This window comes from Lagenorhynchus albirostris, chromosome 2, assembly GCF_949774975.1.
Source record: "Lagenorhynchus albirostris chromosome 2, mLagAlb1.1, whole genome shotgun sequence".
NCBI lineage: Eukaryota > Metazoa > Chordata > Mammalia > Artiodactyla > Delphinidae > Lagenorhynchus > Lagenorhynchus albirostris.
Genome location: NC_083096.1, coordinates 173759770 through 173873233, shown reverse-complemented (window position 1 = coordinate 173873233; position 113464 = coordinate 173759770). Strand labels below are relative to the sequence as shown.

At 41.6% G+C, this 113464-nt stretch overlaps 1 protein-coding gene and 1 pseudogene across 3 annotated transcripts; one reads left to right on the top strand and one right to left on the bottom strand.

Moving 5' to 3' along the window:
- Positions 1-10668: 10668 nt before the first annotated feature.
- On the bottom strand, positions 10669-107995 carry FBXO42 (F-box protein 42). 3 transcript variants are annotated; one of them, XM_060141308.1, is made up of 11 exons: positions 107772-107995; positions 56657-56923; positions 53469-53585; positions 43678-43812; positions 20600-20753; positions 19686-19796; positions 18262-18358; positions 17724-17780; positions 16718-16834; positions 16062-16205; positions 10669-12907 (listed from the first exon to the last, which is right to left on the bottom strand). In XM_060141308.1, exons 2-11 carry the CDS (start codon positions 56904-56906, stop codon positions 12905-12907), a joined length of 1185 nt encoding a protein of 394 aa, XP_059997291.1. In that variant the 5' UTR covers positions 56907-56923; positions 107772-107995; the 3' UTR covers positions 10669-12904. The 3 variants fall into 3 exon arrangements, with proteins under 3 accessions (XP_059997291.1, XP_059997288.1, XP_059997290.1); XM_060141305.1 differs by having other exon boundaries at positions 10669-16205; XM_060141307.1 differs by lacking the exon at positions 16718-16834 and having other exon boundaries at positions 10669-16205.
- Positions 107996-109279: 1284 nt separating this feature from the next.
- Positions 109280-110379, top strand: LOC132516368 (small ribosomal subunit protein eS1-like; annotated as a pseudogene).
- The last annotated feature ends 3085 nt before the right edge of the window (positions 110380-113464 follow it).

Genomic DNA, 113464 nt, shown 5'->3' with positions numbered 1-113464 from the left:
CTCCAAAACTTGATCAAATCCCCCTTCTCCAGGAGCCTTCCCTGCCTCTTTGCTCCTCAGTTTCCTCTTCCATAAAGTGGAGGTAAAATACTACTACCTCCTAGGGTTCTTTACAACACTGCCTGGTCCATAGCAGTGCTCAATAAGTTTACTTATTATTGTTGTTACTTATTCCTGCTCGGCAGAAACTCGATATGAATTAAACACCACTGGCTTCACAGATGGGGAAAAAGCTGCTGAGAGATGTCAACGGACTTGCTCAAGGTCTTAAAAATGAGTCAGAGGCTCTCCAGTCACTCATTTATTGATTGATGTCACTCATTCAACAAATAATAACTGAGCGCCTATTGTATGCCTGGCCTGTTCCAGCTGCTGGGAATACAATGGCAACGAGAAGTCCCTGCCCTCCTGGAGCTGATGTTTCAGCACTGAGGCCATGAGCCCTTCTCCACTGTTCCAACACTGGGCATCAGGCCTGTTACCCAGAAGATGGGTGCTCAGTAAATGCCCATTAGTTGGACAGGACGCAAAGTGGGTCATTACTGACAGGTTGTCTATTACACTTTTTTTTTTTGGCTGCGTTGGGTCTTCGTTGCTGCACGCAGGGTTTCTCTAGTTGCGGCGAGCGGGGGCTACTCTTTGTTGCAGTGCGCAGGCTTCTCATTGCGGTGGCTTCTCCTGTTGCGGAGCACAGGCTCTAGGCACGCGCGCTCAGTAGTTGTGGCTCGTGGGCTCTAGAGCGCAGGCTCCGTAGTTGTGGCGCATGGTCTCAGTTGCTCTGCGGCATGTGGGATCTTCCCGGACCAGGGCTCGAACCCATGTCCCCTGCATTGGCAGGCGGATTCTTAAGCACTCTGCCACCAGGGAAGTCCTCTATAAGTTAACTTTTATTGAAGGCTAACTAAGAGCCAGACAGTGGGGGCTTTACAGAGGTTAGCTTGTTTACTTCTATAAACAAACTTGTGGAGTAAATATTATTATCCTTCTTTTCTTTTACAGATGAGGAAACTCAGAGACAACGGGATTGTCTGAAGTCACGCCATACAGGTGGTCAGTGGGAAAACTAGGCTCAGAACCTAGGGTTCCTGGACTCTGAAGGATGTCTGTTCTGCCAGATTGGGTCTTGTGTTTTTAAAACTTTGACCCCAGCCACTAGGAGGGCCATTCCTAGTAGAGCTGAAAGCAGCCAGAGGGCCATGAACCCACAAATCATTGAGGTCCATTATGAGGCCCCAAGGGGGTAGAGGGGACAGAGCACGTGCCCGCAACTTGCTTGCACTGCAGCTAGGCAGAAATACAACAAACTAATAACCATTCCTACAGGATTCTGCAGCTTGAAACCATTGCCTGTACTCCCAGGTCACTCAGTTCCCCTTCCTGCAGTTCCTAGCGCATCTGCCAGAGGTGGGGTTAATCACAGCTGTGTGGAGTTCACACCGTGGACCCCGAGTGCCTCAGTCACAGGCCTCAGATCTGATTTATCTCTGGGTTTCCAGACTTCACACCCAGCCCTGCTCAGGCTTGGCTTGTGGAGGGCTCAGGGAGAGTGTGAGGAAAGGGGGCAACTCGACAGAGTGAGCTTACTAGTTAACCTGGAGGCCAGATAAGATGTGAAGTCCTCTTCGGCACAGAGAGGGAGGCTGGCGGTCAGAGGAGCTAGTGGCCGGAGGGTTGGGGGGGATCAGTCTTCACTGCCCTCAGGAGCTCATGGAGAAGACACTTCAGTGAGCGTCAGCAGCCTGTTCAAAACATGGGTTCTCGGGCCCCGACCCCCAGGGATTCTGCTTCAGGGGGTCGGATGGGTCTGTGAGCCTGAACATCTAACAAGAGCACTGGGCAGCTCAGAAGCTGGGCTCTGCATCAGTCGGCTTGGGCACCACAGACGGGGTGCTGTAAACAACAGAAAGTGTCTTCTCACAGTTCTGGCAGCTGGAAGTCCAAAACCAAGGTGCCAGAAGGGTTGGTTCCTGGTGAAGACTTTCTTCCTGGTTTGCAGGCAGCTGCGGCCTCACAAGGCCTTTTCTCTGTTCACACACACGCTTGGTGTCTCCTCCTCTTTTCATAAGGACACCAGTAATATTGGGTTAAGGCCCCACACTTATGACCTCATTTAACCTTAATTACCTCCTTAAAGGCCCCACCTCCAAATAAGTCACATTGGGGGTTAAGGCTTTAACACGCGGTGGGTGTGACGCAATTCAGTCTGAAACAAGGCCCAAAGGCCTCATTGAACATGGTCACCACTGCTCGGGACAGGAAGCCAGTCGGGGGTTGCAGCCTGGGAGTGGGGTAGTTGGAATTGTGTTTCAGAAGGATGCTGTGAACATGGCCTAGTGAGTTCCTCTCTCCTGTGCCTCTTTGACCACTAAATTGTGTGTCCCCATAAGGATCTCCTCTTTGGGTCTCAAGTGAAACGGGTGGGCCATCTATCTAAAGGCCCTTCTAGTGTAGAACCTTCGGATTAATCCACTCGTTTTTTCATGGTTTGGTCTTCTCCCCAGATGCAGCACCTCCTGGACAAGGCTCCACAAGGCCTCCAAAGGAAGATCTTCAAGGCAGGGACGCAGGTGGCTCAGGAGGGCAGACACACACAGAAACCTGAGGACCTGGAGGGCAGGGCTGGGGGTGGGTGGGACGCCCAGGGAGTGTAAGTGGAGAAGGGACACCATCAGCTTCATGTTTCCATCTCTTGCTCGGATGCTATAGCTGCTTCCTTCAGGGCTTCCCTGCTTGCCCTCGGGGACGCCACACAGGCACCAGAGTGATCTTTTTGCAACATAAATCCACTACTATCACACCCATGATTACAGTCTTCCAGTAGTTTTCACTGCGCTCAGAATAAAATCCAGACTCCATGCCTTCCAGGCCTTCCATGACTGGCCCCTGACTACCTCTCGCTTTCATTTCAACTGCCACCCTCTTCCCCTGGCCTACTGCACTCCAGCGACTCTGGCCTTTTCCTGTTCCCACTTAGGGCCTCTGCGTTGCACCCCACCCCGGGAGCCCCCTGCACCACCCCAGTGCCTCACATGGATGACTGCTCCCTGGCTCAGGTCTCCTGCACAGAAGCCTTCCTCCTCTACACTCAAGGATATGCCTGCACACCCCTGGCTCACTTTCACATCGTCCTTTCTTGATCCTGAAATTTGAAAACGTATTGTCTGTCTCCCTCACCTAGGACATAAGCTAGGATAGGGGCCTTGTCTTTTTGTTCTGTTATATCCCTGTATTAATTTCCTAGAGCTGCAGTAACAAAGTACCACAGACTGAGTGGCTTAAACAACAGAAATGTATTTTCTCAGTTCTGGAGGTTGAATATCTGTGACCAAGGTGTGGGCAGGGTCAGTTCCTTGGCGCGGTGGTCCCCAACCATTCTGGCACCAGGGACCAGTTTTGTGGAAGACAATTTTTTCCACGGACGGTGGGAGGAGGGGATGGTTTTGGGATGATTCAAGCGCATTACGTTTATTGTGCACTTTATTTCTATTATTATTATGTTGTAATATATAATGAAATAATTATACAACTCACCATAATGCTGACAGGAGGTGGAGCTCAGGCGGAAATACAAGCGATGGGGAGCGGCTGTAAATACAGATGAAGCTTCGCTCGCCCGCCCGCCACTCACCTCCTGCTGTGTGGCCCGGTTCCTAACGGGCCATGGACCGGTACCAGTCCGTGGCCTTGGGGTTGGGGATCCCTGCGTTGGAGGGCTAAGAGGGAAGGATCCATTCCAGGTCCCTCTCTTTGGCTTGTCGGTGACCATCTTCTCCCAGGGTCTTCACGTCGCCTTCCCTCCATGTTAAGTCCCTGTCCAATTTCCTCTTCTTATAACGACACCAGTCCTACTGGTTTAGGGCCCACCCTGAATGATCTCATTTTACTTTAATCACCTCCGTAAAGACCTTATCTCCAGGGCTTCCCTGGCAGCCCAGTGGTTAAGACTCTGCCCTTTTACTGCAGGGGGTGCAGGTTTGATCCCTGGTTGGGGGACTAAGATCCTGCAGGCCGTGTGGCCAAAAAAAAAAAAAAAGAACTTATTTCTAAATATCACATTCTGAGACACTGGCACTTAGAACTTCAACATATGAACTTTTTCCAGGGTGGGAGAGACATAATTCAGCCCATAATAATCCCTATTGCTTAGAATATGTCTGAAATATAGTAAAAACTTAATAAAAATGTGTTGACTGATTGCCTGGCTATGGCTACAACATGAAGAATGGCTTGAAGGACCAGTTAGGAAGCAGGGCAAACGTGCCAGGCACGAGTGGATGAGGACATGTATTTGTCAAATATTTATGAGCGCTCTGGGTGCCAGGCCAGACACTGGGAAGACAACAGTGAAAGAGATGCAAGCCTTGCCCTTGTGTGTTCCACATTCTGACACAGACTGGTAAGCAGGGCAGTAGGGTAGAGAGGATTCTAGTCGGCAGATTGAAAATGTCCAGATTACCTTTACTTTATATATTTTTTTGCGGTACGCGGGCCTCTCACTGCTGTGGCCTCTCCCGTTGCTGAGCACAGGCTCTGGACGCGCAGGCTCAGTGGCCATGGCTCACGGGCCCAGCCGCTCCGTGGCATGTGGGATCTTCCCGGACCGGGGCACGAACCCGTGTCCCCTGCATCGGCAGGCGGGCTCTCAACCACTGCGCCACCAGGGAAGCCCCAGACTACCTTTAAATACAGGATTTGGGGCTGGAGCTGCCAAATCATCCCCAGGGAGTTCTTTTTAGGCTGGGATGTGACAGGTTTGTGCTTGGTGGCAAGGCTGGTGTCCTTGACCTGGACAGCCTTGGGTCAATCCCCTGCTTAAAACCCTCTAACAGCCTCCCACTGCACCTGCTGTCCACACCCCTCCCTCACCATGGCCTACAAGGCCCACCTGTGCACTCTGCCCCTACTCGACACTCCAGCCACACTGGCCTTGCTTCTCCTCCTTGCACTTGTCAAGTTCACACCAACCTCAGGGCCTTTCTTCCTGTTGTTCTCTCTGCATGGAATGCTCTTCCCCCCATCTTCGCATGGCTGCTATTTCTTACATTCACGTCTCAGCTGAAATGTCACCTCAGAAAGGACACTCTGATGAGCCCAACCCCATCACATTCTGTCACACCCCATTTTTATTTTCTTCATAGTATTCATCTGGAATAATCTTGCTTAGTTGTTTACACATTTGTCTGTCCCTTCTCCTGCCCCTCCACTGACATGTTAAGTTCCACAGGGCAGGGGCAGGGCCTGGAAGTGCCCCTTACAGTGGGTACTATATATCTGCTTAATGCAGGAATCCACGCTGGCCAGACACCTCCTTCTCCACCTCCAGATCCAGCTGGCCACCAGAGGCCCATTTTTCTCTTTATGTTTCTAATCTCTCGTCGTTGCCACGGTCTGGGTTCGGGCACCCATTCCTGGGCTCTGCCTCTCGTCCCCCATCTCCAATTCATTCTCCAGTTCTGTCCACTCCAGTCACACCGACCTCGAGGCTCTGGAGAGGCCCGTCACACCCGGGTCTCTGTGCCTTCGCACAGGCTGCTCCCTCTATGGAAGACCCTTTTCTTTCCTTCCTCCAGCACTTGCCAGAATCCCTCTCATCCTTGGTTCTTGTGGATCCCAGGCACTTCATGTGACTCCTCTCCTTCTATTTGGAGCAAGTACAAGTTTTTACCTCCACTGATTCAGACATTTAAGAAACAGAGCTTTGTTTCCTCGGACTCAATTTAATCTGTCTCTGCTATGCAGACATTTTAATCCAGCAATTTCCTGGCAAACTTAAGTTCAGTGATTCCTCATTCCTCATACAGCTTAGACACTCAGTCTTCACAAGGCTGTTCCTTTTCATCCCTCCCTCCTCTGGCCCTGGGGCTCGTGTTCAGTGGGGTGGCGGGGAGGCATGGTGGAGTGCGGGTGGGGTACACAGCCGGCAGATGTCATCCCTCCTGGGCCTTTGTGGGCCTCCTGCTCCAGAGAGAACTCTCCTCTGTACCTTTGCCATGGCCTCGTCCATGCTGGCCTCTGTTAGAGGTGTTCTCTCCTCCCACTGTGGATCCTGGTCATGGGCTTCTGTCCCTGCTACATCTGAGGGGATGACCTCTGGTCACTCTGCATTGTCCTCAGCCCTGAACACCGGCTCCTCTGGACATGCCAGACTCCCCACAGCTTCTCTCACCCTTCCTGGAGCACAGGGAGTCTGTCTTCCCAGTCTGAGGCCTGTAGGTCTGCATATTCTGCATTACTGCCTGCCAGAGGCCAGGCCTGGGCCCCCCCGAGCTGGGATCTCCCAGAAAGGCTCGGTCCTCATCTGCCCTCTGCCTCAGTTTAGCAGGGTGAGGCCAGGACAAGAAGAACAAGTTCCTAGTTCTCTGGCTTCTTCTCAACTGTCCTGCCCCCTGCTGGCTGCGTTGGTTGTTCTACTGACTTCACCTTCTTCTCATCTTTTGGTATGACATAACTGCACTGTCTTTTGGCCTCAGAAGCTCAGGATTTGTAGTCTTTGTTCAGCCAAGGTGACACTCCCTGGTGTGTGATGAGGTTGTGAACTCCTCCAGGGTCAGGCCTCTTTTTGCTTTATCTGTACACAGTGCCTCAGGGGTCAGTCCACGTTCAGGGAACATGTGCTGAGAATGAGTGATCCCCAGGGCAGCCCCGGGCCCTCCCGGCCTTGCTGATGAGCGGGCAGCAGCCCAGGTCCCAGGGCCCCAGAGCAGGGGCTTCCTTCTTCCAGGGCCCTCAGCCCTCCTTCTCTTCCCTGCAGTGGGTGGGCGGACAGGCTCCCTGGTAAGGGCATGGCACACTCCGCCAGGCCTCTCAGGCATTTAAAACTTCAGCTCAGCTTTGTGCATACTGACAGGGCCCGGGCCCAGAGCCCAACCCCATGGGGAAAACACTGGCTTTCCCACAGCCGGGGGCTGGAGCAGAGAGGGCAGGCCGGCCAGCTTCGGGATGGTGCTCAGAGGTGTGGCAGAGGCCAGAGAAGGGGTCCTCCCCAGGCTTTACCAACAGAGGTGGAGGAGAAATGGGCAGTTTTCTCCTCTAGCCCATTTAGTTTCCTTCTCAAGACTGCTTCTGATAGTGTCAAGGAGGACTTGAAGCCTTTCACAGGGTGCCCCCAGGTGGTCTTTTGAGGAATCACACCCAGGCCACAGTCTAGCAATTATTGCTGGCTCCAGCTGAACTGCTAACCTGTGAAGCCAGCGGCATCATAACTGTTTTAGCTGAGGCTCAGAGAAGTGGGATGACTTGCCCCAGCTCAATGAGACAGGAGCAGCTTTTGAACCAAGGTCTTTCCTGGTCCAAAGTCTGTGCCTATGTCCCTGTCCTGCAGCCTCTCTGGGAAGTTCTAAGTCCACAGAACCACGTCTCAAGGATTAAAAGGGCATATGGAGGTCCCTTGGTCTCATTATTGATCTGATGCATAAATCATCTCTGTCATCACCTCCCATACAATTTACCAGTCTCTGCTTGAATACTTCCATCAATAGTTAAATCATTACCTCATAAAGAATCCACAAGAATGCTGGACTGCTTTTGTCAATGGTATATTGTAGGGAGGAAGGGATAGTTACGGCCATTGAGAGCAGAAGGCAGACTTTAGCTGGAGATGCTCCCCTCTTCCCGGAAGAGGTAAGAAGGGTAAACCCCAGTCACCTGTGGTGACACTACAAGCAGACCAGCCTGCAGGATTTCAAGGTGATGCCTCCTGTACTACCTGGACCTGAGGATACTCACAGCCTGGCCTTTCCCAGGTTCCCCGGATGAGGGTGATGTGAGGCAAAGTCTTAGGCTGAGGAGCCAGCTCAGGGTAGTAACAGCACGTGTAAGGCCTTTGCCTCCTTGTTGGAATCACTGATTCCTGCACTGCTTCCCCACAGGGCCGGCTGGAGAAGAGCTGTAGAGATGCGGGAAGCAGACAGGACAGTGTGGCGTTGCCCTTTCGCTGGCTGGGTGCTGTGATTCAGACGCAAATGTACACAGGCCTTTGGCCCTTTAGTACCCAGGGAAGTGGCCAGGGAGTACTGTGCTGGGACTGCACGGGACTGCTGGCTGCCAACTCCTGCAAGGCCTGGGATTGAGTCATGGCTCTTCTCTGCGCTGTGTTCTCCTTGACATTAAGGTTTCTCCTCAAACTGGCAAGTTCCCTCCTCTCTGCTCCACACATCCTCTGACGTGGGGTCAGTCACACTGCTATCTTCATGCTCTGACGCTTCCAGAGCAGGAGCCTGCTCATCAGTAGTTAGGAGCATGGCCCCTGGCACAGATGGACTGAGTTAGGAAGCTGTCAGGGAGCCTTATGGGACTGACCTATTCTGAGGGCTGGGCATGTGGGGTCTTCCCGGACCACCAATCACCACTAGCACCCTACCCACCGAACATCACCTCCTCTACAACATCCCATAGTCCGACTATCCAGGCAATGCTTGAATTCCTCCAGTGATGCCACACTGGTTCCTCTCATTTACGTAGAGCTCTGACAGTACAAAGTTCTTCCCAATGAGCCTTCTCTAGAGCTTCTACCTACTGGACCTTGTTTAGCCCAATAGAGCCATAAGGAGCAAGCCCAACCCTTCTGCAAGGGCAACTGTGGAAGCATCCGAAACAATCCTTCTATCCCTACCACCACCAAATCAGTACCTGCCAGCACATGGGCCCTCTGTACCCAAGACCCTTCCTCACACCATGGTCTAGTTTGCTATATGCCTCAAAGTACAGTAAACAGAACAGAGAGCATCAGACCGCACGTTGTTAGAAATGGAAAAGTTTCATCTTGCAGCTTGGGAAACACAACTGTGCAGACAGGATGAGACCTGCGGGCTTACAGCACCTGAGCCTGGGATAAGGTTAACATTCAGTATGCACTGAACGAAAAGAACATAACGGTGCTTGGTGCAAAGACCCAGGGTTATGAGAAACCGGCACATACTCAGCAAGTGGCTTCAGGGCTGTAGCCCCCCCCTCCTCCTAGGCTCCCACACGGGTGGGCAGACTCATGTCATCCGCCCCCAAATGATACTAAGTGTGCCTTTTTTTTTATTACCTACATGAAAACTGGTGTCCTTCTCTACCTTTATCCTTTAAATGTAGGAGACACAGGAAATTGACCTAAATCTGATGGAATCTGACTTCTTCTGAATGTTTTTTTAAAAATATTAATATATCTATTGCACAAGAAACACCTGTGGTTACTACAGAATATACATAAGCAAAAAAAACCTAAAATTAGCTATAATTCTACCACTTAAAAATAAGTCTGAAGTGGGTCTCTTGTAGACAGCATATATATGGGTCTTGTTTTTGTATCCATTCAGCGAGCCTGTGTCTTTTGGTTGGAGCATTTAATCCATTCACGTTTAAGGTAATTATCGATATGTATGTTCCTATTACCATTTTCTTAATTGTTTTGGGTTTGTTTTTGTAGATCCTTTTCTTGTGTTTCCCACTTAGAGAACTTCCTTTAGTATTTGTTGTAGAGCTGGTTTGGTGGTGCTGAATTCTCTTAGCTTTTGCTTGTCTGCAAAGCTTTTGATTTCTCCATCGAATCTGAATGAGATCCTTGGCGGGTAGAGTAATCTTGGTTGTAGGTTCTTCCCTTTCATCACTTTAAGTATATCATGCCACTCCCTTCTGGCTTGTAGAGTTTCTGCTGAGAAATCAGCTGTTAACCTTATGGGAGTTCCCTCGTATGTTATTTTTTGTTCTTCCCTTGCTGCTTTCAATAATTTTTCTTTGTCTTTAATTTTTGTCAATCTGATTACTATGTGTCTCAGCGTGTTTCTCCTTGGATTTATCCTGTATGGGACTCGCTGCGCTTCCTGGACTTGGGTGGCTATTTCCTTTCCCATGGTTAGGGAAGTTTTTGAGTATATATAATCTCTTCAAATATTTTCTCTGGTCCTTTCTCTCTCTCTTCTCCTTCTGGGACCCCTATAATGCGAACGTCTTTGCGTTTAATGTTGTCCCAGAGATCTCTTAGGCTGTCTTCATTTCTTTTCATCCTTTTTTCTTTATTCTGTTCTGCAGCAGTGAATTCCACCATTCTGTCTTCCAGGTCACTTATACGTTCTTCTGCCTCAGTTATTCTGCTATTGATTCCTTCCAGTGTAGTTTTCATTTCAGTTATTGTATTGTTCATCTCTGTTTGTTTGTTCTTTAATTCTTCTAGGTCTTTGTTAAACATTTCTTGCACCTTCTCGAACTTTGCCTCCGTTGTTTTCCCGAGGTCCTGGATCATCTTCACTATCATTATTCTGAATTCTTTTTCTGGAAGGTTGCCTATCTCCACTTCATTTAGTTGTTTTTCTGGGGTTTTATCTTGTTCCTTCATCTGGTACATAGCCCTCTGCCTTTTCATCTTGTCTTTCTGTGAATGTGGTTTTTGTTCCACAGGCTGCTGCTGTAGTTCTTCTTGCTTCTGCTGTCTGCCCTCTGGTGGATGAGGCTATCTAAGAGGCTTGATGGGAGGGACTCCTAAGTGTGCCTTTGAATCCAGGCAGAATCCTTCACGAGCTAGAGGCTGAATTCAACTGGCAAACCAAAGAATAAAGTCCACAGGGAGACGAAACTACTGAGACCATTCTGACCTGATTGATGGCAGCAGCTGCTACGTACTGCTCTCAAGGCAAAAGCCTCAGGGGTACTCATGGTGACATGTAAAAGACGACTCAGACAACTGTAGACATGCATAATCTTTAGTATGGCCATGCTCCTAACAATTTACACACATTGCCCAGCACTTTCATTCAAGATCACGTATTTTCTTCAAGGGCTAATTATAAATAACAGCCACCACTTATTAAGCATTTATTATGTGCCAGGCACTGTGCTGGTGCTCTTCATATACAACTTTAATTAATCCTCATGATCCTATAAAATAGAAACTATATTTATAGATAGGAAACTTGTAACCAAGATTAAGTAGTAAATAGCGGAAGGCAGAATTAGCCACAGGCCTATAGGGCTCAGGCCTGTGTTCTGAACCCCCATTTGCTATGCTGTTTCAAGACCCGGAGGCCCCGTGTCCTCATCTTTGCTTAGGAGGCCAGTGATGGCGTAGATGTCATCCTGGTCCCTGGGTCTCTGCTCCAAGCTCATCACCTCTCTTGGGTCTCCAATGCAGGGTGGTACTGAGGCTCTGAAACACTGAGTCCTTCAAGCATGATGGAGAGAGCTGCTTTATTAAATGACGTCCTCATGGACGGGCAACCTCCTAGAGGAGGAGAATCTTTCCAAATACCTTGCTTCCAACTTCAATCTCCAATTGCTTTTCCTCACAGCTTGCTTTCTTTCATACTAATAAAACAGTTAAGACAATTCTATCCATTTTGTTTTATTTGTTAAACTGCTAAAAAGTCATTGGGGAAAACATAAACAAAAAATAAAATCGACAGAGATTTAAATATCAATGAAATCAAATCCACTTTTCATTCCTACACTGTTATGTGCCTAAAATGATCATCTCAGGGTAAGCCACCCAGGACCCCTGAGCTGTATGGGAAACATCACTCACAGCACCAGCTTCGTCAGGGCACGACAGGTGTGCACTGACATGAACCCTGGTTGGTGGGAAGGGAGCAGAGGGAGGAGAGAGAGAGTACAGTGGAGCCAATGCCTAAGGGTTGCTTTCATTTGACAGTGAACATGGTGGAGGGAGCCACTTACTGGTGACCATGCAGAACATGCCTTCTGCAGTTCATGGGGAGGCTGCATGGGGTACAGGCTTTGAAGTTCGGCTTCCTTGCCCCTGGGTGTGTTCAGATCCTCCCCACTGACTTGTGCGCTGGTAAGAGACCACAGATAATGCAAAGCAGAGCACATCACCATACCAGGATCATTACAAGGACAAGGACAGACAGACAAACCAACCAGGAATGTCACTCTGAAGAAGCAAAGCAGAAGGAAATCCAGAAAAATAAAGTGAAAGGAAAAGGAAGCATCCCTTTGTTCTCCATCAGCTGGTGGCTTTCTGTCCTCCAAAGTCAAGACTTCAGTTGCTTTTCTTTCTTCTTCCTCTTCTTCTATTTTAAAGAGTTTGGACACAGTTCCTAGGATAGTTCGTGGTTTCAGCTCTTGATAGAAAACTCAAACATTAAAATGAAATCAATCTCCAGAGGGCTGGGAGGAGAGTAAGCCCAGTATTGCCTTACAACTAAAATTTAAGCTTGTTTTGATACCAAATGTGTGCTTCCAAATGTATGGTGGGTGCAGTGGGTGGTGGTTTGTGGAACCCACCACCGAAGTGTAGCAGCAGGGCAGAAACATGAGCAAAAATACAGAACCCTCTCTGCTGCACAGCCTGCAAAATGAGAAAACAGGAAGCTCTGTTCAAGAGGACGGGAAGAGACTAAAATTCTCACGACGTCAATGAGGTGGCCAGTGGAGTCAATGTGACATGGGGGCTCTCAAAGGCACACTTGCAGGAATGGAAGGGGGTTAAAGCTTCAAGTAGAAACAAAATGTATTTTAAATACTTAAATATGGATAAATATTTACTTTAGGTGCTCCTGAGGGTTTAAAAAAATATTTTGCCTCATTTTCCTCAGTGAATTTTAAGACAAAGTCGGCATCATGTCAAAACCAGAGCTGTAGTTAAATCTGATCTGACTGAAGCATCCATGGCGCCGTGGAAATGGTCACCTCAGCTGAGACGCCTGAAGTTCCACTGCATGGGGCGGCTTCACAAGGGCCGGAGGAGACAGTCACCTTGACTATGTTGAGTCACTCTCCCAAGATACACGGCCACAACGCCCAGGAGCCACCAGGACCCACACCACCAGGTGTGGAAGAGGCAGATTCTTCTTCAAGAGCTGTAAACAGACAGTCTGGTTCCAAGTGGCGTGGGTAATACTGGGATGCCATGGAGTTCCGAGGAGCCAGGTTACTTTCTAAGAGAATCATCATCTCTGTTGCCTGCCTACTTGGGGAAAGTAGAAGGAATCAACAAGTTAACAGCTGGCTTAGGAAGGCCACAGGACAAAAGGAAAGATTACAAAGTTGAGATTCTGAACTTGCAGGCTTCCAAATACTTTATATTTAAGTAGGAACTGAGTTTGGAGGCACTGTCCATGCACAAATGCAATGTCATAAACAAGGTTCAGCAATAGTAGTAATGCCAAAATTGCTGATCTTCTAGGCTAGCTTTCTCTTCTGAATAAGGACCCCCACACGATCAAACAGTCTTTGCCAAAGAAGGACTGGCAACAGGCCCAGAGCAGAGAGTCTGGAAAGCTAAGTGCTGAGCTCTGAGCAGTTGGACACCACAGTAAGTAGGCACATGGTAGTTTCCTCATCTAAGGGAGCACATAGAGCAGTTTCTGGAACACATACCCCTCCCCATGAGCTGGCCCTTTCCTGGGCTTGGCACCAGGGGCGCTTTCCCACCAAGACCACATTGTAGAGCTAATGGCTAGGGGAAAGGATTTAACATGACGTTAACAGGAGAAAACAGACTTATCAGACAGACTGCTAAGAGCTGGCTGAGAGCCAGGACCCAGGGCCAGCTGTAGCAGGCTTGCGCTTGGGAAATGCTAACAAGAAAAAGGGGAGTGTGGGGATGAGAAATGCCGTGTTTTGAAATTTAAACCCTAAAGGCAAAATAAAAATCCTCTTTCTACTGATGAGAAATCACCAAAAAAATCCACATTTAAGTGGTGCCAATGTCTCCTATGTCCAGGCCGTGGTTTAGAGACTGGTAACTTGTAATTTCCTGTGTCAACCAAAGAACATGCTCTGGTTGGTTACACCTTATCTCAGAAATGACATGAAAGTAAAAACCCAAGCCTTGTTTGGGTGACAGGTAAACATGACAATGACAAAGAAGGAGCTGCTCCCAAGGTCAGCCACGCATCAAAGAGGCCAAGCACATGATATTCAACCCAATCACCAGTCAACAGCCAGGCAGAAAAATGCATGTCACAAACAAGGGCAAAAGTCATTTCTAGAAGGAACCGTTATTGGGATTCTCTCCCAAGATCCATTTCCATGTTCCATAAACATGGATGGGTGTGTCCAACGTGCTTTGGAAATAAAAAGAAGCCCGTAAGGTAAAACAGTATCTTTTGATGCTTCAAGGATTTCTCATGATACTGGCATCTCAGAATTCCCTACTGGTCCCCTAGTGACACCAGAAAATGGATTCCAGAAATATTTCTAAGAGATTTCTCTGGGCACCCAAGCTTAATAAAAGAAAGTGCGAAAGGTTTTAGGGCTTAAAAAATCCACATATTAAAGAAAAAGAGGGAGGGAGGGAGGAAGGAGGGAAGAAAAGCAGCCTATAAATAGCAAAGGCAGCCTCTGAGGATCAGGTTTTAAGGGAAAGAAAAAGAGAACAAATGTGGTTTTTGGCAACTGCAACGAAATATGATTGTCAGAAAATTCCACAATCAGACACCAGAATGTTTTCTGAAACATGGAGAGAGCAAAAACCAATGGACACTAGCTGTTTCTGCATAAACTTTGTTTCACGATGATCCCGGCACACAAACGTGGAACAAAATCCCTTGTTGGGTAACTTTCCTCAGTCACAAAGAGCAGAATAGGGCCAGGCACAGGGCATTACTGCAAAGAGAAGTTTTCACAGGTCCTCTGCGAGCGGGGCAGGGCAGGGAGAAGAACAGTTTTCTACAGGTTACTTTTACCCTGCCAGCCCCTGAAGCATGGGAATCTGAAACCTCTAGTCGTGCATCTTACACATGCCCTTTCTTTTTCTAACTCTAAGAAGGCCAAATAAGATTTACAGGTGGCTCTTCAGTTTCTTTAGTAAGGTTCTGGTATTAATCTATTCCCTAAATTCTTGGTCTAGTTATCAGCAAAGTAGAAAAAGGCAGCACAGCCTCTGCTAAAACACAGCAACAATTTTATCTGAACCAGGACGGAGATCTCTCCCTCTTTGTAAACAGAGTTGGCTATATAATATATATTTATATAATTCTTTTCTTAATGGAGATTTGATCCCAGCCTGGAGTGAGTGAGGTTGGGAATTGGGGTTTGGTTTATGAGAGTAATTTTGTCCCTTGTTTTCTCAATTCTCAGTCCAAATGCTTGCACGCTGGAAAATTCCAAATTAAAAGCCACAGGAAGGGAAAGGGTTTTAGAACATATTATCTCTTTGCTCGCACAAAGTACAAGGCATTTGTTTTTGGATAGTACTTCACATTCTGCTTCTTGTCCATGAGTCCTCCAAATATGATGAGTTCGCCCCTGCCTTGTACCACTGTATGCAGGCTGGTTTCGGGAGGTCCAACCACAGAACTGCTATTAAATACTTTCCATTTGACTCGCCCCTTCTCCTTGGTGTCTTTAATGTCCAGCACGTACATCTGCATGGGCTTGCAGTTCATACTCTGGTACAAGGGTTTGCCAACATTTAGGGACTGTGGAGGGTGGTGGCCCAGGCGCCGGGCAATGGGAGGTAAGGAATGTCCATCTCCTTGGGCAGGCCCTGGGCGGGGAACGGGCACTGTTTCTCCACTGCTCAGGTTCTGGCTCCCAGGGGAGCCTGGAGAAGACCCCAGAGGAGGACTTAGTGCTGCGGAGGCTGGGGGGCCTTTGGATGACATTGCTTTGATGGCTTCTAGGCTCCGACGCAGGGCACCTGGGGAAACTGCTCCTGCAAGGGCACTGGCCACGTGCGGTGGGGTATGCACACCATTTGTCTGTTCAGGAGGGTGTCTCAAACTTCCCCCAACTGTTCTGTTGTCCACACCATCCATGTGACTGCTACTGGAAGCAGGTTTCGGATCCCAGTTCAGATCCATTGATCCCAATCTTAGATCTTTCTGATCTGGTAGTGACCCTCGTCGGGGGGCCAAAGAAAGTCCCATTTTTAGGTCATATCCTTCAGTGGTAGATGGAGTGCTAGGAGATATAGCCTGTACAGGACTGTCCAAGGAAGAGCCACCTACAGCTGCTGATCCTGGAGATAAATTCCCACCATTGAGGATGGGAGAGCCATCGCCTCTGGCTGGGGAAAGGCTTCCTTCTCGGGAACTTGAGGGGGTCTGTCTTTGCGCTCTGGGCCTCAGTGTTCCCCAGCGGCCGTTAACACAGGGAGCTTCATCCATACTCCTTACCGGAGACTGAGAGCGGTATTCTCGAGGTTCGGGAACTAGGGCTGGAGGAGTGGCACTGATAGGTGATGGGCGAGAGTTCAAACTGGGGCTGAGTGGGGCTCGCCCACTAGGAGCCTGGCTGAAGACCACCACACACTGCCCTACCTGGAAGACAAAAAACCTGTGCTCAGTTCTGATCGCTCATTTAACCATCAAACATTTTATCATGAGCATCTGGGATGTGCCACGTGTTTTGTAGGTACCTGAGATGTAGAGGTGAAAAGATTGCAGTCTGCCCTCTAGGCTAGATGTGGGGATAGATGGGAACAATTTGTTGCTACAGGGAGACATGTGCTACCATTTGAATTATCTCTACAGAATAGGGGTAGAGTGGAGGAAGGAATCAAGTATTTGTTTGGGGGACCCTGGGGCAAGTTTTAGAGACAAAGAGATGCTTAAGGCTGGGGCTTAAAGGATAAGTGGGGCCCATGTTAAGTTTTTCCACCTAGTGGCTCATGTATGTGAGAAATACCCAAAAAGCTATGGTCAATGTCCACCTCTTTTGTGACATCAAGGGGTTTTCAATTTCCATACAAAGTTGCTTGGAAATCTGATGAGTTAATCTGGCTTTAGAGTTTAGGACTCTCCTTCTGCTGGCCTGTCAGCTCCCTACTTACTCGGCAAGCTGGATGGCACCACAGTTCTGGGGCCCCATGGTCTTCATTTTCCACCTTGAGTGGTTGCCAGGCCCAGGGACCTGAGTGCATGTGCAACAACCAAGCATCCTTGAACAGCTGTAAGAGAAGCACCAACAACAGGACTCAGGTGTGGTACACGTCACAAAACACATACACACACAGAGCTGGAATCTCAAAGTTGTGCTGCCTGTCATAGAGTGTGTGAATTCGTCAGAAAGAATAGCAAAATCTCTAGCCATTCATTCATTCATATATTACCACTGGCCTGGCACGTGAAATTGTACTTGTGATCCCATGAATCAATTTTAAGTGGTTTTGAATTTTGCCTGTGGTTTTATGTGTGTATGTGTACACTGATGAAACGGTAGGTAATATATATCCAGCATGTCTGAATCTGCATTCTTTTTTTTTTTTTTTTTTTTTTTGCGGTACGCGGGCCTCTCACTGCTGTGGCCTCTCCCGCCGCGGAGCACAGGCTCCGGATGCGCAGGCTCAGTGGCCATGGCCCACGGGCCCAGCCGCTCCGCGGCATGTGGGATCTTCCCGGACCAGGGCACGAACCCATGTCCCCTGCATCGGCAGGTGGACTCTCAATCACTGTGCCACCAGGGAAGCCCTGAATCCGCATTCTTAAATAAATTCCATGTGAACTCTGGCCATTATCCACCTGCTTTTCTGTCCCACCCATCCTTGAAAAAATAACAGCAGCAAACCTTATAGCCCAAAGACTAAGTGGGAGTTAGGAAGACTTTAGATATGAATATTCAATAGACGAATGTCTCTGATGAAAAGCTTCCCTCCGCAAAAAGAGAGTGGAGAAGAAGGCCAGAAAATACAAAGGCTACATACCCAAAGTGGAAAAGGTATTTTCTAAATAAAAATGCTACAGAAATGGCCTTGTACACTTTTACAAGATGAGACAGGGGAAGCAAGTTTTGAATACTTAGCAGCATGTGCATGGGAACGCCATACCAGCAATACTCACAGCATTGGGACCACCACACCCTCCAAGGATTAAAATAGTTGCATCATCTATGACAATCTGGGGAGATGAATAAATTTAAAATAAATCTACAAAGACACAGGCATCTGACCTCCTGTACTTCAGTGGTAAATGAAAATAGTCTACTCAGCTCCCAAATGAGAGTATTCTATTTACCATAAGATCCCCATTACCCAAACCATGTCAATTCTGATCCTTGTAAACAAATTACTGATGATTCACCTGAATGGATTCTTTGTTGATCAAACATTATTAACATGAGAGTGCCAACCACATAAAATGCAGGGTTCTCTTGAAAAATAAAAAAGCAAAGTAAATGCTTTCAGGAGAGGCATAATATAAAGCCAACAAAAATAATGATAACCCATTAGAAGTTGAAAAATAAATACCAGCAAGAAAGAATGATAAATTCTCTTTGGCTTATGTATGTTGGCATCTTACCTGCCTCCCTCCTCCCTCTCCTGTCCTAACTGAAAGATGCTACAGTGTTTGCTGAATAGTTATTTTAATTTCTGAGCACCTGAGATTGGCCACCTCGAGGATGAGGACTAGGGCCAGAGATGTTCGGCTTGGACCACGCCCACTGCTCGAGGTCAAGGACCCAGACGTCGTTGCTCCTATAAGATAAGGACAAAAGAATGAAGCAGTTGGGAGCTCTCAGGGACCACAAGAACTGATATAAATGAAGTTACATTCATAAGGATGCCCCCCAAGAGTGCCATGCTCATAGCTAGCATTCAACTATATTTTTCTTCCCCTCCTTTCCCTGGAAAGGAGAGCTTCAAACCTTTGCTCTATCCATTGACCCATAAGGTCTCATTTGAGTCATGTCTGTAGCCAAACAATAATACCTAAAGTTAGAGTTAATTAATTGGTGATAGCAGGAAATAGATACTAGTCATGATACAGTCTTTCAAAGACAAAACCCACAAGGAAGAGAAAAAAATTATTCAAAAGGCAGTTCTATCATTGTCCAGGAGATAAAAGGTTTATTGACTTTGGCTACAAAAGGTAATTTCACCATGGCTAATGAAAGCTGCAGTTTTATCAAGGACAAATTGGCATCTCCAACCCTCAAGGGACCAGTATGGCAAGGACAGACCCCTAAATGGCAGTCTCTATTTTACGGTCCCCTCTCTATGGTCATTTATTCACACACAGAAACACAGGAGGAAGAGCTCCAATACCTTAAGCCCTAAACCCTCTCATCTGGAGGGTAGAGCTCACATTGTCTCCTCCATACCGTTTTAAAATAAGAAGATGGAAAGTACCCTGAGGGGGAACAGGGTTGGACCTGGAATGGTTTTATTGCTGACAGCTCATCAACTTCCATTTCAAGGCACAGAGGAAACGACCGCTACTGCTGCTAACGCCAAAGCAGACACACAGTGATTCACAGACTCTGGGCCTGGCCTGGGCTGGCCAGTCGTGGCCAGAGGTGGAGGGCAGTGGGCAGGGAGAACCACCTCACAGGGGATGTCAGGCCTGACACAGTTTTCTTGCTCCTACCCATGCCCTCAATCCATCCTATTTGGAGAGTGAACCATTTCCACCTGTCCTGTCAATCTACCTCTCTCCTTCTCTAAAGCTGGGCCATAAAGGAGAAGGAGGAAAAGTACTCTGCTTCTTGGAGGGTGGCCTTCTGTAGGCACAGGTAGAAACAGACAAGGCGGAGGCCCCATCAGAACTTGATCCCACTGAACTGAACCACATATCAAGCAAAACAGAGGTTCTACACAGCCCTGATTCTATGGAGCAAGTTTTTCAACTTCTTGGTCTATGACTAGAATCAAAAAATGGAATACTAGGGGGTGAGATAATTATTGGATTAATTAGAACCATGCTCAGGAATACTGACCCTGACTAGTTTACTTTTCTGACCTAGTTTACTTTTCCAGGAGTATTTACGTTCAGGTTGACAGCGAGCAAACCAAATATACTTACATCTGCCGGGATCCTAGGGAGCCACCAAAGACAATCATTTTATCGTCTATCACACAAGAAGAATGCCCAGCCATGGGAGGTGGGCCATGGGTTGTCACAATGCAGTTCCACCTAATATAGAAAGACAGGAGGAAGCCAAGAAGTCAGCCCCTCTGCTTCTGGTCTTATGTGTTTAAGGTGGAAAACAGTAAGCAGGCATCCATTTAAAATGACAATCCTATCACCTTCAGCAGAGAAACTGTTAGGATAATATATGGAGGATGCCACAAGGTATTTATGCCTTTTCTACGAATCTGCTAGCGTTATGTACACTTTCAGCTTCTCAATGTGTATGGCCTGGAGGTAGAGTGATGAGAAAACAATGACAAGGGATTCCACTATGGTTCCTTAGCTGCTTCGGACTAGTTTGCTGAAGGAACCCCACCTGCTCTTTCTTCCTAGAGGCCTGATCTGATCAGTGGCGGCTGCCAAGAGCCCTGTACTAAGCAGTCCATTACAAGGAACAGAGGTTACTGTCATTTAAAAAAGACAAGTTTGTAAGACAACTGGGAGTCAGTCTTGGGGACAAAGCAGGGAGTAAAGAATCATCACTCCTGGGGAATCAGTAGCCAAAGCTGAAGAGCTCTCTATTCTTCAACTGTCTCATTCATTTTTCTTGGAAGAGGAATAAATGTCTTCTACATTTTCTCTTTGGAATAAGCATTCTTAATTTCAAGTTTTAAGGGGGTCCTGTAAACCCTCTGAAACTGTAGGCAAAATCTGTGCATATGTAAAAATTTTGTTTTTCTGGGAAAAGAGTCCAAAGCTTTCATCAAATTCTCAAAGAGACTCCTGGACACACACAAAAAGGTAAGGAATCCAAACATTTTAAATCTTCTACTCCAGATTGAAAGGATCTTATCTTTGTGGCTTACCAGTTTTTAGAGGGTGAGTAAGTATGTATTTCATCAAAGAACCTCTCTGGTTGGTGTAGGGGGTAAGGGCTTGGCCGTGTCCAACCACCAAACAGCACCAGCAGGTCCTTGTATACAACCAGAGTCGCGCCAGCTTTGGGGGAAGGATAGGACCCTGGGAGAAGTCAATAACAGCATGGTTAGGATTCAGGGCCTCACAAAAAACCATAAGTAGGCTGTCTATAGATCACCTTTTCCTGGAAGAGTGGCAAAACAGGAACCAATACTACAAAGCATAAGGGAGAAGAGGAGACAAAACTGGGTTTGCAGGTCTGAGAGAAAACCATCCCCAATTTATACGTCTTTTATAACTGAAGTAAAGAAACCTGAATTAGAGGAAAGTTACTTAGTCTCTCTCAGGCTTAGTTTGCTCACCTGAAATTAGGGATGAGCGTATATATCTCATAAGGTTGTTTTGAGTATTAAACAGTATATTCAAAGCACCTAGCACAGTGCCGGGCACATAGCAGGTACTCAATAAATGTTGACTCTCCTGTCCGTCCCTTCAATAAGCTTAACAGAGATCACAAACGAAAGCATGTAAAGGATCCGGGAGGAGTATATAGAGGCTAGATACAACTTAAAAATAACTGCTGCTAACAAACATAGGTTAAAAAAAAAAAAAAAAAGGGAGGCAGAATGCAGTTCTCATTTGTCCTATAAGTCAAATGTTAACATAGTGACCTTTGGGCCCCTAGCTATGGGCCTCACTAGCACAATGGAAGCGGACTTTCAAGGCTTGATATGAAAGCATTCCAATGAAACTGCAGCCAAGAGTGGCTACTAAGGCCCTCCAGGCTGGACCTCTGAGCCACGATTTCAAATTTCAAAACAATAGAAATCTGGCTTATGCTGGAAAACTGTACGGCTAACAAATGTCCCACAGGAGCATCATTTGTCAGAGCTTCTTGTCTTTGAAACAATAACTATTTCTCCCAATCTCTTACTCTACCTGCCACCTTTAGTTTGCTTAAGACCAAAGTAATTTGTCTCATCCAGTATTTACTAATACTGGAATATTAAAAAGAATTTTTGTTGTTGTTAAAGCTACAGGATCTATTTTTCAAAGGAAATCTTAAGCAGAAAGAAGCCCAGCAGTATATTAACATGATAGCTGTTGAGGTGCTCCAATTTAAGTGGATAACTTGGCCTCCCCCTTCAGCAAGGGGTATGGGAACACAGTTTGAAAAGCCCTACTCAGTCTGCTTTAATGGTGTCGATTACACAGTCCTGAGGTTGAGAAGGTGGAGAAGAGGACTGTCTTCCCTGGGATGCAACTTAAGAGTAACAAACAACATGAGGAAAGTCCCTGGCAGTTTAGCGGTTAGGACTCTGTGCTCTCATTGCTGAGGGCCTGAGTTTAACTCCTGGTCAGGGAACTAAGATCCCACAAGCCTCGTGGTGTGGTTAAAAAAAAAAAAAAAAAAGTAACAACATGATTTACTAGGAAGGTACCGGCACTCAGAATATGGAGTGAGCATCAGATATTTTGAATACTTTTCTAATAGAACACACATCAATCCAGACCAAGATCTGACCACAGAAACAAGTCTTCTCTAGGAATGGTTCTTGCTGAGACACTAGGTGAAGTATTCCATGAGTCAGTTCTTGCTATCCTCATATATCACAGGAATCACGACTAAGGGGGCTACTCGTGATGTTGTCTTTCACACAATCTCATGATTTCTGGTTAAAAACTTTTGCCCTCCTAGCCCAACTAGAAAGCCTAACTAATACAACAGTCTAGTTAAAATGCTAGTGTTACCCCCAAATGATTTAATTTGTGAAATACCAAACAAAGCTTCAAGTTCTTGCCCCTACTTCGGAACTCCTAAGTACTGTGAAAAAGTTGGAAAAAGCTAATAAAATATGTAACAGACTTCAGCAGAGTAGTAGCTTAAAAACTTTCCAGACTAAAATTTGGATTTGAATTTGAGATACTGGAAATCCCAGCTTTTAAATTGAGTGTATAAAGTGAAGAAGCAGAGAATTCCCTGGTGGTCCAGTGGTTAGGATTCTGTGCTTTCACTGCTGAGAGCCCAGGTTCTATCCCTGGTTGTTGAACTAAGATCCCGCAAGCGGCAAGGCGCACCCTCCCCCCACAGAAAAGTGAAGCAGCATACCAAGGTTCCCCCAATAAGCAAAACATGGAAACAAACAAAAATAGGATTTTTAACTTAAAATGAGCAGTTTGTATCAAAAAAGTTGAAGTGCATATGCTTTGAATCAGAAATTCCATTTCTAGGGATTAATCTAACAAGATAGCTGGGCAAATGAAAAAAGAAAAGATACAAGGATGCTTATTTGCAGTGTTTAAATAGATTAAGGAATATCCATATAAAAGAGTGGTTGGGAAAATTAAATGACTTAAATCACATAATGCATTTAGGACAGTGCCTGGTATTGTTATTATCATTGCTAAAGCAAATTAATACGACGTTAATACCAGGTCAATTGGCCACAGACATCTGATAGTACTGCTTTCTACATGGCACAAAGTTTATGAGAACAGAACTGAACTGGTGGACATATTTAATGACTACAATATGATTACAGTATTCCTGGCAGAGTAACTATTTAGCTCAAGAAAGTACAATAGAAATGAAATTGTAACTGAGGCTACATGATATGAAAAGGAGGTCTTCCCAAGTCCCAGAAGGGTAACTCAAATATACCGAACTATGATTTGGAAACAAAAACCAATGGTTAACATGATAAGACTAGTTAGGGTTTGCTCTTTCATGTGTACTATGTATTTCCTATAATATCTTTTGAAATAAATTACCAATACTTTACGAGGCAAGGCAAACCAATGTTTACCACTGCTGGGTGTAAAGAGATTACAAATGTAGTATAAGAATACATACCTCTTAAGGGGAAAAACTAGTCATAGAATCAAAAAGAGTGTTTGTAAAACATAACAACATGTAAAATCAAACCCAAGTAAAGACTATACTTTAGACCTGCATGCCCAACACAGTCACCATTTAGCCACATGTGCTAGTGACTACTGAATTGGAAAGTACAGATACACAACATTTCCAGCATTACAGAGACAGTACTACTTTAGACAAACGATTTTAACTTTATAAATTCTATGCCTATGTTCACAGGGTATGGGGAAGGTGGTAGGGACGGATGGGTGACCTGACTGACTTTTAAGAGAAATTACAATTACTGCTACTTGAAACTATTACTGGGACTTCCCTGGTGGTGCAGTGGTTAAGAATTTGCCTGCCAATGCAAGGGACACGGGTTTGAGCCCTGGTCCGGGAAGCTGCCACACGCCGCAGAGCAACTAAGCCCGTGTGCCACAACTACCGAGCCCATGTGCCACAACTACTGAAGCCCATGTGCCACAACTACTGAAGCCCGTGTGCCTAGAGCCCATGCTCTGCAACAAGAGAAGCCACTGCAATGAGAAACCCGTGCACCACAATGAAGAGTAGCCCACACTCGCTGCAACTAGAGAAAGCCTGCGTGCAGCAACGAAGACCCAACGCAGACAAAAATAAAATTAATTAATAAAAAATAAAGTTAAAAGACTTTTAAAAAGCCTATTACTACTGCTACTAATGATAATGACTAATATTTACTGAGCATTTATTATATGCTAAGCACATTTCTAAGTACTCTGCATGTATTAAGTAATTTAATCCTTCCAAAACTCTAGTTTTACCTCCATTTTATGTTTTGTTTGTTTTTGGCCATACCACACAACATGTGGGATCTTAGTTCCCAGACCAGGGATCAAACCCGTGCCCACTGCAGTGGAGGTGTGGAGTCTTAACCACTGGACCACCAAAGAAGTTCCTTTATTTTCATTTTACAGATGAGAATACCGAGGCATAATTTATACTCGTTCTCTAGATTGTTCTTCATGCACACAGATACATTCCTTCTGAGTAGTTACCACAGACAAGTCAGGCACCTCAAAAGGTCTGAGTGTTTCAAAGCTGAAAAAGTTCTTTCCTAAATCTTTTTAAGTTCCTTTGTATTAAAAAATTTTTTTTAATTGAAATATAGTTGATTTACAACCTAAATCTTTATTTTCTTTCTTTCTTTTTCTTTCTTTCTTTCTTCCTTCTTCCTCCCTCCTTCCCTCCCTCCATTCTTCCTTCCTTCCTTCCTTCCTCCCTCCCTCCCTCCCTCTCTCCCTCTCTCTCTCCCTCTCTCCCTTTCTCTCTCTCTCTGTCTCTCTCTTTCTCTCTTTCTGCGGGCCTCTCACTGTTGTGGCCTCTCCCGTTGTGGAGCACAGGCTCTGGACGTGCAGGTTCAGCAGCCATGGCTCACGGGCCCAGCCGCTCCGCAGCATGTGGGATCTTTCCGGACCAGGGCACGAACCCACGTCCCCTGCATCGGCAGGCGGACTCTCAACCACTGCGCCACCAGGGAAGCCCTACAACCTAAATCTTAATTAATTAAAGCCACAGACCTAGAACAGACAGAGAGATAAGTAAATTGAACCGAAGGCTATTCTTAGGATCTCTTTTCCACAAGGCTCTGGGTCACACTCTACCTCTAATATAGACAGGACCCTTTATTTGTTCTCCAGGCTCTCCAAAGAAAGTAAACTGGGACCAGTGACAATGATAAATCAATCCTTAAGGATTATCTTAAATAAGGGCTTCCTGAAATGACTTCTCAAATATCTTGACCTTTAAGAAAGCCAAAAAATTTCCCTCTACTCCTTATCCAAAGAAGTAGGAGAATCTTCTCATCCAAAATTTCCAAGGTCTGTTTTGTCACATATGGAACCTTTAATTTCAGCATCATACTATCTTGACAGCTATATAGAGTCATACTGAAAAGTTAAATTGTGCTTCTCCACCTCAATTTATAAGGAAAGTGGGGGGAAAATTACCCTACAGGAACAAATGAAGCAGGGGGGAGGGAGGGCACAGAATTCAACATACAACCTCTGTACAGTTGGTGCAGCAACAAGAGGTCAAAGCCACTGGTGTGTCAAATTTTCTGTGACCCAATCATACATGTAATGCTTACATTATTTGTTGCAAATTGGATACTTTAAAATTCCTGTTACTTGAAGAAATCAATATTGTAAAGCCTTTGCCAAGAGCCCCTAATTTTATCATTTTTAAAATTTACATATTTCCTATTTTGAATTTGTTTAAAGCAAAGGGTCTTCAATTCTCCTCCCAATTATCTTAATGCAAGGTCCACAAATGAATTAAATTTATGGTGAGATCAGAGACTGCAGAGGTCAATGAATTTTGGCAATTTCTGTATCTTAAAGAATAAACAGTCTATTTATCCGAGTTCTGGAAAGCAAACAATATCTTTACCAGAATTCTCAGAAAAACAAGAAAACTCATTTTCAAATTACATACCTTTATTTGCTGTTTTAAAGTTCCAAGAAAAGCAAGCTATGTAAAGAGTAGTATTTACAAACTTTATTAAAAAACAAACAAACAAACAAAATGACCATACGTTATTGGGCAAGGAAAGTAACTTTTATATGGACTATGCCTAGATAAAATATCAGCTCCTAAACTTTGAAGAACTACACCTATGTGCAAGCAATTCATTCCACACAGTAGCTAGAATGACATCACATGGTTGTTTAACACACCCACCTGTGACATTAGAGAGGGGATGAGTCACTGGAAATCTTGTACGGTATAGGGCAGTCTGACAACAGAAGACCTTCCACAGTTAAAAGGCCCATCATCATCATGGTGACGTATGATAAAATAAATACTCTTCCTTCAAGAAAACTTATAAATGGAGGTTTTCTACTCATTAGGACCTTTCTCGGCCTGCCTTCAAAATATGAGGTCACTGGGGCTCTAGACAGTCTAAATATCATTGTAACACAGAAGTGGGGTTAGAAAGGGTGTCACTCCCAAATCGGTTCTCATCAAGCACCACAGGACCAAATATGCCCACGTCAGACTTGGACAGACATGTTACTTAAGCTCGTTCCTCCCAGAGCTGATGGCTATCCTCACCGGCTTCTTTCCCCAAACACTAAAGGCTTCTAATCACACAGGAGATATGATCAATGGAGCAAGTTTCAAAACAAGGCACAAGCCAAAAAGGCATCTGTGGGAAACTGGATAATCTGATAGGCACCCTATACACAGAACTAACATTCCCTAAAATCACTAATTGGCTCACATGTTTCCCAAGATTCCTATGAAATCAGAAGAAATTTTCACATATGAAAGGCAGTGGTAGAATTACAAGGCATTCTCGTTTACTTTTGCAAAGACGATGGTAAAACAGTGAAGCGATGCCAAATTCTGGTTTGGTTTCTACGCCACTTTCCCACAACTGCGGTGTCTACTCACGTAGACCCTAGCACTAGAAGAGAAGCGCGATTGTTTGATACAAGATAAAACAAGCACCCATTCTAATTGGGGGTGCCTGTATTTTATGCATGACTAAAAAGCTACTTTTATTTCTCCATACTGTGAGCATTATTTATTAATATTATTGGTTTACTATTCAGATGTTATAGTTACCATTCCCCTCGAGCTGTAGTTCTCAAACTTCAGTTGTATCAGAAGTAGCTGAAGGACTTGTTACAACACAGATTGCTGCGACCTATTTCTGAGTTTCTTATTTAGTAGGTATGGGGTAGGGTCCATGAAGTTGCATTTCTAACAAGTTCCCAGGTGATGCTGATGTTTGGGGACTAGACTTTGAGAACCATGTTGCAGAGAGTTAAATAATCCTTGGGTGAAGCTGTTAGAAAATGCTCGAAGATGACATTAAAAGGGCATGTGGTCAGCCTTTTGACTTTTTCCCCAGTTTATATGATTTTCCTTAACACTGAATCTATCCAGACTTCTTTTATACATACACTCTGTTTATGACTATATGAACATGGGTCCAAAGTGGGTTTTCCCTGACAAGTGCTTTGATTAAAGGGGTGCTGAGGGGCTTCCCTGGTGGCGCAGTGGTTGAGAGTCCGCCTGCCAATGCAGGGGACGCGGGTTCGTGCCCAAGTCCGGGAAGATCCCACATGCCGTGGAGCCGCTGGGCCCGTGAGCCATGGCCACTGAGCCCGTGAGCCATGGCCACTGAGCCTGCACGTCCGGAGCCTGTGCTCCACAACGGAAGAGGCCACAACAGTGAGAGGCCCGCGTACCGCCAAAAAAAAAAAAAAAAAAAAAAAAGGGGGGTGCTGAAAGGAACTACTTTAACATTTTCAATACACAAATATTTCCTTGGTCATCTTCATCTACATGTTACTGAACTTACACTCTTCAAAATAAATAAATGGAAAAAAATTGTTCCACCTACTGCTTTCAGACAAGTCAATTTAAGACTTATTTACAGCAACATAAGTGACTTGCTAATAGTTCTCCATGACTCTGAAAATAGGAAGATCTAATACTACGAATTAGGTACTTATAAGAGGTAAAGTTTGAAAACAAGAAAACTATGAGCATGAAAAATTTTACCAAGGGAGACTCACTAGCATGCCAATTAATCCAGAAGAAAAGCACTGGACAAAAACATCTCCACTTCGCTCATGGAGGTGTGTGATTTGCTTTTTTAAAAAGGGGGTCTAAATTGCTTCTTAACTGGAAGTCAAAAACTTTTCCCTGGATGCTTTCAAATAATTACTATTTTGTAGTAATGATGCCAAAGGGGAGATTAAAGAATGAATAATGGGACTGAGGTTTCAGGGCATACTCTCCATCTCGTATTAACAACTCCTCACTCGCACTCACTTTCTCAGGGTAGGTCCAATGAAAGGCATTCACTTGCAGCTCCAAATGAGGTACTCTCGTCTATCCCACACAAAACTGGCCTTGAGGGCAAAATAAGACCAGATAGACCAGATTAACCAACAACCCTACCTCACAGTTTCTCTTCTGTGGGTACTCGTCTGTGGTAGTGAGGAGTCTGAGTTGGTGTGTGTGTGTGGCGGGGGGGGGAGGGAGTAGGGGGAGATGAATTTTGCTGATAGGACCCAAGCTGGGTCTTGGGAAGTGGACCAAGCCCTTGCTGTGACAGAGCTGTCATTATGGTAGTGTGTGAAGTGACTGACCTTGGTAGCACGAGTCACAGGTCAAGAGAAGGATAATTTGGAGAGGTATTTCCCAGAACACCACATTAGCAACTGAAATCAGAAAACCTAGAGGGCACAAGAAGATAGGCTGGCACTTATAACTTAGGAGGGAAGAGACCCTTTAAAGAAAAACTACTGGAGTTATAATTTAACTGCTTACATCTCTAAACTGGTTTGATTTTATAGGTAATACTTTGTAATCAGAACAAGAAAAGCATGTTTCATGGTTTTATGACTTGAGGAAGGGGGAGACAAAAGGAAAACTGAGAACACAATTCATGAGTATAAAGTCTGTCTTGGGCACTCTAAACACCTTGAAGACTAATAACTATTCAGAATGGTCTCCAAAGTATGCAGCCAGGACCACAGAGGTTCTATCTGGAACAGACATCAGTTTCTCTTCAGCTAATGAAAATGTTTCCAGTTGAACTTCAATGTGGCCAATAATAATTATGTTGAGTCTCCTCAAGTATTTACATGCCCAGGGAAGATATAAAACTATAATGCCTATTTTAAAGAACAAAGGTAGGAGATAAATATAAAGTTACTCTTTGGCAAAGTCACTACAGAACCCCTAAACTCCTGCTTTCCAAGACTTGATTCTAGCCAACTGTGCTCTTTAATTCTAAAATAGGGACTTAAGTTAGTCACCAAGGACATGGTACTGGATGCAAAAGAACTAAGTTCTTCTAGACATGGCTTTCTTCAGGACCAGCACATTCCTTCCCATGCTGGGCTAAAGACCTCCTAGGGGAGGGAGGGGTGAATGGAGAGGGACAACCTTCATCTAACCTCAATCTGAGCATTTAGGACAGTGCTGAAATTATCCATTTAGAATCTCCCAATAAGATTATATTATTATATTATCCTAAAGAACAGGAACTATTTCTCATGAAAATGTTTGCAGAACTGAACCCCTCCAAGGAAGCCAAACGGTTACGGATCCCTTGTGGGCTGGGATAAGACCTGGCTCCAGTTAATCACAACCTACCCTGGAGGTATCAGTGTGCCTTTCAGCAGGGGAAAGACCAAACACTTCTTTAGGTGTTCCCCTCACACTCCAATTTTTTTTTTCCTTTTCCTATTTTTTTCCTCAGTTGCAACATGGTCAGAAAGTTTCTGATTGATATCAAAACAACTCACTAATATTAGACAAAGCTTGTCTGGATCTCAGGCTTCATGGCACACATTTTCATTATTACAATTATACCCATATCTTTAAAAACATCACTCCCTGGGTCATTTACAGAACATCCAAAACAAGAGGAACTTTTTTAATAGGCATGAGAAACTTTTAGATCCTGTATAACTATATAGGCCATAGGCATGAACAAAAAGAAATTCCCGGTTGGCACTGTTTTCACTTCTAAACAAACCCACATGAAAGACCACTTGATAAATAAGGCAGCATTTATCAGTTAAAAACTAACAACATGAAAACCAGTAACAGTTCCTTGTTACCATTTTAAGTAGTCTTTTGATTCAATTTCTGGGGAAGGAGATGAGGTCCAGAGTCTGAGTTTAATCTGGTAATTTGTTAATTGCAGTTCTCAGGGTGGTGGGTAGGGGTGGGGTGCCCTTTTAAGTGGTTCTGTTTAGAAGTCAAAACAATGTTGCTAGTCATAAAGTTTCTGGCCTGGTAACAAAACAGGAAAATCCTAGTCAGGCAGGAGAGAGCTAAACTGAAATATGGTATAACCTTATTTATTCTCTTCCTTAGAGGACTAAAGTTCACCCAGATTTGTGCTATGTAAATTTCCCCACTCTTCTCTCCACCAGGAGAGAATGTGTACCCACCTTAGAAAAGCATGTATTCTGGAAAAATCCCAGGATCTGAACTTTATAAATAAACAGAAAGGATTCCTTCCTTTCCTAGGGGAACCCACTGGCTCTGCTCTCATTCACATCTCCCGAGACCACCACAGATCCAGGCTGTTCCAGGATTGCATAGGGCTAGAGGAGACAAGGAGAAATCACTAACTGATAAAGAAGATTAACCAGGAACGGGTCCATGAAGCAGGAAGGAGCTCACTCAACAAAGAATTTAAAGTAGTCACTTAACATCCTATGCTTTCCTCAAAGCGATTAACACTATGGTATCTGGGCCCTGGGTGCCTTCCTACTATGAAAACAAAAAAATTGGAGATGGAGATTCAAATATGTCAGAGTTATTTTTTAAAAAATCACATAATCTTAATAAAAACAACTAGTCTTGGGCTTCCCTGGTGGCGCAGCAGTTAAGAATCCGCCTGCCAGTGCAGGGGACACGGGTTCGTTTCCTGGTCCAAGAAGATCCCACATGCCACGGAGCAACTAAGCCCACGTGCCGCAACTTCTGAGCCTGCGCTCTAGAGCCCGTGAGCCTCAACTACTGAAGCCCACATGTCTAGAGCCTGTGCTCCACAACAAGAGAAGCCACCGAGATGAGAAGCCCGTGCACCACAACGAAGACCCAACTCAGCCAAAAATAAAGAAATTTCAAAACAAAATAAAACAACTAGTCTTAAAAATAAATTGTACCAAGGAATCCTGTGGCAGTCCAATGGTTAGGACTTGGCGCTTTCACTGCCAGGGCCGGGGTTCGATTCCTGGTTGGGGAACTAAGATCCCGCAAGCTAAACGGCGGGGCCAAAAAAAAAAAAAGGTAACAAATTGTGAACAGAGTCCTATTTCATTAGTTTACTACTTTTCTCCTCATAAGTCATATTTCTTTTAAAAACCTATCCATCCATATAAGTCCTGGCTCTATATACATTTTATAACTTATTTAAACACCTCCATCTACTTTCTTGCACCACCAGTTATTTTCCTCTTAGTTCTTTATATTTTCTTCGTATTGATTTGTTTATTGTCTTATAGATCTTGCTGCTTGTTCACATCTATATCTGCAGTACTTAGAACAGCACTGGGCATAAATACTCAATAAATAAAGGCATTGAAATGAACAAACAAAGGAATGAATGCACTTTTCAAGCTTTGGGAACTCGAGGATAACTTATGACCACTCTCTACACTCCTCAGCTAGGACTTCAGTATATATATAAAGGTGTATTGTATATAAATCTGAACAAAAACTATGAAATGTAGGTATTACCATGTCTACCTTATAGGTGAGGCAAATGAAATGTTAAACAACCTGTCTAAGGTCATCCAGTTACTAAGCAACCTTAGCCTGAAGAGATCAGATGCAAACCTGTGTTTGCTCGGCACAAAAACCATGCTCTTAATGGTACTACCACCAACTAGCCTTCTTCCTCCCATCACTTTAGGTTATGAGGCCCTAATAATGAGTGTACCTTTAATTACTAGCTGAGTGGTCTTTTCTCTTCAAACCTCTAAAATACTTAGTTATATCAACATATCCTCCTACTTAGAGCAAGACTAAGTGAGGAGAGAACTCTCTGGGTACTTAGTGTGTCTAGAATATTCTTTTATTTATTTATTTATTTTTGTCTGCGTTGGGTCTTCGTTGCTGCACGCGGGCTTTCTCTAGTTGAGGCGGGCGGGGGCTACTCTTCATTGTGGTGCACAGGCTTCTCATTGCAGTGGCTTCTCTTGTTGCACAGCACGGGCTCTAGGCGTGTGGGCTTCAGTAGTTGTGGTGCACGGGCTCAGTAGTTGTGGCTCGTGAGCTCTAGAGCTCAGGCTCAGTAGTTGTGGCGCTCAGGCTTAGTTGCTCCGTGGCATGTGGGATCCTCCTGGACCAGGGCTCAAACCCGTGTCCCCTGCATTGGCAAGCGGGTTCTTAACCACTGCGCCACCAGGGAAGCCCCCTAGAATATTCTTTAAAGTTGACAAGTTGGTCTTAAGTAAGAAATGAGTGCATATGTCCACAAGCAAATTTATGTAAGAATGTTATCTGCAGCTATATTCAAAGTGGAAATAACCCAAGTATCCATCAACAGGAGAATGGGTTCAAAAAAAAGTGGTATATTCATGTTATGGAATACTGACAGCAATGAAAAGGAATAAACCAATGATAGATGCAACCACATGGATGAATCTTAAAAAAAAAACCAAGATGAATCTCAAAAAAATCTCTTGGAAGTCAGAATAGTGGTTACCTCTGTGGGGAGTGGTACTGACAGGAAAGGGGCACAGGGAGCTTTCTGAAGTTATAGCAGTATTTTGTATCTTGATCTAGGTGATCATCACATGGCTGCATACATATGTAAAAAAGTCTTTGAGTTATACACTTAAGATTTGTTCATTTCCCTATATGTAAACTGTCTTAATAAATTTATTGTTAAGAAAGAAAAAATGGCTAATGCCAAAGCTAATGTTAAAGCATGCTACACTGTTGTCACATGGCATCACCCACTACTTTCACCAGTAAACAGAAATACCAGCAATCCATTGTCAGAATTAAAATTCATTATGTGAGGTTTTTAAGAACACATTCCTCATTTAATATCTAACCACTCTATAACTCATATATACATATAAATCAAATAGCAACAAACATTTTAAGACTGGGCAATGGGATTTCACAAAGCTTACTAAAATGGGAAGAGAAAGCAAGAAAGGAACACAGTGCAAAAGCCAACAAACCACATATAAAATCCACAGCCCACAGTCACTTTCAAGAGAACTACAGAAAAGAGAAAATAATCAGGGTACTACTTGTTTGATAAGTAGTCAATTAAAGTATAGTTCAAGAGTTCATCTCCCAAAGAAGAGATGAGAGGTAGCTTCTGAGCTTTGAAAGGATAAAGTAGTTTCCCAGAATTCAGGCTGATATTTTTAAGTTAGTAAATGACCAAACACAACTCTCACCCACCTGGGAAGAGCACCCTGTAGATTCTTTACAAAATCTCCTCAAGGTTAAGAGAGTTGGAAAACTTGAGAAACTGGCCTGATCCTGGATTGTAAACAGCCAAACAATGTGCACTGGGCACGAGGTGGTACACTGTAGTGCTGAGTGTACTAGAAACCAACAGGGTCATTCATGGGGAAGGAGAAGTCAGAAATAACACAAGGACAATACCTTTTGTGTTCCCCCATACAGGACTAGCTTTCTAAAACTTCATTCAGGACACAACATTAATAAATCATACAAAATGAAGTTTATTGTGGTCATAAAACATGAAGTGCTCTTGCCCGGGGTAGGGTGTGGGGTAGGGAATTATGTGTATACCTGACAATAAACAGAAACACTAGATGGTCTGAGAGTTTTACTGCACAAGGAATCCAAGAGCAACCAAAAATCGTTTGTCAAGATAGTAGGCAGACATGAACACAGGTGTAGATATGAAAGCTCAGAATTCTAAAGAAAGTCACTGCTTATATTCTCAATGACACTCTGAACTTCTATCTAAAATAAGAAAAAAGATTAGAAGGTTTTAAGAAAGGACAGGAAAGGCTCATGAGTTGTACCAAATGAATAAAGTTAAAGGATATAGAATTTCCAGCACGGAAGAGATAAACTAAGGACAGATTTTAATACATTTTGGTAATCAATACATCTGGTAATCAAGAAAAGATCTGTAGGTAAGAACAAATTGGTACTTCTCCTTCATGAAGAAAATATTAAAACAATGGGATCAATGATTTGTTTTTATGACAGAAGAGAAGCTTGAAGTGTATTTGAAAGGCATGCAACAGTGTCCTCTTGCTACACAGTCTAATATGTACCAGTTGACAAGCATCCATTTCTCCCCCTTCTCCATAGACAGGTATTCTCAGAACACATTTACATATAATGGTGATTTTTTAAAAAAAATGTATAAAGTATTTAGATGCAAAGCAACGTTAAAAAGCAGAATCTAATGCCTATAAGTATACTAATACATTTTATTCTAAAAAATTCCACATCCAGCTATTTCAATGTCAGCATTGACATTTGGGACCTAAGGCAAGGGAAGGACTGGGTGATCTTCTCCTGAACACATTTTTCTGTCAGCTGTTTTGGTTATATCTGGTGCCAGGTATCAGTCCCAGACTTCCTTCTTTCCAGGTGATATTACCACAGGCTCAGGAAAGGGCAGTAGAAAACCTCAGAGTAAGCATTTCCACTAGACACAGAACAGAAAGCTTCATCAATGGATCCAAGAACCCTATGAGTATCATTTTTAAGGTATCATTTACACAGAAGAGAAACAGTGACACTCTGGGCAGTTATTTCTGGATAGTTCCAGCACTTCTCAGCTTCTGAGGATACTCTGGCCTTCCTATAAACATCTGATATGACCAATACTCTTTCTTTTTCCTGCCCCTGACTCCAAAAGTAGACTTTCTGCAGGATTACTCAGTGATTTTGTAAGATGTGATTTTTCTCTTGGGGAATGGTCCTAAGGAAACAGAATTATTTCCAACAGAGCTTCTGACTCTGGATAGCTGGAAGGATCTTGATTGGGTTAAGTCATAATAAAAGAGAGATTCTGTCTTCAGCATCCTCCTGCTTCCCACCAAAAAATTTAAAAAGGCAAATCATGTTGATATTTTAAAATTCTCTAAGCTGCGAAAAGGTTTCTTTGCTGACATACCCTCTGCTCATCATTCTTTCCTGACTCTGATGATAGACATAATGGCCAGACAGCTTAGTTATTCCCCCTCAAATTGAGTATCAAGGACCAAGGGCAACTATAAATAAAGAAAAGAGAATCACAGGAAAATAAACAAACTTTAAAAAAGAATTTTAAAAGGAGGGGGAAAAAAAGAATAATTATTATAGTGGAGAAATCTAATAAACACTATCTCAGCCAGATGATAAGGCTGACATCAACAGTGATAAATCATAGTGACAGCATTTACCCTTGATGGGATGGGATGAAAAGGGCACTATACCACTATGGTCTTCTTCCCCCAAATCCATAACTCTAGTCTAACCATAAGAAAAACATCAGACAAACCACAACTGAATGATAGTCCACAAAATACCCCTAAAACTGTCAAGATCAACAAACGAGGAAGTCTGGGAAACTATCATAGCCAAGAGGAACCTAAGGAGACTTGAAGACTAAATGTAATGTGTCCTGGATGAGATCTTGGAACAGAAAAAGGACATCAGAATAAAAAAATAAGGAAATGTGAATAAAGTATGGACTTCAGTTAATAATAATGTATCAATATTGGTTCATTAATTGTCATAAATGTACCATTATGACTAGATGTTAACAACACGGAAAACTGGTTGTGGGAACTCTGTTCTATTCTAAAATTTAAAAGTCCATTTAAAAAGTAAAATTGATAATGTGAAACTAGCAAACTATAGAATAAAATAAAACTACTCACAGCATGTCATAGTAGAAAAAAACACAGACTCTAGAGACAAAATCTTGCGTTTCAATCACTGCTCCGTCACTTATTGGCTGTGTGATCTTAGGTAAATTATTAGGTGATTCTCTGAGCTTCAGTTTCCTCACCTGCAAAATGGGGATAACAGTAGTGCCAACCTAGTTGGGCTGGTTTGAAAGTTAGGTAGTATGTATGAAGAGTCTGGGGCAACCAACACCCAAAACCTTTCTCCATAACCATTTCCTCAGAAAGTAGGCTATTCCTAACTAGGGTAACAGGTAGCTAGTTCTACAAAGAAGCAGCTAAGAGAGCACAGAGCGGCCATTCTTAACAACAGTTAGGGAGTACAGTTTGGCACACACCCACCTAATAGACTGTGACAACAAAGTGAGGTCACAGTTTGCACAGTAAGAAAGCAAGAAGATTTCGCAGCGATCCAGGGTTTCCAAATTTAGCTAGGTTTAGAATCAACTGGGACATTTTCTTTTTTAAAATGCAGATCTGCCATTCTATCCCCAATCCCTTGAGAACAGGCGAGTGACTGTTATGAGGCTGAGGAATCTATATTTTTAGTAAGTTTCCCAGGTGATTTGCTGTGTAGTTTTAGGAACAGTGGTCTTGTCTTGTCCTCTTTATACAGTGAAGGAAATCGAGGCCCAGAAAATGCAGACGTGATTAACTTCAAAAGCAAGTAGCTCAGAAGGAGCAAGGCCAAGATTAGAACAGGCATCTGGTACGTGTGTCTCAGACCTTGATATGTTTTTCTAAAACAAAGGGCCTGAACCACAACCCATCATTTGGAACTCCACGTGTGACTAAAAGGGAAGAAACTAGAAAGGGGGGAAAAAAAATCCTTGGGAAAGAAGATTCTATGGGGAGAATGTGGTAGGAAAATCACCTGTGCTCCAGGACTAGAGCTGACAGGCTAAGCTTGAAATCTTTACCTGACATTTACAGGCCCTCCCAAAATTTACAGACTCTCATAACTATGGAGAGTTTTAAAACTGAAATGTGTTTCCCTTTTGTAAATGGGTGTGAGCTAATGTTTAATAAGTTTTAAAAATCACAACAACAGTCCAATATTAAACGTAAAAATTTCTACTTGAAAATTTCTACCTTGATTTAAAGTAACCAAAAAAGGCTGTGACTTACGACATTATATATTAAACAGATGCCAAAATTAGCTTCGGTTTGAATAAAGGGTATTTTAGAAAGAGTGGTTCAAACATTAGTCTTTTGAAGTACCTGTCCTAAGAACTGCTCATTTGCTTTGGGAATTGAACACAGGCTGAGTCAAACAAAACTAAGAGTGAAGGTGTTACCTTAGTACAATACAGGAAGTCGAAACATTCAACTTCCTAGAACGGCCTGGCAAAGACTACAATGAATATAATTGTACATTCATAATCACCAGCCCAGATTTCCAAGGGCTTCTGTTCTGTTCCATTCTTAATTATTTTATCTGAGTGATGAAGCAATCAGTAGAGAACTTCCACCAGTTCCCACATCTACCCATCCACCAGCATCCGTAATCTGATATTCCTTCTTGTTCCTTTGGATAAAGGGTCAGTGTTCCTATCCACAGTCAAGCCCTCCACCTGTATAGTAGATTCTGCCTTTGTCACTATGTGAAGACACTGTCCTAGCAATTAATTCTTCCTCTTTATCCAAATCAATTCCTCCCTCTAGAAAATCATTCCCATCAGCAAATAAACATGTTATATCTGCCATCTTAAAAAAAAAAAAACAACTCTCAATTCTACATTCACCTCTACTTAGCACCTCACTTCCCTGCTCTCCTTTATAGTAACACTCTTTTAAAAAAATTAATGTATTGTTCATACTTACTATCTTTAACTCCTCTCTTCCCATTCTCTTAAAACCATTCCAAGTAGGCTTCATCCTTACCTCTCATTGAAAATACTCTTTATTAAATTCAAAGTCAGTTCTCAGTCATATGACTTGACCTCTTAGCTGCATACGACATGGTTGACTATTTCCTCCTCTTCTGGAAACACGTGCAAGTATGGTAGCTTCCAAGATGCCACATTCCCCTGGTTTCCTCATACCACCGCCCCCACCCCACCCAACCTTGCTCTTTTTCTAATGTTTTGCCGTTTCCCTCTCCTCCCTGATTTCCAGATGGTGGAGTCTCCCAGACTTAGCCTCTCTGTCTTCACTCACTCCCTTGGTAATCTCATCCAGTGTCACGGCTTTAAATCCATCTACGTGACTCCCATTTGGCTATCTACACAAAAATCTCTAGCCTGCATTTCTCCCCTGAACTCCAGGCACATACCTTTTTCTACCTGGATGTCCTAATGTGCATTTCAAACTTAACATGCTTCAAACGGAATCTCTCATCTCTCCTGCACTTTGCCAACCCTGGCCACCCACAGTCTTACTCATCTCAGTGAATGGCAACTCTATTCCTTCAAGTGCCTAGGCTAAAAATCCTTACAGCCATCCTTGACTCCTCTCTTTCACATTCCATATCCAAACTGTGGGCTCTATCCAATGCATCCAATTTTTATCTTTCTGCTAACACCCTAGTCCAAATCACCATCATTTCTTGCCTAGACTATTGCTACCATTTCTTAACTGATCTCCTCGCTTCTACACTTGCCACCTGACAGTCTTCTCAGCAACCTCAATCATCAGCCATTTCACTCAAAGAATATGACAAAGTCCACGAAGTCCTTATAACAGCCAGAAAGCCTTATATGTAGGACACCCTCTCCCCCATTATTTGTCCAGCCTCTCCTAGCACAGTCTCCTCTGTTCACTCTGCTCCAGCCACACAGGATTCGCATTACCCCTTGACTGTCCCAAGCACACTCTCACCTCTGAACCCTTGCACTGATTATTCTTTGGAATGTTGTTTCCTTAGATATCCACATGGTTCACTTCTTGTACCCATCAAGTCTTTGTTCTAATGTCACCTTCTCCATGAGGTCTACCGTGATCCCTCTAGTTATAATCTCCCCTATTCCTCATCCCCTTTAGTATGCTATAGTTTTGCTTCAATAGCATTAATCATCTTCTAATATATTATATTAGGTACTTGTCATTTTATTTTTAAAATCTATTTATTTTTATTTATTTTTGGCTGCGTTGGGTCTTGGTTGCTACACGTGGGCTTTCTGTAGTTTCGGCAAGCAGGGGCTACTCTTCTTTGTGGTGCGAGGGCTTCTCATTGCAGTGGCTTCTCTTGTTGCAGAGCACGGGCTCTAGGCGCACGGGCTCCAGTAGTTGTGGCGCACGGGCTTAGTTGTTCTGTGACATGTGGGATCCTCCTGGACCAGGGCACGAACCCGTGTCCCCTGCGTTGGCAAGCGGATTCTTAACCACTGCGCCACCAGGGAAGCCCTGTACCTGTCATTTTAAATATGTCTTCCCTCACTTGAATTTAATCTCCGGTAGGATTTTTTGTCTGTTTTATTCAGTCATGTATCCCCAGCATCTAAAACAATACCAGGCACAGAGTAGGCAATCCATAAATATTTGCTGAATGAACAAATGAAGGATAAAAGAAGAATTAACTAAGCAAAAGGACTGTACTGCCATTTAAGGAAAGTCAAGCCCTCTATTTTAAATGCCAAACTCCTCATAACAACTAATTACTTGATACCACCACTTAAATGTTTAAAGAGGTAAAAAAAAAAAAAAAAAACCTCTTCCAAATGTTTCTTCTCCATTTCAGCAAATGGCCCCACTACCTACCTAAGTGAACAAACCTGAAACATAAGTTAGCCTTGATTGACCCTCTCACCCCCCCATATCCAATCCATCAAGAAGTCCCATCATTTTTAACACAAAAATTCAGCTCAAATTCATTCACTTCTCTTTATCTCCACTGTTAGGACTCTAGTCCAAGCCATCACATTCTCTCACCTGTACTATTCTGATAGCCTCCTACCTGTTCTCTCTGCTTTATTTTCTTGCCTTCTTTAACCCATTTCCTAAATAGCAGCAAAAGTGTTCCTAAAAATGTAAACAGGATCATAATATTCCTTTGCTTAAAATCTCAAAATCTCACAGACTATGGTCTGTGAATGATTTGGCTTCCATCTATACCTCAACTCCATCTGTGCCACTCTACCCCTTGCTCATTATGCTACATCCACAAAGCTCTGTTTTCAGTTCCTCCAATATGTCCTCTTCTTTGTATATGCCGTTATCACTTCCTTCCCTGCTGCATCTTTCATATCTCAGCAAAAAAGGTCGTCTTCTGTTTCAAGTAGATCTCCCCCTCTTATTCTGTATCTCATTCCTTATTTCCTTCATAACTGTTTTTTTTTCTTCCCCATTACAGTATAAGCTCCATGAGGGTAGGGATCACCTACCCTCATGTAAAAGGGAGGAGGCGGTAACTCACGTAACTCCGAAATGTCGGAGAAGTACTGTAGGTCTCTCTCAACTGTAAGAGCTGTCATTCCAGCACTCATCACCACCATGCTCCCTCCAAATGCTCCCTCCTTCTATCATTTCAAAAGGAATGCAAGACAAGGTTTCACTGGCAAATCACATTAATTCCAACTGCTATGGACTGAATTCTGTCCTCCCAAAATTCATATGTTGAAGTCCTAATCTCAGTGTGATGGCATATGGAGAACAGGAGCTTTGGGAGATAATTAGGTTTAGATACTCTTATAAAAAGAGGAAGAGATTCCAGAACTCACTCTTTGCCATGTAAGGACACAGCAAGCTCACTAGCTCTCTGAAAGCCAGGAATAGAGCCTTCACCAGCACCCTGATCTCAGACTCCTAGCCCCCAGAATTGTGAGAAATAAGTTTCTGTTGTTAAATCCCCCCAGACTTTGGTATTTTGTTATGGCAGCCTGTGCTAAGACACCAACCAAAATGAGATGCTCCAGTCTCATCTGTAATAAAACCAAATACACATGTAAAAAGATACCTGATACAGTAGCATTCTTTATCAAGATTCTGCTCTTAACCCAAACTGTTCCACTGTTTTTTGATGCTCTTTTCCAAAGAGCTACACTTTTGAAGACTGAGCACTGTTAAAACTATCACCCTAGGCTTCCCTGGTGGCGCAGTGATTGAGAGTCCTCCTGCCGATGCAGGGGACACGGGTTCGTGCCCCGGTCCGGGAAGATCCCACATGCCATGGAGCGGCTGGGCCTGTGAGCCACGGCCGCTGAGCCTGCACGTCCGGAGCCTGTGCTCCGCAACAGGAGAGGCCACAACAGTGAGAGGCCCGTGTACCACAAAACAACAAAAAAACAAAAAACAAAAAAAAACTATCACCCTAGATACCCATCACTTGCAACTACTCAAATGCTAGAAGACGTCACATCTGGTACCAAAGGGTGGGGGTAGCACCCTTCCCTCAGCTACCATGTAACTTAGCCACCACCATGCACTGAAAACGGGTGAGTCAGGTACACCAAGACATACCAACAACTGTGTTTCATTCAGAAAGACTCACTGATGTTTCAGTTAGGAAGTAATTTTGGTTGCTACTCATGACAGCGTATACAAACATTTCCCGAGGCAATCTTCCCATGGGATTTCTGCCTAAATGAGAATCTCATAAAAGGGAACAGTCTAACATTGTTTTTTTTTTTAATGGCGATTTTTTTCTTTATTGAGAAACTTAAGACTTGGGTAACATTGTATTTTTTAAAAATTCAGATCCCTGGGACTTCCCTGGTGGTGCAGTGGTTAAGAAGCCATCTTGCGGTGCAGGAGACGCTGTTTCGATCCCTGGTGGGGGAACTAAGATCCCACATGCCGCAGGCCTACTAAGCCCGTGCCGCAACTAGAGAGACCGTGCACTCACTCTGGAGCCTGTGCAACCACAACTAGAGAGAAGTCTGCGCGCCACAACTATAGAGAAGCCTGTGCACCACAACGAAGATACTGCACCGCAATGAAAAGATCCCACGTGCTGCAACTAAGACCCGACCCAGCTAAAAAATAAATTAATAATAATAATAAAAAAAATTCAGATCCATTGTAGAATCTGAATTACAAAGTCAGTTATTTCTCTGATACTTCTACCTTGGGGATTTCAAAGCATTGCCTTTAAACTTAGTATTTAACAACAACAACAACAAAACATCCCATGTCTATCTTATAGGGAGAAATAAGGAAAAATAAGCAAAGTAGATGCCAACAGGCCATGAAGGTCCAGAGCTCCATGTCTACAAGAAAGAGCAACACCCATGCCAAAGGCATAAAGCTTAGTTACGAAACAGAGAAAGGCAGTATTTGTATTTTGCGAGTGGAACATCAAAGCTACTCTGAAATGGGGCCTGGACAACAAGTACAATGGCAGTAGGATGTTTAAGCCAATAAGACCCTCTGCATTTTAGAATCTGTGATTCTAGATTTTAATTAATATTGCATTAAGTACAATAAAGGACAAAGTGCTAGAAAAGGAAATGCTCCGAAGTACAAAATTCTGAAGGTTCTAAAATAATACTAATCTTCAAAAAATTTTAATGATTAACATCTCTTTATCTTTCCAATAATTTGAAAGAATTTCATCTGTACAAAACCCAGCCCCACTTGTGACTATCCACTGTCAGTATGCTCCTCCCTCCTATATTTGCCTACTGCAGAGGAAAGAAACAGAACTTACAGCTTTGGGGAAGCAAAATGTAGCTTCTTCTCATGAAATGATTTTAAGCCCCTGGCCTAGACATTCACAGCAGTCATTACAGAAATAAACGAAACATAAACCAGCTTTCCCGACCCATTTAAAAACAGAATCTTCTGCTCCTCCTCCATATTTCTCCCAGAAAGATATGGTAACTTGTTCATAGTTACATGGAGAATTGGTGATTTTGCCAGGAAATGAAACTCATGTCTCCTCACTCTTAGTCCAGTGACCTTTCTAATACACCATGTTGTCTTCCATTTAGTAATCAAAGTAAATCAAGACCTAAATAAGTATGGAATCTGCCCAAGGGATACCCAAGTCTCCTTAGTCCTAGAGTGATTTCCAACCTTGAAAAGCCAATGAAGAATGTTTGGGAAGAGCTTGCCAACAAATCTAGCAGAATACTTTATACTCAGTGGACTCTATTTCTCCATCACACCAGCCCCTCCAATCTCATAACTCTGCCTTTTCAAACTGTCCCGCCTCATGAGTGCAAAAACAATTTGTGTGTGTGTGTGTGTGTGTGTGTGTGTGTGTGTGTGTGTGTGTGTGTGTGTTTCTTCCCCAAGAAAGATTAGGTCAAAAGAGAAAATAATCTAGTTTCTTTCTGCCAGAATTGTGGCATAGTGGGACTGTGCGGGAATGTACCTACTGTGGAATCTTCCCACACTCCTGAGTTGTTAAAAGTAACCAGCAGAGGCATGTTCCATACACTCCCCAAATACCTGAGCTGGCAACAACAAGATATTCAGACATCTTAGCCCTGGGACAATAGCTTCTGTCAGTCAACTACAGTTCTCACGACTGTGCTTCTTCTGCTCTTACTTCAACTTCATACCAAAGAACATATCACATCTGTACAAGTACTTCAGAAAACCACACAAATGAATTCACACAGTAGTATAGCAATTTTGGCAGGGTACCAATACTAATGATAAAGTATAATTAAAAAAAAATTCAAAGACCTTACACAAGCATATTACTCTTAGCATTTACAAGCAGATTTGACAAAGGATCTGGGGCCCCAATAATCTGTTCTTGAGACCAACACCTAAAGGATCAGGTAGAGTTTCCACACAAAGGGGGTTAGCTGATAAGGAAGCAAAGATCAGCATTTTCTCTTACCTGAAGCCAAAGGTCGGATCCACTCTTTGCTATTTAGGTCAAGTCTCCAGAGGTCATTGAAGGCAGCATTGCAGCTGCTTTGGGTACAGCCTCCAAACACATACATAGACTGATTAGCATCATAATAGCACGCACCTAGAAAGAAAACAATAAATGAATAACTGATGTCTAATTCTGAAGCCACTCTAAACCTTAACTATAGCCCATATCTTTCAAAGATCAATTACTTCACACATTCTGCAGTTGTTCCCAGGTATCAACCTTTCTATAACCAGCCTCCCGTCTTCAGGTTGATCAATATCACATTAACCTTTAAAATAAGGACCAGAGAAAAGCTATGGAAATGTTATGTTATTTCTGAGCACACTAAGCAAACTGACAATGATATCATTAAATAAGACAATATAATTCTAGCAAGAGAACACAAGAATTCAGACTAAGGGTGTTCAATGAGTGAAATTTCAGCACAGCTGCATAATTAATCTAAATCTGCATTATTATCATCTAGGGCTAGGAGAAGATAGTCAGCGCTAACAGAAGTACTCTGTCCTCCCATTCCTCTCCACCTGTCCTCCTCTTATTGCTTTTGCTTTCAAATGAAACATGAGGCACAAAACAATAACAAGACTTTATATGGAAGAGAATGACAGAAAACAATTTTAAGAACCTGCTGTATGTATAAATAAATAAATAAAATTTAAAATTTCAAAAGAAAAGAAAACAATTTTAATCAATGCCATAAAGTAACCACACATACAGAACCAATGTAGCTCAGCGATCTCAGAGGTAGTATGGTCCCCAAACAACTGAGAGAAAAAACATGAAAGTCATTAAGCTCCTAGGTGTGTATCCAAAAGCCACCAAGGCCGACTGGTTGGGGCTGAATAGAAAACCAATGCAGTAGGTAACAGTTAAAAAGCACCAAGGTCTCCAAGAAAAGCCTTTTTAATTAGGTGACTATATACACCTCACCAATGGGCACTATTCTGAAGAAAAGAGTCAATGACTGTGAGAGGGGCTGTTCCCGTAAAACCAGAAAGACCAGAGCCAGAGTCTAGACAAGAAACATGAAAGCTAAGCGCTGCCACCTTGCTTCTCATTGGAAAGTTCATTTAGCCTCTGTCCTTTGGAAAAGATGACCATGCGCTCCTTCCAGTCCTGCATTTACCATCTTGTATTTCAGGAAAAGGGCTGAGCAAAACTTCATTCATTTCATGCATACCACTGGGAAAAACAGACCTCTCAATGTGAAACTAGGCTAAAACAGTTAAGCGTCACATAAAAGAAAGGGTAAAGGGAAAAGAAATTCAGAGATTCAACCCACTAGTGCATGGCTTCAGTGATCATCCAGTTTGCCTGTAGGTCTTGTTCAGTTTAGCACACCACCGTTTCTAAGATCTCTTCTGAACTCTGGCACCACTTATTCAAGTTCAGAAAAAGGGAAACACCACCGCTATAATTACCTCTGTGATATATACTAGCTCTGGGAATAACCCTCCTTTTTTATTTTTTCTTAACTCAGCCCACTTGATATGCCTTTAAGGACTCTACACTAAGAAAGCCAAGTCCAAAAAGTGGATGAGTTAAGAGATAATAAAAGCAATGTGTTCAGTCACACCCAGTAATCTCAGCCAGTGGAAGGAGTAAATCCAAAACATCTGGGACTTTACTGGGAGCACAGTGGTTAAGAATCTGCCTGCCAATGCAGGGGACACGGTTTGATCCCTGGTCCAGGAAGTTCGCACATGCGGCAGAGCAACTAAGCCCGTGCGCCACAACTACTGAGCCTAAGTTCTAGAACCTCTGAGCCACAACTACTGAAACTGTGTGCCTAGAGCCCGTGCTCTGCAACAAGAGAAGCCACCGTAATGAGAAGCCTGCACACCGCAATGAAGAGTAGTCACTGCTCGCCACAACTAGAGAAAGCCGGCGCACAGCAACAAAGACCCAAAGCAGCCAAAAATAAATAAATAAATAAAATTTAAAAAAAAAATCTGACCTCTGATGCTGTGCGGTAACAGAGCTACAGACTTTTCAAATTAACAAAGAAATTAAAGAAACTAGAGATGTGAAGAAATGAAATACCATTTAATCATCAACAGGCTCACATCTGCAAAATACTTAATTACTCCCAGAACTCAAACATGCTACAATGGTATATGAAGGTTTAAATGATCTTACACTTTCCACTGACCTTCTTCCTTTTTTTTTTTTTGGCTGTGCCCTGAGGCTTGCGGGATCTTAGTTCCCTGACCAGGGATTGAACTCGGGCCCCCACAGTGAAAGCACCGAGTCCTAACTACTGGACAGCCAGGTAATTCCCCCATCCCCTTTTTTATTCCTACTGACTTTCTCTGCCTTTGAAAATAACTTCTAATCCATATCTAAATCAGTTTTTTAATTAACATCCCAATAAGAAAGTCTATTAAGAAGTAAAATCCTGGGAATTCCCTGGCAGTCCAGCGGTTAGGACTCTGTGCTTTCACTGCCAGGGCCCAAGTTCAATCACGCAAGCAGCGTGGCCCAAAGGAAAAAGAAGAAGAAAAAAAAATAAGTAAAACCCTATGGTGTAACTGATTCACTTTGGTATAACTGATTCACTTTGTTATAAAGCAGAAACTAACACACCATTGTAAAGCAATTGTACCCCAATAAAGATGTTAAAAACAAAACAAAACAAAACAAAACAAAAAAAAAACCCTATGTAAGTCCACCGCTCATGTTTCAGGTTTGTTGAGAACTGCAAATAACAAAGGATCAAGTTAGATGACATTAAACAGACAAAAAGGATAATTACTGAAGCCACACTTTAATCTCCACTGAAGGGGGCAAGCTTCAGGTATCTTGGTCTTCTCATACATACCTTTTTGAACTAGCTACTCCAACAAACTGGGGCAATTTTGAATTGAACTGACTGGTCCCTGGCATAAAAGAACATTCTCGTCCACCTGATAATCCATAACCCCAAAACAGAAATTAGCAATGTCCTCTGGCTTCTGAAACCTTAACTGATCTTCATTGTAACAATGTTTAATAAGACAAATCCATGATTTCATAACTAAAGGAGTCAGTAGCTCATTTATGTCCCACCATCCCTCAAAGATCAACTCTGGGCAGCTGCTTCCTTCATGCAGCAAAAAAGCACAGCGCCTTTATTTTTCAAAGAGGTAGCAAACATTCTTCTTCTCTATTTGGACTGAAAACCTAGCCAGCAGCTGGGCCCCATGAGGTCCTTACCACGTGTATTTTAATGCTATACTAAAATAAGGCAATTGGCATTTTCCTGCTTCTCTTTGAGCAAACAAAGGTTTCTGGAAGAGGAAGGTACAGCCCAAACCCTATGCAAAGCTAATGCGACTGAAACGACAAGTTTCACACACTGTAGTTTCAATATCCAGCAGTCATTATCAACAAAGCTTGGAGAGGAAGGGAGTCAATTTAGGCAGCTATGTTTAGAACTCAGATATAATGGGAATGAGAAACAGCCATCAATAATACACTCAAATATTTTAAGCATCCTACTGAACTCTGTTTGCCTATTTTTATTTAAGATGCGTACATGTTGGTCTGGGTGGGGGTTGGGGACCCAAGTTCAATGAGCCTTTCAGAAAAAATTAAGAATTTAAGCAAATACCACTGCTCAAGTAAATACTTCCTTTTACCAAAGTTCTCCACCCAAACAGAACATTCTCCTTTCAGAACATCTAAACCACTGGAATGTGCTATACAAAAGTTACCATTTGTAGTACGGTATGACTGCTCTGCTAAGAAATAACATTGAGAACGTGATTATTCCAACTGCTAGATCTCTTCAAGCTTTCTGAAATGTGCTTGACTGCTCCACAAACAACTATTGCAAGTCACATACCTCAAGTTAAAATCTAATAATCCCTACTCGAAGACAAGTCAAATATGCACAATTACACTCATGACAAGCAAAGAGTTCCTCAGTGTTCTGAATACTTTTCCTACTATATTATAATCCTCTGAAGTTCAAGGTCTTCCAGTTGTTTCATATTTTCCATGGTGCCTGGTAGTCACCAGATTAATGTTCATTGAACTCTAATTTTTGCACTTTCAGAGGTTAAATTCTCTTGTTCCCTCACTTGTCTCCAGGGAAAGGTCCTGAGGCATTTATCCCATGCTTAGAGACTATGCTGTCATGTGTCTCACATCTACAAGCCAGGACATACTTGATAAGGCCTGTAATTATGTAACTATGGAATAAGAAAGGTTGGTTATCCAGTCTGGGCCTGCTGGCTATTGCAGGAGCAAGATTAGCAAGTGTATGGAATGACCTGACCATATTTGGAGCCTAAACACTAAAAGGTTTTTCAAAACATAATGCTGGGGATTCAACAGACCCCTATGTCAATCTGAAAGGGACATTCTACCTTAATCAAGGATTGCATGATTGGCCATGAACATACTCATCAAATAGCCAGGAGAACTGGCTTCATTTTATTTTCCCAGCATTTTTTTGTCCCAGACTTCTACATAAGAAAGAAGCTCTATCGCTCGTATCTTTGTTACACAATTCCACAGAATTAATAGATGTCAACTATGAACCTGGTGTTATGAAAGGTGCACAGATGTCTAAGACATGGAGCCTGACTGTCCTCAAGTAGACAACAATCTTGTGGAGGAGACATCATCATCGTCCTATAATTTTGCAGGTTAAAATATATTTTTGCAAGTGTTTCCTCAATTAAATTTCCTAGCAACCCTGTGGCACAAACAGAATTTATCATACGCATTTTACAGATGAGGAAATTGTGGGTTAGAGGAGCCAAGGAATTTGCTTCCCAAGTCTAAAGTTCTTCCTTTGCATGCAGCCTCTCTCACACAGATAATTATGGTAAAAGACAGATGGTAAAACATTAAGAAGAAGGTATGAAGAGTGTATTAAACGAGTATAAGCAGAAAAAGAGAAGAGCTTAATCTCCATGGTGGGGAATTTGAGAGTAGTGTGAAAGACGGTGGCTTTTGGCTTTGTCTCCAAGATGGGTTTTAGAGGTCAGGACATTTTCAATCAATTAACATGGGGCAAACAAGTCTAGGGGTGAAAGAGGAATGGGAGGGGAAGGGAAAATGAAATCAGGGCATCCAAACAAAGCCATGAGGTAGGGAAGTTGAAGACAAACGAGGAATCTCGTGTGGGCAGAGCCTGGCTGTGTAAGGATGCAGCAGTGAGTCAGGCTGAAAAGGTAGGCTTGGTGAATGCCAGGTGGGGTGGAAACTTCTACATGCAGTGCAAAAAGGCTCAGGCTTTTTGGCAGAGGAGTGACAAGGCTGGTTTTATGGTTCAGATTTGCAGTTTTTCCCGACAGGAGCTCCTGTCATTTTGAGCAAGTCAATTCTTTGTGTGCAGGATCATCCCATTCACTGCACGACATTTAGCAACCCAAGTAGGTCCTTGCCTACTAACTGCTTGTAGTACTTTCCAGTCAAGACAATAAACAATGGCCTTACACATTTCCAGATGCCCTAGGAGGTGGCACTGTCCCCAGTTTTGGAGATGGCTGCCAAGTGTCTACACCAGGTTCAGATGAAGAGAGAAGAAAGGCAAGAAGATTGTATAGAAAAGACTTAGGGGGACTTCCCTGGTGGTCCAGTGGTTAAAACTCCACGCTTCCACTGCGGGTTCGATCCCTGGTTGGGGAACTAAGATCCCGCATGCCACGGCCAAAAAAAAAAAAAAAAAAAAAGAAAGAAAGAAAAGATTTAGGAAAGATGGGATGATTAAGTCATAAGTGTGAGTAATGGGGGGCGTGGTAAAAGGAAAGATATGAGAGAGATTGCAGAGATAGAACAGAATCAACAAGATTTGACTTTTGTTGTTGAGGGAGGGAGAAGAATTGAGGATTAATCCAAGATTTCAAGCTTGTATAATTGAGAGAATGATAATGCCATTAACTAAATTAAAGAGAGGAGAAAACTGGGGGGAAACTACTGAATTCTACTTTTGGCTCACTAAATATGAAACATCTGTGAATCCCTGTGGCCATATGAGCAAAGAACTGGAAATGTGGATCTCAAGCTCCACATGGGTTAGGCATAAGGAATAAAATAGAGCTAAAGGGAGAAATACAGAGATGGAAGTTGAAGGAGCTAAGGAAAAAAATGAAAGGAATGCCTTGTTTTCAACCTATTTTGAAAACTGCCCATTCCCTGTAATAATCCTCTTCAGTTTGCCAGTTAGATAGCACGTAGAGACTGATGGAAGAGAACAATAAAGAGACAGACCGAAAGAGACAACGAAAGACAATGAGAAACCTTTTCTTGGATATCAAGTAAGGAAATGAAAATACCAAGTAAGGAAATGAAAAAAAAATTTAAGCAAAAACAAGTATCAAAACCCATCAACCCCTGAGCTTCTGTGAGCTTACTCATGGTACTATTCCTTTCTATTTCCCCTTCAAAGAACTGCCTCTATTTTGTGGTAATACTCTTTTTCGAAAGCTAGTTAACTGAAAAATATTTTTTCCCCTCTCTTATCAGAAAGCCAAACTGTTGCTATGATAATTATTCACCCCTATTTCCTATTCTAGTTTCAATTTTACCCTGATTCATTTGATTTCCCTCTTAGGGTTCTAAAACTATTTGTTTCCAAACACCATTCTAATAAAAGTCCTATCTTTAGAAACCTCGTCTTTGCTTCTCATTCCAATCATCTGTAGGTAACGGAAGTTACCCCTCCCTCAACAATAAATACTGGACCTAATATGGATCCTCCTGTAATTTCATTAAATGTTCTCAGCAAGGACTCATGTCATGTATAGTTTATTGCAGTCATGATCAAAGTGTGGTCTGTGGACTCCTGAAAACATTTGAGACTCTTTCAAAACTACTTTTATAATAATAATAATAAGTACTAGTAGTAGTAGTAGTTGTAGAGGTAGTAATTTATTGTTTTTTTCACTGTGTTGACATGTGCACTAACGGTGCCAAGGCAATGCTGGGGAAAACTGCTGCAGCCTGTGCATGACTCAAGGTAAGGGAACTCAACTACTCTAGTGTCACTGTGCTCTTCACTACCACACACTCACAGATTAAAACAAATGAAGCCAGTTCTGACTTCACAGATCCCCCAAAGAGTCTCATAGATGCCTTCCTCCCCCAAAGTCCAGGAATCACACTTTGAGATCTACTGCTCCAGGGGATTTACAACAGCACAAAAATAGCTCCCTGAGAGAACCGAAAACACAGCAAATAGTTTGACCCATTCCTTTGATCTATTTAGATACAATTCAAAGACAATGACGAGTTATCATTATTTACGGAACTCTCCTCTGGATATGAGAGTACAGCATATGGTCTGGGGCAGTCAACCACCAAGAGGCCTCCAAGGATCCTCCCTTCCTGGTATTACGCCCTTGGTCAATCCCTGTGTGACTTATAGGATAGAACAGAAAAGATGGTATTCACTTCAGAGATTAGGGTGTAAAAGATACCTTGGCTGCTGTCTTAGTGTCTGTCTCTGTTTCTCAGATCACTCATTTTGTGGAAAGTCAGCTGGCAAGTTGTGAGCAGCTCTATGGAGAGGTCCATGTAGTAAGGAACTGAGTCTCCTATCAACAGTTACTGAATGAGCCTGGAAGCAGATTCACTGGGCCCCAGTCAGGCCCTCAGGTGACTGTAGCCCCAGCTGACAGACTGACGGCAACCTCATGAGAGACCCTGAGCCACAACCTCCCAGCTAAGCCACTCCCAAATTCTTGACCCTCAGGAACACTGTGAGATAATGTTATTTTAAGCTGCTAAGTCTGCAGGTAATTTTTACACAACATGGATAACCAATAACTCTCCTTCCCCTCAAGAGTTCAAAATACGGCTTAAAAAAAAAAAAAAAGACACAGACATACAAGTTAACAATGAAAGACAATGTGAGTTAAGTGCCAAATTAGTATTCCAGACATAAGCTCGGAACAGGAAAAATTTTTCTGTGGGCTAGAGAGTTGAGAAAAGGTTTCCCAAAGGAGCTAAAACTTCAACTGAGTTTTCAAGGAGAAGCAGGCTTCAGCTAAGTGGATGGGAATACTCTAGAGAGGAAGAATCAAGTACAGCAAAGTGACAACTTGAAAGAGGAGAGCTCTTGGGAAAAGTTGGGAGATGAAGTGGTAATTTAGAAATAAGGCAACTTAAAGAGGGTTTTAAATATAAGACTAAGTTTTTATCTTGTAGGCACTGGATAGACACTGAAGGTTTCTGTTTTTCTTTTTTTTTAATTAATTTATTTTTGTCTGCGTTGGGTCCTCGTTGCTGCACGTGGCCTTTCTCTAGTTGCGGCGAGCGGGGGCTACTCTTCATTACAGTGCGTGGGCTTCTCATTGCAGTGGCTCCTCCTGTTGCAGAGCTTGGGCTGTGGGCGTGCGGGCTTCAGTAGTTGTGGCACACGGGCTCAGCAGCTGTGGCTCGCAGGCTCTAGAGCACAGTCTCAGTACCTGTGGCGCACAGGCTTAGTTGCTCCGCAGCATGTGGGATCTTCCCGGACCAGGGATCAAACCCGTGTCCCCTGCATTGGCAGGCGGATTCTTAACCACTGTGCCACCAGGGAAGTCCTGAAGGTTTCTGAATACAGAAGTAATATAACTAAAGCAGCAATTCTGAGAACTTTCTAAGCGGCTTTCCTCTCCTGTCAATGAACTTTCTTTATGTAAAACCATTAATAAATACAGCTTTTGTGGCCTAAGATAGATCACATCTCAGTCTCACTTCGATGGAGGGATATAAATCACTAATAGAATAAAATGGTATTGGGAATTCCCTGGTGGCCCTGTGGTTAGGACTCGGTGCTCTCACTGCCAGGGCCTGGGTTGAACCCCTGGTTGGGGAGCTAAGATCCTGCAAGGCGTGGGGTGCAGCCGGAAAAAAAAAAAAAAAAAGAATAAAATGGCATCTACAAAAATCAATTAAAATGGAGAGTTAATTCTAGAAAAAGTTGGGGCTTCCCTGGTGGCGCAGTGGTTAAGAATCCGCTTGCCAATGCTGGGGACACGGGTTCAAGCCCTGCCTCGGGAAGATCCCACATGCCGCAGAGCAACTAAGCCCGTGCACCACGACTACTAAGCCTGCACTCTAGAGCCCCTGAGCCACAACTGCTGAGCCGACATACCACAACTACTGAAGCCTGTGTGCCTAGAGGCTGTGCTCCGCAACAAGAGAAGCCCGCGCACCACAACGAAGACCCAATGCAGCCAAAAATAAATAAATAAAATAAATTAATTTTTTTTAAAAATCCTAAAAAAAAAAAAATTCTAGAAGTCAAAAACTCTAAATTGTCTATTTGCCAAAACATTTTATTTATAATTTTACTACTTAAATTTGTATTTTATAAACAATATCCTTCATGTTCAAAATTTTTGTGTGACCCTAGTCAAATTCAGTGTTTGCTGAACATACACTACGTTAAGATAAAGAGTTATTGCAAAAATTAGTGCTAAGCTCTGGCTACTCCCTAAGCAGGATCCCAGAAAAACCCTCATGTATGCCTTTCCTTTGTTTGCCTCTTACATGATGTCAAATGTTTAAAAACCTAAGCATAACACCTTAACCTCTTTGGAGTAGAGATAGTACAAAAATCCAATGAAAAAGCAGAATACAAAATTATATCACAGTGCCTACAATACATTTAGGCTCATGCTCTTCCCTAATTCTGATTGTAAAATTAATATAAACCCTTATTTAACATTTTCTTCATTAAGAAGTCAGACAAAATACAAGCCTCCAAAGTAGCTTTTGGAAACACGACCACAGGCAGGATGGGATCTGCTTTCACAGTAAATACTTACTGTGTGAGAACCGCTGAGTGATTGGGGTTCCAGGATAAGGGTAAGTCCGACTCTCCCACTGAATGTTTCCTTCCTGGACAGCCTTTATGAAACCATGATAACACTGGTGGGCTACACCTAAAGACAAAAATAACAAAAGCTTCAGCCTGGACTCTTCGCTTGTAAATCAAATTATTAAAACTGCATCTATTAATTGTCTTATCACTTTTATAAGACATAAGTTTCTTTGAGGAACTCCAAATTTCTTTGATTTTTTCATTCAAAGACAGAAAACAGAATCACAGAATTTCAAAACTGGAAGATCTAATCCTTTCATTTTACCAAGGTTAAGTGACTCCCTCAAGGTTAGAAAATCAGCTCACACTTAAAATCTGCTCCCCTTTACATCGTATCATGAGGCAACACATCAAAATAATTGGTGCTATTTACTCCAAAGGAAAGGGGCTGGGAGATAATTTAGTTTTATGAGAAAAAGCGTGGTAAAACAGTCTCCGGAATATAACAGCTGTTCAGTAAATATCTATGGTTAGACCATGGCAACCAAGTATTCTCCATCTTAAACAAGGAGTAATAATGAGCTTACAGTGGATTATGAAATGATGAATTTATAACAAAGGAAAGCTGTTTTTTTAAAAAAAAAAATCAGAGTTTTTACTATAATGCTGGATACATGTCATTATATATATGTCCAAACTCACAGAATGTACACCCTATGTAAACTACAGACTTTGGGTGACAAAGATGTATCAATGTATGAGCGTCAATTGTAAGAAATGTACCCCTCTGGTGAGGGATGTTGAAAGTAGGGGAGGCTGTGCATGTCTGGGGACAGGGGTATACGGGAAACCTACGAACCTGCTCAGTTTTGCTGTGAACTTAAAACCACTCTAAAAAAGTAAAGTCTATTTTTAAAAAAGTGAGAGCTTTATACTTCTGGAACAATCTGCTTTCCCAACACATGAAATTACTTTCTTATTTCAAAGAGAAACATTTTGAATGAAGAGTACAACCAATTTTATATATATATATATATAAATTTTTAAATAAATTTATTTATTTTTGGCTGTGTTAGGTCTTCATTGTTGCGTGTGGGCTTTCTCTAGTTGTGGTGAGCAGGTGCTACTCTTCGTTGCAGTGCAAGGGCTCTAGGCGCGTGGGCTTCAGTAATTGTGGCACGTGGGCTCAGTAGTTGTGGCTCGCGGGCTCTAGAGCGCAGGCTCAGTAGTTGTGGTGCACGGACTTAGTTGCTCCGCGCCGTGTGGGATCTTCCCGGACCAGGATTCGAATCCATGTCCCCTGCATTGGCAGGCAGATTCTTAACCACTGCGCCACCAGGGAAGCCCCAATTATTTATATTTTGAAAGAGTGTATCATTCTTGAATTTATGCCACCTTAGTGGATCCTTAAGCAGGATCACAGAACATATTTTCTAATGATGATCATTATCCCTTGGTTGAACTCACAGTTAAGAAATGGAATATTAAAAAGACATGGCCATTTTTTGGTTTTGAAGAAGGTGGGGGCAGGAGAGGAATAAAGACGCATATGTACAGAATGGACTTGAGGACACGGGGAGTGGGAAGGGTAAGCTGGGATGAAGTGAGAGAGTGGCATGGACATATATACACTACCAAATGTAAAATAGATAGCTATTTTACATTATATTCTCCATAGCAAATGGAGATCAGCTCAGTGCTTTGTGACCAACTAGAGGGGTGGGATAGGGAGGGTGGGAGGGAGACACAAGATGGAGGAGATATGGGGATATATGTATATGTATAGCTGATTCACTTTCTTATAAAGCAGAAACTAACACTCCATTGTAAAGCAATTATACCCCAATAAAGATGTTTAAAAAAAGAAAAAAAAAAGACATGCCCATTTTTAATGTGTGACCATACTGCCAACTACGCACTGGTGAAGTAATACAGATTTGCAAATGTTGGAATGAGGTAAGGCAGTAATGAATAAAAGACAGACACATAATGATTGAGGGGAAAAAAAGCTGTCTTGGCAGTGACTTCCCCCAGAAGATCTAAAAATGCGAGTACTAGGTTAAGGCTCTTCTCTCTTAAAGAAAGATCAAAATGGTAAGAATGCCAAATGAAACCTAAGAATAAATTCATATATTTGATTAGATCACCACCCCTTGTCTGTGATTCTCCACCTCTATTTTAGAGGTAAAACCATCTATTTCCACAGTGTAAGGAGCCAATCTCTCCTGAAGAGTCCATTAACTATGCAAACAGAAGCAGGCTGTGCATACCAGTATTACCAGTTGGGAGCAGATGAGCACAGGGCCCAGCAAGCAGTTTCAACACAGCTGGTCCTTATTAGCTCTCTAGGTTGGACTTTGGACAAATGACAGGGACCCTAATCCTCAGAGAATCACTCTGATTTGAGGAAAGTATTTTAAGACTGATTCTGATCTAGAGGTTTTTCTCTCTCATATCTCTGGCTGCCTTGTTCCCAACAGGAAAGAAAAAATTGATACGACCCTTGCTTTGATCAAAGATTATTCAACGGGCTCGGTCATCTTCATTCAAAAAATGGGCCCTTTCCACCTAAAATGGAATGAAACCAAATAACTGCTATTAATTAAAACTACAGTACAACTAGTAACCTCAACATTTAGCCAAAGTTGAAATCTTGATTAGAAAATGGAGGGGGGAAAAAAAAGAGAAACTCATTTAAAAAGTAAAAGACATACATAGGGCCTGTTGTGTTTAGAGATAAAATCAAGCAGTAAATGCTTTCATAATCCCACATCTGCCACAATTAGCTACTTTAAGCTATTCATAGTTCGCTATGAGGATTGTAAAACAGTTATAATAGTCCTGACAATAATATGAGTTATATGAAGGTTAACTACTACTGTCAATCCACATCCAACCCTACTCTACCTATTCAAGAACAACACAACATACCAGATCAACTCCAAGAATATGCAGAAAAAGAATCCTCATTTTAAAACTGGAAATTGGATTAAATACTATAGTATTCAAGCTGTTCATAAAATTAAGCAGGATAAAGAGAAAAGAAAAATGTACAATGCTAATCGTCTAACACTAAATTTTAGAACCACAATAAATTTAAGGGAGAAAAGAGAAAATGAAATTGGGAGGTAAAAATAAATCATTCAAACAAATTTTAAGTAAATAAATAAAACTTTCCACTTTCCACAGTACCTTTAATAAGTCGGTACCACTGTTTGCAGACAAGGGCTGCAGTTTTGTGTTCCTGGTATGGTGAGAGAAAGGACAGGATATACTCCAAAACCTCTTCTGGCAGCTCAGACATGGACCTATTATGTCTAGTCTCCTCAACCTCCAATACTGGGCGGGGCTCCTCATCTTGCTCCATTGTCCCTTCCAGCACAGTCTCTTCTTGGTCCACAGCCATGAAACTATCATCTTCACTGTCCGAGGAGCTGGCCATGACATTCCACTTGACAGCTACAGCGGGAAAGAAACAAACATCAGTATACACTGTCTGAAGTTCTGAAATAACTCAGGCAAGGCATCCAAGCTGTTCATGATTTCTTTTAGATGCTCAATCTGAAATCTGTCCTTTAGCACTTTCCCACACCAGTTGTGAGCCACCTTAATTTATCAAGTACAGCTCAAATACCAACGCCATCCCAAATATCTAATAAATCCCTAAAGGCTTCTGATGGTATTTTTTTCTCTCCACTGAAAACCAGAGTGACAGCCGAGTTCTGGTATAACCATAAAACCAAAAAACTTGTTCTCAACAACTCCTCTAACTCAAGAATTTGACTGGCAGACAGCAAAGGGAACAGCAACTAGCTTCCCTTGGCCAGTAATATGATTCAAGACCTCAAACTTAGAAGAAAAAAACTAACTGTGGGTCCTAAAAGAGTAAAAAGAACATTCTGAGGATATGGGAATAAGAAATGACAGGTTTTTTTTAGCTTTTATACAAGGTAATTCACTTAAGAGGACAATAAATATTTCAATAACAGGCTTAACTAGCTATAATACCAAACACAAGGCAATATTTATATTAGAAAACATCATAACAGATCCAAGGAGTGAAAAACTGGAAATAATACAAATGCCCACCACCAAAAGAACAGGTAGATTGTGGTACATTCACACAACAGAATACTATACAGCAAGAAACCACAGATACACACATGGGTGAATCTCTTAAACATAATACTGAGCAAAGAAGACAAAATAGTACATACTACATGACCATGCTTATATCAAGTTCAAAACTAGGCAAAATTAATTTATGTTGTTGCAAGTGAGGATAGCAGTTACCAAAGGTAACGACTGGGAGGCTCCTGGGGTAGTGGTAAAGCTTCCTGATTGGGTGATGGTTACACAGATGTGTTCAGTTTGTGAAAAATTCACCCAGGTGAACACTTAACACACTTCTCTAAAGTTTACCAAAATAAGCCACTATTAACAGTTACCTCTAGTGGAGATTATTTTTAAATGTCTTTGTGCTACCTGTATTCCCTGAATTTTCTAGGAAGAGCACAAGTTAAAACACACACAGATGGACTTCCCTGGTGGCGCAGTGGTTAGGAATCCGCCTGCCAATGCAGGGGACATGGGCTCGAGCCCTGGTCCAGGAAGATCCCACATGCCGCAGAGCAACTAAGCCCGTGCACCACAGCTACTGAGCCTGCGCTCTAGAGCCCATGAGCCACAACTACTGAGCCCGCGTCTAGAGCCCATGCTCTGCAACAAGAGAAGCCACCGCAATGAGAAGCCTGCGCACCACAATGAAGAGTAGCCCCTGCTCACTGCAACTAGAGAAAGCCGCATGCAGCAACAAAGACCCAGCACAGCCAAAAATAAATTAAATAAATAAATAAATAAAACATACACAGAGGCAGGTAATTCATTTATACCACACCAGTGATGTTTCATGCAAATCCTGAGGTAAAAACAGTACAATGTTCAGGAAATAGGGTGATTTATGTAAGAAGTGTGTCACCGGTTAGATTCTAGAGGAAGCAGATGCTAAAATAAAATTAGGAATGAAAAAGGTTTAATGGGGAGAACTCTTATGAGAAGAAAAGAATAGGATTTAGCAGGAGGAGCCATCAGACCATGAGGCAGATCTGACAAAGCCTGTCCAACAGAGAGCTCGGCAGCAAGGACGGCCAGCAGAGGACTCCAGAGCTGGGCAAGAAGGTGAGGCTCTTAGATCACTGCACTGCTCACCACCACTGCCTGCCCTGAGAAGAGCATGACCTTGTTTCCAATGCTGTGGCAGACCCTGAAAGGACTAACAGCTTTCTTTTGCTACATTCCTTACAAATGGGCAAGTCATTTCTTGAAGGGGCATCTGAGTTCATTTTATAATTTGTTAATACATCTATTCCCTTGACCATACACACCTACCCTGATCATTCACTACGTCATCCACCTTACAAATTTCCAGCATTCCCTCCAGCACTAACGAGAAGGATAAGAAATAACAGGAAGAGAAGAGTGACCGTGAAATATACTTTGGGGCCTAGAGAAAGATCTGAAATGTTCCAAAAGGTGAGGGGTGGGGGTGCGAGGAGAGCAAAGAAAGGAAACCTCCAACCTCATCTCTACCGCTCCTGTGATTCACATACTAATTATGTACAGCATCTTAAAAACTAGAAGAATGATCACATTAAGAAAAACATGAGTCAAAACTCATGAAATTGCTTCCAACACAATTTATCCACAAAATTAGCTCATGATACTGCAATGTATCCTAGCAAAGTGGCTGCTAGAATCTTGATGATGATGAACAACGGGTGGCTAATTAGAAGTAGGGGAGGGACGTCCCTGGTGGCACAGTGGTTAAGAACCTGCCTGCCAATGCAGGGGACACAGGTTCGAGCCCTGGTCCGGGAAGATCCCACATGCCACGGAGCAACTAAGCCCGTGCGCCACAACTACTAAGTCTGCGCTCTAGAGCCTGTGAGCCACAACTACTGAGCCCACGTGCCATAACTACTGAAGCCCACATGCTCTAGGGCCTGCGTGCCACAACTACTGAGCCTGCGTGCTGCAACTACTGAAGCCTGTGTGCCTAGAGCCCGTGCTCTGCAATAAGAGAACCCATCACAATGAGAAGCCCACGCACCGCAACGAAGAGTAGCCTCCGCTCGCCGCAACTAAAGAAAGCCCACATGCAGCAACAAAGACCCAATGTAGCCAAAAAAAAAAGGTAGGGGAGTAGCCTAAATCCCCCTAGCTGGGGGAGAGTGGTGGCGGCAGAGGGAGGGCAGCAGCAATTCCCTCCATTCCTCAAAAGTAGAGAAGTATTGTGATAGGTTCACTATAAACTGTGTTAAATAAAAAATCCTTAGCCACATCTGCCCTATTTTCAGTGAACTCTTTTTCCACATGCTTAACTTGCTAGAGGAAGGCCTTTCCATTTCTAGCCCTAATTCCTACCCTAAAGAGAACAGTTACATATCAAAATGACTATACTACCCAAGGCAATCTACAGATTCAATGCAATCCCTATCAAATTACCAATGGCATTTTTCACAGAACTAGAACAAAAAATCTTAAATTTTGTATGGAGAAACAAAAGACCCTGAATAACCAAAGCAATCCTGAGAAAGAAAAATGGAGCTGGAGAAATCAGGCTCCCTGACTTCAGACTATAACACAAAGCTACAGTCATCAAAACAGTATGGTGCTGGCACAAAAACAGAAATATAGATCAATGGAACAGGATAGAAAGCCCAGAAATAAACCCACACACCTATGGTCAATTAATTGACAACAAAAGAGGCAAGACTATACAGTGGAGGAAAGACAGTCTCTTCAATAAATGGTGCTGGGAAAACTGGACAGCTATATGTAAAAAAATGAAATTAGAACATTCTTTAACACCATACACAAAAATAAACTCAAAATGGATTAAAGACCTAAATATAAGATGGGATACTATAAAACTCTTAGAGGAAAACACAGGCAGAACACTCTTTGACATAAATTGCAGCAATATCTTTTTTGAGCCATCTCCTAGAATAATGGAAATAAAAACAAAAATAAACAAATGGGACCTAATTAAACTCAAAAGCTTTTGCACAGCAAAGGAAACCATAAACAAAACGAAAAGACAACCCACAGAATGGGAGAAAATATTTGCAAACTATGCAATGGACAAGAGATTAGTCTCTCTCCAAAATTTACAAACAGCTCATGAGGCTCAATAACAAAAAAACAAACAACCCAATCAAAATAAGGGCAAAAGACCTAAATAGACATTTCTTCAAAGAAGACATACAGATGGCCAAGAGGCACATGAAAAGATGCTCAACATCTCTAATTATCAGAGAAATGCAAATCAAAACTACAGTGAGATAACACTTCACACCAGTCAGAATGGCCATTATTAAGAAAAAAATCTATAGGGAATTCCCTGGTGGTCCAGTGGTTAGAACTCTGTGCTTTCACTGTCCAGGGCCCGGGTTCAATTCCTGGTCAGGGAACTAAGTTCCTGCAAGCTGCACGGCACAGCCAAACAAACATATCTACAAATAATAAATGCTGAAGAGGGTGTGGAGAAAAGTGAACCCTCCTACACTGCTGGTGGGAATGTAAATTGGTATAGCCTATGGAGAACAGTATGGAGGTTCCTTAAAAAACTAAAAATAGAGCTACCATATGATCCAGCAATCCCACTCCTGGGCATATACCCAGAGAAAAACATGGTTCAAAAGGATACGTGCACCCCAGTGTTCACTGCAGCACTGTTTACAATAGCCAAGACATGGAAACAACCTAAATGTCCATCGACAGATGAATGGATAAAGAAGATGTGGTACACATATACAATGGAATATTACTCAGCCATTAAAAAGAATGAAATTATGCCATTTGCAGCAACATGGATGGACCTGGAGATTATCATACTAAGTGAAGTAGGTCAGACAGAGAAAGACAAATATCATATGATATCCCTTGCATGTGGAATCTTAAAAATAATGATACACATGAACTTATTTACAAAACAGAAACAGACTCACAGACTTAAGAGAATGAATTTATGGTTACGGGGTGGGGGAGGAGGGATAGATTGGGAGTTTGGGACTGACATGTACACACGGCTATATTTAAAACAGATAACCAACAAGGACCTACTGTCAGGGAACTCTGCTCAATATTCTGTAATAACCTAAACGGGAAAAAATTTGAAAAAGAATAGACACATTTATATATATTACTGAATCACTATGCTGTACACCTGAAACTAACACAACATTGTTAATCAAATATACTCCAATATAAAATTTCTAAAAATCTTTTAAAAAAGAGTACAGAAAACAATAAAAATAATGAGAATTTTTCTGGCCCCTCTCCCACAAAAGTGCCTTTTTCTACTGGAAAAAATATCACTTCCCACAATCCTTCTTACTCTTTCCCCTGCAAGTTATCATTTTTCATCTCCCATTGAGCATATTCCTTTATTTATTGACTTTCTCATATATTTAACCCTCATTCAGCTCTGAAATTCACCAAGGAAAAGAGTCCAAAGAAACAGATTCCTTGAGTTCGGCTGCATCTTTCACATTTGAATTAAATATAGCATGTGAAATACAACTGCTCCCTTACACATCTTGACAGATTGTGAGCTGAGGGTCTGCTTCTGAACAAACTGAATCAATGAAGGCTGCAAAAGGTTATTTATACTACTATTTTTTCCCAAGCAAAATAAATCTGTTTGGCTCAATAAAACAACTTCTTACTCTCTTTCCAAACCTTCTCAAAGTACAATTAGCAAGCTTAAATAAAGGGACTCACACTTTTGTAATTCCAAGTTTTAAGCAATTCTCATCGTTCAACCATTTCACTGTCCATAAAAGCAGCAAACCTCATGCCCACGAGGGCACGTTTGCTGACTTGGCTTTGAGCACAGATGCCAATGAGAACACACAGGTATGGGCTCAGATGCAAATCCTCTGTAATTACGTGCCCTGCACCAATTTGCACAACCCTTCATTTTCATGTCCATGATTAGGTAATGAAATCATCACTCATACTCCCAGAGGATATAGAGACACTTTGAAACAGTTTTTCATTTTTTCATGCCAAAAGGTGTACACTGGCCTGAGAGTCTGCTGCCAGACTCCTGAGCTGTACCCAATGACCCTTTGCTGGGTCAAGAGGGATGGTACTGAAGAGAAACCATTTATTTGGCCCAGCTGTATCTTTTCTTTTGAAAAACTACTACACTATATCCAACTAAATACAAACCAATATTTAAAACCCAAATATTTTGCCCTTCTGGAGTTTAAATTAAGGTTAAGACTTTGAGACTGGGAGATCTGGCTACTGCTTCTAGCAATAATGATCTGTTACCCAGGCTAAGTCACACAGTTAAAACAGGAAAATCTCTCTATCCCTAAGTAATGAAAGTTCCCCACCTACTTCATAAAGATTCTGTAAAGCCAGCAGATGGCAACAAACTCCTCTGAATTTATTGGAGGAAACAGATTAACTTGTGAAGGGTTAAAATCGATTCAAAGAAATTCAAGATGGGAATGAAACTACTTTGTTATCCATGTAACACTCACTGCTTAGTACAATATTTGACCAATTGTACCTTTGATTTCTACACAACTAGACATCTGACAATCCTCTTGGAGTAAACACATTTTCTTTTCTTAAGAAAATCAGAATACACTTCACTTACCTGAAAGGAAATTGAACATTTAAAATACAATCAAACTTATTCTTCACAATTTCAAAAGGTTAAAAAATGCAATTAAGGAAGAACCTTAATGATGATGGTAAAAAAAAAGCACTGAGACTTAACTAAAGAATGCGTAGCTGGATTGAATGGAAAGCACCCACAGTCATCGTCAGCATGAGGGCCTCTCAAGCTTCAGGGGCAAAGTAGCAACCCTGCACAGACATCATTATGAACTCATGAAGTTACCCACCCCAGCCACACTAATGGGAGCTAAGTATTTTTTTTAAATATTTATTTATTTATTTGGTTGTGCTGGGTCTTAGTTGTGGCAGGTGGGCTCCTTAGTTGCAGCACGTGGGCTCCTTAATTGCGGATCGCAGGCTCCTTAGTTGTGGCCCACGAGCACATGAGCTCCTTAGTTGTGGCATGCAAACTCTTAGTTATGGCATGCACATGGGATCTAGTTCCCTGACCAGGGATCGAACCCGGGCCTCCTGCATTAGAAGAGTGGAGTCTTATCCACTGCACCACCAGGGAAGTCCCGTGAGCTAAGTATTAAATACTATCCTTGAAAACAGAAAATACTGTTGAATGAAGATTTACAGACCACAATATGATCCAATCTAAGATGATAATAAGTCTTCTTCATATTAATATACCACCATTATTATCATCATTGTACTAGGTCAAATGAAAAAGTTACAAGAAGTGAAAAAATGGTAAAATATAAATTTCTACCTTACTTCATGCACTCAATAAATACCAATGGAACATTTGCTTTATGTGAAAATACTGTGCTTCGATCTCATGGGAGTTATAAAAAGAAGATATGCCACTGTTTCCTCTCAAAGAGATTCACCCAGTAAGAGCCAAAGACACATAAAGAATACCAGCACAGGACAGACTGTGGTACCAATCAAGAAGCTCTAGCAGTTCAGGAAAGGAAGAGATGGCTTCCAACTAGTATGAAAAGGAAGTAACACAGAAGCAAGCATTTTGGCTTTGAAGAATAGGTAGCATCCCAGAGAATGAAATGGGGGAAGGTGGAAAGAGGAAAGATTTTCAAGTTACTGTCTCCGGTACGATATTCTTTGCCACTTACAGAATTACTTTTAGAACAAAAGGGCAAAAACTGGGCTTCCCTGGTGGCACAGTGGTTAAGAATCCACCTGCCAACGCAGGGTCACGGGTTCGAGTCCTGATCTGGGAAGATCCCACATGCCACGGAGCAACTAAGCCCATGCAACATAACTACTGAGCCCACGTGTCACAACTACTGAAGCCCATGTGCCTAGAGCCCATGCTCCACAACAAGAGAAGCCACCGCAATGAGAAGTCCGTGCACTGCAACAAAGAGTAGCCCCTGCTCGCTGCAACTAGAGAAAGCCCGCGCAGCGACGAAGACCCAACGCAGCCAAAAATAAAATAAATTTTAAAAGAATGATAAAAAAATTTTTTTTAAAAAGAGCAAAAACTTTTTTACTCGATGGGCATTTTACCACATGTACAAACTACTTAATATTTTATCTACATTAACAGAAGCTCATAATCTAGAGACTCCTTAGTTCCTGACAGTCAATGTTTTGATATAAAAAAAGCCTAGAAATAGAATAATTTGGCATAATTACTGTTGCTATTAGCAAACTGTGAGCTATTTTGACAAGTAAATTCAGAGAGCTGTTTCTAGAAAGCGTTCCAAATTTAATAACAGATATCAGCTGCAGTGAGGTTTGTTCTTTTTAAATGGTTAACTCATCTCTGTGTTATCCAAGTAAGAGTCCCTTTAATGAAACAGAAAAATAAAGTATTTTCCCAAACTACCCAAAAGTATAGTTTCTTATCATTCTCTGCAATGGCTGATGTTAAATGAAAGCATTTTATGACTGTTACAGAATAGTAGCAGAAATGTACAGTTCTCAGGGCCATTCCCCATATTCATATGTAGCAGCCAAAGGATTTTACTAAGTATAAACGGCTGAGAAAAATATACTGGTTTCAATCATCAATGAAGATGTTCTAGGTTCTGAAAATTCCATATGGAGAACCATATACTCTAGGTTCAGCAAAATGTTTCATGTGGTACAAAATGAAAAAAGTATAACAAAACTTTAACACTCAAATTTATATTTCGTGAGAGCTTGAATTTTTAGATTTTAAGAGAAGACAGTAATAATATACAAAGTATAGCGTAATTCTAATTGTAGTAATTTAACTGTAGGACTTCCCTGGTGGCGCAGTGGTTAAGAATCCGCCTGCCAATGCAGGGGACACGGGTTCGAGCCCTGGTCTGGGAAGATCCCACATGCTGCGGAGCAACTAAGCCCGTGTGCCACAACTACTGAGCCTATGCTCTAGAGTCTGAGAGCCACAACTACTGAGCCCGCGTGCCACAACCACTGAAGCCCGCACACCTAGAGCCCGTGCTCCGCAACAAGGGAAGCCACCTCAATGAGAAGCCCACGCACCACAATGAAGAGTAGCCCCCGCTCGCCGCAACTAGAGGAAGCCTGCGCACAGCAACGAAGACCCAATGCAGCCAAAAATAAACAAATAAATTTATAAAAAATAATAATAATTTAACTGTAACAGTGATTTTAAACAAAAGGCTTTCATTTGAAGTGTAGTACAAATCAGAGGAGAGTCAGAGAAAAGGTGCAATTTTCTAGGCTTGGAAATTATTTTCCTTTTGAAAATAATTACTTAGGAAAGTAAGAAAATGCAAAAGAGGCCAATAACCATACTGTAACAGTAGTAAACTGGGTTAACTCAAAATTGACTGCACCAGGCTGCAGAAACGCTCAAAGCACACCTACCTCTCCCTCTGTGCTTCCACAATACTAAGTACCTGCCTTCATACTAGCAATTACTATACTGTTGTCTGTCTGCCTCCTCCTCTCCCCTTAGGGCACAAAAGAAAATAATTCTATTTCTTGCATTCATATACACACTCAGCAAAAGGCTGCTGAATGAATAAGCAAACAAAGCTTTATGAATTCATTTTAGAGTCAACAAAAGCTAAATGTTCATTTCTAGATATTCTGATTGAAAAAAACTTCATATCAAAAATTTAAATGAAAAATAATAAAATCACAGATTTCAGATGGTTAAAGACAAATAAAACTAGAGGGTAAAAACGGGGCATAAGGGACTTCCCTGGCAGCCCAGTGGTTAAGACTCCATGCTTCCACTGCAGGGGGCACGGGTTTGATCCCTGGTCAGGGAACTAAGATCCTGTAAGCTGCGTGGTGCAACCAAAAAAAATTAAAAATTTTTTTAAATTAAAAATAAATAAAATGTATAGTAGTTAAGCAAATCATTACTATTTTTAAAAAATATTTATTTATTAATTTGGTTGCACTGGGTCTTAGCTGCAGCACATAGGCTTCTCAGTTGCAGCTCGCTGGCTCCTTCTTTGCGGCACATGGGCTCCCCAGTTGCGGCATGTGAACTCTTAGTTGTAGCATGCATGTGGGATCTAGTTCCCTGACCAGGAATGGAACCCGGGCCCCCTGCATGGGGAGCGCGGAGTATTAACCACTGCGCCACCAGGGAAGTCCCAAGTCATTACTATTTTTAAGATGCTCTGACTTTTCTGCCATTATGTACCCTCATTCTGAAAACAAGGGAGGAGTATGCAAAACCACTGCATATCAGGATTCTCTTAGCTTTTTGGGGAAAGGTTCTATCACAATGGTTCCCAGACCTCTGAATTTCACAGACCAGCAAGTTTTTTTGAACTGACATAGGGTCGACAACTTTTTATCTTCCCAAATAAGGCAGGAAAAAAAAAAAAAAAAAAACCTACCTACCCACACCCACAAATCCTACCATCTAATATCGTCATAGTTTCATAAAAGGACATTTAAAAACCTGAACAAGTTGGATTGGAAGATCATAATCTCTGATAAAGGCTTTTCCTTCCAAGAAAGGAAACCTTATAAACACACGCATGCACAAACCCTCAAGACAATATGAACCTGAACCAATTTTTTGGGGACTACTATTTCACTATTATGTCAGGCTATTTCATTTTACTACTTATTTACTTTGTGAAAAAAAATCCCACAATTTAAACAAGTTATACAGTCTGAAATTTTTTAAAGGCTAATTTAAATTAAAACTCCCAGCATGCTGGGAAACCATTTCCAAATGCTAGAAAAAGAGAGACAATGATGGCTACTGGTAAGAATGCATGAAAGATGGATGTAACCTGATTTCTTTTAAAAATAGCTTAGCTGCTCTTTTGTTTCATTGGCTGGTGAATTCATAATGTTTTTTTACTCAAGTGTTTCCTCCACTAAATTCTTAAGGTCTGTATTTTTAACAAGACAACTGTAGCACCTTTTTTTCTTTTAAACTGCAATGGAATATATCAAATTTTATTACTGTTATTAGGGATACTACAGTCAAACCATAGAGTTTCAAAACTTCCCATAGAAGCTGAAGTTTAAAACATAAGATGCTATTTTATGACACATTAAAAGAAAAAAGAGAAAGGAAAAAAAGGAACAAGTCCAAACCTCATTCCAAAATGATCTAAGTTAGAAAACTCTTCAAAATCCAGAGGAAAGTCTTTTTCCAGAGGAAAACAAAAGTCTCCCCTGAGTTAAGGATAGTTAAAGCAATCATCACTTCATGGTTTCAGTTTTAAGAAGGGCTAACATCTTTCTAGTTCAGTCATCCACTGCAGATCTATTTCAATGGAAGGAAGAAATTTTTTTTAAGTTTTATTTTATTATTATTATTTTTGGCCACACCGTGCAACTTGAAGGATCTTAGTTCCCTGACCAGGGATCAAACCCGTGGCCCCTGCAGTGGAAGTGCAGCGTCCTAACTACTGGACCGCCAGGGAATTCCCAGAAGGAATAATTTTTAAAAAATCAAATTCATTTTACTTTGCATAATCAGCTCTGTAGCATTAAATGAATATTTTCCCCATAATTAAAAAACAGCAATTGATTTTAAGTTTCTTTTAAATATATCAACATATACAAGTATTTCTACTATTGCACAGAACTTCTTGTATAGCTGATCCTTGAACAAGGCGGGAATTAGGGGCATCTACCCTCCTCCACTCAGTTGAAATCTGCGTATAACTATTGGGTTGGCCAAAAATTTCCTTCAGTTTTTAAGTAAAAATAAAAGACACATTTTTCATTTTCACCAAGAACTTTACTGAACAATGTATTCACCATTTTGTTCCACTACCTTCTGCCATTTTTCAGGCAACTTCATAATTCCATCTTCCCAAAACTTTTTATCTTTTTGAGCAAAGAACTGTTCCAGGTGTCTTTTACAGTCTTCCAGGGAATTGAAATTTTTCCCATTAAGAGAATTTTGTAAAGACTGAAATAAATGGAAATCTAAAGGTGCAATGTCTGGTGAATACGGTGGATGAATCAGAACGTCCCAGCCAAGCTGTAACAGTTTTTGCCTGGTCATCAAAGAAACATGCAGTCTTGCATCATCCTGATGGAAGATAATGCATTTTCTGTTGACTAATTCCAGACGCTTTTCGACAACTGCTGCTTTTGGTTGGTCTAACTGGGAGCAGTACTTGTTGGAATTAATCATTTGTTTTCAGGAAACAGCTCATAATAGAGGACTTCCTTCCAATCCCACCATATACACAGCATCACCTTCTTTGTTTTTTGGGTTTTTAAAAATAAATTTATTTATTTTTGGCTGCACTGGGTCTTCGTTGCTGCGTGCGGGCTTTCTCTAGTTGCAGCAAGCGGGGGCCTCCCTTTGTTGCGGAGCATGGGCTCTAGGTGCATGGGCTTCAGTAGTTGTGGCTTGTGGGCTCTAGAGCGCAGGCTCAGCAGTTGTGGTGCACGGATCTTCCCAGACCAGGGCTTGAACCTGTGTTCCCCGCACTGGCAGGTGGATTCTTAACCATTGTGCCACCAAGGAAGTCCCAACATCACCTTCTTTGGATGAAGACCAGCCTTTGGTGTGCTTGGTGGAAGTTCATTTCACTTGCCCCATGATCCCTTCCGTTCCACATTATTGTACAGTATCCGCTTTTCATCGCCTGTCACAATTTGTTTTAAAAACAGAACGTTTTCGTCACGTTTAAGTAGAGAATCGCATGCGGATATATGGTCAAGAAGGTTTTCTTCACCTAACTTATACGGAACCCAAACATCAAAGCGATCAACATAACCAAGCTAGTGCAAATGATTTTCAACACTTGATTTGGACATTTTGAGCCTGTCGGCTATCTCCTGCGTGCTATAACGTTGATTGTTCTCAGTTAATGTCTCGATTTGATCGCTATCAACTTCAACAGGTCTACCCGACGGTGGAGCATCGCCCAGCGAGAAATCTCCAGCATGAAACTTCACAAACCACTTTTGACGCATTCGATCAGTCACAGCACCTTCTCCATTCACTGCACACATCTTTTTGTGAGTTTCAGTTGCGTTTTTACCTTTCTTAAGATAACAAAGCATAATATGCCGAAAATGTTGCTTTTTTTCTTCCATCTTCAATATTAAAATGGCTACACAAAAATTCACCAATTTTGATGGGTTTTTTTTAAGTGCACGCTGGTATGACAGCTGCCACAATACAATCTAACAAAATTGTTTTTAATCAAGTTAAAGACAACTAAGTGCTACTAGAGCCATCTTACGGAAACGCCCAACGCAGTTTCTGGCCAACCCAATAACAGCCCTCCTTATATGCGTTTCCTACATATCCACCCCCAGATGGTGTACTACTGCAGTATTTACTACTGGAAAAAGAAAATCCCTGTATAAGTGGTCCCTTGCAGTTCACACCTGTTGCTCAAGGGTCAACTACATAAGCATTTCCTTCTTCAGAAGAAGGAAAATTGCAGTAATGTATTGGATTTGGTGGCAATGACTTGCCGTTTGACTCAGCAAGTTAATTTTCAGGCATCTTTCCAACACAAACATCTATACATGTGCACTAGTGGAGGTTTGCTGCATCTTCTCTGTAATGACAAAAACTTGCAACTGCCTAGAAGTCCATTAATAGGACTTCCCTGGTGGTCCAGTGGTTAAGATGTAGCTCCTCCACTGCAGGCGGCACGGGTTTAATCTCTGGTCGGGGAAGTTCTGCATGCTGCGCAGTGCGGCCAAAGAGGAAAATAAAAGTCCATTAATGGAAGAATGGCTATGTAAATTATGCTATATCTAAGCTACAGAATTTAAAGCACTAGTTTTTTAAAATGTGGGTATGCCAGCATATATTGGCATGAAAAGATCTCCAAAAACTGAAAAATAATATGATTAATATAATACCACTTATGTTAAATAATAAATCAATGGCTGCCCATCAGAATCGTCTGAGAACTATTAAAATTCAGATTCCTAAGCCCATTCAAGCCAATCTAATCAAAATCTCTGGGGGGTTGGATCCCAGGCATTTTTATTTTTAAGAGAGCACCTGAACAGCTCTTTCACAGCCAGTTCAACAACAACAACAACAAAGGAACAAATCAAAATTGTATATCCACATAGCTATCTATATCTATATCTATATGCATAGAAAAATGATCTAGAAAGACACACATCAAAGTTAGGAGCAGCACCTCTGAGGAGGGAAAGAAGGAGGCTTTGCCTTTTTAAAATTAATTTTTAACAGCCAAATATTGATATATCATACAGACAAAACCATAGAGAGGTACAGCCACAGTGGGAAACAGTATGACAATTTCTCAAAAAATCAGTCAGAATTACCATATGATCCAGCAACTTCACGCCTGGGTATATACCCAAAAGAACTGAAAGCAGGGACTCAAACAGGTATCTGTATACCCATGTTCACAGCAGCGCTGTTCACAACAGCAAAAAGGTAGAAACAACTCAAATGTCTATCAGTGGATAACGGATAAACAAAATGTAGTATACACACGTAACAGAATATTATTTAGCCTTAAACAGGAAGGAAATTCTGACACATGCTACAAGGAGAAGCCTGAAGACATTATGCTAAGTGAAACAAGCCAGACATGAAAGGATAAGTACCACATGATTCCGATTATGTGAGGTACCTAGAGTACTCAAGTTATACAGCAAAGTAGAATGGTGGTTGCCAGGGGAGCTAGAGGGTGGGGAGAACAGGGAATTATTGTTCAATGTGTATGGAGTTTCAGTCAGGGAAGATAAAAACATTCTGGGATGAATAATGGTGATGGTTGCACAATAATGTGAATGTACTCAATGCCACTTAACTGTACAGTTAAAAATGATTAAAATGGTAAACTTCATGTTATGTAAATTTACCACAATTTTTTAAAACTGCATAGGACTTCCCTGGTGGTGCAGTGGTTAAGAATCCTCCTGCCAATGCAGGGGACACGGGATCGAACCCTAGTCTGGGAAGATCCCACATGCGGTGGAGCAACTAAGCCTGTGCGCCACAACTACTGAGCCCACACGCCACAACTACTGAAGCCCGCGCACCTAGAGCCCACGTTCTGCAACAAGAGAAGCCACCGCAATGAGTAGCCCCCGCTCGCCACAACTAGAGAAAGCCCGCACGCAGCAACCAAGACCCAATGTAGCCAAAAATAAATAAATAGTTTTTAAAAAATTTTAAAAAAAGAATTTTTAACAAAAAATACATGTATATTCCTAAGCAATACACTGCTTAGTTGTTAAACGTAGCTGCAGTTCATTTTCACTGCAGTGTAAAACCTTGCTGTATGAATCAGTCATAATTTATCCTTGTTGAATGAAATCAATTGTTTCCAATGTTTTGCTCTTATGAAATAATGAGCATTTTTTAACTTCTCTAGAATACTGGCTTTTCAATTTTGACAGCAACCACAATAAGAAAATACACTTTACCTCATAAATCAGTCTACCCACACATACACAGATACATAGCTAGGAATAAGTTTCACAAAATAATACCCTTACAGTAAAGTACACTGATATTTTCTATTGTATTTACCAGTTAAGAAAATGGTTGGTCAAATGCCACTAAATTGTCTTCATTCTAATGGGCTGCAAGCCACAGGCTGAAAAACAACGCTCTAGAGTACATGTTTAGGAGTGAAATTGCTGGGTGTAGGTTATACATCTTTACTAGATAATGTCAAACTGTCTTTCAAAGTGACTGTTCCAATTTACACTCCCACCTGCAGTGTATGCAACAAGTGATTTTAATTTGACTTGATTTTAAAATCATAAAGGGGCTTTAAAAGTCTATCAAGGGCTTCCCTGGTGGCGCAGTGGTTGAGAGTCCGCCTGCCGATGCGGGGGACACGGGTTCGTGCCCCGGTCCGGGAAGATCCCACATGCCGCGGGGCGGCTGGGCCCGTGAGCCATGGCCGCTGAGCCTGCGCGTCCGGAGCCTGTTGCTCCGTAACGGGAGAGGCCACAACAGTGAGAGGCCCGCGTACTGCAAAAAAACAAAAACAAAACAAAACAAAAAGTCTATCAAATGCTTTTGCTCAATTATTAAAATATCATGTTTCCTGTTAGTTTATTGGTGAAATAAGTTATATTAATTGATTTTTAAAAAATATTTATTTATTTGGCTGTGTTGGATCTTAGTTGCGGCACGCCGGGCCTTAGTTGTAACATGTGGGATTAGTTGCGGCATGCAGGATCTAGTTCCCTGATCAGGGATTGGAACCCGGGCCCCCTGCATTGGGAGCGCAGTCTTGATTAACCATAGGACCATCACTGGACCACCCTACTAATTGATTTTCTAATGTTAAAACAAGCTTGCATTCCTCAGATAAACTGAATTAGGCCACAGTTTATTATATGTTTTACAATGCTAGATTCATTCTGCTAATGTTTAGTTTAGGATTTTTGCATCTATGTTCATGAGAAACACAACATATAATTTCTTTCTTGTACTGTCCATTCCTGGTTTTGGAATCAAAATCATGCTAGTTTCATAAACTGATTTGGGGACTGTTCCTTTCCCCCCCATTCTCTGGAAGAGTTTACATAAAACTGGAATTATCTGCTCCTTGAATGTTTGGCAGAAATTGCTTGCAAATCTATATAGACCTGCAGTTTTCTTTTTTTTAAAGGAAGTTTATTTATTAATTATTTTTTGGCTGCTTTGAGTCTTTGTTGCTGCACGTGGGTTTTCTCTAGTTGCAGCAAGCGGGGCTTTCTCTTCGTTGCGGTGCGCAGGTTTCTCATTGCGGTGGCTTCTCTTGTTGCGGAGCACTGGCTCTAGGCGTGTGGGCTTCAGTAGTTGTGGCTCGCGGGCTCAGCAGTTGTGACTCGTGGGCTCTAGAGTGCAGGCTCAGTAGTCGTGGCACACGGGCTTAGCTGCTCTGCAGCATGTGGGATCTTCCCGGACCAGGGCTCGAACCTGTGTCCCCCGCGTTGGCAGGCGGATTCTTTATTTTTATTTATTTTTGGCTGCATTGGGTCCTTGTTGCTGTGCGTGGGCTTTCTCTAGTTGTGGCGAGTGGGGGCTACTCTTCGTTGTGGTGCACGGGCTTCTCATTGCGGTGGCTTCTCTTGTTGTGGTTGTGGCTCATGGGCTCTAGAGCGCAGGCTCAGTAGTTGTAGCCCACGGGCTTAGTTGCTCCGCGGCATGTGGGATCTTCCCGGACCAGGGCTCGAACCCGTGTCCCCTATATTGGCAGGCGGATTCTTAACCACTGCGCCACCAAGGAAGTCCCTGGAGTTTTCTTTGTGAGACCTTTCTGCCCACTGATTCCATTTCTTTTGTAATAGGACTACTTGAGTTAGTCTCACTAGCCAGAATCAACTATAGCTTTTATTACCATACAATTTAAACTTAGACTAGTGACAAAACATAGAGGTGAGCTACACTGATGTCATGTAAGCAATGAGTAAATGCGCTTGAACAAGTTTTATCTGTTCTGAAAACTTTCAATTTATGTTGAGCCAACTAACCTCTTCTAATCTCCAACAGACGTCACCAAAAAGTCTGTTCACTTACACAGCCCCCATGTCTATAACCTGCTTCTTCTCCACTAGATTCCTTTCTTCCCCACTACATTGTACACTCCTTGACAGCAGAGACTAAGTCATATTCATCTTTGTACATCTAGCACATTAGTAGTTACCTTACCAATATAAATACTTTTTTTTTTTTTTTTGTGGTACGCGGGCCTCTCCCGTTGCGGAGCACAGGCTCCGGACGTGCAGGCTCGGCGGCCATGGCTCACAGGCCTAGCCGCTCTGCAGCACGTGGGATCTTCCTGGACCAGGGCACGAACCCATGTCCCCTGCATCGGCAGGCGGACTCTCAACCACTGCGCCACCAGGGAAGCCCACCAATATAAATACTTCTTTTAATGAATGAAGATCACAAGGTCCCTTACTGAAGAGCTTAATGTTAGTGACTCACTTCTGGGTTGCCAAGTGTAATCCTGAAGCGTTTAGTGTTGAAGAACTCTTATCAGACCATTCTTTCACATGGCCCTCCTTGTGACCAAAAGCACATCTACTAAGACAGTTTGCCTTAGCTGGCAGTACGATATAAAATAGGTTTTTTGGGGGGCTTCCCTGGTGGCGCAGTGGTTGAGGGTCCGCCTGCCGATGCAGGGGACGTGGGTTCATGCCCCGGTCTGGGAGGGTCCCGTGTGCCGCGGAGCGGCTGGGCACATGGGCCATGGCTGCTGGGCCTGCGCGTCCGGGGCCTGTGCTCCGCGGCAGGTGGGGCCACAGCGGTGAGAGGCCCGCGTACTGCAAAAAAAAAAAAAAAAAGTTTTTCTTTCCTGATGAAGCTACTGAAATAAAAGTAAATCTTGAGCTACTTGCTGCACCTGAACTCCCTGCTAACCAAATGAGTCAACTAAGTATAAAACTGTAAAATGAACAATAGGGATGACACTTCAAAATGATCAGGGGAAAACGCCAGGATATTATTCTGTGACAGATTACAAATAACTGCCATGATTCAATCACAGATTCTAAGACGCCTGGAATTTTTGAAGACATACTAATCCTCTATGGAAATCTGCATGTTGCCAAAAACAAACAAATAAGCAAGCCCCCACTCCCTTGCCCCAAACTGCCAACTTTTAATAGTGCTACGTCCCAAAAGAAAAACATTAAAGGGAGGCCACAAAGAATGATAAGCATTAGAATCATAGCACTGGCACTTCCCTGGTGGTCCAATAGTTGAGAGTCCTCGCTTCTACTGCAGGGGACGCAGGTTCGATCCCTGGTCAGGGAACTAAGATCCCGCGTGCCGCACAGTGGAGCCAAAAAAAAAAGAATCATAGCACTTTAGAAGTGGGACTTAAAGTTCTGGCCAAACCATTTTTAAAAGCATTTTAAAATTCAAGTAAAACTTACTATCCCAATCCACATTTGTCAAAACCCACAGAACTTTACAGCACAGAGTCTTAATATATGCAAATTCTTAAAAAATTTATTAGGAAGGAGTGAGACTATGACTAAAGAATCTAACTGTATTACAAATATATAAAACAGTCATGAGTGGATGAAAAGTTGCTGACCACATGAGTGGCATCTGTAACACTAAATGCAAAAGGAACTGCATGTAAGCACTAGACTCTACTTGAACTCGTTTCCCACAGAAACACAGTTAATTCTAATATAGCTATATATGTATAATGAAGCCGAACAATTAGTAGATGAATGGTGGATGGCAGGAGCCAAGCTTCTCACTGTGCTGGAGTGGGAATTTACAGACAAGTGAGGGAAGGAGTGTAGAATGATCATGTGATAATAGATCAGAGTAGAGATACAATGTAATATAGATGGTTACATATAGAAAGTTATAGATTTATATATATACAGGGGTTAGTATACATACATATATATCCTTGCACTGTCAGCTGAGAGGGCCTAGAAGCAACAACACCCCCAGTAGCAATTAGTATATCTAGCACCCAGATCCTGATTTTTTTTTTTTGGGGGGGCTGCATTGTGTCTTTGTTGCTGCATGCGGGCTTTCTCTAGTTGTGGCGAGCGGGGCCTACTCTTTATTGCGGTGTGCAGCCTTCTTATTGTGGTTGCTTATCTTGTTGCAGAGCAGGGGCTCTAGGCGTGTGGGCTTCAGTAGTTGTGGCACATGGGCTCAGTAGTTGTGGCTCACGGGCTCTAGAGTGCAAGCTCAGTAGTTGTGGCACATGCGCTTAGTTGCTCCAAGGCGTGTGGGATCTTCCTGGACCAGGGCTTGAACCCGGGTCCCCTGCATTGTCAGGCGGGTTCTTAACTACTGCACCACCAGGGAAGTCCCCTGATCTTGATTTCTAATACCATTTTCCAATAAAAGGAACAACGGCAGCTTGGTGAAATGGCAGAACTAGGACTAGGACAGGAACTATACACGATGAGCCTGAATAATTTTGTAGTGCCAGAAAGCAAGGATGTGATTCAAAAACAAAACACGTATGGCATTATAGCAAAAGAACATAAGAGACAAATGAAAGAACTCCTGATGGCCAAAGATGAAACAATTTGAGCACAAAATAAATATCCATGAGTTCATACTAATATAAATGACTGAAAAAAGGGCGGAAAAAAAAAGAGGGGAGAGAAATCTCCCTTGCAAATTTCCAAATGATTCATGTAGATTCTCTCCCTTCCAGTAGGTGTGGCTTAATTTCCCTCATCTTCCTAATTTGTCTCCACCTAGGTAAAATTCTTATGCGCATACAATGTAGCTTGATACTAAGCTAGTTTTACAGTGGATAGGAAATAATTTTTCTTTTTTTTTCTTCAGCTAAGACAACAAAAGAGATGATTTATTGTATATGTGTGATATTCAACCACACTGAGAACAGAACTAGTCCAGAATGTCACAGGTCCAGGATAAAGGACCAAAGGGGACTGATTTGGTATGAGCAAGAAGGGCCTCTCAAATGTGGTGGAGGCCATCAGATGGCAATGGATGCTCTAGATCACTGAGACAAGTTCTAGATGTTAGGCATGCAATCCAACAATTTGCACCAGTGTCCCTGGCCTCTGGTTTTCCTTGTTTCTGCTCCTGTGGCTTCCATGCTGCACTAGCTAGCGGTTTATCTGGACCTCTGACTCATCTTTCTTCTTTTGTGCCTATTCACTTCTTCCTCCACTTGACTCTCAGAGCGCCAAAATTTCTAAGAAGATGGCACTAAGGCAGAGAGAGCTAGAAAATAATTTCAACCAGAAGACTGCTGCATAACTTCATTCTTTATACCTTGGGCAAATAAAACTTTCATGTATATCTATGCCAGGAAATTCACAATGGGGAAATGAAGGTTAAAAATAAAGAAATGAAAAACAACCAGTACTTTCCATTACAAGGCATCAAGATGGCACCCAAGACCTCACTTCTAACTGTCGTGTGACTGCCAATTTGTTTACCCCCACAAGCGTTCCTTTACATTTGCACACCCAGAACTAGACTGCTCGTTTAAGTAGCTGACTTAAGAATTAAGTAAATCACAAAACCCTTGCTTACAAACTATTCTTCCCTTTGCTGAAGTGAGCTATCAACATTTATTAATATATATTCAGCTTCCGTGCAAATAACTCAAAATATAGATAGTAAAAGAGCTGTATGACAAAAGCATATCAATATTAAGGAGGCAAGGCCTCAATTGACCCCTTTGAGAGGATTTTCCGAAGCTCAATTTTGATCACATTATTAAGCAAACTCTTAAGATCTTCTATTCATTTCCTTTGGGAATAGTCCTGAAATGATAAAAACATAAAATACCGATGAGGAACTCTTATTACCATCTGTTCTGGACTGAATGTTTGTGTCCCCCCCTCAAATTCATATGCTAAAGTCCTAACCCTCAATGTAACGGTTACTTGGAGATGGAGCATTTGGGAGATAATTAGGGTTAGGTGAAGTCACGAGGGTAGGGCCATTATAATGGCATTAGTGCCCTTATGAGAAGAGACACCAAAGAGCTTGCTCACTCTCTTTCCCCGAAGCAGTCGTGTGAGCCTACAAGAAGATGGCAGCTACCTACAAACGAAAAGAAGAAGCCTCAGAATGACAACTGCTTTGCTAGCACCTTGATCTTCGACTTACGAGTCTTCAGAACTGTGAGAAATAAATTTCTGTTGTTTAAGCCAACTATCGTATGGTATTTTGTTATGGCAGCCTGAGCTAAGACACCTTCCCTCTAAAACACCCCATAACGAAAATGTCAACAGAAGTACGTAGGAAGTAATAAATAAACTAAATTTTCAAGGACTTCGAGGGGGGACTGCCCTGGCAGTCCAGTGATTAAGACTATGTACTTCCACTGCAGGGGGCGCTGGTTCGATCCCTGGTGGGGCAACTAAGATCCCACATGCCTCCCCGCAGCCAAAAAAAAAGAAAAGAAAAGAAATCAGGCAAACCCATTAAAAAATAAATAAATAAAGGACTTAGAGGAAATACATAGTATCAGTCACTGGTTATATCTCCTCATTTTTAATATTTAGTCACTTCTGATGCAGCATATTTTTTCCTTAGAAAAGATCCACTGATTTCGGAATGCCTTTGCTTCCCCCCAAAAGTTATGATAAATTGATTGATTCTGGGATAATAAGCAGATACAGGGAGGGGGAAGGAAACAAATGATATCAAAATGTCACTGCCATCTTCAGTAAATTTAACCTCACATACGGAGAGCTCTGCTTATACTTAAAAATGATATTGCATTTATAGGTTAAAACTTTAAAATTTCTCCAACACAGCAGGAAAGCAGATTGCTATTATTACTATTGAATGAAGGAAGATCAAATACATGTATTTCTCTCCAAAAAGAGAACACTTATGGAATACATGAAAAGATTTAATGGAAGAAATTCTGATAGAATGTCACCTGGACAGAAAGTAAATAGTTATCCTCCTGAACCCTGGAAAATATATCTTATTTGGTTTAATTCTTCCCATCAGAAATATGAACATTTTAATAAAATGAATGAAATTACCAGGTAATATAAAATAAATATACCAGTCATTTTGAGCTACTTGTTCCTGAAATAACCTAAACTCTTTTCCCATCTCTGGTCTTTGCTCTTGCTGGCCACCTCTCTCTCTTCCTCAAATCCCTTCTCCTACTTGCCAGTATGGCAAATTCCTATTCATTATTTGAGTTCTTTCTTTTGGAGGGGATTCTCCCATCCCCTCCAGACAATTAAGTATGCTTCTGGCCTTCTATTCATCTTGTACAGTATCTTCACTATCTTAGAGTTGTATAAATATTTGTTGAGTTAGGTGGCCTATAAGACCTAAGCAACATTAGATATATAATACAGATGGTTTCTACTTTTCACCACTTCACAAGTTACGACTCTGCTCATTAATAACTTGTCTAATTAAAACCCATATTTCACGTATTGTTGTTGCAGTTTCCGATAAAGTCCAGACAAAGGCAAGAGCACAAAAGGCAATCAAGATGCAACATGCACAGCCAGAACTTTGCTTTTAGGCAGACAATATGCCGTAAGATACAGCGTCCAGGAACAAGTGAAAATTGCCAATGCCACCTGCCCTTTTATATGTGTTGTATCATATTGTATTCAGATGGATACTGTGATGGCTGAAAATCTTTAATACTCTAATTCAAATTTAAGAGTCCACATTTAAAAGGGTGGAGTCAGGGAAACTAATTTCTATCTTTGACTTTCTTTAAATTTGCTATAATCTCAGGGAAGCTGATTCTGCATACTGTATCAATTGTCTGGTTTAAAAAAAAAACAAGAAATGTCAAAATGCAGTATTTTGTACCATTTTTATAAAAATAAGTGAAGACTGTGTAAAATACAAATGTATTCAAAGGAAGTTTATAATATTAAATTCCAGGTAGAAAGAAATATCTGATGGTGAGATTTTGTCCTTGGAGCCAAAGGTCAACTGAATGGTCTATCCTAAACAGCTGCCTTTAAATATTCTTTTTTAAAAAATTTCATAGAAATATAGTTGATTTACAATGTTTTGTTAGTTTCTAAATATTCTTTAAAAGAAGCCTATAGGGCTTCCCTGGTGGCGCAGTGGTTGGGAGTCCGCCTGCCGATGCAGGCAACACGGGTTCATGCCCTGGTCCGGGAAGATCCCACATGCCACGGAGCGGCTGGGCCCTTGAGCCATGGCCGCTCAGCCTGTGCGTCCGGAGCCTGTGCTCCGCAACGGGAGAGGCCGCAACAGTGAGAGGCCCGCGTACCGCAAAAAAAAAAAGCCCATAAATAATAACATACTATAAAACGAAATGCCCCTAATTTCACTGCTTCACATTTACTATTCCAGATCAGTTTACAAATTCTAAAATCAAACTGACATACATTTGTAGAATTCCCACCCACACAATAACATTACCATACAAAAGAAAGATAACACCTGGTTTGTGAGGAGTTATGTACTTCCCTGTTACTTCTTTTAAGCTGCAAACCATAGTCAAAACTCCAGACAGGAGAAATGTTAAATGGAGAGTACATGAAGATGAACCAAACAGACAAACAGGTATGCAGAAACATTCAACTTCTTTTATTCTTGTACAATGAAATTCTCTGGATGAAAGTAAACACCCATTAAATGGAGTTTCAGAAAGGAAAGCAGTGATCTTGAGAAATTAACAAGAAGAAAATATTTGAAAAAATAAAATTACTTAATTGTATAACAAGTTGGTGGCATAATACCACTGAGAGAGAAATTAGTTCAAGTAGCTTTAAAAAGCAGTGTTTCTTACTGCATATCTTCTGTGCGTTATATTTTAAGTACCAAAAAAATTCACGAAAAAAATAAAGCTGTATTCAGTTGTCTTACTTGTAGTAACAATATTGTCATTATTTTTTTTAAACTACTACAGGTGCAGTGTAAAGCAAATAAATAATTACGTTTACTCCATTAAAAACAAAACAAAAACCCAACATAAAAGAGATACAAGTATAAAATTAAGGAGATAAATAGGGGCTTTCCTGGTGGCGCAGTGGTTAAGAATCCGCCTGCCAATGCAGGGAACACGGGTTCGAGCCCTGGTCTGGGAAGAGCCCATATGCCTCAGACCAACTAAGCCCATGCACCACAACTACTGAGCCTGCGCTCTAGAGCCCGCGAGCCACAGCTACTGAGCCCGCACGCCTAGAGCCCATGCTCTGCAACAAGAGATGCCCCCGCGATGAGAAGCCTGCGCACCACAACAAAGAGTAGCCCCCACTCGCCACAACTAGAGAAAAGCCTGTGCCCAGCAATGAAGACCCAATGCAGCCAAAAATAAAAATTAATTAATTAATTAATAATTTAAAAATCACTTTAAAAAAAAGAAACGGCCGTTTCTACAATTGGGGCAGGAAACGTACAAGATGAGCCTGGAATATCTTCCTGTGCCCAAAAGCAAAGAGGCTATTAAAGACTAAAGCAGTCATGTCAAAAGGTCATAGGACCCAACTTGAAGGCACTCCCATGGGCCTAAGAGGAAACAATCTGAGCATAAAAAACACAAAAACCTAAGAAAACTATTATGGAGTCAAATGTATCCAATATATAAAAACTTGTAAGTTCAAAATGATACCAAAGAAAATTTACCGGTCACTAGGAGAGGCTGCTAAGGGACTAATTCATGATTACTAAAACTTCATTAATAAAGGGAAAGAATCCAGTCCTCTTCCTGCCTTTCCTATACTAACCAACAGAGTAACCAAATAGCTAAAATGGGAAAGAACCTTGTGAGGAATTCTATTTAGACGAAGAAGGAATGACTGAATAAGAACATTATCATTTTGCAAACTCTAATAATTTATAATCAACAAAGGGTGCTAAAAGCATTATACGAAAGACTGATGGAAAACTAATAGATCAGGCTGATATCTGAACCTAGAGCTCAATCTGTGAGACCAACAGAAGTTACACCTCATGAGGAATACAATGGGAAGTATGCAGAACTGCCTGTGAAGCTTTATCGCTCTAAAATTTTAACTTAATCATGCCTTTAGATCAAGCTAAAAAAAAGAGTGATTGCCCAGGCCTTCTGCCTGAAGGCAATTTTTGGACCTAAATGAAGTGAGGGGGAACCAAAAGAGCCCATCAACTTCTCTGAGTTGAGGAGACAGATAACACAGTTCAGGGAGGCTGAAGAGGCTGGAACCTGTGGGGGCAGAATTCCAGAGAGGAAGGAAGCCATACAGAAAAAGAACTCCAGAAATGGTCAGTGACCTCTTGAATCTTTGCTTAGTATTGGGCAACACATACATAGTGAAACTCCACAAAGTCAGGCAAAGAATTACAAGAAAGTTGTAAGATGATCAATTCCCACAGCTCACAAGCAGGAAGACATTCAAGTTCCATCAAGTCAGACTGGAGAGTTTTCGATGATCACCTAGGATATTCAGTGCAGACCCCAGAGAGTTCACCTTAATATAGAGCTAAACTGTCCCTAAATTGAGGACTACTGTAGATCCACCTTAGCAAGACTTAAAAACAGACCTCAAAAAGATGAAACTGATCAGCAGGCAACTTACCTGTCTGCCAAAACACTCTTTAAAGAAAGACAACAGGGCTTCCCTGGTGGCGCAGTGGTTGAATGTCTGCCTGCCGATGCAGGGGACACGGGTTCGTGGCCCAGTCCGGGAGGATCTCAGGTGCCACGGAGCGGCTGGGCCCGTAAGCCATGGCCGCTGGGCCTGCGCGTCTGGAGCACACCGCAATGGGAGAGGCCACAACAGTGAGAGGCCCGCGTACCGCAAAAAAAAAAAAAAAAAAAAGACAGACAACAAAGGCTTCGCTGGTGGCGCAGTGGTTGAGAGTCCACCTGCCAATGCAGGGGACACGGGTTCGTGCCCCGGTCCAGGAAGATTCCACATGCCGCGGAGCAACTAAGCCCGTGCACAACCACTGAGCCTGCGCACCGCAACTACTGAGCCCACCCGCTACAACTACTGAAGCCTGCGTGCCTAAAGCCTGTGCTCTGCAACAAGAGAAGCCACTGCAGTGAGAAGCCCCCACACCGCAACAAAGAGCAGTCCCCGCTCGCCGCAACTAGAGAAAGCCCGCACGCAGCAACGAAGACCCAACGCAGCCAAAAATAAATAAATAAAATAAATTTATATATAAAGAAAGACAACAAAAGCCAGATACCCAAACCAAGACCCTGAAATGGCAGATGGAACTAGAAGACAAGGACATTAAAAGAGCTATAAAAAGTACACCACTATTATGCTCAAGGAATTAAAGAGAAACAACTATAATAGAGAGAGAGAAGACATTTAAAAGGAAAAAAAACTTTCAGAGATGAAAAATACAATATACAACAAGAAAGTGTCACTGTAGGTAATTAACAGCAGATCAGAGCACGAAGAAGGAAAGAATCCGTTGAAACTTAAGACACAGCAACACAAACTATCCAAAATGAAACACACAGAGAAAAAAAAGACTGAAAAAATTTAACACAGCTTCAGTAACCTTTGTGGCAGTATCAGACAGTCTAACACACATGTAATTAGAGTCCTGGTAGAAAAAAGGAGCCAGGTAAAGATTTTTTTTTAAAAGGTGAAAAATTTTCCAACTTTGATGAAAACTATAAACCCAGAGTAAACTATAAACCCAGAGTTCCAAGAATCTAAACAAACCAGGTAGAATAAAAACACATACCTAATGACAAAACCACACCAAAACACATCATAATCAAATTGCTGAAAACCACTGATAGGGAATGCCTGTCAGAAACTAAAAAGCCATAAGTCAATGGAATGACATCTTCAAAGTGCTGAAAGAAAAAGAAACCAACTTGGAATTCTATATACATGATAATATTCTAAAAGTAAAATAAAAATATTTTCAGACAAGCAAGGTAGAAAAAATATAACACTAGTACACCTGCATGACAAGAAATGTTAAAGGAAGTCCTTCAGATGGAAGGATGATATCAGCTAGAAATTTGGATATACATATACTAAGAAATGAAGAACACAGGAAATGATAGATATATGGGTAAATATAAGAGACTTCTTTTCTCACTTAAAAAATTTCCCTAAAAGGTACCTGTTTAAAGCAAAAATACTGTATTGCGAGGTTTACAACACATAGAAATAAAATGTATGACAACAATAGCACAAAGAATGGGGGAAAAAGAAAGTACAAGGTCTTACATGTGAAAAGGTATAACATCATACCCCTGTATAACAGACTGTAGATAAAAGTAAAATGCATATTGTAGACTGTGATAAGTTTAATATCTATATTGTAAACCCCAGAACCACACACGCACCCAGAAGAAGTACAGCTAATAAACCAATAGTGGAGATAAAATGGAACACTAAAAAATACTCAATTACTTAATACAAGGTAGGAAAAGACAAAAAGGAACAAAGCACAGATGGTACAAAGAGAAAACAAATAGCAAGATGGTATCAATAGATAAAAACTCTAACTATATTGAAATAAACTAAGCATATGGTCTAAACACTCCAATCAAAAGATAGAGACTGGGCTTCCCCGGTGGCGCAGTGGTTAAGAGTCCGCCTGCCGATGCAAGGGACACGGGTTCGTGCCCCGGTCCGGGAAGATCCCACATGCCGCAGAGTGGCTGGGCCTGTGAGCCATGGCCGCTGAGCCCGTGCGTCCAGAGCCTGTGCTCCGCAACGGGAGAGGCCACAACAGTGAGAGGCCCGTGTACCACACACACAAAAAAAAGACAGAGACTATCAGACTGGCTAAAAAAGTAAAGCCTAATACAAGCTGTCCACAAGAAATGTACTTTTTTGTTTTCTGGACACGCCGAGAGGCTTGCAGGATCTTAGTTCCCTGACCAGGGGGATTGAACCCGGGCCCTCAGCAGTGAAAGCGCCAAGTCCTAACCACTGGATGGCCAGGGAATTCCCTGAAATGCACCTTAAATATAAAGGTGGAAAGAGTCTAAATGTCAAAGGATGGGAAAGATATAAGGGAAATTTCAAGCGTTAGAAAGCTACAATGTCTATATTAACACTTGACACTGTAGACTTCAAAACAAGGAATATTACTAGGAAAAAAAAGAGGGACATTTCACAATGATAAAGGCGTCAATTCATGCAGAAGAAAAAGCAATCCTAAATGTGTACTCTCTCAATAAGAACTGCAAAATTCATGAACAAATCACCTCCAAGACCCCAAAATCAGTTAAAGATGAATATCTAGGTATTTATTAGTGACATAATAGGATATTTTGACTTTGCTTTAAAATACTCCACCACCACCCTGCCCAAAAGTGGGGAGATAAATGAAATAAGACAGTTAAAAATGTTGGTAATTTTTGAAGCTGAGTGATGAGTACACGGAGATTCACCATATTATCCTCTGTATTTATGCATGTATTTGACATTTTCCATTATATAAAGTTAAAAAAGGAAGAAAGAAAAAGAGTTTACTGAACTAATTAAACTGCTACACTAATTAAAAGGATACTACTGGGAATTCCCTGGTGGTCCAGTGGTTAGGGCTCTGAGCTTCCACTTCAGGGGGCACGGGTTCCATCCCTAGTCGGGGAAGTTCCATACGCCACTAGGTATGGCCAGAAAAAAAAAAAAAAAAAAAGCAATATTTTAGAGTTTCTTTAAAAAGCCTTAGTTTCCTTATCTATAAAATGTGGGTAATAATAATACCTATTTCACAAATACCTTTGTGAAAATTAAATGCTTTAACACACGTAAACTCTCGGAAAAGTGTAAGGCATATAGTAAATATTCCTTGCATTTTGTTCTACATTCTATTTGCAGAAGTTAATGGTTAAAGTATCAATATTAATAGAACATTTTAAACAAGCCAGTAGTGAAAATACATTTGTTTTACCATATATACCAATTTTATACCAGAAGACATGCTTATTAAAGTTTCCTTTGAGAAAAGCAGTTGTATATTCTGAAACAATAAATTGAACGAATCAATGTTTTTAATAAGCACAAAGATGTAAACATATTTAGCTTTATTTCAAGCTGGTTAGCAAAATAGTGTGCCCTATATTGTTACACAATGAGGCAAAAATTATTCAAAGAAAAATATGCAATTTACAATCACTTATACCAGCAGTTCTAAGCCTCGCAAAGAAATTTCCACTGGAAAGCAGTACCACGTACTACAGGTCCAAAGGGATATAAAATAGTCTTTCATGATCAGTTTCACTTGATTTGGGTTTCCAATGAGCATAATCCTTTAGTCAGAGAACATTGGAGATGTCTTTATACACACAAGGCATACACAGAGAAATAATACTGTATATGTATATATTTTATACCTTTTTAATGACAAGTAATTATCCCACAATTACAAATCTCACGCTGTTATCCTTAAAATTTCCTGAAACTATTTTTCATCATGTAAAAAGTATCTATGTCTTGACTTCCAAATGATTTTATAATCTCTAGTTTCATTCTGATAGAAGAGTTTGTTACTGTTACTTTGTACAAATAATATTCCTATTCCTGCCTTCTGAGTGGAACAGAACACTGTATATAAATAAATATTTTCTTTCACATTTCAAATAATTTTCTAATTATGATCCTCTACAGAGAATTAGTATAGAAACTATATTTACTGATAAAGTAACTAAACCTATGCAATTTACTTATACTAATGCTCATCTGCTTATATTACACTAGTAGAGAAAAAAATATTCTTCTCTCTTATTTCCCTCCATAGTTGACTTCTAGACTAAAGTATTCCAATTTAGGAAGCCTAACAACTTTAAAGAAAACTTTCCTTTAAAATCAGCTTACCCACAAGTTGTTTATACCAATTTTTGTAAAATGCAGAAGTACTTAAGGGAAGCCTATGGTTATATTTCTAAGTATTTATTTTAATTTTATAGAGAAAAGGCTTCTTAACTAAAACAGCAGATTAGCATAATTAATTACCTTCATTATTACTTCCTATTTACATAGTGTTATGGCCAGAACAAGAAGCTATCTGTAAACTTAAAAGAACTGAAGGAAAAAATTAATTTTCAGAATTCGAACAAAACAATTGCACCAAATTCTACAAATGTTTGCTGCCTACCAGAATCTAATTTAGAAAGAAATGCAAAATCTCACACATATATATAGGTGCAGGGGGTGAAATCACACACACATATATAGGTGCAGGGGGTAAGGAGGGAGGAGAAAGAGCATTGAAGATTTAGATGTTACATGAGAATTTTACTATTAGTAACATTCACTTGCAGTGATACTGATATCAAATTTGTAATAACTGAGATGTAGTCATTTATATGCAGACACGGAATCATCAAGACTCTTCTATTTATTCTACTTCTATATTCTGAACTAAATTTGCAAAACTTTCCCAGTCAGAATAGACACTGGCAGTTTTGTACACTGCTGAGCCCCCGCTGCTGGTTTGGCAACAGTGGTTGTCCAAAAACTACTTGAAGTAATAATGGATACACTTTTTCATTAAATTAACTTAAAAAGTTAATATATTGAAATAAATATATTCATTAAATATACATTTCATAAAATACATACTTTCAGGACTTCCCTGGTGGCGCAGTGGTTAAGAATCCGTCTGCCAATGCAGGGGACACTGGTTCGAGCCCTGGTCTGGGAAGATCCCACAGGCTGCAAAGCAACTAAGCCCGTGCACCACAACTACTGAGCCTGCGCTCTGGAGCCCGCGAGCCACTAATGAAGCCCGCACGCATAGAGCCCGTGCTCCGCAACAAGAGAAACCACCACAATGAGAAGCCCGCACACCGCAACGAAGAGTAGCCCCCGCCCGCCGCAACTAGAGAAAGCCCGCACGCAGCAACAAAGACCCAACACAGCCAAAAATAAAATAAATTAATCTAAAAAAAACACATACTTTCAGTTTAAAGCAAGTTACATTACCTTTAGACCTCAAATGTAAGGGAAGTCGTTAGTAAAAAAAAAAAAAGTTACATATGTTAGTACAAACGATATGCTCCACCAACTCACTTTTCACATTCACAAAAATTACTTTATAAAACAGAATGTAGGGCTTCCCTGGTGGCGCAGTGGTTGAGAGTCTGCCTGCCGATGGGGGGACACGGGTTCGTGCCCCGGTCCAGGAAGATCCCACATGCTGTGGAGTGGCTGGGCCCGTGAGCCATGGCCGCTGAGCCTGCGCGTCCGGAGCCTGTGCTCCACAACGGGAGAGGCCACAGCTGTGAGAGACCCGCGTACCACAAAAAAAACCAGAATGTAATTTGTGCAATATTGCTCATTTTAAACTTAAAACTGACTGTCATTTATATTTATACTTGCATAACAATACATTCACTATATACTATAGTGTGAATACATGAATATATAGTAAAATATACAAACATGCATGGGAATGATAAATACCTAATTCATTATGGTTATTTTAGAGAGATAAAGACAATTGGGATTGGAAGGGGAATACATAGGGTTTCAACTACTACCTGTGTCTTACATTTTCCTTAAAAAAAAAAAAAAATTCTGGGGCTTCCCTGGTGGCCCAGTGGTTAAGAATCCGCTTGCCAATGCAGGAGACACGGGTTCGAGCCCTGGTCCGGGAAGATACCACATGCCTTGGGGGAACTAAGCCCGTGAGCCACAACCCGAGTCTGCGCACCATACCTACTGAAGCCCGCACGCCTAGCGTCCACGCTCTGCAACAAGAGAAGCCACCACAATAAGCCCGAGCACCGCAACAAAGAGTAGCCCCTGCTCGTGGCAACTAGAGAAAGTCTATGCGCAGCAATGAAGACCCAACGTAGTCAAAAATAAATAAATAAAATAAAATTCTGAAGCAAATACGGGAAAAGGAAACTTGATAAAGCTAGTTGAAAGGTTAAAAAAATTTATTGCCCCAAAACTATTTTTCTGTATAATATGGTATAAAATATAAAACATTATATTTTTTTTCAAAGAAACAAGGAAAATGAAATATTTTTAAAAATTTTATTGAGGTATGGTTGATGTATAATATATGTTTCCGATGTACGACAAAGTGATTCACACTTTTTAAAGGTTATACTCCATTTATAGTTATTATAAAATACTGCCTATATTTCCTGTACAATTTGCTGTACAATATATCCTTGTAGATTATTTATTTTATACATAGTAGTTTGTGCTGCTTAATCCCTTACCTCTATCTTGTCCCTTTCCCCTTCTCCCCTCTCTCCCCCCTGGTAACCACTAGGTTGTTCTCAATATCTGAGTCTGGTTTTTTGTTATATTTACTAGTTTGCTTTAGTTTTTTAGATTCCACATATAAGTGATATACAGTATTTGTCTCTCTCTCTCTGACTTATTTCACTAAGCAGAATACCCTCCAAGTACATCCATGTTGTTACAAATGGCAACATTTCATTCCTTTTTATGGCTGAGTAGTATTCCATTGTGTATATACACCACATATGAAGTATCATTCTTGAATCAACCTACTAGGTACTTCAAATTAAATAAGTTAAATATTATAGTGAAATTAAATAAACAGAATCAATTTTCTATGTGGGAAAGATGAGAACTTGTTAGGAAAGAGGTTTGATTTAAAAAGCAGTAAGAATAAAGAAAGGTATTATTATTACGTAAAAAATGTGGGCCTTCCCTGGTGGCGCAGTGGTTAAGAATCCGCCTGTTAATTCAGGGGACACAGGTTCGATCCCTGGTCTGATAAGATCCCACATGCTGCAGAGCAACTAAGCCCATGTGCCACAGATACTGAGCCTGCACTCTAGAGCCCGTGAGCCACAACTACTGAAGCGTGTGCGCCCTAGAGCCCATGCACCACAACTACTGAGCCCATGTGCCGCAACTACTGAAGCCCACATGCTCTAGGGCCCACGTGACGCAACTACTGAGTCCATATGCTGCAACTACTGAAGCCCACGTGCCTAAAGCCCGTGCTCTGCAACAAGAGAAGCCACAGCAATGAGAAGCCCGTGCACCGCAACAAAGAGTAGCCCCCACTCGGCGCAACTAGAGAAAGCCTGCGCACAGCAACAAAGACCCAACGCAGCCAAAAATAAATAAATAAAATTTAAAAAAATTTTTTAAAAATGTGAATACACTTAATGCCACTATACACTTAAAAACAGCTAAAATGGTTAATTTTATGTTATGTATATTTTACCACAATAAAAAAGAAGTACATTATGAGCTAGGCCAATTTAAATTGAAGGAAGACCATATTTTATTTATTTATTTATTTTAATTAATTATTTTTGGCTGCACTGGGTCTTCGTTGCTGCACGCAGGCTTTCTCTAGTTGTGGTGAGCTGAGGCTACTCTTAGTTGCGGCATGTGGTCTTCTCATTGTGGTGGCTTCTCTTGTTGCAGAGCATGGGCTCTAGGTGTGCACACCTCAGTAGTTGTGGCTCGCGGGCTCTAGAACACAGGCTCAGTAGCTGTGGTGCACAGGCTTTGTTGCTCCATGGCTTGTGGGATCTTTCCCAACCAGGGATCGAACCCGTGTCCCCTACAATGGCAGGCGGATTCTTAACCACTGCGCCACCAAGGAAGTCCCGACAATACTTTATTTATAGGTAAAAACTAAGGACAAAAGTTCCAAGTGGGAATTTCTGCTGATGACAGCAGAAATCCAAAGCTGAAAGCACAGCTGACTGGCACCCTAATGTAATTCTATCTCAACCAGTTATGGATCAAAAAATATAAAAAATGGCAAAGAGAAAAAAAGGAAACAAGATTACATTGTCATCACTCCCATGGACAAAATAAAAATAGCAAAACTTCAAATTCATTTTAAAGAAATTTCTGAAATTTTCCAACTTCATCTTAGCACTATTTTGATTCCTCAAATTCAGTTTACTTCTTGATGACTATATATGTTCCCCTTGGTGTCTACTATCTCTCTGTCCCCTCATTTTGAGGTTCCTTTCTCCTTTGATACCCCAAATGTTGAGGTAGACCCCAAAATTCCATTTTTGCCTTCTTTGCCCTTGCTACATTTTCTCCTTAGAGGATCACATGGTTTCAAATATGACTACTAAGAGAGCGACTTGCTAAACTGTGAGATCCTTGAGGATACAGACTGATGTGTCCATGTTCTACGCCTGGTATAAGGCAAATTCAATGAAACATTTGTTCAAAAAAATGGATGGATGGACAGACGGATGGACAAATTAATCACTCCAAAATTCTAGGCCTGATATTCCTGAACTACCTCTCTGCATCTTCTTATTTTCAATTGCCTTCTAGACAGCTGACACCAAATTCCTATTGAACATTTTCCCAGCTACCCGCTTATCTTCCTTCCTTCCATTTACCTGACTCAAAACCTAGAAGTCCCTTTTATTTTTCCTTTTCTCTTTCCTCTCACATCTAATTAGTTGACAGATTTCTCTCATATTATCCCTTCCTTCCAATTACCTCACTGTTACTCTAAAGGCCAAAATCATCTCTTAACTAAACTACTGCAATGAAGAGAATTAGCTGGTTTTCCCACTGCTTACTCCCTCCTTCCCCAATCTATCCTTTATTTCGATTCAGGATTGATCTTCATGGTGCAAATCTAGATCGTTGAGTCCTCAGTGCCAATTCTTTAATACTCAAGGTCTTTAACGTTGCATTATTTTGTGTTTATTTTTATTGTAGTAAAATACACATAAAACTTAACATTCTAATCATTTTAAAGTATACATTTCAATGGCATTATCCATCTCCAGAACTTTTTCATCATCCCAAATGGAAACTCCATACCCATTAAATACTACCTCCCGGGCTTCCCTGGTGGCACAGTGATTAAGGATCCACCTGCTAATGCAGGGGACACGGGTTCGAGCCCTGGTCCGGGAAGATCCCACATGCTGCAGAGCAACTAAGCCCATGAGCCACAACTACTGAGCCCGCGTGCCACAACTACTGAAGCCCACGCGCCTAGAGCCTGTGCTCCGCAACAAGAGAAGCCACCACAATGAGAAGCCCGCGAACCGCAAGGAAAAGTAGCTCCCACTTGAGACAACTGGAGAAAGCCCACGCGCAGCAACAAGGACCCAATGCAGCCAAAAATAAATTTAAAAATTTTTAAAAGACCCTATTTCCAAATAAAGTCACATTAAAAAAAAAAATACTGGGCTTCCCTGGTGGCGCAGTGGTTGAGAGTCCGCCTGCAGATGCAGGGGACACGGGTTTGTGCCCCGGTCCGGGAGGATCCCACATGCCACGGAGCAGCTGGGCCCGTGAGCCGTGGCCGCTGAGCCTGCGCATCCAGAGCCTGTGCTCCGCAACGGGAGAGGCCACAACAGTGAGAGGTCCTCGTACCGCAAAAAACAAAAACAAAAACTAATTCCCCTCAGCTCCCAGTAACTACTATTCTATTCTGTCTCTATGAATTGGACTACTCTCTAGGTATCTCATGTAAGTGGAATCATAAAACATTTGTCCTTCTGTGTCTGGTTTATTTTACTTATTAACATAACATCTTCTAGCTTCATCCATGTTGTAGCATGTGTCAGAATTTCATTCCTTTTGAAGGCTGAATAATATTTCATTGTATGTATATACCACATGTTATTCCATTCCATCCCTTCATCAATTGATGGACATTTGCTGTTTTCACCTTTTGGCTACTGTGAATATGTTACTAGGAACACTGATATACAAATATCTGTTTCAGTTCTTGCTCTCAATTCTTTTGGATAGACACCTAGAAATGGAACTGCTAGATCATACAGTAACTCTTTAATTTTTTTTTTTTTTAATTTTTGGCTGCGCTGGGTTTTTCTGGCTGCACGCAGGCTTTCTCTAGTTGTGGCAAGCGGGGGCTACTCTTCGTTGCAGTGCGTGGGCTTCTCATTGCAGTGGCTTCTCTTGTTGCAGAGCATGGGCTCTAGGCGCGCAGGCTTCAGTAGTTGTGGCTCGCGGGCTCTAGAACACAGGCTCAGTAGTTGTGGTGCACGGGCCCAGCTGCTCCAAGGCATGTGGGATCTTCCCAGACCAACGTTCAAACCCGTGTCCCCTGCATTAGCAGGTGGATCGTTAACCGCTGCGCCACCAGGGAAGTCCCTTGTTTAATATTTTGAAGAACTGTCTTCCACAGCTGGTATATCATTTTAAAGTCAACACAATCTGGGTCTAAGCTCTCTTTCTGTGTATCTCTCCCTACTGCAGTCTAGTCCTCTATCATTCAGCTAAACTGAATCTCAGCAGAGCCTCTTCCTTCCTACCTCCAAAATCCTTTTTCCTTGCTGCTCTCTGTTTGGGAACCAGTTGCCTAAGTGCAAATCTACCCATCCTTCGAGGCTAGCTCAAGCACCACCTACTGTGGAAAACATTCCCTGATTTCTCCAACTAGAAGGAATCTCTTTTTATGAATTCCCTTTATATTTCCCTCTCACTTTCTACCATATATAATAATCAGGTACACATCTTTCTCAGCAAGTATGTCTAATTCATATATATATACTGCCTTCAGCAACTAGCAAGTAGTAGACAATGGGTAAATGAACAGAATGGATCAATGACAAAGGAATAAAGATAAATTTTAAGATAAAAATAATTCAAAATTTCCGATCAAGTTGAGGACTGTCAAGGAAAACTAAACCATACCAGTTAAAATCTTTTTTAAAGTGTTATCTATCAACATTTTAAATGCACAGGCCAGATGACTCAGACATTCTAGTTCTAGAAATATGTCTGAAGTAAACCTTGGCACAACTGCAAAAAAGGTGTTCCATGCAGCACTGTTTTAACAGCAAATTTAAAAAATAAATAGAAACAAGCCAAGTGTCCATTCACAGGGGAGTCGACAAATATATTATGACACAACCATAATCTTAAGTAGCTGTTAAAAGGAGGTGGACAATACTCTACAACATATTACAAAATTTAAGAAGCCATTTCTGCCTAAAAATGCAGAAGTGAATTTTTTTTGAATCCACAGAGAAAATTTCATTTCAAACTGTCAAAAGTAGTTATCTGTGGTAGTTTGTAAAAAAGGATTCACTTATGTGAATTGATTACAACAAACATCTATTCTGTAATTTGTAAAAATGTCTCCCAAATTTTCAGTAAATTCAACTTGATTCTGATTTTTAAATGTAAAAATACATATTTAAAAGTAGAATGGGGGGGCTTCCCTGGTGGCGCAGTGGTTGGGAATCCACCTGCCAATGCAGGGGACACGGGTATGAGCCCTGGTTTGGGAGGATCCCACATGCTGCGGAGCAGCTAGGCCCATGCGCCACAACTGCTGAGCCTGCGCTCTAGAGCCCGCGCACATAGAGCCGGTGCTCCAAGACGAGAGACGCCACCGCAATGAGAGGCCCGTGCACGGCAATGAAGAGTAGCCCCTGCTCACCGCAACTAAAAAGAAAGCCCATGCGCAGCAACAAGGACCCAACGCAGCCAAAAATAAAAAATAAAAATGAAAGAAAAAAAAGTAGAATAGGGACTTCCCTGGTGGTCCAGTGGTTAAGAATCCGCCTTCCAATGCAGGGGACACGAGTTCGATCCCTGGTCAGGGAACTAAGATCCCACATGCTGCAGGGCAACTAAGCCTGCGTGCCAAAACTACTGAGCCCACGCACCACAACTAGAGAGAAGCCTGTGCGCTGCAACAAACAGCCCACATGCTGCAACTAAGACCCAAAGCAGCCAAAAATAAATAAATAAAAATAAAAGTAGGCTATTCTACAGTGTAATTTTATTTTATTAAAATATTTATCTATCTATCTGGCTGTACCAGATCTTAGCTGCAGCACGCGGGATCTTCATTGCCACATGCCAGATCATGCAAGATCTAGTTCCCTGACCAGGGATCAAACCCGGGCTCCCTGCATTGGCAGCCCAGAGTCTTAGCCACTGGACCACCAGGGAAGCCCCCTCTACAGTCTAATTTTAAAACAAAAGACACCCAGGAGAGTGTATAATATTCCTGCCAAAAATAAATATAACAAAACTAGCAATTTTGTAATATTTAGAAACAAAGTGCACAGTGGTTTAGATATTACAGCTATGTATCTTTAAGTAGAGGAGAAAAAAACAAACTGTATAGATGGGTGTTTTCCAAAGAAAACTAAGCATTAAGTTTTTGTTTTTAATTGAGGTATAGCTGATGTACAATATCATATAAGTTTCAGGTATACAACACAGTGATTCACAATTTTTAAAGGTTATTATAAAATATTAGCTATATTAATAGCTAATATAGCTATATTAATAGCTATTATAAATAGCTATTATAAAATATTAGCTATATTAATAGCTAATATAGCTACAAGGTATATAATATACCCTTGTAGCTTATATATTTTATACACAGTAGAATGTACTTCTTAATCCTCTACCCCTATCTTGACCCTTGACCCTCCCCTCTCCCACTGGTAACCACTAGTTTGTTCTCTATATCTATGAGTCTGTTTCTTTTTTGTTATATTCACTAGTTTGCTGTATTTTTTAGATTCCACATATAAGTGATATAATACAGTATTTGTCTTTCTCTGTCTGACTTATTTCACTAAGCATAATACCCTCCAAGTCCATCCACATTGTCACAAATGGCAAAATTTCATTCATTTTTACGGCTGAGTAGTATTACAGTGTGTGTGTGTACCACATCTTCTTTATCCACTCATCCACTGATGAACACTTAGGTTGCTTTCATATCCTGGCTGTCATAAATAATGCTGCTATGAACAGTGAGGTGCGTATATCTTTTTGAATTAATGTTTCTGTTTTCTTTAAAAAAAAATCAAGGTTTAATACTACAGCTAAAATTATTCAAAACTTGCCAGAATTTTTTTGCGCTCTACTACTTTAAAAAGAAAATCTATACAATAAATGGATACATCTCTAATACTGACCAGAAGAAGACAACAAAAAAATACACGAAGTATGATTCCATTTATGTAAAGTTGACAAACAGGCAAAACTAAACTATTGTTTAGATACACAGGTGATAAAACTATCAAGAAAAGCAAGGAAAGTATCATGAGACAAAACAGTAATTACTTCTAAGACAGGAAATGGTTGTAATCAAAAAGGGCTACACTGGAAGTACCTCTGAGGCACTGGCAATATTCTATCACTTGACCTGGATGGCGGTTACACAGATGTTTGCTTATAATTATTCTTTACACTGCACATATTTTATGCACTCTTCTGAACTCACTATAAAAAAATCTACCTAAACCTAACTTTTAATAGTATTTAATAATAATACGTAAACACTTCTGCAGGTGAACTTTTATTCTGAACACGTGCTCACATATTTGATCTAAATAGCTTTAGCTAATAGCGCACAGCAAAACCAACCTGCCAAAGGTAAAAAGAACAACGAAATCATTAGGAACTCAGACAAAAAGAAAATCTCTTAAGGTTCCAATGCTTCTCAAATTTTAATGAGCAATTCAAACTACAGATTCAGATTCAGCAGGCCTGGAGTGGGACCTGACATTCTGCACTCTAACCCTGGTGATGCCAACGTTGCCAGTCCATGGACTCTGAGTACCAACTTCTTAAGAAATCATTAAAAGGCAGCTGGTGTGAAGACTAGCTGAGAGGAAAGGGAATCAACAGGTATTAAGAGTTTGTGCCAAGCGCCTTATCTCATTTAACCCTACCTCAATTCTATAAGGGACATATTATCAGTTATGTTTTACAGATGAAGATTATGAGACCCAGATAAATTCATTTGCCCACAATTAGCCAGCTCTGTAAAAAGAAAAGGAACCAGAACTGGAACCCAATGTGTTCTGAAGTCTCTCGGAAGGAATTCACTAAATGTGAGCAAATGAGAAGCATGGTGAAAACAGTGTTTCAGGAAGCAGAATTCAAAGCACTCTACAATTGTACGGTATTCCCATCAAATCTCTCAATTTGCATATAGAACCAGCAACCTCACTGACACAAAAATATTCTGCAAAGAACATAGTACATTTTGACAAGATGCTGTAAGAGAATGGAAATTTTCATTTCTACTTATATTTCTTCTGGTGGTGGTCAGAGAAAAGGAATTCATGAAGGGTAAATAATGTCCTGACTACTCCCTATCCTCAGGAAACCTAAAGGACAATGGCATACGCACATGAAGTAAATCTTGTTTCACAAGCTTGATCATTAAAAAAAAAAAAAATCACCTAGTAGGTACACTTCCTAGAGACTGTTTCAGAAAACAGGGATGGGCCCAGGAATCTTCATTTTTTTAACAAGCACCTGAACAGATTCAAGTTTAGAAAACCCTCAGTAGTACTTCTAAAACTTAACCTTACGTTCTCGTTTATAATTTTCCTATGCTTTACATACTTTACTGAGCAATAGGTTTAAAATATGGCTAATAAAACTCTCAGAAAAACATAAAATATTATAGCAGGAGATCTTAGAGATTATGGAGCAATTTAACCCTTATGCTACAAATGAGGAAACTGAAGTCCGAAAACTTAGGTGACTTCCTTAAGGTCATGTATTTAGTGGCAAAACAGAACCTGTTATCAGCTCAATGCTCTTTCTAACACACATACCAAAATCTATTTTAAAGCAGGGTGGTTTTTTTTTTTTTGGCCACGCCACATGGCTTGTGGGATCTTAGTTCCCCAACCAGGGACTGAACCCAGGCCCTCGGCAGTGAAAGTGCCGAGTCCTAACTACTGGACCACAAGGGAATTCCCACCAAAATCTATTTTTAAAAGATCAGCAGTAAAGCATTACTTACTGATTACCATCAAAAAGTGACTAGTTGAACAAATCTGGCACATCCACACAATGAAGCTGTGAATATGATTAGGGACTACCTCTGTTCCAATAAGGCATAATCTCTAGGATATATTAAGTGAAAAGAAATGCTGAACAGTGTACATAATATGGCAATCTTTTGTGTAAGAACGGATACAAAAGAATATATGTAGATATTTGTTTATTTTTGCAAAAGGAAACACTGTAAGGATAAACCAGAAACTAATAAACATTAGGAAGAGGATGATCCAAGCACCAGCCATGTGGCGGATCTTGGCAATTCCCCCTCTTGCTCCCAGATCTGAAAGTGGCAGCAGTGCTTGAGGTCGGGGGTGACCCCCTCTCCATTTTCTTTAAAAGGTTTGATAATACCATCTATCCCTTTTGTTCCCAACTCTTGAGGTAATAGTTTCGCCCCAGTTACTTTATTTATTTTTTAATATTTATTTATTTACTTGGTTGTGTTGGGTCTTAGTTGTGGCATGCAGGATCTTTGTTGCAGTGGGCAGAATCTTTAGTTGCAGCATGCAAACTCTTAGTTGTGCCATGCTTGTGGGATCTAGTTCCCTGACCAGGGATTGAACCTGGGCCCCCTGCATTGGGAGCACGGAATCTTAGCCACTGGACCACCAGGGAAGTTTCAATTTCACCCTAGTTATTAATCTCTAAGTCACCGTGCCCTACTCTTTTTTGCTCTCTCAGTCTTGCAACCTACATTAAATCTCCTATATTTGAACTATCTAGTATGTTTTTCCATTTTCTTTACTGGATGTTGACAGAATGTTCTAAGGGTAAAAAAAGAATGACAAATAAATTTTAAATTTACCTCAGTAATTTTGTTAGTAACAACATGAAGACTATATATATATGTATATATATGTGTATATATATACGTGTGTGTATATATATACATATATATATATTTTTTTTTTTTTTTTTTTGCGGTACACAGGCCTCTCACTGCTGTGGCCTCTCCCGCCGCGGAGCACAGACTCCGGACGCGCAGGCCCAGCGGCCACGGCCCACGGGCCCAGCCGCTCCACGGCACGTGGGATCCTCCCGGACCGGGGCACAAACCCACGTCCCCTGCATCGGCAGGCGTACTCCCAACCACTGTGCCACCAGGGAAGCCCTGAAGACTATATTTTTAAAAGTTACGTATGGGACTTCCCTGGTAGTCCAGTGATTAAGACTCCACGCTCCCAATGCACGGGGGCCGAGGTTCAATGCCTGGCCAGGGAACTAGATCCCGCATGTTGCAACTGAGATCCCATGCGCAGCAACGAAAATCCCGCGTGCTGCAACAAAGACCCGACACAGCCAAATAAATAAATAAATTTTTTTTAAATAAAAATAAGAGTTATGTATACTGTAGTATAGAACAAATAAACGTGAACAGTACTAAAAAAATAAGATTTCCAGTTTAAGGAAAGAGAGACAAATATAAAATCTAAAGAAAAGAACCCTGTAAAGATTCAAATTAAATTGGAAATATCAATATGAAGTTTTGATTTCTAAAAAACATATTTTCTACCTCTGCCCACTGAAAGGACCTAGAAATAATGAAGACCCAGTAAGCAATGAGCATTCGTAGCACTCAGATCTTGGTTTCTAATGGCATTCTCTGTAAAAGTAACTAGGTCTTCCTAGAAAAATGACTGATTTCGGGTCAAGAACAGAGAGAGTACAAGGTGCACCTGGAAAATCTTGCAAGAGAAAACCACCCAAACACCAAAGGGCACACGGGGCACATCAAAAGGACACAACACTAGCTTGAAGACACTCATACTGGTGAAAGTTCTGCTTTAAAGAGACTAATGGGGCTTCCCTGGTGGCGCAGTGGTTGAGACTCTGCCTGCCGATGCAGGGGACGCGGGTTCGTGCCCCGGTCCGGGAAGATCCCACATGCAGCGGAGTGGCTGGGCCCGTGAGCCATGGCCGCTGAGCCTGCGCGTCCGGAGCCTGTGCTCTGCAACGGGAGAGGCCACAACAGTGAGAGGCCCGTGTACCGCAAAAAAAAAAAAAAAAAAAAAAGAGACTAATGGCTGTAACTAACTGTAAAATAATGAATAAATAAAAATTCACGTGCCTACAATGATACAGAAAATAGAAAAGAAACTCATTTGCTACCATTGAGGTGACCAGTTCTTCACCAAGAAAATTTACAATGAAAAGCAAAGAATTAAACAAAACACCCTGCCTTATTAGGAGAGACTTTTAGTAGTTAATTCTCAGTTGATTCTCATTTATTAGCCAGCTAATAAATGTGGAAGGAATACAACAATAACAATCATCCTTTTGCAACCTCCAATGAAACAACTGATTCAGGCAAGGATCTCTGATGGACGTTAAAACCAACAGGTGAAAGATGGAATAGAGTAATTGTGTTGTATTAAATTGCTACCCACAGATTACTTGATCCATGTAAAGGGAAGCCTTTACAATGGAAAGATCTAGGACTTGCACATTAACCAAGTGATCAAATTCAGCATCATTATAACGGCAAAAGCTGACATCAAGTGTGATACAACTTGAATACACAGTATCACAAAGGATTGCAAATTGTCAATTGTCTTAAAAGGTGATAAAGGAAGGAATTAATTGGCACAAGGAAATAGTAAGACAAATCATGAATGTGGAAGAGTCTACCAGAGACCCAGACTGGTCTCTTCAAAAAGGCAGTGCCGGGCTTCCCTGGTGGCGCAGTGGTTGAGAGTCCGCCTGCTGATGCGGGGGACACGGGTTCGTGCCCCGGTCTGGGAAGATCCCACATGCTGCGGAGAGGCTGGGCCCATGAGCCATGGCCGCTGGGTCTGCGCGTCCGGAGCCTGTGCTCCGCAACGGAAGAGACCACAACAGTGAGAGGCCCGCGTACAGCAAAAGAAAAAAAAGAAAAAAAAAAAAAGGCAGTGTCATTGAGCAAAAGAAAAAAAAAATGGGAAGGGGAGGAGGCTATTTTAGATTATGAAGCAAAAACTAAACAACAGCCAAATGCAACTTGAGAGTCCCAACTAGATCCTGGTTTGTTCTTTAGACCTTTGCGCTAGCTGTTCCTTATGTCCCCACAACTTAGCATTAAACATTCTGCCTTGTGTCTTTCAGCCTGAATGTCACCTTCTCACTGAGGCTTTCTCTAAACCAATCTCAGTCTTCCCTTATAGCTAACTCTCTTTTATTTTCTTTGAAGTATTTATTACTGTCTGAAGTTTTGTTCATTCATTAACTGCTTTCTTCATTCTCGAATGTAAGATCCTAGAAATCAGAGCCCTTGCCTATTTTGTCCACTGTAACCCTAATATCTTGAACCATGCCTAGCACACAGCATTTAATAAATGTTTTTTGAATGAATGGACCAATGAACAAAAAGGCAAAAAAGACTCAACAGACACTTAGGATCATGCAATGCCTCAGAAAGCTCACGAAGAACATCAGCCCATAAGAATCAAACGCATACACTGAATGAATATTTGAGTGCCTAATATGTAAGTACTAAATGTGCACAGAAGACACTAAAAATATTACATGTGAATTATACTGCATGATATATCCCTTTTAAGTATTTGGCAGGAATTCATTAGCACAGGGCAACAGTGGTTAAGTGGTGGAGCGTACAGGAGATACTCTACAGAGCTGGATAGAGTAGTTAATGAAAAATATGCCTCCTACCTAGGAAAATGAATATTCCAGTTATAAAAATGAACATGATATACATGAGAGGCAGTGAGACTAGTCTGGCTTGAACAGACCACATGATGGGTATCATGTAAAATAAGGCTGGAAAGGTACAATGAGGGCCAAATGGAGAGCTTCAAAGATCAGTAAGGGAGTAGGCAATAATGAGTTACCGTAGGTTCCCGATCAGAGGGGAAACATTCAGATCGCAGTCCCTTAAGATTGGTCTGTTGTAGTACTGTCACTTCAATCTTAACCATTTCCAAAAATTACCAAGAAGAGAAACTCAAGTAACAGCAAATACTTCTTATGCAGTGTTCACCATGTGTTAGACACTTAGTTAAATATTGCACACGTATGTCATGCAGTAGGAATTGTAACTCCCATTTTGAAGATGAGGGAGGCTGAGATCATACAACTAGTAAGTAGCAGAGCCCTGGCAACAAGACTAGTTAAGAACTACAGCGGTACTTCAGTCTGCCCTCAGCTCATAAAAGCCTGGTCTAGAGTCATGTCAGCAAGTATAACGAGGAGCAGGGAAACCTAAGGGATACTGAGGAAGATAATACAGATCTACATGGCAGGATACAAAAGATTTTTTTTAAAAAAAGGGTATTAACAAATGACTCCCAGTTTCATGGTCTATCAGACCAGAATAAACGTATTCTATCTACAGAGATGGGAATATTAAGAAGGGAACTTGGTTAGTAAAGGTTTTTATCTTAAGGGAGGTAAGAGGTGAAACAATGGACTCAGTTGTGAACACGTGGACAGCAGAGTTAGAGGATATGCTCTATAAAGTCCCTGGAAAACCAAGAGGCATAAAAGAAAGATCACATCTAGATGGATTTAAGAGACATAAGGGCAGTGATATCAAATGAAGACATGAATAAGCCCAGTTCTCCAATCAAATACAGAAAGGGAAGCACGGGAGAAACCAGAAAACATGTATTCCTGCTACAGGTATGTCTGCATACAGGACAAGTATGCCATTGGACTATGCTATGAGGAAGCTAGGAGACAAGTTTCCCTTGTCCCAGTTTTACTGTTCCATAAAACAATGTAATAATAATGTGTAAGATTTAAGTGTTTACTATATGCTAGGCAATGTGCTGAGAAAGTTCACACGTATTCCCACATTTAATTGTCCCAAAACGTGGGGGCATCATCCTCATTTTATAGATGAAAAAACTGAGGCTTAGAGAACCTAAGGTGCATACCCAAGCAAAGTAGCAGAACTAGGGTAGAGGCCTGGGTCTACCTGGGGCCAAAGCCTATGATCTTAATTACTATACTGAAATAAATAATTATCAAGCCAGCCCACAGAGCACACGTAAACCATTAAGCTTCCTGTGTGTGTGTGTTAATATACACCTTGACATAAAAACTGCCATTTTAACCATTTTCAAATATGCAGTTCAGTGGCATCAAGTACATGCACATTGTTGTGCAACCATCACCACCATCCATCTTCAGAACTTTGATCCCAAACGAAAACTCCATATCCATTAAAGGTAGCTCCCCTTTCCCTCCTCTCCTCAGCCCCTGGCAACTACCATTCTACTTTCTCTCTCTATGAATTAGACTATTCTAGGTACCTCATACAAGTGTAATCATACAATATTTGTTCTTTTGTGGCTTATTTCACCTACCATAATGTCTTCAAGATTCATTACCATTAAGTTACTTATAAGTTAAATAAAATGTGAAATTCTAACGCACACATCATTATGCAGCTCTATAGGGAATTATATTCCAAAATTCCATTATGATTTATGAAACACACTTGGAAGAGAGAACTGCATTTACTGGAAAAAAAAAAAAGGTGGGGGGACGTAAGGAAGACAGACAAATCAAAATTTGAAGGACCCACAGGAAAGTAAAACTTCAGATTCAGTAATAAGGAAGACAGCAGCTTGCTTGCTTTTGACTAGACTGAAGGATCTATCTAAGTATCTCAAGGCAAAAGCTAAGAAAGCAGTCCTGCAGAACAGACTGCAAACATTTAACACTGCTGGATCAACCAAGAAAAGACAAGACACTGTCGCTTTTTGGCAAAACACAGCAAGACTACTAAGCAAAAAAGCTTTAAAAATAAATACTGAAACAGAAGGATAAATTCCATTTTCCCTTGATTTGCATCTGAAAAACCAGCAGATGGGAGAGGCAACATTTAGTAAAACTGTATTGATCAATTTATAATTAACATCAATCTTTCTCCAAACAATGCACCAAGAGGTTCATTCTGGAAAAAAATTTCTTGTTCTCTAGATAGTAACATGAATCAAACATTTAAAATGAGAATAATAAAGGAAACACAAATTTGGAAGAGTATGCCATACCAGTGAATTCCTTAAAATAGCTGAAATAAACGTATCCTAAATGTTAAATATTCTAAGGGAATATTAGTAGCTAAAACTGGAACTTGCTTGCCTTTATAGAAATTAAATGAACTGGGACTTCCCTTGTGGTGCAGGGGTTAAGAATCCATCTGACAATGCAGGGCACACGGGTTCGAGCCCTGGTCCGGGAAGATCCCACATGCCGTGGAGCAACTAAGCCCATGTGCCACAACTACTGAGCCTGCCCTCTAGAGCCCACGAGCCACAACTACTGAGCCCCCGTGCCACAACTACTGAAGCCCATGCACCTAGAGCCCGTGCTCCGCAACAAAGAGAAGCCACTGCAATGAGAAGCCCGCACACCACAACGAAGAGTAGCCCCTGCTCGCCGCAACTAGAGAAAGCCGCAGCACAGCAACGAAGACCCAACACAGCCAGGAAAAAAAAAAAGAAATTAAATGAACTACCTGAAATCTATGTATTACTAGGAGACAAGAGAAAATATGTTACTATTTAAGCTAAGTTACTGTCCAGAGTAGTAAAATTTACAAGTAACTATTGCTTTATAGAATATCTGTACATTTATCAGATTTATATATATAAACAAGCATCAAAGTACCACAAGATACTTCCACCTTTGAAGCAAAACAGCCACCTTTGAAGCAAAACAGAACAGCAACACTAGAAAAAATTAAATAAAAAGCCTAGGAGAAAACTTTAGAAATTAAAAAGTAGAAACTTAATAAAGGAAGAATCAGAATTCAAAGCAAATTTGCTTTCCGATACATGCATGAGTAAGTAAGCACAAAATTAAGCTCTACAGGAGTACCACTAATTTTACAAGATATTTAGAAGAATGTCATAAGAAACAATTTTAAAAATAAGCTGTAGTGTTATGAGCTTCATACTGGGCAATTTTAAAATGACTTGTCTGTAGGTCATATCTTTCTACATGTGACAAACTGCCACAATATAGAAGAATGAACAAACACATCACCTTCACTTCCTTGTCAACCACCACCTTAAAGCACTCATGTTCAGTTAAGATACAGATGGTATGTGTTCAATACTGCACCACTTACAGATTCCACTCAATCCAAAAATCCATAAAATTTCTGCAATGTAGGTGACAACATGCTAAATTAATCATAAAATACCACAGCACTAAGATGAGGAACTTGCATTGAACAGAAGTTTAACATCAGAGATGCTAAGCAGCCTCGATCTACATAAATAGATTCTATAAAATAGTTTAGTATACTTCTGGCTTAAACTGTCAGCTTCACCTCAAAAGGAGAAGGACCTTCTTGCTTTATTTATTATTGGGAGACCGGAGACAGTACTAATAATCACTTACAGTCAACATTCTAAGGGGCTGACAACTAAACATTTATTAACTGAATGTGATCAAATTCAAATCATACAGTACTTCTCGTGCCAGTTTACAAAACAAAAATAAAAGCATCCCCGCTCTAGAGCTGTCGCCACTTAGTAATCGGAGATACCTGAAACTGCAGCTGCAATGTTTGTGTTTATTGCCTGTGCCTATGACTCACTCTCAAAAAGGTTCTCCCAAGACTCTGGTGGATTTTTGAGAATGCAGAAACCATAACTGGGGCATACTGTGTGGGAAGTGTCATGACAATGAATGAATAAAAGAGGAAAAGAACTTGTGACAGAAAATTTTTAAGTTTTTATAAAAAGCAGGTTGCTCACAAAAGGCATACTTTTCTGCAGAATAACAGGAAAGGTTGGGGAAAGACATCCTGGCTCTGAGAAGCCTTCCTTGACTCCCTTGGTCGCATTCAGTGCATTTCTTACACTACAATATATTTAACTAGTTTCTCAGTCTGGCTCCCCGACCAGACTGCAGGCAACTTGAGACCAAAAGCTGTTAGAATCATCAGTACCTACTTCCCAAAATGTCCAACACACAGAGGGCTCTCAATAGGTATTTTCATAAAACTGGTATTGAATAATCAATCTTACATTCACCTTCTATTTTACAAAGCACTTTCACAAACATTACTCTTTTGCTTCACATTAACAATCTTGTGAAGTGGGAAGGGCAATATTTAAACAAATGGCTTCTAGTTTTATATAGACTAAAACAACCCTGAAATCACAAAGATAATCACGTATTTGTTCATCTTTGAGATAACTTCTCCTTGGGACCTCAATATTCTTGTAAAACCTAGAGGTTTTGCTAGCATTTTCACAATGGGTAGCAATTACACAGCTCTGAGTCCTACAGAAGGGTTTTAACTATATAAAGCGGTGTTAGAGAAGGCTCTTCTAGAAATCAGACATTTAAGAAGCATCCTAAGCTATTTTTCCTGATCCTCTTTCTTTGTGACTCTGAGAAGGCAAGAAATTGCAAAAGGCAAAATGCTGGAGAGTGAATGATGTCATGGATGTCATGAAGGTGCATCAATATCTGATGATGATTTAGCACAACAATGCAACACATTATGCCAAGAAGTATAATGTCAAACCACCAGGATGTTTCACTGCATTAATTTCATGACTCTTTATTAGCAAATTGAAATGGAGAGTGGCTCTCCAATTGTCTAAAATGGAGAAGTTGTTGGTTTAGGTTTATGTCCTTAGCAAAGGCACTAAGAAAATGTACAAATCTCTATGGAAAAGGCTTTAAGAAAAGAAAAAAATGGTCAAAAAATTAGCTACTATTAAACTAAACAGTTGTCATTTTAACAATTAAAAGCTTTTTGAAACAGACAAAACACCCATGGGTCAATGTAGATAAAGTAATATATTCATACTGGGCTTGTCAAAAGCAAACAGTTACAGGATATAAAATGACAACATACAACAGAAAGGAAACCAATCAGATTATACACATGAATACGCTCAAAATTAGGGATCTGAAACAGAGCACCACTATTCACTGTAAAAGCTATAGACTGAATCTTAAATGTTCAATTCTAACTGATGCTATTTCCTCTCAAATTTTCCTTGTCCCTTTAAATCCATGACGTCATCATTCTTAAACACAAATTTAAGTTATAAAAGGTATTTGGTGTGCCCAAGCCAATGCTATCTCCTCAACAATTCCCCGTAGCACAACTGCAACTGAAGCCTTCATTCCTCAAGGAAGAGACCACAAGGCTTCAAACCGGCTTCCCTACTTGAAAGAAACAAAGTCTCCAAATTAGCATTTGAACAACAACAACAAAAGTTGTTCTCAAAAAGGGTAAGTATAGTACAATGTCCCTGCCAGCAAGCGAGAACTGGTAATGTGTCTGAATCTTCACGCTGAGCAGTAGGAATCCCACCACAGAAAAGTCCAAAGACTTTGGCAATTGAGAAATGAAGCATTTATTTTCCTAATAAAATTCGGGAGATTAACAGACAAAAGCAATTGGGTATTCCGAATCTCAACAATCCAAAGGTTTCAAAGGATCGAGAGGACTTCATTAGCCCCGAAGTTACTTTCCAGACACTATCAAGATCTTACGACTGTTTTTTTCTTCGTTTACAAATTGGTTCCCACCCTCCACGGTTCCCTTTGCACCAATTCTCACCAGAAGCCTTCCACGGTCACAACGTGGGCTGCTGTCTCAATCAAGGAGATCCGCAGTTCCTACCTCACTGGGGGAACACTCAAAAAACTAAGGGGTAGGAAAGGCTGCTTGTGTTTCATTTTTTAAGCCAATTCCAAAATCTTCCTTTTGCAGCTTCAGAGATGCTGGCCCCTCGCCGCAGCCCCAATTTTGGAGGGCACCGAACTCCGGCTCCTCTCAAAAGGTGTTAAAGATTTGGGGGTGGGGTGGAAGATAATTTGACACCCCAAAGCCATCCTTACACTGGTCACACACCCTTTCGTGGCTCCGGTGCGGGGACGAAAACCGCCGTGCTAGAGGGGAGAGGCCGGGTTCGCCCCCATCCCAAGGGCTGCCTGGAAAGGGGTTCTCCTCCGCCCTGCCTCACCCGGGGAGGCCGAGAATGACTACAGCAAGGCCCCCAGGCCAGCCGGCACCGACCCCCGCGCGGGGTGCAGGGCCTGCGCCGGACCCGTGGCATAAAGGGCATAAGCCGCCAGCTCCCCGCCGCGGCCCCGGGAGAGGAAGAGGCCTCACCTGGCCCAGCCAGCGCCACGCTCTCGGGTACGCTCCGCTGGCGAAGAAGGTGAGGGAGCCGGGGATAGGATCTGAGCAGAGGCGCTCCGCCCCAGGCCGCGCTTGCCGCACTCGGGATTCCTCACAGCTGGCGGGACACCCAGCCGCTCCGAGCCGCCATCTTCCTCCGCTCTAACGCCGCAGCCGCCTCCGCCGCCGTCACCGCCGCCGCCGCCGCTCTTGCTGCTCTGGCCGGGAGAAGACCACACGGAGCGCGCATGCGCCGGGGACCGGCACACAGGACACACGCGCGCGCACACACGTCAGTGCGGCGAGACCGCGGCAGGCGGCCTATGGGCGGCGCCATGTTGGGAAGGTACACGCCGCGGCCCGCCGCCCCCACCCCCCACCCCCCTGGTCCCCGGAGATTCTCCGAGGTTGGAACGCCGCCTGGAGCCAAGCTGGAGTGAGAAAACCTCGCGCTTCCGCGCTCGCTTTCTTCGGGTGCCTACAAACGGCATTAGAACTGCACTCACCCTCCTCTGCACTGCTAGGGACAACTGAGCAGTTTTCCCAACGGCTTGAGTCTATGATAGATGTTAGACCAGGAATTAATTCATGTGTACCCCGAGGGCCCGATGAGCACAAGCGCTCTTGATGTCAACTGAAGGAGAGAAACTCAGTGCCTTGGTTATGCAACCGAAGCCTCCCATAATTGTGTACCAACCATTGTGTGACTTGTTACTAGCTCCATGTTTCAGATGAGGAAACTGAGGTGCGGGATATATCAGTTATTTTCCCAAAGCCACATATCTGGGGAGTTGGGGGGGAAGGTAGGATTTGAACTCAGGCGCTTCTGGTTCCCAAGCTCTTGTACTTTCCAGTATCACTATCACTGGTTCCAGCAAAATCCCCCTTCCAAGGGAGCAGCCTGGTGTGTAGGTGAGAACCTCCGTGAATTACCTGCACAGCATGTGGTCTAAGGAAATGCCAGAGATACAGAGCCCAAGGGCTTCAGTCTTCATCCCTTGCACCTAAAAATGAAGCAACCTTGAGCTGCCAGCCCACCACCCTGGGTAAAGTGGACCTTCTGGGACATCTCTTAGGACATAGGGCTGGGCCAGAACCCAGGTCTGCTCTGAAGTTGGGAAGGCAAGATGCTATTGAACAAACTTGGGTCAATCTCACACTAGAAAGCACTAGATCAGTGTTCCACAAACTTGAATAATGCAAAGACCCCTGGGTAAACACTCATGGAATCCCAGTATGAGAAACACTGATTTAAGAAACTCAAGACTTTCAGTTAGGAAATATCACTGCAAAAGAGAAACTTGGCAATTATAAATATAAATAAATATTAAAATTGTATCATTAAAAATCCCAAGCTTAAAAATTGTCATAGAACTTGTGAACCCCACCACCCTGACCCCCAAGTACCCTGTAGACTCAATGTTAGAAACACTGGACCAGCTTTTGAGCACTTCCTTTTAAAAATGCAGGCTCCACCTTTTGGCTCTCTGAACAGTACCATGGAGGTCAGCAAGAACAAGCACCTTATGAATAGCAGCAAAAAGGGTACCAAGAAGAAAGTGGTTGATCTGTTTTCTAAGAAAGATTGGTATGTTGTGAAAGCACCAGCTATGTTCAATATAAGAAATATTGGAAAAACACTAGTCATAAGAACTCCGGGGGGACTTCCCTGGCAGTCCGGTGGTTAAGACTTTGCCTTCCAATGCAGGGGGTGGGGGTTTGATCCCTGGTTGGGGAGCTAAGATCCCACATGCCTCATGGCCAAAAAAACAAAACATAAAACAGAAGCAATATTGTAACAAATTCAATAAAGACTTTAAAAATAGTACGCATCAAAAAAATCTTAAAAAAAAAAAAAAAACCTCTGGGAACCAAAATCCCATCTGATGGCCTCAGGGGTTGTTGTTTTTGAAGTGAGCCTTCCTGATCTGCAGAATGATGAAGTTACATTAAAAAAATTCAAGCTGATTACTGAAGATGTTCAGGGGAAAAACTGCTTAATTTCCATGGCATGGATCATACCTGTGACAAAAGGAGCTCCATGGTCAAAAAAACAGCAGATCGTGATTGAAACTCATGTTGATGTCAAGACTACCAATGGTTATTTGCTTGTCTATTCTCTCTTGGCTTTACTAAAAAAATGCAACAATCAAATTCAGAAGACCTCTTACGCTCAGCACCAACGGGTCTGACAAATCCAGAAGATGATGCAGACAAATGACTAGATAGAAATTGTCAATAAGTTGATTCCAGACAGCATTGGAAAAGACATGAGGCTCACCAGTCTAATTATCCACTCCATGATGTCTTTGTTAGAAAAGTAAAAATGCAGATATATATACATATGTATAATAGAATCACTTTGCTGTACACCTGAAACTAACACAACATTGTAAATCAACTATATTTCAATAAAAAAATTTAATAAAAATAAATAGACAATAAAGTAAAAATGCTGAAGAAGTTCAAGTTTGAATTGGGAAAACTCATGGAGTTTCATGATGAAGGTAGTAGTTCTGGAAAAGCTACTGGGGGTGAGATAGGTACCAAAGTTGAATGAGCCAACTGATATGAGTCATGAGTCCAAGAATCTGTTTAAAATTCAGACTCTTAACAGTGACAAAAATAAAATCTTACTTGTATAAAAACATGCAGGTTGCAGGGCTCACTTTAGACACTGACTCAGACTTCTTCTAAAGCTCCCCAGGGATTCTGATGTCCAGTTAGGTTTGGAACTGCTAGATTATGTTAGAACAGGTTCAAATACAGAAACCACTCCACCCTGAATCTCCTAGCTCAAGGATGGCAGGGATTTTTGTCTGTTTTGTTCAATGCTTTATCACATAATTATAGAGACTGGCACCCTGTAGGGACTCGCTAAATATTTGTTAAATGGATGAAAGAATGAATGAACTGGGAATTTGAAAACTAAGAGGGCATTCAGTCAAATATTTAGTGAGCACCTAATATGTGCCAAGCCATGTGGTATGTACAGCAATGTACTTTTAAATAAAACAACAAAGTCCCTGCCCTCATGGAGAGCCCAACAGTTTACTGGGAGAGACAGACAATAAACAAATAAATAAGCCAATATAAAATTATCAATTGTGATAAGCACAAAAGTATTATTATTAAAGCAAAGTCTTTAATAATAATCACAGTCGATGTATATTGTATACTCTCATTATGTACCAAATACTGCTAAGTAAGTGCCATTGTTGAGCTTATTTTACAGATGATGAACCTGAAGCACCCAGGGATTAAGTGACTCAACTCATGGTCATGGGTAGGGTTTGAACGCAGGTGGTCTCACCTCAAAGCCTTTGCTATTGAACTCTACACAATGTTGCTTCTGACAAACAACAGGACATAAGATTGAGGTCAGTTTATATACGGCCTGGAATATCAGGAAGAAAACTGGGTATTACCTCCTAGGTCATGGAGATTGGGGGGCAAAGAGGATATGTGATGAAATGGTGTTTTAGCACAATCTCTCTGCAGTGTGAAGACAGATTGGGACATGGCTGGAGGTACGGGGACAAGATATAAGGCTAGGATGAGAGGAGTGGCTATGGTCTCTCTCATAAATATCATGCAGAGTTCATCCCCACAATCCATTACTGAAATTCATTTCTTGTGCTCTTACTTATTTAGAATAAATAATATATGTACATAAAACAAAAGTCAAAAGGTACAAAAGGACATATAATAAATATTAAGTCCATCCTACAAGTCCCCCCAGCTACCTGGTAAACCTTGCCTCTCCACCAAAGTGACCACTGTTACAAGTCCCTTGTATCTTTCCAGAGATGCATATACAAATACACACATACACATATAAATAGATAAGCCTACAAACAGCAGCCGACTATACACACTGCTCTGGATCTTGCTTTTTGTTTAAACTTAACTATAGTTCTTCGAGATCATTTAATGTCAGTTTATTTAGAACCATCTAAGTTAACAATTCATTCTATTCCTTTGCATGGCTGGACCATATAGTTTTAAAATGAATCCTCTAGGGATGGACATTTGTTTCCAGTCTTTTGTGATTATAAACAAAGCAGCAATGAATAGCATCATAATTTTATTTGCATATGAGCCAATGTATCTACAGGGAAATTTCCTAGAAATGCAATTGCTGGCTCAACGGGCATGTACATTTTAAATACTGGTAGGTTTTGCCATTTATTTAACTGTCTACATAGCCCCACCTTGGAAATCAGATGGAAAGTTTTCTCACTATGGGCTTTGCTCTTATATTCCTATCACATACCAGAGTGTTTCACGTGATAGATCAAAGGTACCTGCAAGTCTGAGTGCAAATCACTAAGCCCCAAACATGAAGGGTATAACAAACATATTTCACAAGAAAGAGAAGTTCATGCTTTAGGGTCTCTGCCAGTGCCTGTTTATGCCACTGCCTCAACTTTTGGGGCTCTCCCCCTGGAGGAAGAAACTTCCACCACTTCCTCAATTTTAGACCTTACTTGGCTCCATCCCCTCATTTTACAGATGAGGAAGGGACTTGCCCAGGAGGCCTATGTGATTAACTAGGGCTGGCCTCTTGATTATCCATTTAGTGGAAGAAAAGCTATTTCCTTTGCAAAGGAAACGAGCTCAATCGAGCTCCAAGATATCTATCTTTCTGGTCTCTTAGTAGATTCAGTCTTAAGAATGCCCACCATGGGACTTCCCTGGTGGTGAAGTTGTTAAGAGTCCACCTGCCAATGCAGGGGACACAGGTTCAATCCCTGGTCTGGGAAGATCCCACATGCCGTGGAGCACCTAAGCCCGTGTGCCACAACTACTGAGCCCGCGTGCCACAGCTACTGAAGCCCACGTGCCTAGAACCCGTGCTCCGCACCAAGAGAAGCCACCACATTGAGAAGCCTGCACATCACAATGAAGAGTAGACCCCGCTTGCCATAGCTTAGAGAAAGCCCACGAGCAGCAACGAAGACCCAACGGAGCCAAAAACAAATTAATTAATTAATTTTTAAAAAGATAATTGGAGAATATCAGAAACAATTAAAAAAAATGCCCAGCAAATTCCTTTGTTAAGTAAGGCTCATTGCCAAATGTAACACAATTGTAAGAAACTGTCTCCCTCTGCTGGTAACATACTGCAACTACAAAGCCTAAAACAACTTCATGACTTGCAATTAGGGAAAACTAGACGTAGGTGATGACTGATTGATGGTCTCATCCACCTTTCTGCTGCCAAGGCTCAGTTAGGATAATTTACTTAAAAGAATGAGTTCACAGGAGGATGTATTCACAGTAAATATAGTTCCAGAGAGTGAATAAGACAAAATCTTTTTTTTTTAATTTATTTATTTAATTTATTTATTTTTGGCTGCATTGGGTCTTTGTTGCTGCGTGTGGGCTTTCTCTAGTTGCGGTGAGCGTGGTCAGTGCAACGGGCTTCTCATTGCAGTGGCTTCTCTTGTTGCAGAGCATGGGCTCTAGGCACGCGGGCTTCAGTAGTTGTAGCATGCAGCCTCAGTAGTTATGGTTCACGGGCTCTAGAGCACAGGCTCAAATTCTTAACCACCGTGCCACCAGGGAAGCCCAAGACAAAATCTTTCATCTTTGAAGTTGGTCAGGCCGTTAACGGTATTAGTGATATTTTAGAATAGAGTATTTGAGCTGCTAGTGGAATAGCCATGTGAAGTGCCAAT

Coding starts and splice junctions, on each gene's coding strand:
- FBXO42 (XM_060141305.1), bottom strand. CDS start 56,906: ATGGCCAGCTCCTCGGACAGTGAAGATGATAGTTTCATGGCTGTGGAC. Junction 43,813..53,468: donor CACTCAGCGGTTCTCACACA/GTAAGTATTTAC, acceptor TTTTCTTTCTAG/GTGCGTGCTATTATGATGCT. Junction 16,835..17,723: donor GGTGTGGTGGTCCCAATGCT/GTGAGTATTGCT, acceptor CTTCTCTTACAG/CTGTTCAAGGATGCTTGGTT.